This window comes from Pocillopora damicornis, chromosome 5 (assembly GCF_964200805.1).
Source record: "Pocillopora damicornis chromosome 5, jaPocDami1.2, whole genome shotgun sequence".
NCBI classification, from domain to species: Eukaryota; Metazoa; Cnidaria; class Anthozoa; order Scleractinia; family Pocilloporidae; genus Pocillopora; species Pocillopora damicornis.
The window spans coordinates 10,624,485-10,757,238 of NC_142674.1; the positions used below are offsets into that span (position 1 = coordinate 10,624,485).

At 38.1% G+C, this 132,754-nt stretch overlaps 11 protein-coding genes, 2 long non-coding RNA genes and 2 pseudogenes across 24 annotated transcripts in view; 5 read left to right on the forward strand and 10 right to left on the reverse strand.

Annotated features, from left to right (window-relative positions):
• The window catches only part of LOC149045164 (uncharacterized), a 5,501-nt gene extending 2,699 nt beyond the window's left edge, over positions 1-2,802 (forward strand). Inside the window, exon 1 of the mRNA XM_089208039.1 lies at positions 1-2,802. This exon is cut by the window's left edge and continues 2,699 nt beyond it. Within this exon, the coding sequence (XP_089064165.1) occupies positions 1-2,521 (2,521 nt within the window). The 3' untranslated portion in view covers positions 2,522-2,802.
• Positions 1-4,451, reverse strand: part of LOC149045163 (prolactin-releasing peptide receptor-like) — a 12,226-nt gene extending 7,775 nt beyond the window's left edge. Inside the window, exon 1 of one of the 2 annotated variants that reach the window (XM_089208043.1) lies at positions 4,201-4,451. The gene's annotated coding sequence lies outside the window, so the exon portion shown is untranslated. The remainder of the gene's footprint in view (positions 1-4,200) is intronic. The other variant, XM_089208045.1, reaches the window with a different exon arrangement.
• A 13,213-nt stretch (positions 4,452-17,664) lies between these two features.
• On the forward strand, positions 17,665-20,418 carry LOC149045165 (G2/M phase-specific E3 ubiquitin-protein ligase-like; annotated as a pseudogene). The gene is made up of 6 exons (XR_016187088.1): positions 17,665-17,805; positions 18,071-18,130; positions 18,929-19,314; positions 19,395-19,540; positions 19,679-19,856; positions 20,020-20,418. The product of XR_016187088.1 is annotated as a G2/M phase-specific E3 ubiquitin-protein ligase-like (transcript).
• A 100-nt stretch (positions 20,419-20,518) lies between these two features.
• LOC149045166 (uncharacterized) lies at positions 20,519-21,501 on the reverse strand (annotated as a pseudogene). The gene is made up of 2 exons (XR_016186993.1): positions 20,958-21,501; positions 20,519-20,728 (listed from the first exon to the last, which is right to left on the reverse strand). The product of XR_016186993.1 is annotated as an uncharacterized LOC149045166 (transcript).
• A 4,235-nt stretch (positions 21,502-25,736) lies between these two features.
• LOC149045167 (uncharacterized) lies at positions 25,737-27,369 on the reverse strand. The gene is made up of 2 exons (XR_016187089.1): positions 27,230-27,369; positions 25,737-26,554 (listed from the first exon to the last, which is right to left on the reverse strand). It is a non-coding gene; the product is annotated as an uncharacterized LOC149045167 (long non-coding RNA).
• A 1,117-nt stretch (positions 27,370-28,486) lies between these two features.
• Positions 28,487-45,383, forward strand: LOC113670136 (prolactin-releasing peptide receptor). Of its 5 annotated transcripts, none has more exons than XM_089208047.1 (5): positions 28,487-28,802; positions 34,728-34,865; positions 35,428-35,526; positions 41,738-41,792; positions 43,345-45,383. In XM_089208047.1, exons 4-5 carry the CDS (start codon positions 41,747-41,749, stop codon positions 44,385-44,387), a joined length of 1,089 nt encoding a protein of 362 aa, XP_089064173.1. In that variant the 5' UTR covers positions 28,487-28,802; positions 34,728-34,865; positions 35,428-35,526; positions 41,738-41,746; the 3' UTR covers positions 44,388-45,383. The 5 variants fall into 5 exon arrangements, with proteins under 5 accessions (XP_089064173.1, XP_089064175.1, XP_027042024.2 ...); XM_089208049.1 differs by having other exon boundaries at positions 28,672-28,802; positions 34,728-34,825; XM_027186223.2 differs by lacking the exon at positions 28,487-28,802 and adding an exon at positions 32,097-32,293.
• LOC113670135 (RNA-splicing ligase RtcB homolog) lies at positions 44,394-55,917 on the reverse strand. Its single transcript, XM_089208052.1, has 20 exons — positions 55,801-55,917; positions 55,073-55,151; positions 54,913-54,980; positions 53,968-54,016; positions 53,395-53,445; positions 52,881-52,975; positions 52,380-52,441; positions 51,977-52,026; positions 51,468-51,574; positions 50,231-50,335; positions 49,666-49,720; positions 49,453-49,514; positions 48,730-48,936; positions 47,969-48,064; positions 47,475-47,521; positions 47,173-47,236; positions 46,918-46,946; positions 46,718-46,808; positions 46,532-46,574; positions 44,394-45,821 (listed from the first exon to the last, which is right to left on the reverse strand). Exons 1-20 carry the CDS (start codon positions 55,900-55,902, stop codon positions 45,757-45,759), a joined length of 1,527 nt encoding a protein of 508 aa, XP_089064178.1. The 5' UTR covers positions 55,903-55,917; the 3' UTR covers positions 44,394-45,756.
• A 107-nt stretch (positions 55,918-56,024) lies between these two features.
• LOC149045168 (ATP-dependent RNA helicase DDX24-like) lies at positions 56,025-67,582 on the forward strand. The gene is made up of 16 exons (XM_089208051.1): positions 56,025-56,370; positions 58,418-58,601; positions 59,135-59,295; positions 59,960-60,208; positions 61,155-61,265; positions 61,618-61,742; positions 61,910-62,043; positions 62,309-62,430; positions 62,664-62,833; positions 63,328-63,439; positions 64,047-64,164; positions 65,283-65,379; positions 65,671-65,748; positions 66,017-66,081; positions 66,372-66,470; positions 66,898-67,582. Exons 1-16 carry the CDS (start codon positions 56,173-56,175, stop codon positions 66,978-66,980), a joined length of 2,106 nt encoding a protein of 701 aa, XP_089064177.1. The 5' UTR covers positions 56,025-56,172; the 3' UTR covers positions 66,981-67,582.
• Positions 67,583-68,523: 941 nt separating this feature from the next.
• LOC113682489 (QRFP-like peptide receptor) lies at positions 68,524-70,112 on the reverse strand. The gene is made up of 2 exons (XM_089208046.1): positions 70,085-70,112; positions 68,524-69,771 (listed from the first exon to the last, which is right to left on the reverse strand). Exons 1-2 carry the CDS (start codon positions 70,110-70,112, stop codon positions 68,654-68,656), a joined length of 1,146 nt encoding a protein of 381 aa, XP_089064172.1. The 3' UTR covers positions 68,524-68,653.
• Positions 70,113-75,728: 5,616 nt separating this feature from the next.
• On the reverse strand, positions 75,729-92,248 carry LOC113681443 (hemicentin-1-like). 4 transcript variants are annotated; one of them, XM_089208053.1, is made up of 16 exons: positions 91,387-92,248; positions 87,826-87,869; positions 87,447-87,510; positions 86,953-87,126; positions 85,540-85,791; positions 84,487-84,810; positions 83,453-83,716; positions 83,038-83,319; positions 81,546-81,794; positions 80,980-81,225; positions 79,793-80,065; positions 79,340-79,621; positions 78,586-78,867; positions 78,174-78,296; positions 77,247-77,292; positions 75,729-76,771 (listed from the first exon to the last, which is right to left on the reverse strand). In XM_089208053.1, the coding sequence occupies exons 3-15, from the start codon at positions 87,502-87,504 to the stop codon at positions 77,255-77,257; spliced, it is 2,847 nt and encodes a 948-aa protein (XP_089064179.1). In that variant the 5' UTR covers positions 87,505-87,510; positions 87,826-87,869; positions 91,387-92,248; the 3' UTR covers positions 75,729-76,771; positions 77,247-77,254. The 4 variants fall into 4 exon arrangements, 3 of the variants coding, with proteins under 3 accessions (XP_089064179.1, XP_089064180.1, XP_089064181.1); XR_016187090.1 differs by having other exon boundaries at positions 77,247-78,296; XM_089208055.1 differs by lacking the exons at positions 75,729-76,771; positions 77,247-77,292; positions 78,174-78,296 and adding an exon at positions 79,063-79,181 and having other exon boundaries at positions 78,730-78,867; positions 91,387-92,246.
• Positions 92,249-96,946: 4,698 nt separating this feature from the next.
• LOC149045169 (uncharacterized) lies at positions 96,947-98,268 on the reverse strand. The gene is made up of 2 exons (XR_016187091.1): positions 97,948-98,268; positions 96,947-97,314 (listed from the first exon to the last, which is right to left on the reverse strand). It is a non-coding gene; the product is annotated as an uncharacterized LOC149045169 (long non-coding RNA).
• An 11,801-nt stretch (positions 98,269-110,069) lies between these two features.
• On the forward strand, positions 110,070-111,462 carry LOC149045170 (ATP-dependent RNA helicase DDX24-like). Of its 2 annotated transcripts, XM_089208059.1 has the most exons (4): positions 110,070-110,243; positions 110,538-110,615; positions 110,909-110,973; positions 111,286-111,462. In XM_089208059.1, exons 1-4 carry the CDS (start codon positions 110,185-110,187, stop codon positions 111,393-111,395), a joined length of 312 nt encoding a protein of 103 aa, XP_089064185.1. In that variant the 5' UTR covers positions 110,070-110,184; the 3' UTR covers positions 111,396-111,462. The 2 variants fall into 2 exon arrangements, with proteins under 2 accessions (XP_089064185.1, XP_089064183.1); XM_089208057.1 differs by having other exon boundaries at positions 110,117-110,243; positions 110,538-110,973.
• A 1,952-nt stretch (positions 111,463-113,414) lies between these two features.
• LOC149045171 (tachykinin-like peptides receptor 99D) lies at positions 113,415-114,713 on the reverse strand. Its single transcript, XM_089208056.1, has one exon. It carries the CDS (start codon positions 114,585-114,587, stop codon positions 113,523-113,525), a length of 1,065 nt encoding a protein of 354 aa, XP_089064182.1. The 5' UTR covers positions 114,588-114,713; the 3' UTR covers positions 113,415-113,522.
• A 6,147-nt stretch (positions 114,714-120,860) lies between these two features.
• On the reverse strand, positions 120,861-124,232 carry LOC149045172 (uncharacterized). Its single transcript, XM_089206661.1, has 2 exons — positions 123,927-124,232; positions 120,861-123,773 (listed from the first exon to the last, which is right to left on the reverse strand). The coding sequence occupies exon 2, from the start codon at positions 123,734-123,736 to the stop codon at positions 121,298-121,300; it is 2,439 nt and encodes an 812-aa protein (XP_089062787.1). The 5' UTR covers positions 123,737-123,773; positions 123,927-124,232; the 3' UTR covers positions 120,861-121,297.
• Positions 124,233-126,804: 2,572 nt separating this feature from the next.
• Positions 126,805-127,378, reverse strand: LOC149045173 (uncharacterized). Its single transcript, XM_089205854.1, has one exon. It carries the CDS (start codon positions 127,376-127,378, stop codon positions 126,950-126,952), a length of 429 nt encoding a protein of 142 aa, XP_089061980.1. The 3' UTR covers positions 126,805-126,949.
• Between the last annotated feature and the right edge of the window lie 5,376 nt (positions 127,379-132,754).

Below are 132,754 nucleotides of genomic sequence, written 5' to 3' on the forward strand. Positions count from 1 at the left end.
ACTTCAAGATGGAGCCGTGGCCAAGATCGCCGATGATTTATACTGCGGGGGCAACACCCCTCAAGAGTTACTCCACAACTGGAAGAGGGTCCTGCAAGCTCTTCACAAATGCAACCTGCGTTTGTCCGCCCACAAGACCATAATCAACCCCAAGTCAACCACTATCCTTGGTTGGATTTGGTCTGCCGGTACCCTGTCTGCCAGTGCCCACCGCCTCAACACCCTCGCCACGTACCCTGTGCCAAACACCGTTGGTCGTTTGAGATCGTTCATTGGTGCGTACAAAGTCCTGTCTCGTGTTATCCCACGGTGCTCTAGTTATCTAACCCCGCTGGATGCCGTCACGGCTGGACGTACTTCACAAGAATCCATCACCTGGTCTGACAGTCTCAGGGCTGCATTCCATAACGCTCAGAAGGCCCTATCCTCAGCCCTCTCTATCACCTTACCTAGACCTGAGGACCAACTATGGGTCGTCACCGATGGCGCAGTCAAGGACCCAGGAATAGGCGCCACCCTCTATGTGACGCGCAACAACAAGCTACACATCGCCGGTTTTTTCAGCGCTAAGCTGCGGGGCACTCAGACAACGTGGCTTCCATGCGAAGTAGAAGCCCTCTCCATCGCTGCGGCTACAAAGCACTTCAGTCCATACCTCATCCAGTCATCCAATAAAGCCTGTATCCTAACGGACAGTAAGCCATGCGTCCAGGCTTATGAGAAGCTATGCCGCGGCGAGTTCTCCGCAAGTCCTCGCGTATCTACTTTCCTGTCAGTTGTCAGCCGCTACCAGGCCTCAGTGCGACACGTCTCCGGCGCCTCTATCCTCCAGTCAGACTTCGCGAGTCGAAATGCTGCCCCTTGTGAGAATGAAACCTGTCAGATTTGCCTGTTTATCGCCTCAACCAGAGATTCTGTTGTCCGAGCCGCGACTGTCCAGGACATCCTCCAAGGCAATGCCCGCCTCCCTTTCACCAGCCGTCCGGCCTGGTTGGCCATACAGTCTGAATGCCCAGACCTACGCCGCACGCACGCACACCTTGTCCAAGGCACAAGGCCTTCCAAGAAGCTCACAAACATCAAGGACGTCAAACGCTATTTGCAGGTCGCCTCAATCGCAAGTGATGGCCTACTCGTCGTCCAACGTCATGATCCCTTGTCACCGACCAGAGAGTGTATTATTGTCCCTCGCCAGGCCTTGGATGGCCTCTTGACAGCCCTTCACATTCAGCTCAGCCACCCTTCTTGTCACCAGTTAAAAATGGTTGCCAAGCGTTATCTGTTTGCCCTCGACCTGGACAAGGCAGTCTCCCGTGTTTCCGATGGATGCCACTCCTGTGCAGCAATTCAGAGATCACCAACAGCACGAACTGACCAGTCCACTTCGCCTCCACCTGAAACTATTGGGCAGTCCTTTGCGGCAGATGTCATAAAACGTTCTCGCCAACTTATCTTTGTACTCCGTGAAACAGTGACCTCTTACACGTCCAGTCTCTTTCTTGAGAACGAACGCCACCAAACTTTGCGTGATGCCATTATAAAGCTTTGCGTGGAAATGCGCCCCATGGACGGTCCACCTGCTGTGATCCGCACCGACCCTGCTCCCGGATTCAAGGCCCTTGTCAATGATTCACTCTTACAGAAACACAGAATCACAATTGAGCTTGGCCATGCCAAAAATCCCAACAAGAACCCCGTTGCAGAGAGAGCAGTCCAAGAATTGGAGAATGAGCTGTTACGTCAGGAGCCTCTCGGTAGTTCTGTCTCTCCCCTCACCCTTGCCGTAGCCACTTCAGCCTTAAACTCACGTATCCGTTCAAGAGGGCTTTCCTCTCGAGAAATGTGGACCCAGCGGGATCAGTTCTCAAACAAACAGTTACCCCTCGCAGATGACCACATAATTTCCCTCCAGCATGAGCAGCGTCTCTCCAACCATCCCCTCAGTGAACGTTCCAAAGCTCCTGGTCAGTCAAGGCGTCCTACCCCCCTGATCGATATTGGTGATCTTGTGTACCTTCATTCTGACCTCAACAAGTCTCGTGCTCGTGACCGCTATCTCGTTGTAGCCATTGATCCTCCATTCTGCAACATCAAAAAGTTCATTGGATCCCAGTTGCGAAGTTCATCGTACCATGTCAAGCTATCTGAGTGCTTCAAGGTCCCATCTGACTTGGGTGATCCCTTCCGTGCCTCTCCGACCCTACGCAAACACTACTCTGATTCTGACGACGAAGATGGTCCTACTACAACGACTCACCCTCCCCCCTCTTTGCCTGCCATCCCTGAGGCCATCGCAGCTTCCACACACCCACCAGTTGTCAACCCTCAGTCTTACAGTCCAGCCCCTGCCTCTCCCGTTGACCATACCATGGATGATTTCGCTATACAGTCGCCCTGCCCTGATCCTTCCCCAGTGGAGTATGCAGCCACCTCAGCGATGCCTTCTCCGCCTGCCCTACGGAGATCATCGCGCACCCGCCGTCCTCCTTCTCGTTTTGCAGATTATGACACTGAACGTTGAACACCGATCTTTAATCTCTGAACTTTGACTCGCCCGCGCGTGTCAATTTGTTAGTTAGTCTTAAGTGTATGTTAAATTGTTTTTAGTTCTTGTTTCTCCTTAAAAAAAAAAAAAACAAACAAAAAAAAAAAAGAAAGAAGTCACGCCAGTACCGGTCAGCGGTATCTGGGTTGAGCATGCGCTTTTGACTGTTTTTCTCCTCGTCGCGTCGGCCATATATATTGTTTGTTACTCGTTCGGAGTCAGGTTTCCCTGTTGCGATTAAAGCCTTTCACTATCTGGACGTGCCTTGGTTCATTGTGTTAACTCTCCTACTGGCGGTAAGTGAAATAGGTCGGAAAGGAAGCGAGCGTGAGTGGGTAAATTGCAAGTTGTACGTATCGAAGAAAGTGTGGCAGATAAGTGACAGCAAATTTCCGAGTCTTATTAATTTATGAAGGCATCACATATTCTTGTTCCTAAAAGTATTTCAAGAACTTTTGGATACGGCCACAAGAATGAGCAAAGGATGATGAAATAAAATAAATTAGCCAATGAGCTTTAAATGTTCCTATGGCTCCCGTTTCTTATTAGATCGTAAACAATCGAAGCGATGCATAGTTTGAGAATTTTGACAAGCCTCGAGTTTTTCTTTAAAATTTCCGGGGTGCCCTTCATACAATGGGTTGTAAACGGTATAGAATGATTAAATTTACGTCATCAAGGTTAAAATCGATTGAAAGAACTCAAGTAATTACAATCCTGAAGATTTTTCTAATTTTCATCTTGTATTGCTCCGAAAGCTCCCTAAAACAGTAAACAATGAACATCCAAAACGGCCGTTTGGAATCGATTTTAATTTAAAAATGCGAATTAAAGTTAATCAGCCCCAACGAAAATAAACAAAAAAACCAACAAAATAAGAAACAAATAAATAAGTAAAAGTAGTAAATGGTCTTATAATGAATGTTTCAACTCAACTTGCTCTTCTAGTGTACGAATTGAAACATTACTGCCGATCATAGGAATGACGTCAACAATCTCAAAAACCACATTCAGGTGGTTCATTGAGATCCTTTCAACCAAGTTATGGTGGGCGTTAAGGTAATAGTTTCCATAATAGCTGTTGTTTTCTTTAGTAAAAGGCTTTTTAAAAAAAAAAAGAGAGAGAGAGAGAGAGAGAGAGAGAAAAAGACAAAAGAAAAGAAAAGAAAAGAAAAACTTATACAGAGTAACAAGAATGACTATGTGACACGCTAGTTTAAAGCTAACGTGACACATGCTGAACACAAAGGGGAAAACCAAATATATTACGACTCCAGGTTGCATCGAACTCTTATGATTGACAGCAGGACAAATCCCAATGTTATCATCCATAATTTGATCGAGCACAAGATATCAATTCATAATGGCCTCTTAGAATCGGATGAACACTATATACTTTTGAACTGTTCATCCGCATTGGGTCTTAAATCGAAGACAAGTCTGTTTAAAAACAAGAACTGAAATTATAAGTTCGAATCGCAGTTTAAACCGCACCCATCCAGGGATAAAGATGTTTATTAATCTAGGTTCTCTTTGTGTGTGGCGCATAATTTGGCTCTAAAACATTAAGTCTGTTTTCATATCTAACCAGTTCATCGCTGCATGACTTAAAAAAGGGGGAAAAAAACAGCTTTGGCCATTGAAACTCAACTCACCTAAAAATTCCGAAGATAAACTCGCCCTGCCACCGAAACTTAAAGAGACCAACGAATAACCTCGTGGAATGACTGCTGTCCTCAGAATCTATAAATTTTTCTTGTCCTAATGTGTGTGGTAGTGTCTCCGTAAATAAAGAATAAGCTTATTTAAACGATTTCAGAGACGGAAGCTTTTAAAAGGAGTTCTACGCCGGATTAGCGACCCAACGATTAATGGTCTAAAAGTGATGGCTGATTCATATATGAAATGGAAAATAAAATTTGATATATTTACATCAGTCTTATTGAGTAAATAAAAGTAATAACTAAAAAATGCTAATTTTGATTTTTTTTCAATTCATCATACTGGATGCTGCAAGCGTATTAACAAGCTCACAACCATATACACTGAAAGGAATCATGCCCTAAAGTTTCTTCTTTCACCCCATACGCAAGTGATTCTCTGGAGTTAAAGATAAACATTTGTAGGTTGTTTGCTTATGACCTGTTTTCTGAAACTGAATCCTTAATTCGCACGCTGCTATCTTAAAAAATGACGTTGAAATTTTATTTTTTCATGGAAATTATAATGTGTATTATGATCGGTCAACCAGCTAAAAAAGTTGTCAAGGGCATTTTTCATTTTGTATTTACTTTTTTTTATTATTTTACCACATTCTGTACCGTGTATTTTGACGGATGGTCGCGGGAAAATTCATCAAGTCAATTCTCTGTCAATTTTTCGAAAAAAAAAAAGAAGATATTTAGCCGTTTGCAAATATTACAACCCCCCAGAAAGACAGCCTGTTTCCCGTATTTACTACTTCGACCGCAAAATACCACCTGGTGACTTCGCCATGACGAAATTAAACCCGAACTTAAATATTAATGATCCAAATTCCCAAGTCCCTGTTCCAGCTTCCTAGTGTATAGACCCCATATCACCAGGATCTCCGCATCTTTTGGCATGAGCTTATCAATAACATCTATAATTACACCATTTCCACCTCGCTTGAGTTGCCTCAGTGGCTATGCAAATAAGTATAAATTTCAGTTCGCAAGTCCGTCACGATAGGTCTTAGACGACGGATATAAACCGCTAAAGGAAACAATGAAAAACGCATCTTTCGATAAGTAGAAGCTTAAAAACTATACGCCTAAGAAATATAATCCCATGACGTGACATTTCCTATGGATCGCAATATTCATAAAACAACACCGTAACGGTTTTCCTTTATTCGACAATTACGCAGTTGAAATATCTCACTGAGTAAAAGTGAAACTTAAGCAAATGAATATAAAGTTCGACTATTCGCAAGCAAAGCAAAATGTAGAATTTTTAAACGATTCGTTCGACTGCCTGCATTGATAAGCTGTCTTACAATAAAATAAAGCTAAGCTGCACAATAGCCTGCCACTCATTTACATGTCATTGAATAAGAAAAACCTATATTGTGTTATGCCTCGATCTTCAAAGCCTCATGACACATGTAAATGAGGTGGACCAAAGTGGCAGGGTATTCTACAGTTGCTCCAAAATTAAACAGCTGTTCTAGTTCAATTTACACTCTGGTCACGGTGCGTTTTATCTTCGACAATTTGCCGCCATAGTTCTTAATTTAACAAACGTTAACATGGAAATTATGTAAAATATTCTCCATTCAAACCCGAAGTTCTTATCACTTTTATTTTTGTACTTGTCGTTGAATTTTTTTGGTGTCAGTGGGAGTGGGTAGAGGGGATGACTAATGATGTTGATGACTAAACTAAGATTGAAGCATCTATCTTATCTCAGACAGACCAAAATGTTTAAAAATTACGCATACGCGCTAATCCAATTTAACGTACAGCGGCAGAAGAAGAAACACCCCCCTCCCTTCCAAGATCTTCACACCAGCATAAACATATTTTTAGAAGTTGGCGGAGGCGTCAAAACTTATACGTTGAATCGTGCATAAATTTTAACTAATGGTTCAAAGCTGCGGGTACTGTAATTTATAAAGAAGGCCGTAACCAAGTAAGAAAACAGACCATTGACAATATTTTTGATGGACCCTGGGGATTTGAACATCTGGGACTGAAATTCTCGGGCGCAGGTAAAAGATTACCAATGTTGATGTGAAAAATAAAATAACCAGAGGAAGATCCAAATTAACAAGGATCACCAAAAAAAGCAACAACAACAAAACAAAGCAATAACAAAAACAGACCACCGAAGAGATATAAGGCGGCGCCTCCTATGAAAAGAGGTCATCATCTGGTCAAATTCGAAAGCGTCTCAGTAAACCGCGGCACCTCCGGTACCTGCGGACCTCAGAACTTGTTGACCCCACACTTTTTTTAAAAGGTAAATATATCAATAAAATTTTAGAAAAACCTTAACACTGTTAAAAATTTCGTTTTCGGGTATAAAGAAGGTTATGTTAATTGAGAAATATGTCTGTTTTTTTTTTGTCCATGGCCTCTCACTAGAATAGACTTTAATTGAGGCAACATTCACCGAATACATTCAAGGGTAGGTAATGTCCTAAGAAACATTCAGCGGTCACTTGTTACACCGAATGTAACTAGTTTGAATCATAACTTGAAAGCTCTTACGGTTTGAGTACCGCAATATCTGTAGAGTGCCTCAACTCCAAGGGTCTCGGCAAATCTTTAGGCTGGAACTCGCGACCTTTAATTCCATTTGATTTTACATGACCTTCGAATGAGGAACAGAGCGTAAGTTAACAATTTCGATGTTATATGGGCTTCTAGAACGAATTTACAGCATTTTTTTCCAGTGGGTTCGTTAGTTTGGCGTTACTCGTAGACGTACCTTGGAAAGGATTATTTAGAGGGCAGAGCAGATGAACTAAAACCGAGCAAAAATAGCCCTAAATCAGCCTAAAAATTCACACTATGCAAATGACCCACCATTTATGTATCTTTCGGGGACAACTGAGTGAGGACGTGTTGATTTTGACTAGGAAAAAAAATTTTATCGAAGTTTGGAAAAAGTAACGAAGCGAAAACTGACGTCTGTCGATTCTTTAAATAAAGTTAGACGGTGAGTTCACCCACACCGCAATGGCGAAAATTTGTATGAACATAAGGAACTCTCAAAGAGGCGATATCAAATGTATGTTTAGTAATGTCAAGCGATTCCAAAAATTTATTTGGTTTTTTTTTAGTCGACAAATTCTCCGAGCTTGTGCATTCTATAACATCGCTCGGTTTTCGACAACTTAGAAATTCTACATTTCTGATCACACTGCCCGGCCGGACTCCGTCTCAAGTGGACTAAATGCCCGGCAGTTAGAAATATTTACCAAAATGCCATTGAAAGTGTCCTTCAAACTTCCCAAGAGTATCAGATGTTTGTTTAGAAATGTAAAGCGATTCCAAAAATTAATTTGCTTTTTTAGTGGATACATTATCCGAGCTTGTGCATAATGCAATATCGCTTGGTTGTCGACACTGAAATTCTATGCTTCTGATCAGACTGCCGGGCACGGTCTCTCAAATGGACTAAGTGCCCGGCAGTCAGAAATTTTCGCGCAATTTCCGCCGAAAGGTTCTTTCAACATATTTAAGATAATCAAATGTTTGTTAAGAAATGTCAAACGATTACAAACATTTATTTGGTTTTTTAGTCGACAAATTCTCTGAGCTTGTGCATACTATAATATTGCTCGCTTGTCTGTCTGCTACGCTCCTAATAAGACTGCCGGGCACGGTCTCAAATGGAGTAAATGCCCGGCAGTCATAAATTTTCATCAAAATGCCACTGAAAGGTTCTTCAAACTTCCCAAGAGTGTCAGGTGTTTGATTAGAAATGTCAAGCAATGTTAACATTGCGTTGGTTTTTCAGTGATCAAGCTTAAACCGCATGAACCTGCTATAAAGCTTGGGAGGTCAGGCTGGTTTCGTAGAATATGTTGTCTTCGTGACAACTGTGGCGTGACAGCAAGGGTCAGTCACCTCAAATAAACCTGTTAATAATACAGTATTCGATGTTTGTTTAGGTTTCCCAAGTGATTTTAAAATTATTTGGTGGACAATTTTTCCAGCTGAGCGAATCACAAAATCGCTCGATTTGTCGACTCTTGAACAGAGTGCCGGGCACGATCGCAAATAGACTAAATACCCGGAATCGCTTGACATTTCCTAACAAACATCTGATAATACGAAGAAGTTTTGGTGGAAGTTGCGTGAAAATGTTTGACTGCCGGGCATTTAGTCTATTGGAGACCGTGCCCGGCTGCCAGGCATTTAGTCACAGGGTAATTATTTTAGTAAAAACGCAAACGGTTGATAACTCTACCATCTAAATTTTATTTGGTTTGACAACCACAGGAAGACTAGAGCAACTTCACTTCCAAAAAACTATGTACACTCTATCTTGAGTAGCCGAAATAAGGGCTGAGATTGTATGGGCTAGCGACGAAAGAATGGCTGCCAAGATCGAACTGAACAAAGCTGTTTTTTTTTTTCTTTAGGTGTGCCGTCGAATTTTCTCGCATGCTTGCAAAAAAATTTAGGCAAAAATCCAGCTCTTCAGTTGTCATTTCTTTAATGGGTAATCTGAATTTGTTACCACTAGGACTGTAGGCGTTGCCTCTTGTTGACAAATTTAATTAATGACAAGAATCGTGATTGACATTAATTCCATAGATTGATTTAAAGCCGTTAGATTATGATGTTTTAAGTCAGTTTTTCACCGGAATCGAAGTGAGAAAGAAGTTATTTTGTTATCAATTTTTCTGTTTCTAAATCCGCTTACCTGGAGAATCTGCTAACCAGTAAAGTGAGACTGTTGTAACGACCCGCCACAGAAGTAAGTTTACACTGAAGGTTTTTTAATTTAGTCAGTTTTCGCTTCGTTACTTTTTCCAAACTTCGATAAAAATTTTTTTTTTAGCTTTAGACTTGATTTGCGTTTGTTCTGAGTGCGAATTATAAATGTGTTTCTTTTAAATCGAATAATTATTAAAGCTTGTCTTGATATTATTGGTCATTTGTATGGGCGGCCGTCACCACCAAATCGCCCCATGTAAGGAAATCCAGATTCCGGAATCAAGGAAATTTTTGCTCGTGGAATCCGGAATACTAAACTTTGGAATCCAGAATCCAGCTTTTGGAATCCAGGATTCTGCTAAAAAGGGAATCCAGAATCCATTTGCTGAAAATCCATTTCAAATCGTATTAGCGGCTTTCACCCGCATCCATGAAACCACTGTAGAGTGCAGTTCACTCACGTGGTCAATCGGTGCTCAAATTTAGAAAGTGTTTATATAACAAAAGGGTTCAAATCCCACAGGATATGCTCGGAACATCATCAATATGGCCGCTATTTGATTGCTTTGGAATATTAACTTACTGGTTATCATAACAACAATTGGAAAGTGACCTTGTAAAAGATACGCTTTAGTTTTGCTTGTAATCGAGGAATTTGTAAATTTCTGTGAAAATAATCTAACTGTTGACAACTTGGATGCTTTGCTTTTGCCTGCTTTCCCTGCCGGTTTTTTAAGAAAATTGAGCGTCAGGTATCGACTTTAATACTTAATACTAAATACTCTTTTCATTTTCGACTCTTTCGAACTTTCTGACACTTCCAATTCGCGATTGACCAAAATCAAAAATAAATATTCATTTTCCATAAATCATAATGAGAGAATCAAAAAGTAATATTTTCCTGATGGCCGTGGAAGCATAGTTGTAATTAGAAGCCAGACGAAAGCCAGGAACTGTCAAAACTGCACCAGTCACTCAAAGCACGTGGAGGGACACAAGCCGCACTGCGATAATTGTTCCAGCGAGAAGATTGTCTGCAATTTATGTTTCACGATCTTATTGGGCAGAGAAGATGAGGGCATAAAGAAATGCGTTTCACTGAAAGCGCTTCGAATTTTAGACCGCATGGATGTCGAGACAGCACTGGAGATCTACCGAAAAGGGGTCAAGAATTCCATTCCAGACGAGAAAGTGAGCACTACATTAGTGCCCGAACTAGAATCCAAGCGCTGGAAGAAGAATGGGCTATCTCTTTTAAGCTACCCGGTAGGATTGACATTCTCCCCAAAACACAACAGGCAGACGAAAGAGTTGACTGGCACACTTCCATATGCCCTCAGCATGCGTCCCTCTATCATCACAGCCTCATCGGAAGACTGCCACGACGTAACAACAGCCTTCCAAACAGAGGATGTTAATGTCGTACTACAGGGTAGAACTGTGCGGGTGCAAACTGTTTACCACATAGGAAGTCGTTGCTGTGAGACATAACCGCAGAAGAGAGATTTCGCCATTCTGGCTGGCTATTCTCTTAAAAGACGTTCAATTAGAAGTAGATGGAGGCAATTTTTTACGAAAGAAGGTGCAATTTCAGTGGCTAACCTTTTAAAAAAAAAGGAAATTTAGAAAAGAGAATGTTATTCTTCAAACATTACCGTGTAAATGAGGATCTTTCGCGATTTTTCAAAAGTTTAAGTATAGCTGAATTGGTGCGCAATCTCGTCGAACATCATCGCCAATTACATTTGGGAAAACAAGCTTTTCTGTCCGTGATTTACTCGGGGTGTTATTAAAATTATATTCCGGTTTAAATTTTTGCCTCAATACATGGTTTATAAAGTAATTTGAGATGATAGGGAAATATTTTCGAGCTTTTTTCTTAGCAGTTCTAAGTCAGTTTTATATTTAAAAAATTGGCCAATTTTTAGTCCAACTGTTATTTACAAGTTAAAAATGCTAAGCAATGATTTGAACTATATTAGTTCTTTGTTACTGTTAAATCACTTGAAGAACCTCGAGGAACCTGTATGAAAGAAATGCAGCCTCGCTTCTTCAGAGTTGCTGAAAAGATGTGGAATGAATGGACATTGGATTTAAAAGACGGACAGTCTCAACAGGTATTCCTACAACAAAAATTTATCCCTTAATTTGCTATTATACATTTGTCATAAATATCAAATGTTGTTGAGGAAATATGAATAGACAAACATGCATTCACAAACATGTCCTTCAATAGCGAAATCCGCCATCGAAGTCATTCCTAGAAAACGAAATGCGAAAATTAGGGGCAAACCAGAAACTAAAATCTAGAGTCTTTTGTGTTTTGGAATCCGGAATCTGCAGCGGTAGAATCTGGAATCCAGCATCTGGAATCCGGAATCCACAGCGTGGAATCCAGAATCTAATACTGTCCTGGATTACCTTACATGAGGCGAACCAAAAATACAAGGATGTCAAAAAGATCAGCAAATACACAGCTGGTCTAAGGATCGGCTGCAGGACAGCAAAGCTAATAAAGAAATGGTATGGCCAAATTATAGACGGTTTAGTTTTCCTTCATGAAACAGAACACCCTACACATGAATAGTTTAGCCAAATGATAAACGGTCTAGTAGCCCGTGTTGAGTTGGAACATGAAATTGTGAAAAGGACTAGCTCAATTGCGAATAGCCTAGCACTCATTTGCAATACAATACACAAACGGTGTAGCGTTACGTCAAATGGCTCAGGGTAATGTCGAGTGGCACAGCGTAGGTACAAACGGTGTAGCGTTGCGTGAAATGGCCCAGCGTAATGTCGAATGGTACAGCGTACATACAAGCAGTGTAGCGTTGCGTGAAATGGCTCGGCGTAATGCCGATTGGTACAGCGTACACACAAATGGTGTAGCGTTGCGTGAAACGGCATAGCGTAATGTAGAATGGTACAGCTTACACACGAATAGTGTAGCATTACGAATAGCTTTGCTGAACATCAGACGTTCTAACTGAACATTAAATTGCTTAGCATTACAAGAAATATTTCGATGGTGTGGCAAATTGTCGAGCTTGCTTGTGGCGTGACGTGAATGCTATCTCGCCGAAACCACCAAAAATACAAACCGCAAATGGTTCAGCGATCTGCTGGGGGGCATGACGTCATCGAATGTGAAGACTGGCGCGAAACCATTACATAGTGTAGTCGCTGTGTGGAAGAGTCTTCACTTCGCCTTGCCGTAAAGCAGAGCCAATTTGGTAAGTTTCTCCTCTTTTTTTCCCTGCCGATATTGCATTTATTCGTTGTCTTTCGTGATAGCGTTAATTAAAATAGCAACGAGACTGGATTCTACCACGGTTTACCGGCCTCCCGGTTTACCACAGTTTGCACGTGTTGGTGAGCCTAAATGTTTATAGTATTAAGCAGTGAATCCTTGCAAACTACATATCAGAAGAAAGCTTAATAACTTCAGATTACGATAAAAACATAATTTGAGCGACTTTCTTTCACGGAAGTGTCAAGAGCCGGTAAGGCGTTAAACGACCGAAGGTTCTTCTACTGAATTCATCGGGTATCAGATGCTGGATCATGAGCAAAATGGCTGCACAGTCTCATTCTCGAGGCATCAATCAACAAAAGTGTGTCAGGCTTTTTCGTTATTCCGATTAGTTGTGTCCATATCGGCATCCTTAGTTGGAGTAGCTAAAAATATGCGAGTCGTATTGCGTAAATGGACGCCACGGGACAAATTTTTCAAATATCAAAATTTCCCGACACAGCTTCGTTTGTCATCATTCCTAGGATGTTTTGGCGACATTTGACGAAAATCGGTCAAATCTATATACCCTATAAATTCGCTCAAAGTAGCGGTATTCCTCCTAAAGTCAAATGCCAGATTTTAGCTTATAAAGGTTTGCAAACAACTCGTGCCTCGCCAGAAGATTATCTGGCCCCAGGAAACCGCAAACCAATAGGACAACGGGACCTCCTGGCGTCAATGACTATGGATTAAGATTTCCCGATAAAAGTAACCCATTGCAGACTTTTTTTTTTCGTTTTTTATCTCGATTGCTCAGTGGAGCGTTGAGGAGGACAACACAATGATAAGCAAAGTGGTCAAAGGCAAAGGAAAAACCCGCTGCAAAAATTTAAAAAACTGCAAAGCTGAGGAGCAAGACAAATAATCAACATACAGCTTTCAAAATTACGATTCGAGGCGATTTTTAATGTTTTTGTATCAAGACTAGTACTTGTATATAGAAAAGGAAACTTCGCTTTAAACATTATGTATGGTAAATTTTGGTTAGATGGCGACCTCTTTGTTCGAAATCTGGGCGCCAGCGTGAAGCTCCGTTAGTACTAATCGTTTTCACAAAAGAATTGTGTTCTTTACTTGACAGAGTGCTACCCTTTCTTTTCTTTGGGCCTGCCTTTTTTTCCTTTTTTTCTCCCAAGGACTTTCTTCCGCTGTTGATTTTTTCCATGCGCAAAGATTTTTCCATAAACAAAGAGCTTCCACGTGTGAATTTTGTAAAGTATGCGATGTAAACAAAATATGGAAATAACATGAAGATCGAGCCTCAACATGAGCGGTTGCCGCGAAAATTCCCCCAGGGAACTCACCCAGGTCTCAGATAATGACACCTTCCTGATTTAATAACTTTTATTTGAAAATACGTTTTTCTAAATAACTGTGCTTTTAAAGATATCAGATATTTTTTCCATGGAAACATTTGATTGAATGTTTGAATTCAGTTTTGTCAAATGAAATAAAAATCGATTTTTTAGGTCTCTAAAGGTAGGAAGTAACCTTAAACTCACGATTCACAGCAAATTAAACATTCATTTGTCGTTTCACGGATAATAATTTTACAAAATCACGCTTCACGACCACTTTGAAAATCACGATTCACGACAAAAAAGTTAGCAGTTTCATATTTCACGGGGAGAACAGGGGCCGATCACGAGTCACGAAAATGCCCTTTACCGCATTCACAAAACCATTTGAAATGCACATTCTTAAAACGATTGAAAAAGCGAGTAAGAGCTTGAATTGTAAAAGACACAAAGTTTGCGGTAGCTTACGGGAGCAGCTTGCTACCAGTTGATAGGATTGTTTACTTACGGTGTAACCTAAAAGTTTTATCCGCGTAAGGTTTTAAAAAGCATTTAAGCTAGTGTTTGATGACGAAATTAGTGGTTAAGTATAAATTTTCGCTGAGGAGAGTGCCCGGAGGAGGGGTTACTCCTTTATATGGCGTATACAGGGAAGTGCCATTGGACAGGGTATTGTTTTCTGGCCTCTCTGTCTTGAACAGGATCTGAACTCGTCCGGGTATGAATAGGTCAGGGTTTGAAACCCTTCGTTGCACCCCTATACCCCTCCCCCTGAACACTTGTCTACATGGCTGTGTCCGACACCACTGCATCAATAGGCTATCGGCCAAGACCCCTAAAAATTGTGTTCATTTCAGCCCATCCCTTAGTGGAACGTTTAGCTAAGTTCTAAAATTAAGCTTGAATATTTGAGACAAATTTTGCCGATTTACCTTATTTAAAATTATCTCGAATTTCAGAACAATTCGAACGTTAACACCACTGTCGCCGAGTTGCTACAACGAGCAGCCCAGAAGATAAGCGATGGGAATACACACAGTACACCATCGACGAACATCCCAGTGGCGGGCCCATCTAGCTCAGTGGTCGACGAGCACCGCAGGTTGTTCAATTGACAACTGGTAATTTATGGTTTCTTGTTTCTCCTATCAGAGGTTCAGTGCGCTGCAATGCGCTACATCCACGCTTCTACAACACTCACTAACACTCTGTACCACACTTGAGCATACGTGTAGCTTCGAGAGGGTCGTGCGGCAAGCGATGTACGCCAGTAAAAATGTCTGCACGGACGACATCTCTGGGGTTGAGTTGTTATGCTTTTTAGACCGTAGACCTTATTTACATCATTTTAAACAAAAATGAAAACTTGTACCATACAGGTAACTCTGTTTGGCATGCTTGAACATTAAATAAATCTTAAAGGCTTTCGAGTTTTCTCGTTCTCAGAGGAACCGTCCTGTCTGGCTTATCAATCAATTTTCCAACGCTATTGCGTGTTTTTCTTTTTCTACACCCGTATGCAAAAGTGTCCTTTGCCCGTTAGCGGAGCGACTTTTCTCTTTCATTTGCAGAAGCTTTACCCACGCCGATGCATTTCATTTTCACTTGATAGTATGTATTCCGTACGATCAACTTCTCATAAAATTCAGAAATGTACTTTGCTTTTTTCGAGTCCTGCAAGGAAGGCATTAACAGAGGCATTTTCTCTAATAATTTTTTTGCCACTTACAGAGGGTCCACCCTTACGCGAGCAGGCGGCAGAACCGCGTAAGCAGTTCCTCCCAGAGAGCCCAGAGAGTCCCAGAAAATAGAGGTAACTGATGATTACACATTTTCTTCTACATACGGAGGCCCTTTTGCAAGACCTGGATAGTTTGCAATTGACCCAATACCGAAAGAGATGTGTTGGCCACGGTTTGGAAAGATAAATTGAATCTCTCGTAAATTTCCACCAACGAGGCCAAGAAATGTCTTGCGATTTATCACTTAGCTCTCTCAAAATAAGTAGTAAATATAAGCACGGATGCGTTTCTCAAAACCCGGAAGACATATCGGTTCCGAGAGCGATTATTTTAATCCATTTTCTTTCAAGTGGCGCTGTAGATTTTAGTCCCGTACAAACAAGCCCATCTTCTAAATCAAGTAAGTATGATACTTTTAAGCTTTCATAAACACCAAAAATTGACTACATGAGAAAAGAAATAGCTTTACGTAACTAGTAAGTTATCTGGACTTCTGGAACACTGGTCCCATGGCCTACATGCCAGGTATTCTGAGCTTGTTAACTTGAACTTTCCTTTCAGCCGGAAAAAGAACAAAGCAACAGCATCCTATGTTTAACATTTTGAGGAGGTTTTAAAAAGTCTTGAAGAAGTATTGATAAATGTTCCCCACCCCTTTTTGTCATTTAGTGGGACTGACTTTGTGCATTCGATTGTTCACAGTATTTGTTTTCATCTCCAAGTTATCGGAATATCAACTTCCTCACGAGCTAATTCACGTAAACATTCACATCTTTCTACGGCGGCTGTAGTTTCATAGGTTAATTGGAGTACTGTTGAGAGAAAATAATGCATTTTTCATTCGGTGCACACTTGACTGTCACTAGTCCTTCCACTAAGTGTAACCACAAACATTACAAATATCTTTAAAATCATACATAAGTTAATTTGCATGCAGTATTGACCTTCTCTCAGTAGGAAAAATGACTGCTCAACTCCATTAGGATGACTTTTTTGATCTGTTATAGTATGAAAACAGGACATTAATTGAAAGCAATGTTTACAACTTAATGCAATTACAACTTATTAAAACAACACTACAATTTTTAACAGAAAAAACCATTACCAGAACTTTTTTTTGCCTCGCTGGGCGTGACAAGCTCACCCATCGCCAGAAATCAAGGACATTTCGAGCCCGCTAACAATTATCAGCGGTATATCGTATTACACTCCGGAACAATAGAATATCAAAAGAATTCAATATGGCGGCGATCACGGCTCGATCTGCAAAGAAGCGTGTTCTGTACCATGACTTATACAATTTGAGCACCGCAGATCTTCTATTTGATGAAAAGAAAAGAAAAGAAGACCTGCAAATAAATCTTTGGGATTTTTCGAGGCAGAGCGATGACATGATGTCAGAATTTTGATTTGCTTTAATTAAATTTTCGCGCCAAGACTACTGAATTTGCATTCAACGCCTGGCATATTTTTATTCCGAAAAGGACCTGAGGACTAATTTACTTCCCTGCAAGAATATAAACAATTATGGCCGACGATTTGAAGATCAGCGTTGCTCGTGCTTAACTATTTCAGTCATAGTTTTAAACGTGGCGTCTCGTCACTTAACATGGAAAATATGGGATATTTTGGCGCGTTGGGAAGTTTTTTTGATGGGAGGAAATGGCAATTTTACAGGATATTTGGACGCTTCGAACTCTGTAGCAGTCAATTCGATCGAGAGCAGTTGGCTTTATTGATGCTTTTTCCTGTAATAGGTAAGTGTTTGGGATGGAGAACGACGGATTTTGAAGAACTGTATGGCGACCTAGGTCAATGAACAATGACAAAAGAACTGGCTCGGGAAGTAAGTGGTTTTTATTTATCGAGTCCCTGTGAGGTTTGATGAATAGCAGAATCAGTACTAAATATGTCTATCCCACTGCGCGGGATGCGAGCCCATATGGAAACGTGTCGGGTTTGTGTTTTGCTGGTGACGTTTTTGCGACTATTTCTGGGTAAAATATTGAGCCTTCTGCGAATACTTAATTTTTTCCTTTGGCATAATTTGTTTGTAGGGTGAAACAAGGCCTGCAGAAACATCCGACGATGATCTGCCGCTAGCATTTGGAGAGAGGAGGTAAGTAGAAGTGGTCACCCCACTCGCATGGTGGTTATCGTTTCCACGCTTTTAGAAAGTACTAAAAGTTGTTTTCGGTATTTCACGTAGTTAGAAATTCCTTTTGTACGCACTGTTAGCTTTAATTACTTTTAAGATATCAGTGACTTTATACTTTATATTAATATCATATATGGGGCATTAACATGGGGCATTGTGCTAAGGCTGAAGGTGGTCTTTTTACACCAGTATAATCAATATTTCAGAGAGGAAGAACGAGTTAACCCCAGCAGAACTGCCAGATCAGCCTCCTGGTGGCACTGAGCAGAATTCACTGGAACTGCCAGAACAGCCTCCTCTTGGTACTGAACAGGCTTCAATAAGTCTTGGCGAAACAGCTGCCAATAAAGAGTGAGTTTCTTAGCCATGTTAAAATAACCCGTGGAGGTTGATTATTTAGGAGGCGCTGAAGAGTTTCTCAAGTGCGTCAAAGGGAATTAAACGCCAATCCTGTATCGTTTTCTATGGACTAACCGTGTGTACATCCATTATACGCTGCTGCTGCCGTCATAGTACACTAATTTACAGTTGATTGTAACATCATGAACATTGCATGAAAACTTCTACCATCCCGCTAAAAGCCCCCTCAAATAGTTGTTCCTTGCTATCTGCCTAGGGAACCTGTCCCGTACGAGGAGCATATGAGAAATGCATCAGAGGAAACATTAAAAGCTATGTAAGTACAAATTGATAGAGTTATGCTTGGTACATTCTGCTTGATTGTCTTTTCCGTACCCTACAGTGTAGTTGGTGTTAGTGTGTACGAACGTTTGCTGTGATATCGTTTTAAGGGAAGGAACGTGGAAATTAGGCGTCCGTCCAATGATATAATGTGCTAAGCACAACCTTTTATGTGCAGAGATCCGTTCGTTGATTTTACTACTTTGACTTTGGCACTCAACTATTCATTGCGTTCGACGAAGGAAGAACGCTTCCTAATCTTCTGGGTTCCCTGTTATCGCGTAGGTTCCCTGTTATCGCGTAGGTTCCCTGTTATCGCGTAGGTTCCCTGTTATCGCGTAGGTTCCCTGTGCACGCAAGCGAAAGCTGACCCGTGTTTTTTCGTTCCATGGTTCACCTTTTCGGCGCCATTTTGAATGACGTCACAATTTCGTTGCGCTTCGCTGTTTGTCGGACGTGTTGGAAGGTTCAAGCTTTATTTCATTCACTATGTTCTGCTCTTGTTAATAATATAACTTACAATAACTTTATCAGCGACCTAAAATAGGGTGTCTGCTTCAACAAAAATAAACCATGCCTTCTCAATGCAAAACTTCAGAAATTACTATTCTAACCTACCAATACTCGAACGCACTTTTTTAATCTATGATTACTACTAGTGTAAGAAGCTAAATACAATCGGGCCGACTGCTCGTTAGTTGACCGGTTTAACGCATGTGTCACCGCATACTTTTGGGAATTATTCAAATTTCACGGGCGTTACGCCTCTTTGATCATTTCAAATTTATTTCAGGGCTACTCGTGACGAGCCTGTTACAGTCTTAGGGGAATTCAGGCGAAGGTTACAGCGAGGGCGAATGCTTGACCTTCAAAGCGACTCTGAACTGTGTGAGGGAAAGACCACGCAGATATTTGTCTCTCGTTACCGCCTCTTCGATGATGCAATGGAAAAGATATTGAGGGATGATCCGCCAGCGATTGATTTCAGTGTACCTTTAGAGGTGATCTTCACCGGCGAGGGCTCTCAAGATTATGGCGGTCCAAGGCGGGAATTTTTGGACATGGTGATGCGCGAAATACGTGACAAGCTCTTCAAGGAAGAAGGAGAAGGCTACGTTATTTTTGAGAAAAAAGAAGCATTGGACAGGAAACAGTATTATGGAGCTGGCCTCTTTTTTGGTAAATATGCAAAGCCTACTTAGACACCTACGTCGTTTTCACTTGAGCACGCAAGAATTTAAATTTACCTTTTTTACCAGGTTTCAGTTTGTTGCAAGGTGGTCCTTTGCTTACTTTCCTTGCTGAAGACCAGCTTGAGCGAATCTTCACAAAAGATGATTTGACTAATCTGGGGGAAGCGGAAACCCAATTTCGTGTAGGACTCGAGATATTCAGACTCGTTTAGGTAAGCTTTCACAGTGACCGGTTGTAACTGACGGTCTTCACCCTTTACTTAGGCAAGAAAACCAAATTGAATTATGACTACAGTCTCTAACAATTTTACATAGATTCCATGAATCTTGCTTTTCTATTAATCTGTTAGCTCCTTCATGGGAAACCGAGTCTTTCATTCCTCTTCAGAAAGACAGCAGTGCTGCCTATGACGTACCCCAAACTGGTAAAACTGCTGGACCCTATTTTTTCCGACGAAGCGACTAATCGAAGACAGCGGGAAGAACAAACATACAGACTCTACCTGAATTACTTGAAAGAGGTGAAAGGTAACTGTCGTTTCTTTTGTCTGGTCTAAGAAACATCATCGCTAGCTAGACAAATGTAACTTTGCTTTATGCCAATCGAAATTTCCACAGAGCGCGTAAAAAAAGAATTGGGATTTAGAGCTTTATGAGTGCACTGCTAATTTTTGTGTTTTTCTCTTTTTAGCTGGAAGAAGGTTAGATGGCAATATATCTCTCCATAGTATTTTAAAGTTCGTCACTGGATGCGAGAACGAGCCTGTTCTGGGTTTCCAAATGAAGCCCACTATTTGTTTTGATACGAACATGCCATCTTGCCTTCCTATGGGCAACGCTTGTATTAGCAGGCTGACTTTGCCGATAGGTGAGAATGTATCAATGACCAAGGAAGAAGTGTTCTCTTTCTTTGACTACGCATTCGCAAATGATTACTTTGGCCGTCTCCAATTGAAACTACTGATTTCTGATTGACTCTCTTTGACAAGGTGTTTTTTTTAATTATAAGTTGAATTTAGTTTACAGCAGCACTGTAGAGGCGAAAATTCTGAAATGGGCCTGAGATGAACGAAATGAAAATACATTGAAACAAGCAAAGTTTGTGTGTTAATGATGCCAAATACTCATCCAACTTAATACAAAAGAAAAGCGTGGGACGTTTTTTGCGCGATTTTTAAAGCCGTTACGTTTTAACTTACTATACTGTTTAAAAGTCCCAATTGATACATGTCCCATGGATCTTCGCCTTGGACTTCTGACATGCTTGCCTCAAAAATTGTAAACGAATCAGCATCTAACGGACACCGTGTTGGGGGGACAACAACCTCATTCTGTAGTGCATCATCTGTGCTGTCATGAAAGTAAGCCGTAGGATCCACACTGTATCCCTCCAAGTCCCTCTGAAATATAGTTGAAAGGAGATTTAAATACCGCAAAACACTGGTTATGACTGCCTTAAATTAACTTTGCAAACAAGGAATCTTGGCATCGTATCGATCGTCATCTGTATTTAAATTGAAGGGGTGGTTAATTAAAACTCAATATTTAGTGCAGGCCACTTGAGATTGTTCACCAGTGTGACTTTAATGCTTGGGGAACTGTGTCTATCATATGCATTATTGCGTTTACCTGAATAAGGCTTTGAAAGTATTCTGATGCCACAATACCACTTTCTTCCGCAATTTCTTGCATCCCTAGTATGAACAGTTGTAAAGGACTTTTGTTTCCTGCAGTACGTATTTTGCGATTATTCCAGGATAGCACAAATTTTGAAAGGGCCTCGTTGATTACTGGGAGATAAGTGAAGTGAAGGCAAATTAGATGCCCTTCGTTGTCCGGATAGAGCTGACCGCATGCTTCGAGAGAAAGGAAAAGGTCGTAAAATGAGGACAGGACTAACTTGTACACATCACGCCAGAGTCTTTCTATACGCGAGTTGTGCTCACTTCGTCCGGTGATGTAACTCCCTCTTCTGGGCCCTCTCGCTATATGGCTCAACATGTGCCACGTCTCTGTTTTCAACTCCCATGTCGCCCCTGACTCGTGATGGCAATCCCCATTCAGACACCGCACCCTCAAAGAAACGCAAGACTGTGTCAGACGTGTTATTCGTATCGCACCTAAGGTAAACGACGGAGCGACTGTAACCGTCAATACAGCCGTGAACCACGAATCACCATCTAAGAAGAGAAGGAATAGAGTGGCAAACCGAAAGTATATGTTAATAGCTTGTGAAGGGTGGAGGGGGGGAGGTTGCTCCTAAAACAAATGGTGTAAAGTTATTGAGATCTAAATTATAGCAACAAATATGTCATCAAAATAGTGAGATAGGTGACAGGTATCAGTTTGTGATTCCCGTCCATATGCCAGAGGGCTAGTGGGGAAAGTACGTTATACACGTGTCTACGGATGGCATTCATAGACCTTAGCCTCCTACCAATGTGATCGACTCTCTTTATGGCACTCCTTAGTCTCCACCTCTGCACACGTGCACCTTGGGAAACAAGGTAACCCTCGATTGTTTTGCAACCCGTCAACAAAAATAAGAGTTTTAATTTCAAGCACCCTGTGACACAGTAGTGAAGCCAATGCCACTTGTCGGTGCTTTCTTGAATTCTCTGTTTAAAGGATACAAAGTGTGTTTCTGATATGCAAAATTTTGTGTAAACACTGCGGCGGGGCTTAAAAGCTCTTGCCTGTAAGTTGATTACGTTTAATGGAAGTTTTCTTTGCTTACCCTAAAGGCAAGAAGAGAAACGTCACAAGTCACGCAACTCTAGTCAATGTATCTAGTTTGTACCGAACTCAGTCTGTAGCAATAATAATAATAATAATAATAATCGCAAAAATTAATATTTGAGGTAAAGAATGTAAAAATAAATAAAAATATAAATAAATACGTCTACTGAAACAAACGACGAAACAGCCAGGTGTCCTGTCAATTTTCTGAATTATGCAATAGTTTTTATACAGCAAGTTGCGACCGTAACAGATCGAACGGTAAAACTCGACCTAGATTTGAACAATTACGTACAACTACGTGCATTACGGTGTCCGCACTAGCCTTCCTTAATACGTGATGACTACTGAATGGGAAAGAGCACAGGGAAGATAGGTATGTATGCGCGCTAAACCAACTCAGTAAAAAATATTACTGTGGCAAACACTATTTTTAGAACGCGAAAAAAAACCTTTAACTGTTTCCGATCCAGACATGTAATTTACCTTTGATCGACAAAATAAAAATAGATCTTACTTTTACTATCACTGCACTCAGGAAAAATTAATAAACAAAGCAATATAATGTATACTTCTTTAAAATAATAAATATAAACAGTCTTCTCCTAGCTTACTCTTATCGTCCGGCACACCAATTAAAGCATTCCGAATATCACTTTGATTGAAAAATGTCAAAACAGATCAAGGATATCAGTTTTCGTACCATGGCGTCCAGGGCACACACAAAATTAAACTTCTCATGTACTCCTTCAGTGTTCAAAGAGCCGTTGAAGTTGAACTCTCGTTGAAAAGTAAGCGTGAGTCAGAGAAAGAAAAGAGAGCTCGACAATCGACATTTAATGCACGTCATAACACTACTTAATACTATACACATATTCAGGCCCACCAACACGACGCTTTCATGAACGACAACGAATAAATACAATATCGGCGGGGGAAAAAGAGGAGAGACTTACCGAATTGGCTCTGCTTTACGGCAAAGCTAAGTGAAGACTATTCAATACAGCGACTACGCCATGTGATGGTTTCGCGGCAGTCTTCACATTCATTTATGATATGGAAAAATATGGGGGCTAGTGGTATTTTAAATTCCTGATCCAAATTTATGATGATTTATGTTTCTTCGCAGGAGAGTCAAACAAGACTCTACAGCAAGCCTGTTTTGTTTTGCTGTATTCCATAACGATAGTCGTCGCTCTGAGTGGAAGTATCCTCCTGATATTTATCGTCAAGTGGAAACCAGAAACAAGGTCCCTCACTGGGGTATTGTTCGTCAACATGGCCTTTGCAGATATTTTAGTGACCTTAATTGTGATGCCCGATTCCATGTCATATGTCTTCACAGAGGGAAAATGGATTTCTGGAGACGTAGGCCTTGTCACATGTGCTGGTGTGAGGTACCTTAACTTCATCACACTGGCGGCGTCAATCGCTAGTCTATTGTTGATGTCAGTGGGTCGTTACTTAGGAGCTACTTTCCCTCTCGACCGTTTCCCAAATTTTCGCCGAGGGAAAATCCAGTCTGTGAGAATTTGGTTTAGTGCAACGATCACTTCGATCCCCGTCGCTCTAACATGGATAAATTTTAAGTATTTTCCAAACGACACATATTACGTTTGCGCGCCCATATTTCAGGCACCCGGCAAAGAATACAAGAGGATCCTTTTTACATTACTTGTTCCTTCTTATGTACATGATTCCACTGCTTGTGATATCCACGCTATATACCTGGTTTGTCTTCGGCTGCGCCGCAGAGGTATTCCAGGACTCGTTACTCTAAAAACAAAACACCGAAACGAGGTAACCAAACGAAAGGTCGTACGCATGCTTGTAATAATCACCGCTGTATTTGCCATCTGTTGGCTTCCATCACAAGTCTATATTGTCCGTATGGCATACTTGGATCATTTCCTGATGTTCATAATGCTCAACTTCCATATTATGTGCAGTATTTGTCTAATTGGTTGGGACATGCTAACAGTGCCACAACAGTGCCATAAATCCATGGTTGTGCCTGACCTTAAGCGAAACATTGCGCAAAGACTTTTGTGAGGTTGTGAAGAGAGATAGACATTCAAATTCTCGTTACTTTAGATTTACAAGATATTAGACGTCAACCAAACATGTTAAAGGCACTAATGTGTACAATGACGTACTACTGCAAGATGTGCGCATGGATCGCAAGGAAATAAATTGTGTACTCAATGAGAAAAAAAACAGATTTGCAGTGAGACAAACGTCTGAAAAAAGGTCAACACCACGGTGTACACTATTGTGTTGCGGATGCACACGAAATGTTGTTAAGAAGCGTAAGCGTCGCTTAAGGTGATAGCTGTGGTGTTAACCATATATTTTAAAAGATAACATCGATACATCGTAGCAAAAGAGTTCCGTTTTTTGAACCAAAAATGTTCGTATAGTCTAACATGACTGGACAAAACTGGAGCGAGAAAACTAGTCATTGTATTTGCTGTAAGCAAATACAATGACTAGTAATACTACATCACAAATCATTGTATTTGCTTACAGCAGCAGAGTAAACCCATGGGTAAATAGTAGACGGTGAATTAACCAACCAGGGGGCATGCTTTACATTGGTTCTGTTGTAAAAGGTCATCTTTTATCGACACTTCGTTGCTTTTCTATTTTAATTTATAAAAGCTAAACTGAATTAGATTATACTGGTCATCTTCTACTTGCTCGGGACCACCCACCCTGTTTTGAATTGAATGTAGTCCTAAGATAGGAGATTGAACAAGAAGCATACCTAATCTTCTTCGTTCTCTTCTTGGGATGTCTTTAAGTAGAAAGATAAGCAACGAGTAAAAGGGATTCAAAATCTTGTATTTTTGAAGTCCTGGCAAAACATTCTCGTTGCTCAGTTTTATCAAGGTCTTTAGAGATGATGCGCTGGAACTGAACAACGAGAGGAGGAAAACTTACTTTAAGTCGCATAATTCTATCCAGCATTGCTCTCAGAGGAACATGATGCGGAGTAGCAGATGTTTTTTTTTTTAGTGCAAAAAGGTATGTTTAATTTGCATATCGCCATGTGTTCTGTTGTTCGTTTTTACCTCAACCAACTCAGACTTGAATTGAACAGTTTTCAAGTCCTATTATAGTGCTAAATTTTACTTATCCATCCTTGATTTATCATTTATAATTTTGTGTCCTTTTTTTCTTTTTCGTAAGACTTCTATGTCAATGCAAGACTTTCTGTTCATCAATTTTTGGCTTACTGAGGCTGACGTGAACAAAATGTGCGAAAGCAGTTTGATTTTTGATATTGACGTAGGAAAATAATAAATCATCTTAATGAGGAAAAAGGGTAAATAAAAACGCTTTCCAAGTTACTTAAGTAAACAATTTGTCTATGTTACAGCTGAGAACAAAATAGTTTGACTGAGACTGAAAATTTTCAAACTGAAAAGGAAACTGGTTCTTGATGACCAATTTTCAAAATTAAAACTGATTCTGTTTAAGGAAAGATCAATCTGCCATTTGCCTTGCGTTGATTTTTGGTGAGTAGTAAGGGTTTAGAGAGAGTCGATCTTAAAAACGACTTTCATACTAGCTAAAAATGACCGAATTTTGTATACTTTCTAGACTCTTCTTGGTGCAAAAGAATAGTTCCTCTACCTCGTAGGTGTCCTTTATTTTAAGTGCAAATTGTAGATACATCTTTAATCTTCAATCGCGCGTTGATTTAAAAGCTAGCACTTGTAAAACTCAGAAAGTGAGTTTTATGAAGCCTAGTAGGCCAATTTTGGCTTCTCTTATTTAGGTTTCTATAAAAAAGAGCGAAGTTAAGTTCAAATTTGCCTCTTTATCGGTTATGAATAATAAATGTGTCCACGCACTCTGCCCGATGAAACATAGACAAAAAGTACAAGTCTTGGCAGTTTTTGGGGTTACCGTTGTGTGTTTTTTTCTTTCTTTCCTATTTATTCCTTGAGCAATCGCAATCTCTTTGATAAAATTATTCCTTCTTACAAAGAATTGTAAACAGAGGCTCTCAGGATTATTTAGATATTCCGGTGCTAGCCAATGTCATGTATTCCTCCTCTCTCCCTCCAGTCCTCTCACACTACCTTAACTACCCTTGTTCATGTTACACCAGTCAAATAATATGATCACGCATTGTTGTCTTTAAAATCCAAGGATCTGCTGTTAGTCTCCCTTCTTGCTTCCAAACATTTCGTTACAAAAAGTCAGAATTCGGTTTTTCTTCAAGAGAGCACCCTCTTGGTGATAAATATCCATCCTCTCCAATACTCAGTCGATAATATATCAATATTAGGAAGAAGAAGAAGAAAAGAGTAAGGAAATCAGGTTAAAAAAAGAAAAAAAGCAAAAACATATTCTGACAGTATCACATGCCGAATATTTCATAGCCACTGTGAAGGTAAACACTTGAAGGTATGTTCTATATCTAGCGAGCAGAACTGACCTCGAGCTAGACTGTCATCTTTCCAGAAGGTAATTATCTGCAACATCAAAGGTCAAGCTGAGACACACGTTAAGTGCAGAAGAAAACAGCCGAAGAGAAAAGAATAGAAAAAACTGAAATTCTAAATGCCAATACATACAAACATAGAAGGCAGTACTAAGGTGATTCGGCAGATTAACTCAATCGTAAAAATGAAGGATAAGTGTATCGAAAAAAAAATCTAAACAAGTACGATGTAGTTTACTAAGACTCTAATTTCTAGGAGAAATTTCCTGTTACTACTTTTACATAGAGGCTTATAATTAACAAGATTATTCAATAATTCTTAAGAAAGATTTCCCTCTAAAGAGTGATAATTACATTTTAGTGAAATATTGAAAGGAGCGTCCAGTCTGCCTTTCAGTGTCGTGACATTATTTTTGAGAAGCGGTATTTTCTGCATATTCGTTGATGCTAGTATAGTTAGCTCAAAAGAAGATTATTTTTCAACTTTTTAAGCCGAAGACAGCCCTAAAATTTGCATTGAAACTGCAAGGAATGCCAATTTTTCAGATTATTATAGGCAGATAGTAAGGATAATCAGAATTCCTCACAAAGCTGTCTCGGTAATGATACATTTTGGTTGATTCTGTGAATTGAAAAGGCAAATTCGTCATGTTATTGTAGTTTTATAGTGATCGTTTGAAGATATCCTGACCAATAGGGAACTCACCATTTTTGTGGCAGCAATGGCTTGCCATCATTCACGGGCATCGGGGAATCTATACAAAAGAGAAGAAAATACCCAACAAGTAAGAAATTATCTAGCCACGAGAACAATTAAGATGTTTTCCAACTTTTAAATTGTTTTATTCCGTTTTTATGGCTTGGGTGAAATATGAGGCGGTAACAAAATGGATGAAATACAAGGTGATATGATAGAGGGCCCGTTGTGAATTCAGCTAAATTTCAATTTCTAGAAAAACCAGAGACGGATACTAGCTTCAGATGTTTGCTTTTTTTCATTTGGCTGAAACAATTCACCAAACCGTTGGGCCAATCCAGTCCTATACAACTCTAAAAACTCCTTTTTAAAAGAGAAGTGCTCTGAAAATTTACAAAGAATCCATCCAATTGATCGCCTCTTTAGATGACGTCGTTATAATTCTGTTTCTGCGATGGATATGATGAAGTTTGAAACAGGATATCAATGTCCACGCTTTATAAGAGCCCATGATCTCTTGAACTGCTTTTTAAGTGTTTGTTTCTTGATAGAAGTCTTAAAGATAAAAGTCGGTTCCATCGCCGGTGTATTAAATGCAAGATGTTAACTCAACAGTAGAATAAAAAACTGGTTTCAACGGTTCTCCGTTGATATTAGTAATGACTTACCCTATGCCATAACTACTTATGGTAATGAGTTATGACAAAGAAAGAGATCCTGACATCCAATTCCGCTGAAAGAAAGTGAATAAACCTGATGAACATGTTGATTAATCAACGCTGGGAGGATATGACGGAAGGGGATGCAGGTGTCAGTTGCACTGCCTAAACTTCTCTGAGGGCGTGGGTCCATATATCCAGGGGATATTCCGCTTATTTTACTCGACGGTATGTAGGAGGGTATTCAATTAACACTTAACACATAGGAAAATGGCTATGCCTCTATACTATCTTTTTCCCATGCAAGCACGTATTTATGGACCGGAATAAATAAGTCTAACCTGTACATTTCGCTCCCACGGGTGGCTATTGTCAGAGAGATGACTTGAAAATCCGGGTAGATGTCATAATTAAATTCAAGATCAATCAAGCAAAATATATAGTCACTTTCTCTTTTATCTTTAAAAGAGTATATTTTGATGACATTAGCTTTAAAATGGCATAGAACAGTGACCAACTATTGCTTTAGTTTCTAGAGGGGCAATAAATCCTGACTTAAATGGATCCAGTCAAATCTTACCTACTTGATAATAGCTGCAGTAATTTTTGGGAGATAATTTTTCGACAGCCAGGCGAGAACTTTCTCTAGACCTGATCCTTCGTTCCCTCAGGGTCACTGTCATTGTTATTTTTGTTTTCTCTTTTTTTGATTTAAGATTTTAATTGTGATTCAGTCTCTTTTACTCTTGACTTTCACCAAAGGACACTCTTTGGCGATAATTTTCATCCACGTATTCTTAGCTAATGTTCACGTGATGCACCTGTGCTTCGTACCCATGATAAATTGGTTGCAAGTTAATTATGCCGTTGCTATTTTGATAATACAAAGCCGAACTTCATTCTGGATGGAGCTCCCTGCTAAAGTAAGTATGAATACTGACTTAACACTTATCCTGTTTTAAGTGGAATTTTGAACGAAATTCGGAGATTGAAAAAGAACCATACATTATCCAATTCGTCCTCTTTTCGGGATGTCTAAGCGGGTGGAAAGATGTAAAACAAAGAACGAACGGAAGTGATATAAATTTCAATGTGTTTTTGGTAAATAGCCTTTGCAAGCAATCAAGGAAAAAGCGGGCTTAAGCCAAAAAAAAAAAAAGCTGCTAAGTTCAGTAAAGGTGAAAGTGATGCGCTGGACAATAAGAAGTTTTACCAAACTTCCTATCTTTGGTCACGTACAGGATTTCTATTTGGTTTTGCTCGCGGGGGAACACACGATATTAAGCAGCAGATGTTTTTGAGTGTAAAAAGCATTGTTTAATGTACTGATCGCCGTGTGTGTTCACTTTTTCGTCGCCACCTCAATTAGCTCTGACTTGAATTAAACTGATGCCAGATCTTATTACGCTGCAAAAGTTTTAATATCCATTTTCTATTTATTATTTGTACTTTTTTGCCCCTTCGTTAGATTTCGGTAAGATTTCAATGCCAGTATGGGGTTTTCCTTTCATTGATTAATGGCTTTCTGAGGCTGACGTCTTCCAAATGTTTGAAAGCAGTTTAATTTTGATATTGGCGCAGGAAAATAATGAATCAACTTAATGAGGAAAAAGATAACGTTTGGATTTCCCTGTGAAAATCAGGTAATGAAAACGCTTTCCAAGTCACTTAAGTGAACAATGAATGAAACGAGGGACTGAGTGAGAAAACTGTAAAGAAAAGACACAAATCTTGGCAGTTTTCTTTTGCCTTTAATCTAAACAAAAGGCGTAGCCTATCGGAAAATAGGAAATTTTGTAGGTCAAGTAGACTGAGCGTCATATTCTGTATGCGATCTTTAAGGTTTTTTTTTTACCGTGAATCATTGCTTTCAAAATTTAATTTTTCTCTGCTACGAGACTAATTATGTGAGGGATGGTGAATTCAATCACTACTGGGAAGACTTGGTAAATAAGCGGACATTTTAGATTGAAAGTCATTGACAGGTCTTCATTTTATTAGTTTGCTTCATGTTCGCGATTAGTTTCAATCAAAGTCTATGAAATTGCCTGGTAACGGTGAACTATGTTTATCTCGGTTTATTTTATAATAATTGTTTTCAAAAGTCACTTACCACAACCGAAAACAGTTCTTCCGAGGAGTATATCCTCAGTTGGACAATAGATTGCACGATTAAATTGCTTAATTTCCATTTCTCAACTTTGTTATTTCTGTTGAATTTTGGTACGTGTCTTCACAAATACACCAAATACTTTTTCAAGCGTTAAATGCGGTGAGTCAAAATAGCATCTTGGCTTCAAAAAACATCAAAATAACAGTCACCTTTCAGCTTACAATGAGAATAATGTGTTGGACGAAGCCTTAATTAGTTGAGGAACGTTTTGTAAAGACTTCATATATCTCACCATTAACCTCACCTCACCAAGATCCCTCTTGGGTTAGCAGATGGTACTTTGTGTAACAGTGAATTTCATGAACGTTGTGTTTGTTCAGTTGTTTGTAACCGAACGGGTCTTCGGCATTGGTTACCTCCGTATTGTCGAGTATTTGTGATATATACATATATATTTTTTTTATTCATATTACGTTTTCTTCACGGAAGTTTTCTTTCAATATTCTCGATTTAAATTGAAACCGAGAGGCGCAAAGGAAATTTGTCTCAAACATTCACCTAAGTAATAAAAAAACAAAACAAAAAAAAAAGTAAAACAAAGACAAAAAACGGAAAAGAAAATGTGCGTTTCCATTTTCCAACTTCTACGTAAGTAAACTGAAATTAGCTAAAAAGTCATAACCTTTATTTGTAAGTTATATTAGTATGGTAATACATGCGTTTCAAATGAATTTTTGACTAATTTTTGACATACTGCTTGTCAAGATTTTCACTTAGGCAAAATCGGTGATTCAAATGAATTTTATTTATTCACGTTATTGACAGGTTACAATACTTTTTGAAAAAGGATATACATTTATAACAAAAAAGTGTATGAGGTTGTAAAGCCTTGTGCATCTTTTTTAATACAAGTGTATCCTACTTAGTTATTTGTTTAAGATTTTAAGCATTTTATAATTTTTTAACCTATACATACTTGAAGAAGGCCGCAGGCTGTAACGCGGACCTTTTTGTTTTTTGTTTTTTGTTTTTTTTTATTTAAAAAGGTGTTGACAGAATTGTATGGACAAATAAGAAGCACAATAGCTGGCGTCAAAATTTTCAAACTTTTGTTTTACCATCACATAGTAAAATATAAAATGTACGTGCATCGTCCATAATCTTGTATATATACATATAACATTTAGACTGCAAAGTTTTTGAAAATGGAAGTTTATAAATTCCCGGTATAAATTTTTATTTAGGGTTGTTTGACTTCCCTCGCACAAGAAGTATGACATCACGAAAGCTGTGAATCGGTTTATTGCTTTATATTTTAAAACAATAAAACTCCATCTACGAGATTTAGAGCTATCAAAATCTCAAACAAACAAAAAAAAGGACAGCCTATAAAAATTTTCTTATTTTCAGCCAGACTCACGAAAGATGGAACAGGAAGAAAAGAAAAATAGCTAGCGATTGCAGAAAATTAAAAAAAAACTCTACTTATTTAAAGATACTATTATTCTTTTTCCATTCTGTCACTCCTCGGCCCAAAATGCTTTTTTATCATGTTTTTAACTTGTTTATCATTATCATTATTTACGTCCATTTTCTAGACCTTTATGGACCTTTGGAGTCCTGTTATCGTCGTTGGTTATTTAATCTAAGAAAAATCTCTACATAAAGGTGGTCTAGACATTGTTTTTGACTACTAAAGAATTTACAAGTGAGCATGTGTTAATTTACGCCAAACAGCAGGTAGTAAAAGTGAAATTTCTTGCGTTCGGAAACTCAGGTTCAAACGATGAAAAAAATACAAAAAAAGATCTATATTGCTCAAGGTCAGGGTTAAGATTTTCCAATTGTTTTTCTTTTACAATATCATTAAAAAAAATTGGAAGAAAGATGGGCGTAAAATCAAACTACATTTTTCTTGTATGTCCTTGACGTAATATGCTCTACTTCAATCCAAAACTCCATTAGTTAAATAAAGATTGAAAAAAAAAGAAAGAAAAAAATTACTTTTTAGGTTTAAAGCATTTAGCCACAATATAATGGCGACAGTTTGACGGTCATGAAATCATTTTAATGCAGATGTCATGAATTCATTACAACAGTGGTTGAAGCTTGATTAAACTTTAAACGAGTAGTCGCGCAAGATATTGAAATAACTTGATGTCGGTATCGATCATAATCTGACTTCAACATTGCCTTTATAAATGAGAGCGGTCGCTAAAACGGGAACACAAAATTGCTAACTACGTTTAGGTTCAGGCGTGAGATGAGTTCGGCATTATAAGGAGTAGCACGCCAGAATTGGTGGGTAACATTTTTTCCGGTTAGAAATTTCTGTCATGACAAGGAGTCAATGCAGAACATATGTTAACTCAATCGAACATGCAAAGTTATTGGATTCCTGTTCATTTCTCACCAAAGAAATATTTACATTGTTTTTTTTTTTCTAGCCTCTATATTTGGGCTTATATGAAAAGCTGGTTTATCAAATACCACCGACGTGTTTGTCAGTTGAAATGATCTTTGGAACAGCTCTTGACATAGGAGAGAAATTATTTTAACATGAAATAGGCTTAGTACGTGTATTTTAACTGCAGCTTTCCTCGCGATCGCTGAGCTACTAAGTAGAACTTGTTGGCTACATATGTTTATATAGTGCATATATCTCCATTTGCACAATCAATATTTACTCCCTGTTACAACCTCGAATGAAATATATCTTCATTACGGTCCCACAACAACCCTTTACATGAAGGGGAAAATGACAAGAAAATAATAAAGGAAATATTTTGCTCTTATTAAGACACACACTCAAAGTCAGGTTAGAAGTATTTTTCAGAGACTTCATTTGACACGTTTACGGCCCGCGTTTTATTAAGTAGTATCTCCTTCTTTCGCCGACAAGTTGGCATCAGCGGTGATCAGGCTTTGTCAGTGAGTTTTGTATCTGAGTAAAATATGCATAATTTGACTTGTTGGATGAATAAGACATTGGATGAATTACTGAAGTCATAGACTAATATTTCTACACATTAGGGGTCAGACAGTATGTCGTCTTCTTTTATCAGTAAAAAATCAATTAGTTCCAACTTTAAAAGAGACTTAAAGAACTTACAGTCATGAACAGTCAATTTGTTCACAGGAGCCGGCTTATTCAAAACACGTATAGGTTAATCAGTATGTGTCAAGTAACATGACGATTATTATGTGCTAACATTTGATTTTTTCCTTATTTTTGCCCTTCGTGAGATAAATTAAACGCCCACAGAACTAAAAGGTCGACATAGTTTTTCCTCGGGAAAGTCTGAGAAGATCCAAACGTATTATGATTCTGATCGTTTTTTGAACAAATGGCCCAAGTCGGGTAACTTTGAAAGGTTGTAAAGCGAATCATAAGCTTTCAACGGCCGTCCCTCATAGCATGGGAAACCTAAAAAAAAAAATTACTCACTGATGGTAGTAAAATACAAAATAGTAAAAAACCAGTAGGAACAAAACATGGTAAAAAATGAGGACAACTGAAAGCACTGAAAAAAACCAAAACAAAAAATTTAGGCAACATTCAAGATGTGAGATCCGTGAATCCACACCTTTATGCAAATGTCTCTTGCCTGTTTTCAGTGTTCATGAATATTTCATTTTCAATTTGTTTGATAGAAATGAGGGATTATTTTGACTAAAAGTGGATGCTTTACTCTGAGTTACTGCAAGGTTTCATTTTGGTTTGATGATAATGGCCAAACAGTCGATTGTTTTGACTAACGATTGATAACTATCGGAGTTAACAGTCACAACTGCGTAAAGACTGTTCTCTCTACCCATATGATATTTCTTTTTATAACCTGTTTTAAACACGTCTGATCCTGTTCCCCTACTGCTATCATGCGGCATTTATAAGAACATGTATTCTTATCGAAAACAAAATATGAGGTTTTCATAAATTTTCCAATGGTTTTATCCCAAAACAGGCTTCAGTAGCCCATAGCTTGATTAAGAGATGAAAACCCATAGTCCTACTTTGCTACGCTAAATTTTCCCTTAATCTGAATGTGCTTTTGAAATACCCCCGGCTTGGTGAGTCACGTGCAAAATGCATTATTTGAGTTGAATTTCAAATCAGTTTTACCAGCTCTTGGAATGCGGCGCAATGGATTTGAAAACAAAACTAAGCGTAGCTAGTCGTCACATTTGCTGTATAACTGATGGTACTTCAGTAATTGATTGTAGAGGCTTCATTTAGGCCTGAAAATGGTGCAAAAATGCTTCATGTGTCGGTCTCAAAGGGTGGAAATTGTCATAACATTTTCCCTCGATATTTTAGAGAGCAAAAATAACATCTACTGAGATGACATTTCCACATTCAATAATGAAGTCAGTCTCAAAAACACTTTGCCTAAATATAAAACTTCAATGCTGCCTTGTTCGTGCACCTAGTCACCTTCACTGTAGTTGCATTCTTAAACGTTGGTGATTTTGATGAATGCCACACAGTCCATGCAGCTTTTCTTACATATCAGATCTAAGAGACTCCTTGAGTCACACAAGGCGTCGTTGTTTTTCTTTATAATGGTCCGTCTCGAATGATCCTGCGTTAATTTGGATCTTTCTGATGTTATTTTCTTGTTCACTTTAAGCAGCCTTTCATTAGTACTGTAAATCTAAGGCTTCCAATTTATCACCGTCTATCCAGAGGTTAAACCAACTCAGTGTTTGTTTTCTTATTTGTTTGTCTTTGCAGTATGATGTATGAATCACAGCACCTGTAGTCTTTGCCAAACGTCATGAATTCTTACATAATTCTGTGCATAACTCGTGATATTACGACAAAATGAAAAGGTAGAGTGATTCGCCTGGTTTCTTCCATTGACAGGAACAGGTATGTGCCACTGTCGAAGGTATGGATGGTTTTTAACCATCTTGGTCTGTCTTAGATAAGGTCTAAAAACCCACGATGGTATATCCTCTCGGTTATGCACTCGACTGGTTGTCGTGTCCCACGTTTCAGTAAACGATCGCGCGCAGGTTAAGATATGATATTTCTCATTAAATTGTGAGCAGTTGTTAATCATACTACCACCAAACTACATCGTTTAATTATGTCAATGAGAGAAAAGGCCTTCATTGATTCCTCTTTAAAAGCTTTTTACTAGCAAATAGAATGTTTATTGTTTAGTTTTACGGCGCGCATCCTTGTAGATAATCAACATATTGGGAAAAATTTATCGGAGTAGATTCGTGAATCGACAATTTCTCTATTTGACAAGTCTTTAGTATTTCGTTTGCTTTGGAACATTAAAAACAAGAGCTTGTCGTATTTTACTGTTGTAGAACAGTTGTCAAAGAACTTGATCGTGTAAATATGTCGTTTTTTCTACGAGCTGTCATCATTTATTTACACTAAAATAGAAAAATTAAATTTTCTTCTAATTCTTTTGCAGTCAAATTTCCGAAGTGTCCCTCAGCACAAACTTATAGGAAAATGGCTCATCTACGATTTATTTAAGAGTGCACCAAAGAGCTGAAAGCAATTAGATAAGGTAAGAAGGAGATATAAAACAAAGGTGACAAAAACAATGTTTTTTTTTTGTTTTTTTTTTTTTTAGTTTTCACACCCTTAGAATTAAAATTTGAATATTAGCTGGTGGCAGAGGGAAAAAAAAAAGGAAATAAAAAAAAGAAAAAAAAACGTCGAGCTGATGATTTTGGAAATGGCTTTAATTTTCGTGATGAACTTTCTGACATTTTTCCATTTTTATCGCATTATTAAAGGTTTTAATCTCTTGGTTAACGTTAGAATTTCCTGAAGTATCAAATGAGTTTATTATTAAAAGTTATTAAAAGAGAGGTTCGCTTTTTTATCATTTGATTTTAAAATACTTTTTATCCTCCTTTAAATTCTAAATGAGAAAATATCAGTTGCTGTTGAAGATTTACGTGTCAATGTGATAACTGACCCTACATGTAATTAAGTCCCAGGTGCAAAAATATTTGGCCTTAAATGCGATAAACTGAAATAACATCACGTGACAAGTGAAAACTTTGACCAATGGGGTTGACTGTTAGCCGTAGAGCAGACAGGAAGTTTAGCTGTTGGGCGTAAACATTGACAAATTTGAACCATTAGTCGCAGAAAATGTTACTTGTATTTTTTTTTTCTTTTTTTAATCTTCATGTATCATTTTGGGTTAACCGTTAACACCCTCACCCCATTAAGACGTTCTTTGGATGGCTGTAGTCGGAAAAATCATTACGCTGCAACATACCCATTAATTGAAAGTGCAGATTTTTTTCTTTAATTGTAAAATTCTCAGTTTTCTAATCTACATGTGTCTTCGTTGATTCCATGTCTCTCCGTTGGAATTTGTTTTTCCTTTTTCATTTTTAATTATTTCGGAGAAAATATACTTAATCTTATTAAAAAATTTTTAAAAACTTTCATTTTCCATTTCGAGTCGAAAAATTTAGCGCAATGGTACACAGTGGCATGCTTTGGCTCTTCAAACGAAGATAATTGTAGGAGACGTAAAAGCGAAAGGTTCATCAGCCTGCAGTGCACGCGTAATTTTGGCGAGCGAGTGCTCAGTGTTTACTAAGCGAAATTATGACCATCATCTTTGATTTTTATGGAAGCGATAGGCTGAGGAGGGAACGAAATTGGCACTAAGGGGGTGAGTGACACCCCACCCTATCCCCCACCGTCAACTCTGACTCCAAATCAAACATGGCCGGTTGAGCTTCTAAACGTTATCTCGCCTTAATAAGACACCTGCACTACAGACTAAGGGTTCATTGACCCATGAACTTATTATCAGAGTTAGTTAACGTCAAGTTTCAATTAGTCTCGTGATTTATATCCTCCATTAGTCACGTCGGTGTTATCATCCGCTGATCACGTATGTGACATTGGGTCTATTCAACGACGTTACAGATTTCGTGAAAGATTACGTGCTTCATGTCGTTACTAGTGTGAAAGTTTAAAACGCAGTTTTGGTGTACGTAATTACGTCATGAAAGAGGGAGGTCGCAGTTATTGAGCCGGGGGTCTCTCCTGAAAATTAGTGCAAACATATAAATGAATGTTTATTCAGCCTAAATGCACACCGTTTCCAAGTTCCTCCCATGTGGCGGCTAAGTCCACAAACCTTAAGTAAAGCTTCTTCGACTTCTGCACAGTTTCTTTTCTACATGTAATCTAAATGACGTTTTTCGGCTTTGAGCCATATACTTACAGCATCCAAAATGCCAAGATGACCCTCCAGGTAGGCCCCTAATTCTTCCAAAAGATCAGCTACGTGGCCATCATTGAATGTAAGTTAAAATGAAATTTTGTAAGCCTTAACACTGAAATAGCTCGAAAAGTTACAACAAAAATACCGTTCTACTGAATCACTGCAATGAGGCTTTCTTACCTATCGCAATTGCTCTTGATCTGACATTTTCCTAAATTGAAGAGTCTAGCGCGCGTACGTTCTTTGAAGACGCAAATGGTTTGAACTCGAGGTGTGAACTACGAGATCTGGACACGACTTCATTTACTTATTCATTCGATGGTGAATTTGCAAATGGCCGCGGCCTAGTACGTTTCCGTGAATAACTTGGGTAGAGCAAGTGGGAAAGTTAAGACCTTTTCCAAGAGTCTGAGACAGGGATTTCGAAAGCTGTTGAACTGGTGAAAGGTTCAAACTTTGAGAAAGGTCCTTCTATTATTCAACACTTATGCAAGCAAAGAATTTTGATATTTTTTCGCAAAAAGTACCGGATTAACTAATTCAAACTGGGAGAAACTTGACTGAGTTGATCGGTTTGTGTGGGAGGCTCTTCTATTCAACACTTATGCCGGTAAAAAAAATGTTTATATTTATGGGCTAAAAATACTGGCTGAAGTTATTCTTTACTGGGAGAAACACTTACATGTTGGTCATGACTTCAAACACATGTGGTGGCTTCTTAAGGAGCCGTTTTGTTTTAGCTCCGAAAAGAGCTGTTTTTTTATTGAGTACTTCGATTTTTCTTCAATTACTTTCTGTTGGGGCTACTTCTGATCCTGCAAAATAAAATAATGAAATTCAGTCGGGCCAACAAATTAAAAGTATCATAGTTCTCAATATGTACAATTATTGCACAGAATTATTTTTTAATGCTGTGCAATGCTTTGAAATGTCCTGTAAGATATTTATAGCCTTCATCCGTCTTCGTGATTGTTGATGTATGTGGCTATGCTACCTTGGTCATCCTCCAACTTTTTAATGTATGATCTTTTGTTTCGGTGCAGGTTGCATACTCTTGCAAAAACTTTCTATTTTCTTTCTCCATGACCTGTACTGTGTGCTTGGAGTTCCTGCCACCCTTTTGTGTACCACGATGAAACCCGTGACTACCCATTGTTTTTTTTTTGTTTTTTTTTTTCGACGGGCTGGCAATTTACTTTAAAAATACAGCCACATTTTTCAAGAAACTGGGGTACATGGTACACAAGAGCTACAAAAAATAATAAAAGAATGATAATGATTATCATTATTCTTAAAGTTATTAATATCATTGTAATCCAGTTTTTTAAGATTGGTTTACAAGATTATTGACCTACCATGTATGTAGGGAGTTATGTCCTCGTCATCGCCCATTTTCGTGCCCTCTCTTGAAATTACTGAGGAGGTAGATATTGTCCCTCTCGTATTTGCGCCTCTAGAGCTGAAAATAGCTCAGAAAAACCCTGGAATTGAAAGTAACCTTTTCAGTTTTTTCTACTCTTCTTTAGTTACAAAATGATATTTTCACTTTTAGCAAATTAGAAGTATACTATCTGTTCAAAACCTATTTTTGCACATTGTAAGATATCAAAAACTACAATACCTTCCACAGCTTTTTCACATCTTGTAGGTGGCCATCCCCTGATTTTGGAAGCCATCAAAGATTGCCTTCAGCTCCAAATTTTCCAGTATGTTGTGCAGATCTTTACCTAAGCCAAATTTTCCATAATGTTGTGCAGATCTTTACCTAAGCCAAATTTTCCATTATGTTGTGCAGATCTTTACCTAAGCCAATTTTCCATTATGTTGTGCAGATCTTTACCTAAGCCAATTTTCCATCATGTTGTGCAGATCTTTACCTGAGCCAAATTTTCCAGTATGTTGTGCAGATCTTTACCTAAGCCAAATTTTCCATTATGTTGTGTAGATCTTTACCTAAGCCAAATTTTCCATTATGTTGTGTAGATCTTTACCTAAGCCAAATTTTCCATTATGTTGTGCAGATCTTTACCTAAGCCAAATTTTCCAGTATGTTGTGCAGATCTTTACCTAAGCCAAAATTTAAAATGCACATTAGATTCATATTTGCTCCTGCAACTTCTAGTTGCTTGCAAGCAAATCTGATTCTCTGAGGAATCTGCAGTCAAAGAGAAAGTTTCAGCATTGTATAAATGGGTATTAATTAGATGTCGGTTTGTGTAAACACAAAAAAATTGTGGAAGGAGATTATTCAGTTTTTCTTGCTTACGAAGCGCGAAATTTAAATATACTCGGATTGAACAGTCGAGTCGAACAGGAGAAATTGACGAGCGTGTGCGACTATTTCCACTTGCCATTGTTTTTTTTAACTCCTTTCGTTGAATTGAAACACGGAAAGAGAATGATACCCGTAAAACTACATGAATTAACGAAGCGCGAGGCTTATTACCAGGTTTAAATCACACGCTAGAGGAAGGAGAATATGAACCTTTTTGTGCACATCAGGGACAAAATCTTATTAACGCAGTGCGAAATTTAAATACACGCACATTAAACAATTGAGCAAATGACGATAGTCTTCTGCATGATTCAACGGCGTGGTGGGTTTCTGACGTTAATACCAGGTTACACATGCTCTCATTACCTTTGCATCGCAGAGTGAGTCTCTAATTGAATATATCTTTCGTCAGTTTTAAGCAATATAAAGGAAAAAACGGTGACATCTCTTTACTTCAGATACGAAACCTACAGTCGCCCCACCATCCACCCCACCGTGACTATTTGCATCCTAAAAAATCTACCAGAATCACCCCCACGGGGAGGATTTGTCTTATCATCAATTTTGCCGATGGTTTAAATCTGCCGCTAGTATAATAATCGGAAATTTTGAAAAATCCCGCGTGTATTTTAAAGCTGTTTCCGCCAATGTTCCAAAGTAGCCACACACGGTCATTGTTAATCGTTAAACAAAGCCTGCTTAACTTTAAGCTGATCCGCTTTTCTTGATACGCATCACTTACCGGTTGATATTTCAGTGATACTATAAGGATAAATTCTCTTTTGGTCACTCATGGGAGTTAAGCATTGTAGATTACGATTCTCTAAATTGTTAAAACCAATCAAGCTTCTAAAGGTATGTGGTGATATAAAGCGGGCAGACCTATGAGCTAAATTGTCATCTTTCCAGAAGGTAATTATTTGCATCATCAAAAGTCGAGCTGAAACGTGCGTTAAACACTGAAGAACTAATAACGGTAAGAGCTGAATAAAGGCTGATATTCTAATCGTCAATGGCACCAACTTAAGGCAATACTTCAGTGCTCCAGCAGATTAAATTGTAAAAATGAAGGATAAATTTGTCGAACAAACGCCTAAAGAAGTGCAATGTCGTTTACCGGGACTCCAAGTCTTCGCAGAAATTTCCTGTGACTATATTTACCAAAAGGCTGTTGATATACAAGACTATTCAGGAATACTTCAGAAAAATTCCCCACCTCATGAGAGATAATTACATTTTGACAAATTACCTTTCATCGAAATGGGATAGAGCGTCAAGTTGTCTCTCAGTCTCTTCATATTCATGCAATATCCTTTCTGAGAAGCATTATTTTCTGTAAATTGGTTGATGTCATTGAAGGCATTCGAAAGATCAATTTCCAACCATTTAAGCCGAATAAAGCCTTCAAAATAGGACTGAAATTACAAGGAACGTTAATTCCACAGATTGTCTTGCAAATAAAAGGATAATTCGAATTAATAGCAACAAAGGGAACAGCTACAGGAAATATAACTTTATTTACGTGTGCATGAAATATATAATGCACGGAATGATGGAAATTTGTTTGGAAAAACACTCGCGGGCAATGAAATAAAGTTTAATTAACTGACGAGTTGTTACGTTCAACAGAGAATATTTTATGAAATCTTTGTTTCGGGTTAATACGTACGGATACTACTGGGTTACGTACACAAGATACTGGAAGACTTGAGAAAAAAAATAATCAAGTTGTGTGGTTGCCTTTTCAAAAAGAGTTGCTAGAATGGGGTCGCACATATTTGTGATTTTAGGGGTAAGAAAATTCCGGTAAGAACAACATGTAGGGATTTCAAGATTTAAAAATTTGCGTTTAAAGAGTTGCTACGTACCGTGTTACCAAGTGACTAAGATGAGGGTTGTACTTGGCCTCCAAATAGGCTATTATGGAATAGGGGCTCTGAGAGGCCGGCGGTACAAACCCTAAAAAATTGACTAATTTCCCCCTTTGAGTGCTTATTTCGCTTGCTCTGACTTCAAATCCAAATTAATTAATGGCACACCTAAATTTTTTGTAGCCATTCGATACTTTAGGGAAAAGTATGTTCTGAAAATCAGAGTCCATATGGCTCATCAAGGAGGTCACTTCTACCGACTAAATTCGAGGCCGTTTTTAAGGTATGCTGCAATAATAGCATAGCATAAATCCTCCCTTCCTGTCGGTCAAAATCTGTTGACCTTTATGTTTGTTTTGGTCTTCTTCATCAGGCGCCGAGTATGAACGCCTCTTCAACTTCCGTGAATTCATCAATGTCTGCAAACGGTAAGAGACAAAGCACAGGTCCAACTCAAACACCTGCCCTTTAGTTTTTCAATTAAAAGGAGGGCGTCTCCCGCCTTCAAGCCAGTCTTGCCATTTCAAACCCTGAAATCCGTGTAGTTTCACGTCAAAGCTCGCAGCCTAAGGATTGGCCTAATTAGAGTGTGTGTTACTGACACCAGTGGGTTCAACACTCAGTTGTGAAGAGGGTTGGTTCTGAAAAAATGGATCATTTGGGTTGTTTGCAGTCATAGGACGTTATTAGAGACATTTAGCACCAGGGTTTTCGCATTAACGGTAAACCTGAAATGGAACTTTCAAGTTAGGCGTTTGGTGTTTGACGTTTATGGCTCCTACCGCTTTAGCTACACCTCTCCAACCTCAAGCAAATTTACGTAGATAACAAGTGAATTATGAGAACTTCCAGAAAATGGCGGCTGCTGCAAGGTTAGTTTTTCTAAGCTGATGCGTTTTCAGGATTTTTTGGAGTTCTCAAACGATCATTTATCTGCAAAAAAGAAATACATTTTTTATTTTCCATTGCTAAGGTATGATTTTGAGGACATCCTTACTGTAGCTCTGGCCTTTGACATAAGTTCTTCAGATGATTTGTGCGATGAAGTATTCTATCCATCTTTTCTCGACATCCTCTCCCTTTGACTTCTACTTGTTTATCATCAGTAGAAAAAGCTTTGCTGAGTATTTTAGCTACTTCGTCCCACTCTTGGGGCTTTTCAGGGAAATACTTCGCCACCTCCTATGCAAGGGCTAGCTCGTGCTTCATTTCTGACTATTGGAATAGAGCCACGATACCCTGGAATTATAACATTTTAAGCTTTCTCAGATACCATCTACTGCTGCTTGAATGATAAACCTTAAAGGTGAGAAAACCCTATGAGTTATGAGTTCACAGAAGGCCACTAGCAACCGAAAACTTCGAAAAAAACATGAAATTGAAGAGGCCGCCAAATTGAATTTCCAGACAACAGCAGTGTTTGATTTTCAAATGGCAACAAGAAGTCCTATTTTCACTCATTCGCTATAAGATATATCGAAACTTGTTCTAAAAAGACTGGCTTACAAAACTTTCTGATTTGTACGTGGCATAAAAACAAATTCAGGATAAAAAACGTTCAGGTAAATCACTTACGTAAAAACCTACCTCTTGGCGTTGAGAACTCCGAACGTGACCACAGGGCTTGATCACGTGACCTCCACCGCCGTTTGCCGTTCGAGGTTTCCGCTGAAAACCCTGGTGCTAAATGTCACTATTGACACAGGATGTCTTGCGCGAACAGCCTACGCCTTGCCTCAAACGTTGCTGAAAGTGGTTGAGTTCTTGTCGCAAGGGGCCGAGAGTATGCTTTGTGTTTTTGTTTTGTTTTGGCCAAATCCATTCAGTCTGCACTTCACATTCAAACGCCTAGGTTCGCAAGCAGCCAAGATCAAGCTGTCAAGTTCAGCATAACACACTTGATTCCCCCAGTGTCTTTCTCAACTATCCATTTGTTTTGTGTGTCCATGACGTCCTAACGCTGATTTTATCGTGTTTTAGCTTCCACAGTGCAGGCTCCATTCTCGTACCCATCAAGTATTAAACTCACCTTCGCCATCTTATACACTGCAATCATTTCAGTGGCCTTGGTTGGAAACATTTTGGTGATCTATATACTATACAAGAGGCCAGAAACCAGAAGATTAACAAGCTTCATGTACGTCAACCTCGCTGTGGCCGACCTGCTCGTAACAGTTGTTGTCATGCCTCAGTCGATGGAACTAATCATTTTGGACAATCTGTGGATCGATGGAACATTTGGTGAATTCTTTGCCAAGCTCATCATGTTTGTTTTTTACGTGGCGGTCACAGCGTCCGTCTTCTCTCTAACAGCCGTGGCTTTTGACTTCTTCTTCGGGATTGTCTTTCCCATGCAAAAGTTCCCTCGCTTTAGGAACAAAAAGATCTTGGTTCCCACAATTTGGATCATCTCAATGTGTCTAATGGCCCCATGGCTGGTCATAATCAAAGTTAAGAACTCCAGGATAGAATTTAAGTTTAGTCAGTTTGGCGAGACTCAAGCGGCCTTAAGAGGTGTGTTCCTTTACCTCGTAGTCACCATCTACTTACTGCCTGTAGTTACCATTTGTGTCCTCTATGGGTATGTTTGTTACACGCTACAGAAGCATAAACTACCGGGAGTTGAAATTAAAAATCGCGCAAGAAATCGCACCAACGCTACCAAGCGCAAGGCGATAAACATGTCAATCGCTGTCGTTGTTGCTTTTGCTCTTTGCTGGCTCCCAGCGCACGCGCATCATATTATTTTGGCCATAGACTTCAAACTGAGTCTATCCCTGCCATATTATTTCATGCTGTTATGCTATTGGCTTGGACATGCAAACAGCGTTGTCAACCCCTGGCTCCTGATATACTTTAGGAAGAAATTTAGAGCCGAGTTTCGGAGAATGATATCTTACCCATTAATGAGAATCTCATTCTTGAGTAAAACAAATGGGAGCGTAGGGAGTGAGGCCAAACAGCCAATACTGGATCGAACTGTCCAGTCTACTGTTGTATACCAGTTTACAAGTGCTGTGTAGAGATAATTTTGCAGTAAACAGTATTCATTCTAGTCATTGCATAAACACAGTTAAAAGGAATCTTAACTTATTATTTTGTTTAGCATCATTTATCACAATGGCTTTTACCATGATTGTTGTCATTATACCTATGATAACGTACTTTAAGACATCCGTCAGCTAGAAACCAAACCAAACCACGAACCTGTAGCACTGAAGGATTATTGTTGTAACTATTACCATTACTTATTATTGCAGCATTGAGATTTTAATTTTTTTCATCATCATTATCCTTACTAACATTATGATTTATTTATTTCAAAAGATGTGTTTTGCTAAAAATTCCAAATGCAACAAAGTAGTTCCTTTTTTTTAGGCAGCTTTTGGAGAACGAAATCTGAAAAATACCACTCCCTTCTGAGTCCACGTCCTTCCAAGTATCAACAATTGTATATAATGTTCTTACTACAGCTTACGTCCATGAAATAATACACGAACAAAATGACCACTAGTAGCATTGCGATAGTAGTGTTCACCAGTACAATTGTACAAAGACTGTCGAGCAAAAAGCGTAAGAAGAAAAAGCGTAGCAGGAAAGGTCGTTGTTCAAAATCTATCACCAAATTTGTTCCGTGAATTTGTTTAGATACAAGGAGAAAAAGATCGACAAAAAGTGACAACATTATGGTACCTTCCAAACCAATTTCAAAAACTAGAATACGAGAGACAAACAAGTTGCAGATATTAAAAACCTTCAAGTTCGTTTCAGATTATAGAAATAGTGCAAGTTACGGATGCAATTCCCGAAAGAAAAAAAGGTTTCTTTCCAATACATTTTCAGTAACTAGAGTAAGAACAACTAAATCTAAATTGATCTCATTCTGCCATGTCTCCAAACTAATCGTATATGACCTTACCAATTTAATAACACTTGTTGTGGTTGCTTTCACCAAATATAATAATTCGTGTACTCTTTCCTGGTTGAATAAGATTAATAAATAAGGAAACCCAACGAGGAAATAGCAGCCATTTATTTTCGTTCAGTTTCTGTTTCGCTTGAGTCATGTTGCTTTTGCCTTAAACCATCGCTTTCTTGAAAATCCTCACAATTTAAAAGCTGAAGAGAGGGTAAAAGTTCCCTTGATTGGCTGCAAGTCACCAAGCGCTGTCTACCACTCTTTCTCCGGGAGGCGTTATGTGACAACCAAAATCAAGGATATGGAAGAGTAATAACTGTCTTGGATAAGTTCTCGCCACGCAACGTTACGTACCGCTTATCCCATGGGAGAAATATGGAAAGATAGGAAGCATAGCACAGAAACGCCAGTAATGTTGGGGTACTCTTTCATGTCCTTATCGAGACGAATGGGATTTACTCGCTTGTTTTCGGTTATCCTTTGATAACAGCGATTGGTCTCAGTTTAATGGCCTTCTGACTAATTCCCGCATCATGGCCTAAATTAGGGTATAAAGATAAAACATCGCCAAAAAAAAAAAAGTAACCAAACAATCAGACAAACAAAAACTACAAAACAAAAACAAAAACGATACAAAATTAACAAAAAGTTAATTAAAAGACGAATTTAAAAAGTGCTGTTGTGATGAAACACGCATCTTTTCAAGCTTAGTATATTGACAGAGATGGGTGTTTACACAATCCTGATGTCAACCTGGATCGAGTAAACGACATCATCAGTTTCGTGATCAGAATATTTCGTGATTTTTCCCAAATTTAACTTTCTCCGGAACTAATGCAAACATTTCACAGGGGAATTCTCTATTATGCTTCTCAAGTTCAAAGAGGTGAAAACTTGATCACGGAGGCACTTCAGTGTTTGATGTTGAAGATAGGTGAACTGATTGCAGAGAGGAAAAACGTGATTTGCTTTGAGGGAAAAAGAAACTGACTCTAACGACTCTTAGTTATCTCAGCCAGATAGGACACCTTGAAAGCAGAAGAATGAGTTCGTGTCTAAGGTAGGGACTCCTGCATCGTCAATGAGCTGTCGTCTTTAGGTTAGAATCTAATTGTCTCGGAACTTCTTGGAGTTAAAATGTATCTTGAGGGATTGTTTTCTTTTTAAACCGTTGACACCACAACACAATTCTGCAACAGTGGCTCAAAAAGCAAGTAACATCGAACAACAAGAGACACTTATACTTACAAGTGTTAACGACATCAGTGACGTTTTTATAAGACTGAGGAGCCTGTTAAAAAGGTGAACAAAAATGCACGCAATTAACGCACATTTTCTTTTTTTAAGATTTCAACAGCTTTTGATGCAGTGCCATGGAAGCTACAGCATGAAAATGAATTTTAAAAAAAAGGCGGCCATTTACTGATTCGTTACCTCTTCCATAACCAGTTTTGGGGAAGCCACTCTTATTGAGATTCCTTTGGATTTAAGACTATCAAGAACTTCTTGATAGTCAATATTTCGGCTGAAAGAGAATGGAAAGGACAAGTAAAACTGCATGAATGGAACTATGTTTATGACTAGGTCAAGTTGGACCAGCTGATGACTTTATTCTTAGTACTACTAACACACACCGTGACTTTGATCTTGATAATGCTCTTCCCTAAAGAAAAATGGATAGATAGATAATATATATAAATATACATTTCAAAACACTTTCTGGGAAAATGGGAAAGAAAAAATCATAACAAACAAACATATTTGTCTACACGTTTCAAACCTTATCCAACCCAAGGTTTGAAACCAGGAAATGCTGTGGTCATTTTGCATTTTTTTGTCATCATGCTTTCAAATCAAGAAAAAATATTGCATATAATATATGAACTTACCGCTCCGTGACACGTGGTACCAAACGTCTGGTTCATTCCCTTTTCCGTTCCTGTCAAAACGTAACTGAAAACGAAACAAAACATGGAACAATTTGGGTCTCCATGTCTGCCCAGGATAACCAATAGTTTCGTCCCTCGTGAAAAAGTGTTTTTCATAAGGCTATATGTATAGGGATCGAAAACACCAACAATAATACCAAACGCCTACAGTAATAACAATACCTTTGAACGTTACTTCCCCGAGAATACTTTTTAACTTACCTATACCTACACTACCTACCTACACCTACACTTTACCTTACCTACACGTGCCCATGGTTCCTCCAATCAGTACAGGTTGACCAGTCAACTGATAAAATAATGGACAAGACGATGAGTACATGTAACTCAGCAAGAGCAAAGAAAATTTTCATTGATTTGAGTCGTGAAACAAACCGCTGCCTGTTGAGGCGCTTGCGCACTTGAGCCAAGGAAGAAGCGAATAAATGAAGCCGAAGACAAAGAAGGTAAAAGTAAAACAAGAAAGGTGCTTGCCCTCAAAAGGAAGTATGGTGCTCTGCGGGTTCCAATCATCGAGCGATTGAAGGGAAACGGAGGGAAGGGAGAATGAACGTGACGAAGAATGCGATTAAAACTGGGAAAGAAATAGTCCAACACGAAAAGTGTTGGACCAGTAAAATAACCTTGGAGCGAACGACTGTAAGCACTCAAACAACGATTTCTAACTTTAAAAAGTAAAATAAAATAAACCTTAAACCTTGCGATCGAAAGGAGTAGTAAACAGTGAATAGCCGACCTGATAATCCACTGGGATAAGCGGATGATGAGGAGGAAATGCACGGGTTGATCCTTTCCTGTGTACTAAGAGAGTCTTCTGTACACCGTCCAATATCTAATCTACTAGCTAAGGTAAGTAATTAAGTAATTTCAAAAGTTAAAATAATTGTGTGTGTGTATATATATATATATATATATATTTATAGGGAGTCTGCAAGTCGATTTTCGCGTGGAACAGTGCTCAATACGTTGAAGCAGAGCGGAATAAATATTTTAAGAGGAAAAAAGGACACAACTACATTTTCCCGACAAGCCTGTTTCGTGGATCGCTTCACTCTTAACCCCTGAAGAGTGAAGCGATCCACGAAACAGGCTTGTCGGGAAAATGTAGTTGCGTCCTTTTTTCCTCTTAAAATAAATATAAATATATATACATATATATATAACTAACTGCAGACAGTACTGTTTCGGCCTTCTGGGCCTCATCAGTGCAGTGCTGATGCTAGAATGGAGTTAAGGCTATATAGCCACCCCAAGTGATCTCACACATGTGGTATCATCTAAGCTATGCCAGAGTGCTCAAACTAGAAAAGCTAGTGAGCATGCATAATGCTAGCAGCAATGACTCATCCTAGTAGAGTGCTCAATTTGGACATGAAAGCAAAGCTTTGTATGCCAAAGAGCTATATCTAACTATATATATATATATATATATATATATATATATATATATATAATCCAAAGAACTGAAGATATTGTTGTAATAACAATAAAGAATACATGTTCCTCGATCTTTGCAATGTTGTGTGACACGTCATAGATCACTTGCATGTCTAAGTCGTCCGGGGTACTCTCGAAAATTTTTCCGAAAGCTTGTCTTGTCAAAAATGTCATCGTTGAACGGTTCACCCAAGCGTAATTCGCTGCTGCAGCCATGCCTTTGAGGTAATCTTGACCTTCTTGTGAGTTAACTCTGGCACAAGCAAGCTGTAAAGGAACCAATCATATGGTTGTCAACACTTAAAACGCACTATTTCTCCACGTGCCTTTACAGGGCCGTTCGTTCAGCTGACCATTGATCGCAATGTGAAAATCGACTCAACAGATACCAATAACGGAAAAAAGAGAAAAAGTCAATTTATATTACACCTATCACGGCGAAACTTCCCCAAAACCATCCCACTATAATTGCACTGGGAGCAATTGCTCTGGGAGCAATTGCTCATGTAATGACGTATAGAGATATCATTTCTGTAGATGTGGTAAATTAATCAAGGCTCGTTATCCCTACTCTACTAAATTAGATGCCTGGATAAAAATACTTGTTGGAGAAACTGCAAACAAAGCTTAAGGGAAATTCTACTTTAGCAAGTTTCATTTAAGAGATGTCATTACAAGTTTCTTTGTCAATGTAGACGGCCATGACAAGTGCAATTGTCGTGGAATACTTGACAAAATACAAACTTAATGCACAGACTTAAATGCACTACACTGTTAGCAAACCTGTCTGTCGTTGACTTCAATCTTGTCCCTTTTCATGGCTTTCTCCATTTCTACCAGTGCATCTGTAAAACGAAGAAATCAAGAATGCATGACTCGGGTGACAGCGATCACCTGGAAAATAATCAAGTCTTGCCTTCTGTGGAGACATAAGTTAAGTCGATAATACATTCATTTATCTATCGTAAAGAGAGGAACGGTATATAAACCATTTACCAGTGGCCACTTGATGTCCAAGTCCTCTACTGCCACTGTGGATCATCACACAAACCTTTTAAACATAAATTATATAATTATTGACAAGATCATTAGCAACCAAACTAACCCTAAACTAAAGAGTTCTAAGTGAGACCCAGTTGAAGCTGTTCGAGTTGGTAGTCGTGGTAGTTGGTAACTAAACGAGTAACAATTGATAAACACAAGAACTGAGAGATAATTATTATGAGGTTTGAAATGTAACGAGAGAGACTAAGAAAAGATCTTTCCTACAAGCTCGAGAGAAATATCAAGCAGCTTTCCTAAAAGATCTTCAATTGCTCACATGCCTCACTCCTTGCAAGTCAGAGATCCCATGAGTGACCAAGACTTAATTTCTACTTACAATATCAATACAATATCAACCAGAAAAGAATAAAGAAAAATATCAATTTGCGGATAATAAGTTGATCCAATACATAATTCCCTGAACTAACATCATAACAATTGTATGGTTGACAGTATGGAGAATTACAAATTTGATCTGGGAGTTAAAGGGTTAAGACGTAAGTGCCCTTTTTTCTACCTGTCCAAGATGATCAACTCCCATCTTCTTTGCAGCATAATTGTCGTAAATTTCATCCACAACCTGGATTTCCGCATAGTGATTCCCCGCTCCAAGAGTGCCAAGCTAATCAGTGGAGAAGATAAGCCATAACAGTTATCCTTCGTCAGCTTTAGGGTTTCTAATGCTGACAAAGGGTTAACGTTCGAAACGTCAGCTTTAGCAACTCTTAACGGTGGCTAATTTACACATCAATTCAGTTCATAAATCATCTTATCCTGCTATACCCCCTAACGATACAGCACCGCAAATTTCCTAAAAACTTACCATTTTACTTAACCGTTAAGTAAAAGCCTACTTAGAGCTTGAAGTAATCTGTACGTTTGAGAACAATTTTGGTCGAAAGGCGAAAGTGATCTGTACAGTCATAGATGGAAACTCGTGCCACTTTCTCGCAAGATCAGACCAGGGCGTGGAATTGCGCCTAATACAGGCGCCAATGCGACTAAATTTTTCACTTTGGCGACCAAATCCTGAAAGTTAGTCGTCAAATTGGCGACTAGAACGTTTCATCATAACCTGAACAGTGAATTAAAAAGATTTGCAAAGATAAATCCGCGGCAAACTTCCTCGTTAAGTTTGTTTCCAAAACGTAGCACATGCATCTCGATCGATAACTAGACGCCATCTTGGATTTAGATGAGCCTGAGCGTTGTATATCATCCATCCTAATGTCCACTTTGTAGCCCGTTAAAGATCTTTTCCCTAACTTAATTTTGGAGAGTCTATCTAGAACGCTGACAGCGTAAAGAAAGATTTTGTTTGTCTTTGAAAATGGCGACCAACTTTTTTTGAATTGGCTACCACTTTGAAGAATTTAGGAGCCAAGTGGCTATCAGAAAAAAAAAGTTAAATTCACGCCCTGCAGACGCAACTTATTCTAAAATCAGTCGCGACACGGTACTATATGTAGCCTCCCTCCCTCCCTTCCCCTCCCTAGCTCTGTAGAGTTTGCTCAATTTCGTAATGAGATCCCACTGGTTCCTTGCCATATTTGACTTTGTTCTACTTGCTCGTTGTAATAGCGTTCCCTTTGATTACAGAGGACTTTCGATAAAAGAGCGCCTTCACAACAGGCTGCAAAGAATCAGTCATCAATTGCGCTACCCTCGTCGCGCAGTCAACGCTCGTATCAAACGCTCCTGCTTATTTTATTCAGTAAGAGCTACAAATGAAACTTTTGTACTTCTGTATTTACCTGCGGTAAGCCTCGTTTCTTTGCTCTATCACTAACTTTTCCAGGGTCAGCCTGCAGCATTCGTCCGTACTCTTCACAATGCTCCTTATCCTCAGCCCAAGCATAACCTGTAATGAGAAAACAAAATTACATATAACTAAGAAGCCTTCAGATGAACACCAGTGACACCTTAAATATGACCGTCACGATTTTCAACTTCCAATTTTGTTCACCTTAATACCAGGTAACGTAATTTTAAATTCTTTTAAAATACTTCTTTGAGATGGCACATGTATAATGTATATCTAAATTTCCCAGTGACCCTTTCTCTGTTGTCCACTTCTCACTTGCCTCTTTCCGATAAAAACTACCCATTAAGCACCCTTATTTGGAATTTCCTAACTTACCATCACCCAAATCAACTCGAAAATGAATTAAAAACATCCTCACACCTTCTATTAACTGCATGGCTTTCATAAGACACCCCCTTAAAAATACAACCTAAAAGAAAATTTAGGAAAATGGTCAACCTTCTCTTAAGGACCAATCCATCCCCATTGAGAGAGCTTCCTCGAGATTTCTGTTTGAGAAAATGATAAGAAATATTAAAATGACTACAGAAAAAAAGTAATGGACTCAATACAGTGTTAACATTTTAACTCCCAGGAGTGAACAAGACAATTTCTCCTTACAATCTCAATTTACTATCAAGCAGACAAGTAATAAGGATAAAGAAAAATATCAAGTTGGGAATCGCTGGTATCAGTTGATTCAATATCAAATTCTCCAAACTATCATCATAGGGATAGTATGACAGAAAGTAAGGAAAATTACCAATGAAATCTTGAGAGTGAAAGGGTTAAGCTTGTAACTGAAGTCAGAATAAACAGCTTTGACTGACAAGTTGTACAAGAGATGAAAAACTCAGCTTACTTTGCACCCATGGGAATAACACCTTTAGAGCCAACACCAACAGGAATATGATCAAAAAGTGACTGAAATGAGAAGAAAAAAAAAAAGAATCAAATATTATGGAAATTAGGAAATGTTAGCATAACTGACAAGAAACATGAAAACAAACAAACAAACAAACAACAAACAAAAAACCAAAACAAACTAAAACAAAAATTAAAACAGTTCTCTTAAATGTTTTGCTGGTTTGCAAATGTTTCAGATAACTGAAGTCCTCTGTGCTTAGTACGTGAAAGATACACTGTGTAAGTACATGTACATGTAGAAATGCACCCAGCCTGAGGCAAGCTAAAGCAGGCAAAATTATGGCAGGTGAGTGCTCAGTATCCTCTAGGTGAAAATTATATCTTAGATACTTGTGGCAGAGGAGGAGTGGGGAGAGAAAGACATTTGTACCAAGGGGGTAAATGACAGTCAAAAGGAAGAAGAGGAAATTTAACCACGATGTACTTTACCCTGTACCTGTGCTAATTGTTCTTTAACAGGTTTGACATCCTTCTCATCAAGGTTTGTCCTCAGTAATCGCACTCCACAGTTGATATCAAAACCAACACCACCTAATACAGATGATCTTTTGTATGAATACTTCTCATGATTATAAACAATAAGAACTTCTTTAAAATCAGATTTAGATGGGAGACTTCTTTTAAAGTAATCATACAACGAAAAAATACATTTCAAGGATAACAAGTTGTCAAAAACTTTGTGATCAGTGCCACAAAGATTGTGAACAATTTTTAAATAATATGCATATAATATGGCCAATTGAAAGCCATGCAAAGAAATGGCTTGTGTGTGTCATCAACATCTTGCATGACAAGTAAATATAAAATGACCAATTCAGAACAAACTCAAAGAATAGCATAAGGTATTTCACTGCTACTTTGGTCTTGCTACACTAGCTTGTAATTTTGATCAATCATTAATAAATCTGTTCATCAATTCATTTATGAAGTAGACTTTTTTTTAACTTTACCAGGAGAAACAACTGCTTCCGGAAGAGACATGTCAAAGGCTGCCATATTCCCTACAAAAAGAGAAAAAAAAGAAATAAAAGAAATAGAGTCCTGCTCAAAGGTGAGTTTCCAAATTACTTCTTTTGCGAGAGACAAGCACCTCTTCACTTTTGGCATCTTGTCTCATTAGAGTCACATATTAAATGCTATGACTTAGAATTCTGTTAATAATAGGAAAAATTACTCCATCTCAAGGAATTATAATTATAATTTTTAAATCAATTTTTAGCTACTTTGTCAGAGAACTGCAAAATCTCTTCCAATCAAGGGTAATTACAGCAAATAAGAACAAAGATGAGACAATGAACTATGAACATGCAACCAACTTTAAGAATGAGAGAGCAAGAATGACTTAATTTTGATTGCTTTCAGTATTTCCTCTGAATGGTTGAAGCATACTGTTACTTTTCTAGAACAACCACTGAGCAATTAGCCTATATTAAAAAATAAAATCCAATTTAAACCTGAGTTTTATTTTACAATCAATTGGACATTACATTTTATTTATTACAGATGTGTGAGTTGTAACTTACCAATAGCAAACCCATAGCCAGAATGAACATCTGGTAGTCCAACTGATCTCTGAGGGCCAAGTAAAAAATATGAGTAAACATTTCAGAATAGAAACGGAGATACATAGCCTTTTTTTATTACTGTTGTTTGGTGGTATTGCTTTGGCATGTTGTCAAAATTACAGATTTTTCCATTAAAAAAAAAAAGATGATAAAAAAAGCTCTGCCTGGGGGTATATTATCATTCATATAGTCCTATTGACGAGATGACAAGTTCTTTCAGAGATGACAAATCCATCGAAAGATGAATGATATTGTTTCTGAAAGTAATTTTTTCAGGACTTCTTTCGCCTGGAAAAAATATGTGCATTTTCCCTGAGAAGGATATTAGGATACTGGTATTCGACTCATACAATTTCAGAATTTTCTAAAAGTATTGAGAAGGAAATAAAATTTTACCACAGAGAAAGTTCAACAAACCAAAGTTCTGAAATAATGGGATAACTGGATGTGACTGGATAACTGGATGCTCTATTTGGCACCACTTTAAGTGAAATCTTTGTGTAAAAATACTATGGAAACACAAACTGTATAACAAGAAACTCTTCTGTCATCTCCACTTTATACTTTCTCTGCTTCCCAAGAGTACAGGGTCAGTTTGTTAAAAGTTGAGTTTAGACAACTAACAGTCAGTGTGAAATCTGATTTCATATCTGAAAGCTTTCAAATAAAATTCAGTATGTACAATTCTTTTAGTCTGCAATTTGATGATTGGATGCTCTAAAGAAATTATAGCAAATTATTCTAAAAAGGCTTTTAAACAAAGGATTGAACACACCCTGATTAAAATTAATTTTAACTCTGGGTTAGCACTTATCATCCTTCCAACCACTGGGCCCAGGGTTGAACAAGTTTCAATTACACTAAGTTATAATTTCAACAAGAAAAAGTTATGATCATTCTTACACCAACAATTCCAGGTAAAGCTGCAACATTTGCAATCTGCTTTACACCAGGAAGGAAACCACCAATACCTGGAGAGCAATTTAATTTAACTGTATAAAAGGAATAAGACAAATGCAGCAAATACAACAGTATTATATTCCAAATGTTCAGAGTACTGTACCTTGAGTTCCAGCCCAGTTCTCCAGCTCATCAAACATTAGCTTTTCCAGCAACTCATTTATATAGAAGATACCTTCAACCTTTAAAGAAAAAGAAAAAGAAAAGAATAGTGTGAACTTCGGAGTCGAATAGCTGCAATGCACAGCTCAAGTCTTGTATCTGAAAGAGTGTGTAAAAATTTGTCCATGGTACTAATTGACTAGAACATTCTTGCAACAATTTACAGAAAAACGCCACAGTCTGCAACTTGGGGAAATGGAGATGGATAATGGATACAATTTGGTCAACCCTGTATTAAGTCGTCACCCACGGGAATAAGGCGTCCAATACAGCGCGAGTGCTTAAATACAGTGCCACCTAAGATAGGTTTGACTGCAGTTCGTGAATTGACTGATTGAAACAAAAAAAAAAAAAGAGGAAACAGTCCTGACATAAGAGACGTGGAGGGGGGCAGGGGCAAGGATTTGATCATAACGTGGGCTGAAAAGGTGTGTAAGGGGGGGGGGGGGTTAACAAAATCTAGTTGAACCAATTTTCGTCGTGACAAAACCTATTTCAAAGAAGGAAATTACTTTGACGGATATGGCAGGTGTAAGGGGATTTATTTTAGATGAACATGGCCTAATATGAACATTCTCACGTATTACATCGTAGGACGTGTATTTTGATGCGCACGCTACTCAGCTGGAGTTGGGCCTCCGATCCGATGTTTGGCTCGCGTCCACTTACCTTCATGTTTGGAACAAAGCCTTTCTTAATAAGGAACGAGTTTTTGTTCAAGCGCTCAATGAAAGAGCACTCCTCTTTGAATGTGCGGTGTTCTTTCGCCATGTTAGTCCTTTCATTCACGTTTCACAACGGTTTCAGCTGATTCAGCGAAGAGAGAAAAGATCTGCCATGGTAAATCAGCGCATGACTCCTATCTGAATCACGCGCAGTACAATTTCATATCCAGTCTTTCTCTGGCAAGTAATCTAAAATGGCGGACGACGTGAGAGTGTTTTTATTAACTCTCTAGGGATAAACCAGAACTGTTGCTGTTATTCAAAAGAGCGTTTACATTCAGTTTCTCAGTTAAAGCTCTTTGCTCATTGCTCCATAATGACAGAGAAGAATTCGAAAGGGAAGAAGCGGAAATGGGAACCAGTAGTATTGGACGATCCTTCGTTCTTTGCGGGCGAAATGGATGGATTTGTGTCCCTTGAAGTCATGGAAGATTATGATCTAGAAGAACTAGCAGGAATTGGTACAAGTGGACCAGCTCGGAAGAAGAAAATAAAAGAACGGTCGCTGCAGAAGGTGAATTGCTTAAAGTGCTTTAAAACCTACCGCGTTGTCAAATTCAGAAAATAAGATTCAAGCACGTGGTGAATTACCTTGTAATTGACTTAAGTTTGAGTATGTACATGTAACTGAGAAATTGGAAAAAATATATTCGTATGTCAATTTTTTTGTTTATTTATTTTTTTATCATTACTCACCTTTAATTATTAAATGTAATAAATGGGAGAATTTCCAGCAAATTTTATGGATGAAGTCTACTGTGCATCATCCAATCTTATAAAATACATGTATGTCATAAATGCATGTTTGTGCAGTCTATACTGACACAAAATTGAGGGTTGCCATTACATTCAAATTGGGTTGAATCATTTATGTATCAACCTACCAGAAGTTATATTAAAGTTAACATGGCCACCAGGTGGACAATCAGACATGGTTTGATACTACCCTGGTTTAAAGATTTATTGAATGTAACCAAAGAAGTTAAAATTCATAGACCCAATGTTTTGACACTCCTGTCTTAATGCCTTCATCAGGGGTGATCCAAATGCTGCAACAAGAGGTCCTTTTATACCATCACTAATTAGCTGCTTTTTTTTGTGATGAGGTGTAAATAGGCATCAGGTCGTAAACCTACCCACACAGAGAAATAATTTGCTTTCGATTCTCACCACCCTATTTGCCATAAAAAGTCTGTAGCCAAAACTTTACTCAGGAGGGCTGACTGTTTACCATCTTCACTCAATTCGAAGGCTGAGGAGAGGAAACATATTTCAAATGTCCAAAAGGCAAATGGCCATACAAAGACATTTCTCCATAACTACCAAAAACCAGTTACAACTAGTAGCACGCCTGATGAAAGGGAACCGGTGATTGGTTTTGCAGTTATTCCTGACATTCAGGGTGTTATGGAACCCATTAAGAAAATTTTGAATAGCCACAACATTAAAGTTGCTCAAAAGTTTTCTTAGACTTTGGGGCATATTTTTGCCAAACCTAAGGATCCTGTCACAAAAGAACAACAAACTGATGCCATTTATTCTATTCCTTGCAATGACTGTGACACAGCTTGGTACACGTTTGAAAGAACATCAAAAAGCAGCTTTCTTTTGCAAAAAAGAAAATTCAGCTTTATTGGAGCACACATGCCTAACTAACCATACAACTGGGGGGATAATTCTAAAATTATCACTGCTAATCGGCATTACCACCAGCGCCTTTGTTTGGAAGCCTGGCATATTAACTCCACCTGCGCTCCTTTAATGATGATGGCGGCTTACTTCCTGACACCTATTTACACCTTGTCAGAAAAAAAGGTAGCTAATTAGGGATGGTATAACAGGACCTTTTGTTGCAGTGTTTAGATCACCCCTGATGAAGGCACTAGATAGGAGTGTCAAAATGTTGGGTCTATGAATTGTAACTTCTGCAGTTACATTCATTAAATCTTTAAACCAGAGTCACATCAAACCATGTCCCACCAGAAGTTAATTGGCAGTTAAGTCATCTTGTGATACTGAAAATCTGAATGAACCATCCCATGGCTATGTAAGGTGGAAATGTCCTATTAAAAGTCAAATTTCATGACACTTAATAAATAATCCTCAACCTGTTCCAAGGCAAGGTTGAAAATGTTGTTCAATCAACTCAATTCAACTCAAATGGAATTACTTGACTCCTGGGTTAGATTGGGTGTGTTTGATATCAGAAACAAAACAAACTAAAGATAACTGCTAGTTGTACCTTAAATGAAAAAAAACAAACAAACGAACAAAAAGAAACAACAGCAACAACAACAGTAATACTCTCCACAAGAACTACATGAAAATACATCAAGTCATCAGAATCATTTTGAGAGCAATTTGTCCTTAATTTTTCAAAGACAGCAGACTGCACTGGCCCAAGGGATCATTCATTTTTTCAGTCTTTACACATACATGTAAAATTATTTGTATTTAAGGATACAGGCTTTTTTTTGGTTTTCTCTAAAATTTTGGCTCACAGAAAAAAAAATATATACAAAAAAGCTACACAGTATTCTCCTTTGATTTTATATCTTCAGGATAATCAGGAACAAACAGATACCACACCACTCACACAACTTGAAAAAAGCACAAAGAATGACCAACAGACAAAGGGAAAAAAGAAGAGGAAAAAGAAAAACAAGGCCCAAAGTAAAGCCCAGTCAGAAGAGCAAAACAGAGTAGAAATGGTCACTGACAATAAACTGGAGGAAGATCCTCCAGGTAAGAATTACTTTCTGGAATTATGGATGGGAAATGCACCAAACAAAGTACAATTTTTTACTCCTATGATTGCACATGAAATGTTCAATAAACAAGAGAATCAGGCACATTTTGTGTAGATAATGTTGTGTTGGCAAAGATATAATTTTCTATAAATTATGTAATTTTACCAATAAGTTGGTTATTATTATGATTGTTATTATTTATTAATAAAGTATTCATTGATTTAGATTATGTAACCTTCATTGACATATTTCATATTCAGCCAGGTACAAATAACTCATTGCATATATTGTGGTTCAATTTTATCCTTGGTTCAAATTTTAATTTCCTTTGTTTCAAACTCATTACCATACATTGCAATACCCAAAAAAAAAAAATAAAATAAAATAAAATTTGAGCCAAGGATAAAATTGAACCACAACACATACAACTGTAATAATATGATATTTCCTACCAACACTACAGTATGAGGTTGAGATGCAGTCATTTTTTATAGCTAAATTGTTCATTTTGAATGAAATAAACTGTAGAGTCCATGGCAGATGTGAGTGCTTGGGAAGTCCTTGGTGTTCCCAAAGAAGTTCAGAGAGGACTCAGTGAACAAAGTTTTATTACACCAACCCCTATACAGACTCTCTCCCTTCCACCTGCAATATTCCACCACAGGGACATCATTGGTGCAGCAGAAACAGTGAGTTGAATCAGAGCAGTTGGATTGGTGGAAGTCTCTTTTACTATATCCATTGTTTGTTTACTTGGTTCCACAACTTTTTTAAATAATTATTTTTATTTTTTTTTGAGAGGGAGAGAGAGAGCGGAAAAAATCCTTTTTCAACATGTACATGTATTTACTATGATGTACACCTTGCTCATTTACGTGTAAGAAGACTTTCCCACACATTATAGCAAACAGTTTCTGTTACTTTAGAGCTGGTCTTTGACCTGAATTAATGTCTAAGTACTAAGAGAGTGTTGAATAATTACAAATATGACTTTTGTTAAAGCACTCTTGAGGAGGGCCGTTGAGCTGAAAGTATGTGTATGGTGTACCTCTTGAAAGAACTCAGACTGACAGACTGACAGAATGAAAGTTAAATTTTAATCTCTTAAGAAATAAATTGATAGTTCTTCCCTCCTCTATAGTTGGTTGGCAGAATATTCTTTATGCAAAAATGTGCATTACAATAACATTGCTGTAAGTTTCTTAGTTCTCATATCATATGTTGGATAATGCTCTGAAATTGTCTGTTGAAGTTATGATAAAATCACTTGAGAGAAGTTTTGATTTCACAAATGGCTGGTTTTTAAGGAGGATGTTATTTAAGTGTATTAATTTTAAAATATGTATTTACCAGGGTTCAGGTAAAACTCTAGCCTTTGGGATTCCAATTCTCACCCACATCCTTGGCCAGAAGACCAGTCAAGAAGCAGGAGAAACTACAGAAAATGCTACCAAAAATAATGCTACAGAAGCCACAGAAACTGGTAATGGAACATCCAAGCTCAAGAAACCACTCCTGGCATTGATAATGACACCAACCAGAGAATTGGCTATACAAATAAAAAATCATCTCAAACAGGCTGCAAAACATACATCTTTAGAGGTAAACTTTATGTACTTAAATTGACAATTTGGAAGTTACCTCCACAGTTAGATTCTGTTTTCCATTGTTAGAAACTCAATTATCACTTTATTTTTATTGGCATAAGTCAATTTTGTCTCGATAGCCTTTATTTAATACTATTTTTTTCAGTAGAGCAGAAGGCAAACCTATCTCTTGTTTGGAAAGTGTTTTTTACATTCTCTTTTGGAAACATCAATTTGTAGCCTCAATAAGCTAAAGCAACTTAAATTGACAATTAGTCAGCGCTGACATAAACATAAACTGTACAGGGCGTGTAGTTTTTTTTTCCTGGTGGCCACTTGGCTCTTAAATTTTTCAAAGTGGTAGCCAGTTCGAAAAAAGTTGGTCGCCATTTTTAAAGACAAACAAAACCTATTTTTCTCCGCTGTAAGCGTTCTAGATAGACCCTCCAAAATTATGTTAGGAAAAAGATATTTTACGTGCCACAAAGTGGACACTGGGATGGATGATATACAACGTTCAAGCTCACCTGTTTTGGAAACAAACTTAACGAGGAAGTTTGCTGCGGATTTATCTTTACAAATCTTTTTAACTCATTCGCCAATTTGGCGACTAATTTTCAGGATTCGGTTACCAAAGAGAAAAATTTAATCGTATTGGCGCCTGTATTAGGCGCAATTTCACGCCTTGCTGTATTGTTTTGTGGTATCATATTCTGGGCTGAAATATTTATGTTTTCTTCGCCCCTTCATCAGCAAAGTGTATAAAAACCCTTTTGTTCAGAGAATTACAATCCTACCCCTTATGATGTACCATTTACCCCCTCCCCTCCCCTCCCCTCCCTTGCCACCCCTTCTAGTCCTGTTTCAACGTGTATCTTTTATCAGAGAAATACCCAGCAAGCAAAGTCCCTCAAAATTATTTGAATCAATAAACAATTGAAACTGAAATTTATTTTTCCAAGATTGTTGCTGTGGTTGGAGGAATGGCACCTCAAAAACAACAGAGACTTTTAAACAAGTGTCCTGAGATAATAGTAGCCACCCCGGGAAGACTGTGGGATTTGATTTCCGATGTAAGTACCTCATGTATCATAAGTTGTACTGATTCACTTTCTTTTAGAGCTCTGAAACAGTCGACACACACTTGTACATGTAGGTATGTTTCTCTTGAGATCGGTTGATCTGTGTAGTTTTCAGCATAAAGTTGGATTTCCAATGTCGCGTAAGTTTTTCCGTTCGTAAAACGCCGTAAAAATAATAAGCACAGCTGTAAGCATTTTCCACTGCTATGTAAACATTATTACCTGGCGTGTTTTTCTTTCTTTCTTTTTTTTTTCAATAACCAACAGTCAAATTGGAGTGTATTTTTATCTTTATATCAAATGGATGATTCTAGAGATATCTGCTCGCGGCATTTAATTTCAGGGGGAAGAGCATGTCTGCCGTTTGGAGCACTTGAGATATCTTGTAATTGACGAGGCAGACAGAATGGTGGAGCAAGGCCACTTTCAAGAATTGTCTTCAATATTGGAGCTCGTTCATAGAAAGAGGTACATACCACATCTACATTTATATTAGCAATGGACTTCAATTTCCATTGAAACTTTAATTTTTTCAGACTTCTCTTTCTGAAATGGTTTTGTTGACAGTCAACCTGTAAGCTGAGGTAAATGACTCTCTTTTATAAAATTTTAACTTTAGTGTTTCTTTTTCGCAGTGATAATGATGAAGATGAAGGAACTGCAAAGCGAAGACATCTACAGAAGTTTATTTTCTCTGCAACTTTAACTCTTCCAAAGTCTTTTAAGAGGAAAGGAAAAGAAAAGAAGATCACAAGTGAAGAAGGCTTAGGTAAATCACGGCATATTTGACTCAGAGTAATAGAAGTTAGAGATAGTATCAACGTATTTATCAGCTATTACTGAAGGAATGAAATGATTTAAATTATCCATCATTTAAAACCCAAAAATTTGCGGCTTTATCAAGTGTGTCAAAGTTTTTATTGTGTTTTTTTTGCTTTTGTCTTTGTTATCTAACATCATAGTTAAACATGATTAAGTTGATCGGCTTGTGTTCTTCCGTCAACAGCAATACTCTTTGCATTTTACATTTTTAGTGTCGCTGATGGACAAAGTTGGGCTGCAGAAGAACAGTTGTAAAATTATCGATGTCACTAACAAGAGAGGAACCGTAGAAACCCTGACGGAAGCAAAGATCTCATGTGCAATTGAAGAGAAGGTTTGTAATAGTTGAGCTGACAAGGAAGCGAAACACTTCAAGATCCAGGATACACTTTTTATTACTTTTTATTATTGTTTTGAGCCAAATGCATCTACATGTACACCGCACTGTCTAGGAACATGATCCACGGAGCCACAGAGGTGTACCAAGTGAAATCGAAGGAGAACTACGAAACATACAGTTGTTGTAAAAATCACCTCATTAAGATTTATTTTGAATTTTCTTTCTAGGACCTATATCTCTACTATTTCCTTTCCCGGTACCCAGGCCGTACTTTGGTTTTCTCCAACACCGTGGACTGTGTGAGGAGACTGGGCTCTTTGTTTAGGCTACTGGACTTTGACCCGTGGGTTCTTCACGCCAGCATGCAACAAAGGCAAAGATTAAAGAATTTAGACAGGTCGGGTGAAAACTGATTGAAATGGAAAATACAAAAAACAATGAAACAAACAAAAAGAAGAATAAAAACCAAGAACAAAAAAAAACCACGAAACAAAGGGAAAAAAAAACAGCAAAACAGATCAAAGCAACAATTAGGAACCTAATTTTGTAGATAATGTGCTTTTTCCTGTTGCGTCTTTCACGTTCTTTATTCTGCAACTTGCTTTGCGCAAAACACGAGGCGACACGCGTGTTATGTGGCCTTGGATCAGAATCATCATGATCTTATTACTATTTTTTTTTCATCAAAACAGTGAGTTTAGTTTACGACCTGACTGACCTATTAAACCAATCCTGATTGACAATGGAATTTCCTTTATATATAGACTATAACTGGATCGCCTTGACTGATTAAAACCCGCCCCTCTCCCCCCTCAGAGAATATTTAAAGCTGGATAGGACTTATTTTACACCAGCATGAAATTTTGGCTGATTTTTTTTCTTGCCTGTTAGATTTAAGCAAAGTGCGAGTGGCTTACTTCTGGCTACAGATGTTGCCGCGAGAGGTTTGGACATACCAGCTGTTGAGCATGTAATTCACTATCAAGTCCCGAAGGACCCTGATGTAAGTACGTGTAAGTATGTGTGTACGGTTGGTTAGCTTGTGCAGTTGGTTAGCCTGTGCGGCAGGCGGGAACGGGAGCGATTGCTTTTTGGCGGCAGTGCTTTCATTCTCTGCGAAACTCTACCTTGACAAAAGGCTTTGGGAGGCACGCTGCTTCAACCGACCATGCGTTGACCAAGGTGTGGGCTACAAGTCTCAACTGTAAGAGAAGCTCAACCAGAATGTGGATGGCAAAGTTCGAACGCAGTTGACGTCCGAATTCTTTTTCTAAATTTATGTTATTGTATCTCTTTACTTCTTTTTAAAACTTCATTTTCTAAATCTTTGTTTTGTTTCCGATTTGTGTATATGTGTGAGGTTCACCTACCGAAACCAAAACAATTCATTTCAGTTAATGATTTTTGATTTAGAAAAAAAATTGACTCTGTTCTCCAAATGCAATTTATATGGAAGGATCAGTTTGTTATCGTTTATCGTCCTCAGTTGTATCTCGTTTAACAATGAACTGTTGTGTAATGATGTAACCACAATGTAACTATATAAACTTTAGCGCAACCACCTCATGTGATCCTCCGTTCCTAAATTCTTTCTCTGTGTTCGTTAACAGCTTTACATTCACCGCAGTGGACGGACAGCTAGAGCAAGCAGGGAAGGTCTGAGTGTCGTTCTTGTTGGCCCAGAAGAAATGGGATCACACAAGAAAATTATGAAGGCACTTAATGGAGGTGATGTGTCTTTATTATTTCCAACGTATCTCTTTAACAGTTAAACTCTAAAAGTTTATTTGGAAATCTCTCTCAGTTTAAGGTGCCATTCGTCTAAATTTCCTTTTTAGTTAGATAAATCTTTACGCCTCAACATTAGTATGCATATTTTCCATGCATACTGTTCTTTATATATTTCTTAAGGTGTTGACATGGAGATTTCGTGTAACAATCAAGAGGTTCTTTAGTTGGTGATCATGTCCCCTATTCTCGTGGCTTTAAAGAGAACCTGCAGTTTTAAAACAAATACTGGTAAAAAGGCTCTAAATGTATCAGCTCAAGATATCTGGTCCTTAAAACCATACCTGTAACCTTGTTAATTTTATTTTCCGCTTTCAAAACTGGCCTTCACGGCAAGTTCGAACTACCCGTGTTCGCCATCTTGTTAGGTACGCAAGGCATTTTGGGTTGATGACGTGTAATGGTTACTCCGTTCATTTGTACTTGGGTTATCCTACCTAATGCGTGTAAGGATAGCTTTGTTAACAGGAGAATGATTGGATACCCATTTGATAACAAGGTTAGAGGTTAAGTACCCAATATCTTGTATTTGATACATTTATAACCTTTTTAAAAATATTTACTTGGGGGTGACAGTCGTTAGGAGAAGTTGGAGGCTGGTCACTCTTATGGATCACATGGTTAAGAAAATTTGTCATGGCACGAAGATGATACCCCTCTAGATGATAAATATTTCTTTTAGCCGCAACCAATATTTTAGGAAGAAAAGAAACATCGTAATCGTCTTTAGGAGTTTACTGAGCCCGACTACAATTTAACCCTTTACACCCTTAAAAATCAGTTTGCATTTTCTCCACACCATTTTCCATGAATTTTCTATGGAACTAACAAAGAGAATTTGTTTAACAATCAAGAGTTTCTTTTGGTGGTCGTTCCCTGTATTCTCGTGACCTTTATGTTTGATTCAGGAGTGATGCTGTCAGAAGAAACTAGATGCCAGTCATTAATAGGCGTTTAAGGGTTAACTTACAGTCTCTCGTGTCATTCGTTTGTTTCTTTCATTTTTTTGTTCATATTTGTTTTCTTGATTTTATTCTTTTTAAAATTTTGTGTTGCAGGAAACGAGCTAGACTCCTTTCCAGTTGATGTGTCTTTTATGTCCTCCATTAGGAAAAGAATTTCTCTCGCCAAGCAAATTGACAAAGAAGAACACAAGTAGGTGAAGATGAAAAAAAAAAAAAGAAAGAAAGGAAAAGAGAAATATGGCAATTATCTTTTGGTTAGCTCTTCGTTTTTTGTTTTGTTTGTTTGTCTTTTCGCGTAAGAAAAAGGCCCAAATTGATAATCGAGCTCGACAGCTCAGCATTTTTCGCACAAAGAATTGTTCACGCAGTTACGGATGTTCTCTCCTTCATTCTCAATTCCTTCCAACCCTCCCCCCCCTCCCCTCCCTTTCTCTTTGTCTAAACTCCCCCTTTAATGAAAGCCATCGAACCATATTCACAGATTTAGGCGCAAAAAGTCAAGTAATGACTGGATACTTGCCTCTGCCAAAGCTATGGACATTGAAGTTGACGAAGATTTGTATCTTTTTCGATGAGATGATTCATTCATTTACATGCACATTCTCGATCATTACGCTCCTGTGTGCTATCACGTGGTCAGGGACTAACTAGACTAGTAGCTTCAACATCAGTCTTAGGTGGTTTGGGCTTGAACGCATTTATTGTCAGAAACATTTCAACGGAACGGGCGGAACTGGTGTTCTGGAACTTTACTGCCTTGAAGGTTTGATGTCACATTTTGTAAACTGTCCTGTTCAGTTTATTTTCCTTAAAAGAGTTTTTTACAGACTGGAAGATCTCGGAGATCAGGGAGAAAAGAAAGAGCGACAAGTTAAGCTGAAGCAATTGAAAGGTAATCAACCTTTAGTTAAGGCAGACAATGGTTGTACTGACAGTCCCACCAAAAATAATGGATCTTGCAGGCTAATATCTCAGTGCAATCAAAATGGGTTACATTTGGCTTGTAGTAGTAGGGTGGGGTGTGGATTATTGTTCCCATGGTTCTTACGTTTGAGTTCTATGTGAAAGGGAAGTATGTAAAGGTAGGTGTGGGTTAGCGTTAGCTTAGGTTGAGTCAAGTGCTCCTTTCATTCATTGGTAAAACTTTTATACAATCTATATCTGTGCCGTTTTATTTTACAGCGGAACTTACTGGTTTGCTGAAGACACCTCTGATTCCTGCTGGTTTTAGTGGAAAGTACCCGACTAAAACTGGATCCCTTATAATGCCAGGGATCAAAGGTATTAAGTGAATAGAGAAACAAGAGTATTTTGAGGGACAAAATGATGTGTTGCTAAACACATCGTTTTGTGATCTTTAGTGAAGAGTATTGTTAATGATTTAAGAGACTTAGTGTCAACTGGGCAACCTTAGAAAGAAAAAAATAAGAAAAATAGCGGAGGAATTTAAATGAAGTCAAAATTACCTCAAGGGGACAAAAGTTTTTCACTAGTGAAATAGAAGAAAAGTTTTTAGGCTAGGCACCTTTTTTTCTTCTTTCCTTTTCTTTTCCTTTATGTTACTGTTTTGTTTGTTTGTTAGTTTGTCTTTTATCTTCTCTCGTCCTGCTGCCATCCGCTGGTTTTCTTGTCCTTTAAGTAAATGCTTTTTTCTTTTCCTCGTTATGTGCCAACTGTCTAAATGTTCGTTTTATTTTGGTATACACAGCCGAAACGAATTTGGAAGATAATGAAAAAGTGGCTGTTGAAGATGTAAGAAGAAAGAAAAGAAACAAGAAAAGCAAAACGTAACTTGCATTCTTCAAACGAGGTCGACAACTGATCGTGAAAGAAGAAGGGAGATTAAAAAACACGAAATGGAGAAAGATTCTTACTTGTAACAACTGGACTGGAAGAGAAAGAGTTCATTTGAGCAAGGTTGACTAGTCAGTGGTAGAATAAACTAAAATTTCGTCTTAAAGTCTTTGACCCCGATGCTATATGGATGCAATGTAACTTGAAGCAATGGCGTTCATACATCTTCGGGACACCACCCTTCAGACTCGCGGTATAATACGACTGGACAAAGCAACTAGTCACAGTCTGACAACACATGTCCACTTTGCGCATTTTCTTGATTTGTGATTTGAATTGATTTACAGATGTTTTGTTCTTTACTCAGTGGCCCGAATTTAAAAGTTAGGATTGTTTCAGTCACATATTGCCGTTGGTCATATGAAGATTTCAAGAATGGGTCGGAAAGGAACTGATAATGCTGTTTTAAAGGGAAATTATTTTTCACATGCTTGACAAATGTTGTCCGCAAACCTTTCGCTAGTTCATATATATAAAAAATTTTAAAAAAATATGTAGATGTGTAGTAAGAAGGAGATTCAGTAAAAGCCGGTCTACCGCCGTTTGTTGAGCAGGGTCTCGTGTTTAGGTTTCATCTTACGCCTTTTCTGGCACATTTGCTCATTACATCATCGGCAGCTACTTAAATGTACTGAGACCCCAGAATGTGAGAGAAATCGTTGGAAGGCTGTGCTAAGATTTTAATATTAAGAGGGCTAAACTACACGTAGGTGTGCATGACGTTACTTGAGGAGACGTGAAGAATAACCCTTTTCCAATAAATAAGTCATTTGCTGAGAATTCACTCTAAGACTCGTTCACACTAAACTTCCCTTGAATATTTGCCGTTTAGTTTATGCGTGAATGTTGTTTTGGTATCAATGCTATGAGAATATGTGTGAAATTGGGTGAAATTGGCGATTTGACGTGAGTACGCGCAGGGCTTAGTCGTATGTGAAATCTGATGACCCGATTCTACCTTGTCTCTCTCGGTCCTGATGACCGATCAACATCCCAAACTGTAAGCCATGACTGGTGTGGTTAGGTGGCTTCATTTGTGATCTTAATTCCATTAGGACAAACTAATCCACATAGCACCAGTTTTAACATATGGCTCGGTCTACACTGTACGCTTTTATGAGCCGTGATGCTGTGCTGCATTGCCTTCCTTCCTTACGAGCTATTTCATTTCGAACGCAGTTTGCATTGTCACGGTAAAGTGAATCTTTTTGTGTTGTTTTTTTTTTTTTGTTTTGTTTCTTTTGAAGGCTCTACTTCCTCCACTCTGTCGAGTGCGGGCCAGATCTCAATTCCCAGACAGATGCCGGGTATCGCTAAGGTTTTTTATGACATGATTGACAAACGGCATCCGAAATGAAAAGAAAAGTGCGAAAATGAGAGGCAACTAGATCTCTACACAATTCTTCATTTTAACACTTGCACATCAAGGCGGTAAAAATCTACATTTTCTATGATAATGATTATATTTTATATTATTATATGTATTACACCATTATGCGAGCCAAATGCAGCATGGAGACAAAACAGGTTAAGTCAACCCTTAATTTAGTGGATCACGTTCTGCAGAGTCGTAATCCATCGAGCTGAATTCAATTACTTTGGCCTGCTGGTCACTGGACTTGTAATGAGCTTGCAAATGTTACAACTTGAATATAATAAAACCTATGAAGAGTTAACAATAATCCCCACACAGAACTTTCAAACTGGTAATGTTCTCTTACTTGGACAATCGGGTCTCTGATAGGCAGTCTAGTTACACTTCTTACGCTCTCATTATTCTTGCTGGCAAATGAGATTCTCGATAATGGATAAGTTATCATTCTCTTAAATGCGGCACGGAATTTCTTCTTAAGGTATATCAGGAGCCACGGGTTAACAATGCTGTTTGCATGTCCACACCAATAGCATAACAGCATAAAATAATATGGCAGCGATTTCCGCACACTGAAGTCAATGGCCAAAATCATATGATACGCATGCGCTGGAAGCCAGCAAAGTGCAAAGGCAACAACGACAGCGATCGACATATGAATAACTTGACGCTTGGTAGCATGGGCCCGAGTTCTTGCGTGATTGTTGATGGCAATGCCCAGCAGTTTGTGCTTGTGCAGTGTGTGACAGACGTGTACATAGAGAATGCACATGGTAACTAGGGGCAACAAGTAGATGGTGACTACGATGTAAAGAAAGATACCTCTCGAAGCTTCTTGAGTCTCGCCAAACTGAGTAAACTTAAATTCTATCCTGGAGTTCTTAACTTTGATTGTAATCAACCATGGAGTCATCAGACACATTGAAGTGATCCAAATTGTGGGAACCAAGATCTTTTTGTTCCTAAATCGAGGGAACTTTTGCATGGGAAGGTCAATCCCGAAGAAGAAATCAAAAGCCACGGCTGTTAAAGAGAAGACGGACGCTGTGACCGCCACGAAGAAAACAAACATGATGAGCTTGGCAAGTAATTCACCAAATGTTCCATCGATCCACAGATTGTCCAAAATGATTAGTTCCATCGACTGAGGCATGACAACAGCTGTTACGAGTAGGTCGGCCACAGCGAGGTTGACGTACATGAAGCTTGCTAATCTTCTTGTTTCTGGCCTCTTGTACAGAATATAGATCACCAAAATGTTTCCAACTAAGGCCATTGAAATGATTGCAGTGTATAAGATGGCGAAGGTGAGTTTAATTCTTAATGGATACGAGAATGGAGGCTGCGCCGTGGAGCCTGAAAGAGAATGAAGTGCCATGGTTAAAGCAAAAATAGAGGAAATAGGTCTGCAACGCGCGCGTACACCGAAAGGCGACATAGATAGTGACAGTATGCAATAATAATTATCGGAAAACATCCATTAAACCCAGGCTTTCTCCATCATTGAAGAGTGCATCACTTCTGTCATAAGGGGATATGCACTTAATTGATGGAAAATGTCAAAGCTGTTTGTGCTTTGTGTTTTCACAAGAATTGCAGCAGCAACAATGGTAGCGTCAGCTATTTTTAGGACACTTCCAGGCGCCATTTGTGAAGGTGGCTTTCCTACCGTTATCAGCCTGCGAGGACGTCAACATTTTTGGATCTGTAGCTTCCTAGTCTCTATTGTTTGAAGAAGTCAGCATAAAATATCTGAATACTTGGTTGACGGGATAACCTCAGCTCTAAAAAAGCTGAGTCTTTATTTCACGCAACGTTGTTCTTTGAATATTGGGTCTGCCAGGAAAAAAGTGAATTTCAGGTTATCATTGTCAAAATTACAAAAAATCTAGATGTGTAGCACAAAACGGCGCAGTTCAGCCAGCTTGCTTAACAGCCTCTTTCATTTTCCTTTTTTTTTTGTTGTTTGTTTTTGTCTTGTTTTGTTTTTGTTTTTTACTAAAAAATTGATGTTCGATAAAACCTACAAAAAGATTGGCGTAGCTGGGTCCCATTTTAGTATTCATGGCCACGCCATTAGTTTGTTTGTAGTAGCTACCACCAAATGAAAAGCAATTGAGTGTGAGTACTAGTTCGGCCAGACGGAGTAGTGTTTCAGAACTAGGTTTCTTAACGGTGCGTTTATCGAAAAAATGTTTGAGGGCCCGGAGACCTTCGTCATTGGGAATGACAGTGTAAAGAGATGTTATATCCATGGTGAAAATAAGTTTGTTTTGGTCGAGGAAACTAAAGTCACGAAAAATTTCAAGTGCGTGTTGGCTATCCTTAATGTAAGATGGTAAAGTTTTGACGATAGGTGCCATAACTTTGTCTAAATAGCTGGAAATAAGTTCAGTGGGACAACTGCAGGCAGAGACGATGGGTCGACCTGGGTTGTTAGGTTTGTGGATTTTAGGTAAAAAGTAAATACACGAAGTTCTAGGAGTGGTAATGAGGACCCAGCTACGCCAGTCTTTTTGTAGGTTTTATCGAACATCAATTTTTTAGCCAATACCACGGCCCAAAACCTGAACTCTACGGCCGCTACATTGACGATTGCATCGGCGCTACCTCCTCTACCAAAGAGGAGCTCACTCAATTTATAACCGCCGTCAATTCCTTTCATCCGGCTCTTAAATATACCTGGCAAATTTCCGACACTTCTTTGGCTTTTCTAGACATCAAAATTTCAATTGAAGGCAACGGCTTATGTACTAGTGTTTACTACAAACCTACAGATTCACATAGTTACTTGTTGTATTCATCCTCACATCCATCACACGTCAAGAACTCCATACCTTTTTCACAATTTCTCAGACTTCGTCGTTTATGTAGTGACGACTCTGATTTTTCCGAAAAATCAGAAGCAATGTGCCAGTTTTTCGATAAACGTGGCTATCCTGTTTCTGTCGTTCAAGCGGGCCACCACCGTGCCCAACAAATCGATCGACAGGCAGCACTACAAACGGCCGAGAAGGAGAACACTGAACGCATTCCATTTACTCTTACATTTCACCCTCACAACCACGCAGTTAAATCTATCATTCTTAAAAATTTTAAATTACTCCAAAACGATTCAGAGACTGGAAATATCTTTTCGCAACCCCCACTTATTTCATTCAAACGTGACAAAAACATAGGCAACTTTTTAGTCAGGAGTTCATTTCAAACCAATGACCAATCTGGAACTTTTAAATGCGCTCGCTCACGATGCAAAACTTGTCCTTTCATTCATAACGTAGAGAAAATATCGGGACCCAAAAGATCCATTAAGATCATTGATCACTTTACGTGTGCCTCCGCCAATATTATTTACTGCATAACTTGCACTTATTGCAATAAGTTATACATCGGCGAAACAGGAAGACGACTGGGTGACCGATTCCGAGAACACCTTCGCGATGTGGAAAGAAATGACAAGGACGCATCCAAACCAGTCGCTAGACACTTTAATCTTCCTTATCATTCTAAACAGCATATGGCAGTTTGCGGCTTTTCCTTACATCTAGGCAGTTCGGATAGCCGTAAAACACTAGAACAAAAATTTATATTCCAAATTGGCACCCTTAATCCCCACGGAATCAACGAGCGCTTTTCATTCAACTAATTTATTCCTGTTTTCTCGTCACCATATTCCCACCAATGGCGTAGCTCCACTTTCTACATATAAATCCACACACAACCCACAATTCCTCTAATCGCTCTGACGAAGGGCTAACACTCGAAACGTCAGCTTTTTTACCCTTTACGGTGGCTAATTTACGTTTTCAACTCAGTTGTTAACACTAAATTACCTGCTAAAATTGTGTCAATCGGTTATTTCGATCATGAGGGGAAAAATCTGAGATTCGAGCTCAGTTAAAGAAATGAAAATAGAAAATAAAAACTTAGCTAAGAAACCTTACTCCTAGGAAAGGTATTTGCCACCCAAATTATCGAATGATGGAAGCGCAAATTTTGTGTCAACCTTTTTTTCGTCATCTAAGCTATTTTGAAAGATGGTTTCGGCGGATTTATCGCATAACGAGAGAAAAAGATGATGAAAATCACCTGGGCAATAAAAATAATTAAAAAATAATCAAATTGACAAATAAAACACAATGCTTTAGCTTCCCTTGTGCTATTGAAAACCCAGTTTGACGTGGTGAAATTCGTTCCTTAAAAGAGAAAACTAAGATTTGTAACTGCTTCCGTTGAAGCTAGGTGTTATCGCTTCCGAGAAAAGCTGCGAAATATTTTCTGGTTAGGTTGACGATCCATGATTAGTTCTTTTTAGACAGAAAATTACAGTTAGCGTTTCAGTTCAAGATAAGACCCCGCGTGATCAAGATCGTTTTTGAATAGAAGACAAGTTAGACTGTAATCCTCGATAAAGTAATCAAGACCCGCGAACGTTGGTAAGCAATAACTTGTTTTGTGATTATGTTATCTAGCTCGTAGTCGTTACTCAAAGCGAAATTTATCGCTCGTTTTTACTTTTCTTTTGGTTCCTTTAACTGCCACGTGCTGGTTTCCAAAATCGAAATTATTCTTAAGCTATGATCACAATACTTAGGTGATTTCTTTACGTAATAATTTCAGTTGACCGCTTCGATATAATAACGCCCCAAGGAATAGGAAAAGGAATAAAGAAAGAAAAGATCCTATTTGGTTTGGTGTTTATCGCATGCGCGTGTATCAACCCGGGAATCGAGTTTGCAACTCTAGCTTGAAAAGAAACATTTACAAGATTGACTAAAGAAAAAATGGGAAAGTGGTTTTCCACCTTCAAAGATATATTGATTCAATTATAATCCCGTAGATGCAAGAGTTCGCATTCCACGTTTACATCTCGTCCCTTTGGCTGCTAACATGGCTAAAGCATGATAACTTAATTACAACGACGTTTGCCCGTAGAGGGCTTCAAATAACAGAAAGAATCTCAAAAAGACGCCGTGTATTTCCAGTCAGAGGACAATCATGAAAGAATAATAGCCAAAAGAGGAAAAGTTTTAAGAAATTACGGGTTCAAACACGAGTTGAAAATGACTTTTCTTTTTAATTTTTACGCGAAACAGAGGAGGTTGAAACGTTAAGGAAAAGATGGTGGGGCAAGCAGTCATACCTGGCAACTTCAAGAGAAGATATAAGCAAAGCCCATACGATTCTGGCGTCTTGATTTACTAACTCATTGTTATCAGGTGTACAGTCTCCAATCGACTGCTGATGTCTAAACTCGAAGTAGTTAAAATTATCACTCACGCTCAAAAGAGTATAATTTCAATTGATGCCGACATCGTGTTAAACGATAAAAATAGAACTATATTTAATCTGAAATACTGCAAGGGTTTCCATATATGGGTGTTAGGAAAAAGAATGGAAATATTATATTACTTTAAGCCATTCGATACAAAAATTATAATAAGACGGGTTGATTATTTCTTATTCCTTTTGGCGATCTCATCTAAGTACAATTTCTTTCACCTTTTTTCTTATTGCGGTTGTGAATTTGGTACGGAAACGGCTGCTCCGTTTCTACGGTGATTAGATCTTGTTGTACTATTTTGTGATAAGCTATGTTTTTAATTATGTCAATTTTCTAGTTGTAAATCTCTCTGGTAAAAGTTAACCTCGCACAGGAATTCCTGGAAACTCCTGCTTCTTATACTATTGATTACTTTCAGACTGGTTTTTTTTTCTTTAAGTCAAATTCACGATTCCAGAATATTTCTCAAATTTTAAGTTAACACCTTCAACACCTCTTTTTAAAAAAGGTGATTCTGATTGTAAATAGCTTATGCTTTTTCATCTCCGCACTGAATTTGTAATTATATAACTTATGCGAATAGCACGTAGTTTTCTTAGGGGCGGTACCTTGGGTACGCCCCTTCTTCTCCAAATTTTCTGTTTACTCTGTTGTTATATAACAATCCTCTAAGGCTATTTTCTCGTAAACTATCTTTTCAAGCGTAATTTCAATTCTGCCAATAGGTTAATTATAATTTTTATATTATCAATCTTGCCTTCGTTCTGGCCGGTCTTAACCCTAATATTAAGAAATTTAAGGTAGAAGATCATTTTTTGATTGCGTAAACAATTTGAAGGTGCATACTTAGTATGCAGGAACTTTCGTAAGTACTCTAACGTGATTCACTGGTTGAAACGGAGCGATCGCGATGTAAGAAGTGTTATCTTTGGTGTCACCTTTATAAGGTGATGCACAGCATCTTTCAATCAGAGAATATAGCCAAGTAGAACAGTGTGGACTTATGTCGAAAGAAATAAGTTGAACTGTGGTGAATAAGATCAATACTGGGCTGGTTCCCGAGAGTAAGAATTGTACTAAGAGTTCAACCAGTAATAAAGGAAATTCAACTGGGTGTTAGAGAGTAATTCTTCTAACAATCGTGCACTGTCTCTGAAGAAGAAAAGATTCTCTATCTTCGAAAATTTGCTCAAAACAGTCAGGAACAACAACGAAGGTCCTCAGCTGCTTAAAGATACCGCTGACTAGTATGCGTTTTATCGCAAGTTGTGAGAACGTCGTCCCCAGGTTCCAGACCTCGCCAATTCTTCCCTTTCCTCCCCCCCCCCTCCCCCCTCCCCGCCCCGGACTGTTCTCTTAATCCCCTTGAAAAAACTCTTCTACAGCCAGCGCTGAAGAGTTTTATTACAGTTTTTATCATAATGAGGGGCTAGAAAATAAACTAACGAGAACTCCCCTTTTAGGCTTGGATAAATCTATATATTAGAAATAATAAAAAAGTTGCGATTGTCTTTAGCCGGCATAGTATTATATCAGAGGTAAGATAAATCGGGGAGAAAGCTGCCATGGTCAGTCAACCTGGATTGAAACACTTCAGCAATACAGTGGATCAGAACATTGATAACAGAGGCATTTACAACTTATCCTTCTGTAACATCTTAAAATTATCGAATCAGTTAAAAAATATTGTTGTTTCCTCGAGCGCCGGTGTATTTTATAATTGCGAAACATCGAAAAATCCTAACTGACTCCTTTGTTATCATGATGACAAACTCGAAGGTTCCCCTAGACAAACACGCAGTTCTAAACAGACCGATAAAGCATGCGTCAAAGACGCGACCAGCTATAGCTTCGTCCGTAAGTGTGAAAAGTTGAGAATGTGGATAACTCATTTAGTGATATACATGAAGATGCTATTTCATAGATGCGGCCATCGCTTAAGTCTGAGGACGTCATCCAAAAGCTTAATGAGGATACAGAATGGTTTCAATCTCAACTGACTTGTTAATCAATAAATAGCCATAAGATAAGCCTCTAATCATTTTATTGCAGATATTAAGTAGAGTGTTTTATATTATGTTAAATACAACTTGTTGTGTTTAGATAGTGTACAAAATTAAACGCTCATACGTGCTCTCATTTCGTCCGGTTTTTAAACAAGCATTCCATTTACCATGGTAAAATTGTTTCCATCTACCACAGTATGAACCCTTTACATGGCGTTTTATTTTTCTCATACGAATCGAAAACACTAAAGAAAATTATTAATTTGAATTAACTCACACTCTATTAAGACGGTTCTCTCCGTTTATGACAAAAGCATTTAATACTAGCAGCAAAACGGTAAATGTCAATAACAATGCTCTCGCTTGTTTTCAAATAAAGGTAACTTGAAAGTTAAACAAATCATTAGAAATGATGAAATATGTAATTTAAAGAAGATACTTCGTCGAGGGATAAGTGCTAGTTAATACCTCACGACTAATTCATTACCAAACTATAAAATTTTTTACCAAATTTCATATCTCCATTAGGAGATCTCTTACCAGGTCTGCTATAGACAAATTTACTAAATGGTTTTACAACACAACAATGAAAAGCTCGCCAAGTACAGCTATCGACATAAACGAGCCGTTTTTCAAGTTAGTTGTTTTTTGTTTCTTTCTTTCTTTCTCTTCTGATTTAATCGATGACGGAAGTTTAATTCATATCTATTCAAATTTCCTTATTGTGAAACCGATTAAATTATTTATTACTGGCATCCTTTAAGAATTTATTAATTGTTTTTTGTGCTTTTATTATTATTATTTTGTGAATCAAGGACAAAGCTTTCACATATTCTTCTAATATTAATATTGGAAAATTTAACTAACACAAACCTAGACTTAGTTTAGCACCGAGAAGTGACGATTATGTACCCTAACGACGGTCACTGGCCCATTTTCCCAATCTCTTAGCTGGGGCCTTCTCTGCAGCTTCCTCACTTGGTCCTGCATCTTCATTTCCCAGATCTTCAACCCTGGAGTATTTTGCCTTGTCATAAGCGCCCATGTCAAGAAGTTCCAAATATGTCTTAAAAGAAAGTAACAAATGGGGTTACACTTTAGCCGCAGAGCGTAAAAACACTGTAAAGTTAAGCTGAAAAGTGCGATCACTTCCCCAGCGTACTGAGAATCTCTGTGTTTTAAAATCGCGGGTATAATTTTGCGAGTTTCTTATTTCCTCTCGGAAAATAGAGGAGTTGCAAGTAGGTGGATAGAACTGAGCCGTCTTATGCCCTGGGGACGATCACAACCGACGTAAATATCAGAAGGAGCCAACAAGTTGAATTACTCGTAAATGGCCTTGCGGGCTGGAAAATGTCTCTTGCCAGAAGTATGAATGGTCTCAGTTGAAGCTTTCATAGACTGAATGGAAATAAAACCAATGCTAGGAAATATTGCTTCCAATATATGGGGACAAGGTAAGAAGTTTGAAAAGTTATAACTGAAATGCATGAAATATTGGGAAGTTGTCATTTCTAGAAACAAACCTCCAACTCATCTACCTGTGCATTCAATGGCTCCATCTGAATTGCCTGCTCTTGGTCAGGACTAAATATTGGAAATTAACATTGCATACTTTCAGGTTCAAAACAAAGAAAAGTGATAAAAAGAAAAGAGAAATAATCTCTCTTGCCGATAGTGAGAAAACAATATTGTTACTAAACCAAGACCTTAAATTATTACAAAATATATCAGTAATTATTGTTATTTAAGTACACTTTGTCAATCGGATGAAGGTCAACAATAGCCCCGTGGTTTGTTAAAATCAATAAAGAAACAGTTGGTTTTAAAATCAGAAAAATTTTACGTGGATTCCAAGTTTTACTTCAAAGTACTAAATCCATTGATTAATCTAACCGAAAATAGATGGAAGGTACTTAAGAGATAAAAAAATTAAACAAAGGAATTAATGAAGCCGACTCTATCAGCACTAGAGGAATGTTAATAATGCATCATAAACACGGTAAAAGTAAAGTCACTGCGATATGATTTTTGTTATCGTCATCATGCAATGGGGAATTTTTTCGATGAATAGAAGGTAAAATAGTTGACTTACAGAGCCATAGCTGCAATTCCAAATAATGAATTAAAGGAGATAGAGAAGGTAAAACTGTGCATTAATTTATTAAATCGAATATTCCAATAAAATTTCTGTGAAGTGGCAGAATATTTTGAATTTGCACAAATTAGGAGTGACGCGATATTTTCTGAATTTAAAATTATTATCAATACATATACAGATGTGAAAAAACTCTACATTAGCATTTTTTGGCCGCACGCGAGTAATTCTTATAAAAATATCTCTACTCTTAGACTCGTAGCTCAGTGTTCCCCATGCCCTTCAGTAAACATGTTTAATAGGTTTAAACATTTCCTTCTATTACTTTCAGACAAAGAAATCTGAAATAACACAGAAAAATGGACGTCACCTGTCCTTCGACGCTTCCAGAAATGCCAGGCAATTAGCGAAATGGCAATCGCTGCCGCCACTGATCCACCAATGTAATACCACAAAGTGTTGAAACTTTGCATAGCTTGTGGCACTTGCTTCGCTAATTGTGTGAGATAGATAAATGACCATTAGACAAATCTCGACGGTAGTAAAAGTACTAATAAAATTCAAGTTATTTGGAAAAGCTTTGGAATAGCTTAGCACAGTATTTAACTCGTGATTGACACCTGATCTTTGAAACGAAATACCTGAAGTTTAGAAAGCAATGCAAGGTAATTTCATGTAAATGGTCAGGTGACCCATATTTGTTTCGTCTTTAACTGACAAACAGCTTTAATCTATTTGGAAATATATTTTTTAATCAGTAAAGTTGTATAACACCAACTTACCTTTGACGTTTATTTTTTCAAAGGAACGGGAGACAAAATCGAGCTTGTTACGTGCCTCACAAGAATAGACACCACTGTCCTCCTTCACAACTTCAGTTATAGTAAGTTCACTCATCTTTTTATCGAGTCTTGTATTAATCTGTGCTCTTTCTGGTGGTGAGTCTCCATCTTTTTTCCAAGTTACATTTATTGTTTCTTCGTTGACGTTGCAGGACAATGTGAGGTTGTCTCCTACTGTGAGTGCTCGATACTGATTTGAAACAACTTGAGCAGAGGCTTTTCCTACGTTAAGAAAAAGGCAATTGATTAAAATCCTGCTCCACATTTGTCACCCTCACCGTCAGCAGCAGTTCAGTGTCAGCGTCACGTAATTGGCATCGCCATGGTTATCGTCGGCGTCATCAACACGGTCAGCGTCAGCGTCATCATAATCGTCATCGTCATCGTCATCGTTATCGTCATTATCATTAAACTTACCCTAAATACGCAGTGTTACAGAGGAACTAGTTTTATTTGCTTTCTTTTCCATTGTCGTTTGGAATAGCTTTGCCCATTATTTAACTCGTGATTGACACCTGCTCTTTGAAACGAAATACCTGAAGTTCATAAAGTGATACAAGGTAATTTCATGTAAATAGGTCAGGTGACCTATGTTTGTTTCATCTTTAACAGATAAACAGTTTCAATCTATTTGGAAATATATTTTTTAGTCAGTATAGTATTTTTTTAAGACACAACGGTAACGCCAACTTACCTTTGACATCTATTGTTACAGATGACCTGGCAACAAAACCGAGCTTGTTACGTGCCTCACAATTATACACACCACTGTCCGCCTTCCTAACTTCAGTTATAGTAAGTTCACTAATTTTTTCATCGAATCGTGTATCAATCTTTGCTCTTTCGGGTGGTGGGTCTTTATCTTTTCTCCAAGTTACAGTTGTTGTTTCTTCGTTGACGATGCAGGTCAATTTGAGGGAGCTTGTTACTGTGAGTGGTGGATACCAACCTGGAACAACTTGAGCAGAGCTTTTTCCTACGTTAAGAAAAAGGAAATTGATTAAAATGCTGGTCCACATTTGTCACCCTCACCGTCAGCAGCAGTTCAGTGTCAGCGTCATGTCATCGTCATCGCCATGGTTATCGTCGGCGTCATCGTCACGGTCAGTGTCTTCATCATCGTTATTGTCATTATCATCAAACTTACCGTAAACACGTAGTGTTGCAAAGGAAATACTGGTATTTGCTTTATTTTTCGCTTTACACTTGTAAGTCCCTTCCATCCCTTTTGTGACGATTGAAAATTCCAGGAATGATTCTCCTTCGTGATTGAATTGATTGATACCAGATGGCAGGTCAACATTATTAAAAACCCAGACTAATGTTGGTGTTGGCACACCTGAGGCTCGGCAACTGAAGTTCACAGAGTTTCCCTCGGTAACAGACTGGTTTATTGGAGGCTCTATAATCTGGGGAGATACTTCAATTTAAAAAAAAATCCAAAGTTAGCAAGGTTCGCGTAGTCCAGTTTAGCCCCATTTATCCAATCTTTGATAAAACGAGGAAACAACAACAGCGACAAAATATCAAAACAAAAAACGCAATGTTCAAGCCTATTTTTGACCAAGGTCAATTTTTTTCAAAGGTTTTCTTCGCGTTCAGCATAAAAAGATATTGTTTGCCCTTAAGTTGTCCCAGTTGTCCCAATAACATTCATCCTTTTCTTGTTGGTTGTCGAGTGTGATGTTAAAAACACATATGTTCAACGACTATCAGTTTCCTTTTTTTAGCAGTTTATATTGAATTCGAAAAGTTATTAGGCGATGATGATCAAAACAATGTAAAACATTTGCATTCTTAAATCAAAAAAAGGAAAGGAAATGTGTCATTTGACGTTTCCAAATTGCGTGTTTTAATATGAGTTCACGGATAAAAATGTTAGAGTGGACAACAGGATTTGCAATTCCTTAATAGCGGGAGGTGTTTTTAGTTATTTCTTTGGTCACGGATTTAGCTTCATTAACAATCTGGGTGTGTGTAAGTCAGAATCAACTGTACGTGATCAGGTACCCTTTTCTAAAGAAAAAGAGTACTAATGTTGGTAATTTGAAACAAGTTATAAGAATGTTCCTTTAAAATCTCCTTCCAACCTCAATCCTTAATATTTAGGTAATGATACATTCAAAGCCAAGTTGATGAACTATCTTTAACACTAATGAAAATGTATCATAAGATCATGACTTCTTAGTTCCTTGGTCGTCGACATTCTTAGAGGAAAAGGATGAAAAGAGAAAGAAAAAAATAGGTCTATTTAAATTTGGCTTAAGCTCAAAAACAAACGCTTTGTTAAGTTACAAGTTTGATAAATGACATAAACTACAATATAGAGTTTACCTGTGACATCGATCCAGAAGGAAGAGTTTGCTTTTCCATAATCATTTTTAGCTGTACATTCATAATAGCCTTTATCTTTAAACGTCGCTCGTCTAATAACTAAGGTGTTGGTTTTATTAAGTAGCACTCCATCCTTGGTCCAGTTGACATATACTTGTGGATCACCTTTCAAATAACACTCTTTTGTAAATGTGGAGTTAAATGCAATGGTGAGATTTCTAAGCTCATCAGTAACACGGGGTGGAACTGCAAAGTAAGCATATAAATACAAATTACAAAATTAGAAGCCACCCAACGGGCCCCCCCTCCCCCCACCCGCAAAAAGAAAAAAAATTAAACAAATTAATAAATAACAATTTAAAAAAGAAAACGATGAACAATTTTTTGATCATATCAAACAAATGCTTTTAAAAACCATGTTAGTCAGGCTAAATTACTAGCTTAGGCATGAAACCATCATATTTTTAGAGCAGGAACAAAAGAACAAGTGTAAAGATTTTCCAGTTCTTCGCAATAAATATCTAATCAAGTTGTGTGAAGAATTACTGTACACTTGACGTACACACCCTTTACAGAAATGTCAATGTCTTTGGTGGAAAAGCCTGCTGCATTCTCTGCCTTACAAGTGTACTGCCCTTCGTCCTCCTTTGTTATCTCAGAAAAGAAGAGAGACAAACTCTGTCCTTGAAATGTATTATTCTTGAACCAGGTGATCTGAGGTTCAGGCCGACCCTCCACAACTTTACAAGTCAAGTTCACACTGTTTCCTTCTATGATGAGATTGCTTGCTCCAGAAATATCCACTTTTGGTCGAACTAAGAGGTAAATAAATAACATGTCCTTGGAAAATCGGAGGTATTCCAATATCATTTACACTGAACACGTTAAACGCCGTAACTAAATAAACATTTGAAAATGACACTAGCGCTTGATATGAAATATAATCATCTGTCAGGTCTATATACTCCTATTATCTCGGACCAGTTTACGAAAGACAGAGGGCGCAGCTATTATTGCTAATCCCCACATAGAGAGTTATAGGAGCAATCGATAACCTTATCATCCTACAATCTTGGTTCGCGAAAACGCTGATAGCTTGCCACAGCATTTAAAGAACCGAAAGCATTCCATTCACTTCACTGATGTTACAAATAGTAACAACACACTCGCCATCCATAGCACTGCATCTTTAAAACAAGAGCCCGTGGTTCACAAGATTCCCAGTGAGTAAGGCAAAGTTTACATCAGCGGAACAGGCAGACCTATGCAAGTAATGGTTAAACGAATAATATGGCAGATCGAGAAACGACATGCTAAGACAAAGGCCTCTGCAGTTTCAGACACCTGGAAACCACTTGCGCTGGACTGAAGTAGAGTATATTGATTGTGATCCTATTATTAGACACGCAGGGTAAAAGAGGCCATCCACGTAAGACTTCGCATGTTACAACATAAATTGGACATTGGGGTAGACATCCCAGAAACATGGATGCGGACCACAAGAAACACAACATAATAACTTTGCGACAGTGGACTCCGAAAGAACATTTGGTCAAAGTGTGCCAACCGAGGCCGGTGTGGGATTCTAGCCAATCACTGTCGAACAGAGTGTTTCATAAAGTCATGCATATCTACCGACCTTATTGTACGAAAACACGATATGCAGTCAAAAAGTCGCCATCCACATCCAAAGTAACTTAATGGCGAGACAAATGATTATACTGTATTCAGAAAGTGAATTCGTCACTATGACCAACCGAAGTCGTTTTTAAGCACATTACCAGTTTGAAAAGAAACTATAACCTTCATCAAAGGGCGCTTACTTTGAGTTATGACGAGGAGACTATATTGTTGATAAATAACTTAAGTATAATTTCTTTTAACATGACACCCTACCTTCAAACAACTGTAATCAACAAACACATTCACGATAAAATGTCGCCTCACATGGCTGCGGATATGAACAGCAAAAAGGTTTTGAAACTGAGTAAATTAAATGCATTACATTTGAAGAACTGACTTTATGACTTTCTATATATTATCTCATTGGTCACTCACTTATAACTGACACTAGTATGTTTTTATCTTTGCTTGTGACCCTCTGTGGTCCTTTTGTTTGTTTCATGGTACAGGTGAATGTTCCATTGTCTTCAGGCTTTACAAAACCAATACGCAGGCTGCCGTTGGATACTTGAGTGAATCGTTTCGGGTCTAAAGACTTTCCTCCTTTCTTACTCCAAGAAATCTGTGGACTTGGTGCTCCATCAGCACTACAGCTTATAACGCCAGACGTGTATGCAATAAAGGTTTGTTGGCCCAACGTCTTCTCAGTAAATCTTGCTGTTGAAAGGAGTAACGAAAAGCACTAATACAATAGCTACACTTTTAAAAGGTCAGAAGTGTACTTGTCTTACATGACATTGTCCTGCATGTTAAGCCTATTTCTACAAGATAAAAATATGTGTTTTCATACCATTAATGTAGACAATGTAATATTGAACATATTCCAATCTCTGGCATTCATATATTCCTCCATCAGACAGCTGCACATCATCAATGAACAGATCACCATTGTCTTCAGCCCTGATCCTTTCAGAAGTAGAGTTTGTTATTTCAAGCTTTCCCCCATTGATGACCCATCTAGCATAATTGGTTTTATTGTGTATAGAGCAGTGAAGCTTTTCTTTGCTACCAATATCAAAATAGAGTTCATCTCTTTCCAACACTTTCTTGTTTTCTGCAAAAAAGTGGTTCAGTTTAGATGTTGTCAAACTAAGTCAAATCTGTTTTAATCAACACCACAAGAAGAGAGAAAAATTAAATATATTTACCTGTACTAAAGCTTACATTGAGAATTTTTTAACTTTGTTACATTACTTTAAACAAAGTCACGTTAGCCATTATCAGAGTAATGTAACCTTTGAACAGAATAATATTGCATCCAAAAAAAGGTATGAAACCCATTAAAAAAATAGGTAACCCTCAACTGAAGTCAGGTGATCTTACGAGCAGTCATATTACCTTCATGAGAGTCATGTACACCCTAGCTAACGTCATTTCACTTCAAGATCAAGCTGAATCAAAAGTAGGTAAGTTCCTTAAAAAACTGTGATGCTGCGTCGATAGAGGAGTATAACACCCGCCATGACGAAGGGCCTACGCTCGAAATTCAAATTTGAAACTCTTTACGGGGACAAATTTATATTATCAACTCGCTTGATAAAATCAAAATCATCTATGTCATTTTAAGCCGACTCATGTTACCCTTAACCAAATCATGTCATCCCCAGACGAGGTCATGTCGCTATCTTAGGCGTAAATTCTGCGAACAGATATTGGCTTGTCCACGAGTCATAGGTTAGCAAAATGTCTTTAGAAATGGTCTTCTGGTCATCCGTGTATCTCAATTTACTCTGATTTCCCTTTACTTTAGAGGGTCAATGGGAGGAAGAAAGACAACCACGAAAACCAGAATCACTAATCAGACCTAAAAATTTAGTTGCTTACTTGGTTGACACAACACGTGAGAACCCTTGTCATTCGATTGACATTGAGATGGAATATTTAACTTTCCATCAATGCGATCACATGATGCAAGTTCTGACTCCTCTCCGGTGCAAGAGACATCGGACATTGCATAAGGTATTCCCTCATCCCCTACGTCTGACCCAATGAATTCCGCCAAAGCCTCTTCAAAGCCAAGTTGACGACAAATAACTTTAGCATCATTAAAATCCCATTCATTCTTGCATATCTTCGCCCATTTTCCCTTGTAAAATACTTCCACTCTTCCTCCATACTCCACATTTGCGCCATTCAAGCGAACAGGAACTTATGAAATTACAAAAAGTTCAATCCATTAAGATGGAAAATACTAATTGTCAAGAATCAAGAATCACGAAATGATAAATAGTTCATGCTAGTGTGGCAAAGTGTTTTGTCTTCAGTGAAATTCTGGATGCAAATTACTCAGTACTCGTACGTTGGATGTATCGTTCGTTGTCGTATGTGGTTTACACGTGCTTCAAATTGTAAAACCAGATAGTCTTTTTTTTAATTTTGGCAGATTCAAGACGTGTTTTCTTGGCCTTTAAAACGTTTACTTTCGGAGAACACAATAGGGTGATTTAGATTCATTTTTTTAAAGCAATTCCTATAGAATAATCAAGAAAAAGGCGTGAAGTTTAGTATAAGTGGAGTGAGAAATTGTGAAATTTCCTAGTTGCACGAAAGAGAGAGAAAAAAAGGAAACTAGAGGGATGAGATGGTTTTAAGGAAACTTACTGAAGGTTTTGGAGCTCGAGTTTGTGAAACCCAAATGCATGACTGCGCAGCTAGCTTCTTATTTCGGCCGTGATTCAACTATAATCTTGTTAGGGTGTAAACAGTAGAAAACAACTAAATTATTGGCGTTAGATACCTTTTGAGAACCTAAAAGATACCCGACGACGAACAGTCATTGATCTCGGGAAAGTTTTAATCTCCGGAGTGTGAGTAAATCTATCAAGTTACCATCTTTGGGGGTCATGTGGATATTAAATGAGTGCAATTTATTATTACCTTTACAAATTTGTTGTTTTTTTCCCAAGTTGCTTTGACATGTGGTCGGAATGGAACAATTGTAGTGGGTGGACATCTTTGAAGCATTGCCACGTTCTGCGAACCATGTATAGTAGCCCATGGCCATGCAGGTTTGGATTTCATCTGCGTCATCCCATTGACTGGTACAAAGCTTTTGCCAGCTGCTGTTTGAGAATATCTCCATCGTACCGACAGATGGGTTCTTCTCCGTTTCAAAACGCAAGGGAAATTCTTCAAAATATTCAACAACGACAAAAAAAGGATTGATAACTAAGGATAAAAATAAACAACGTGGACTACTTTAGCTTAGGTAAATTCTTGTGTTGATGATGTCTCCATATAATTACTTAGTAACAGTAGTCCTTGCATTGTTGAAAAGTTTCTTTTCAGTTTATGGTGGAAGAATTTCCTGCTAAGCTAACATGATTTTCTTTCCTCGTAGTTATGAACACTACTGAACTAGTAGTGGAAATAAAGCCTGAAAAAATTAAGGCCCGTACGGGATTTGAACCCATGACCTCTGCGATACCAGTGCAGCGGTCTACCAACTGAGCTAACAAGCCAACGAGGAGCTGGCCCTTATGTTGGATCAAAATAAACCTTCGAAGTGGTGAATAATGGCTGTAAACAAATGAAAATCATATGAGTGCACCGCGGTTGAAGAAACGAACAGAGAATCAATCCTTGCAGTTCTGAAAACTACTGAACTAGTAGTTAAAATAAGGCCTGAAAAAAGTCAGGTCCGTACGGGATTTGAACCCACGATCTCCTACAGGCCTGAACTTTCTCAGGCCTTATCTCAATTACTAGTTCAGTAGTTTTCAGAACTGCGAAGATTGATTCTTTATTTGTTTTTTCAACCGCAGTGCACGCATATGATTTTCATATGTTTACAGCCATAATTTTCTTTGCCAGCAGGTCAATTAGTAACTGAGGTTCTTGCATTGTTAAGAATGTTTCTTGTCAGTAGATGATAGTTAACATCACCGGCTTTGCTAACAAAGTATTGCTTATGGGCAGTTCAACGACATTCGTAATTGCCATTGCGCAGGTGATTCAAACTTCTTATTGAGCGGCCACGAAAACTTGTGCTAAAAATTTAGTACCTATTGTAGTACTAATTTTAGTAAATATTTGTTTTGTTTCTTCCAAGAAAAGCATGGTGAATTCCATACATGTACAGAGTTCGTGCATTCATTAAGGATTTCTGACTTAAAATGAAATCCTTACTTTTAATAACTTGTGCATTTCACATATTTTACCTGGATGATTATGTGATTAAAATTCAAATTCAGCAGTTCCGTTCATTTGTTGTTGCTCTTATTTTTATTCCTTTGTTTGTTCATTTTTGTTTCAACTACGAAATCAGAAAAGCTGCAGTTTGTATGTTACCTTCATGGCAACTGGACATGTTACTACACTCTCTCAGCAGTGCTCTGATCCCATCGCAGTGTTTCCCACCATATGCTGGTTCTGGATTGATACATTCTCTCTTTCTTGTTTGTATACCACCAAATGGCTTAGAACAGATGCTCCAGGAGTTCCACTTACTCCAGCCACCATCCACTAACAATGTTGTCAACAAAAACAGTTGAGAAACAAACACAGACGACATGTTTGAATCATTTAACAAAATACAGTTTGTAAGACAGTGGCGCAGTCTGTATTTCTACCTTCCTCTATAATTACTTGAATGCTCAAGTTAACATTTAGTTGCAGCAAGCTCATTAATTTGGTATTTGGCGATTCTGTAGGGTTGGCATTGAACTAAGAAATGATGCCTTAGCCAAGCAGAATATCACCGTTAGACTGTGTTTTCTTGAAAAACTTATTTCCTTGGAAATGATTAAAATAGTAATTTACATACAAACAACGGGGTAACATACTCGCAGATGTGCATGGAACGGCTACCAGTGTGAGCAATAGAACAGCCTGAGGATTCATGACAATCTTCATGGAAAAATCAAAGTAAAAGAATAAAAACATTAACGACGAAGAAATCGGAGCGTTTTTCAAACGGAACTGGAACACTTAATAATAGAAATTTAATTAGTCACGCTTCGATTAGCTGTGTCACTTGTTCGTCAAAACATTCCTAAAGCCATATGTAGTAAATTCTAATTAGACAAGTTCAACTGGAATTTTATAACCAATTTGTTCGGTATAAAAATAAAAATCACATCGAAAATAACAGAGAAATTTCATAACGAAACTTGTTAAAGCACATCAGTGTAAAAGTTCGACGCGTTTCAAATGAGCATTTACCTCTGGCGCTACATACTTCTTAAAATAAATCCTCCGTTACTCTTCTGTTGAGATAGAAAAGGCAATAGGGCTCATGAGAATTTATATAATTATAATGATGATGATATTGGTAATAATGAAAAAAATATCATTTATGAAGATGATATAAATAACAATGATATATAGACATATAATAATCATGTAGCTTTAATTTTTTCCTAGCTCGACGAGCAATCTTCAAATTAGCATATTATTCTTTCTGTTCATCACAATTTAAACTTATGACATCATTATTATTTAAAAAAAAGCCAATCAAGTAATACATCTTTAGTGCGTACAACCATCTGGTAACAAATACCATGATTAGCTTACTGACGTCACTGGACTGTTTTTTTTCAGCAGTTATCAGCGACCAACAACATATAAAATTAAAAAGCCTTCCCAAACAAAGTGGAGATTCGCCAGATATAAAACCTCGTTCTGTGATGACACAAACAATAAAAAGGATGAAGATGACGAATATTTTGCATAAGAATGTATTTCAGAGCCATTAACTATATTCTTTGAATGTTTATGACTTCACTTCGAAGCGAGCCAATAAGAGGACAGCAAAATCGTCCCATGGCAACCATCTGGTGTAGAATTTAGTGTTAACTAAAAGTAGTTTATTTAAACAGTTTTTCCTTCTAAACAGTTTTAAACTAATTGTAAATAAATTTCAGTTCACTGCCAAAGCTATTTCTTAGAATGAAAAGTAATTTATTTAAACTATTTTTTCCCTTCTGTACGGTTTTGAGTTAATTGTAAACTAATTCCAGCTCACTGCCAAAGCTGATGGAAAACTCATTTTTGTTTTAATCATTACCTTTCATTGACACCGCTCTACCCTAAGATCTCCTCTATTTTTAATGCGCAAAATAAAACTACCGTTGAATTTATTTGCCGTAATCGTGCCAAACATTTCTATAGGCATTATCTTCGTTTAAAATACGCCAATCAAGTAAGAGATTGTTAACGCTTGCAACCATCTGGTGACGAGTAGCATAATAATTTTACTGGCGTCATTAGACTGTTGAAAAAAAGTTGTCAAAATTGGATTCTGGAGATTCTAGTATCACGACCAGTTTACCATTTCGTTTATCTTTTTTCTGTCAAGTTTTGCTACTTGCAGAAGAAAACAAATCATATGGTAATAATAACTTTTTCAACTTTTCCTTCTGATGAAAAATTGATCATTTCGAAACGAAGTGGTTCTTTGCTAGATATAAAACCTCGTTACGTGGTAACACAAACAATAAAAAGGAAGAGGACATGGATTTTGCATAGGAATGCATTTTAGAATACAATAACTATTTTTTTAAATTTTTACGACTTCACTTTGAAGCGAGCCAATAAGAGGACAGAAAAACTATCCCATTGCAACCATCTGGTGTAGAATTAAGTACGTCTTAACTAAAAATAGTTTATTTAAACAGTTTTTCCCTTCTAAACAGTTCTGAGTTTATTGTAAATTAATTTCAACTAACTGCCAAAGCTAATGGAAAACTTATTTTTGCTTTTATTTGCCACATTCGTACCAAAAAAAGCATGTCTTTGGGCATCATCATTATTTCAAATGAGCCAATCAAGTAAGAGATCGTTAACGCTTGCAACCATCCAGTCACAAATGACATAATTGTTTTACTAGCGTCACTGGACTGTTGTAACCAATAGCTGTCAAAACTGGTGCTTTAAAAACTCAGGAGATTTAGCAAATTTACGAACGATTCATATTTAGTTTATCTTTTGTCTGTCAAGTTTTGCTTCTCGCATTTTTTTTGTTTGTTTTTTTTTTTTTTTGCGTAACCGTTTTCATTTCGTGTTTTGTTTTGTTTTTTTTTTTGCAGTTATTAGCAATTGAGAAGCGTTTAGCTATTTTCAACGACCAACAACGGATAAAATTAAAAACCCTACGATGCAATTGACCCAAGTCCATCATGGTAAATTCAATCGGCAGAATAAAAAAAAAATGGGTGAAGATCGTCAACGAAAATTGATTACACAGCGCATCACCAACAATTTGACAATTGAATTAAACAACTAAGCCTAGAATGAAACATGTTTTAGTGATCCGAACGATACCAGAAGGAAACAAGTGATATCATAATAATACCTCTCTCAACTTTTTCCTTCTGTTAAAAAATTGGTCTTTCCCAAAAAGTGGAGAGGTGCTAAATATAAAACCTCGTTACGTGATAACACAAAAAATGAAAAGGAAGAGGATGACATGGATTTTGCATAAGAATGCATTTCAGAATCCAATTACTATATTCTTTAAATATTTATGACTTCACTTTGAAGAGAGCCAATAGGAGGACATCAAAATTGTTCCATTGCAACCATCTGGTGTAGAATTAATTGTATGTTAACTAAAAATAGTTTATTTAAACAGTTTTTCCCTTCTAAACAGTTCTGAGTTTATTGTAAATTAATTTCAACTCACTGTCAAAGCTGATGGAAAACTCAATGTTTTGGTTTAATCATTATGTTTTAGTAACACCGCTGAATCTTAAGATCTCCTTTGTTTTTAATGCACAAATTAAAACTACTGTTGAACAAATTTGCCATAATCGTGCCGAAAAAAAAAAATGTCTTTGGGCATCATCATTATTTCAAATGAGCCAATCAAGTAAGAGATCGTTACCGCTTGTAACCATAGGGTAACGAATAACGTAAATATTTTATTAGCGTCACTGGACTGTTGTAAACGAGACGTATCGAAATTGGTGCTTTTACTAACTTCGGAGATTTAGCATTACGAACATTTCAATATTTAGTTTATCTTTTTTCTGCCGAGTTTTCCCTCTCGCTCTATTTTTTCGTACTTGTTTTCAATTCGTGTTTTGTTTTGATTCGTTTTAGTTTTTTTTTCAACAGTGACGAATGACATGACTAGCGTCATCAGACTGTATAACCGTTTGCTGTCAAAATTGGTCCTTTTAAAAACTCTGGAGATTTGAATATTACGAAGCGTTTAAAATTTGGTTTTTCTCTGTTCTGTCGACTTCTGCTTCCCGCCTGTTTTTCTTTTGGTACCTGTTTTTATTTCGTGCTTATTTCGTGGTGACGAATGACATAACTATTTTACCGGCGTCATCGGTCTGTATAACCGAGCGGTGTCAAAAATTGGTCCTTTTAGAACCTCTGGAGAATTTAGTATTACGAACAGTTTAAAATTTGGTTTTTCTCTGTTCTGTCGAGTTTTGCTTCTCGCTTTTTATTTCGTACCTGTTTTGATTTCGTGTTCTTTTGTTTTGTTTCGTTCTTTCAAACAGTTATTTACAATTGAGAAGCGTTGAGCTATTTTCAGCGACCGACAAAAAAAATAATTTAAAAAGCCTATATGCAACTGAATAAAATGCATCATGGTAAATGCCATCGGCAGAATCGAAATAAAATGGGTGAAGATCGTCAATGAAAATTGACGGCGAATCATCAACAATTTAACGATTGAATTAAACAACTAATAGGCCTAGAAACTCATTTTAGTGATCCGAACAATATCAGAAGAAAACTGACTAATCATGATAATGTCTTTCTCACCTTTTTCCTTCTGTTGAAATTTTGATTATTTCCAAAGTAAATGGAGAGTCGCTAGATAGAAAAAAAACAAGGTTAAAAACTCTGGAGATTTGAATATTACCAAGAGTTTAAAATTTGGTTTTTCTCAGTTCTGTCGACTTCTGCTTCTCGCCTTTTTTTTTCTTTTTTTTTTTTTCGTACCTGTTTTTATTTCGTGTTTATTTCATGGTGACGAATGACATAACTATTTTACCAGCGTCATCGGTTTGTATAACCGATTGCTGTCCAAAAACTGGTCTTTTTAGAACCTCTGGAGAATTTAGTATCACGAACAGTTTAAAATTTGGTTTTTCTCTGTCCTATAGAGTTTTGCTTTTCGTTCTTTTTTTTTGTGCCTGTTTTTATTTCATGTTCTTTTGATTTGGTTTGTTTTTTTGCAGTTATTGGCAATTGAGAAGCGTTTGGCTATTTTCAGCGACCGACAGTAAATATCATTAAAATCCGGCCTACAATGCGATTGACTAAAGTGTATCATGGTAAACTCAATCGGCAAAATCGAAATAAAATGGGTGAAGATCGTCAACGAAAATTGACAGCGAATCATCAACATTTTAACAATTGAATCAAACAACTAATAGGCCTAGAGTGAAACTCGTTTTAGTGATCCGAACAAGACCAGAAGAAAACAAATAATAGGCTTTCTCACTTCTCGCTTTTTTATTTTGGGCCTGTTTTTATTTCGTGTTCTTTTGTTTTGTTTCGTTTTTAGCAGTTACTGACAATTAAGAAGCGTTTAGCCGATTTCAGCGACCGGTAGCAAATATTATTAAAAACGCCTACAATGCAACTGAATAAAGTGCATCATGGTAAACACAATCGGCAGAATCGAAATAAAATGGGTGAAGATCGTCAGCGAAAATTGACAGCGAATCATCAGCAATTTAACAATTGAATCAAACAACTAATAGGCCTAGAATGAAACTCGTTTTAGTGATCCGAACAAGACCAGAAGAAAACAACTAATGATGAAAATGTCTTCCTCACATTTTTCCTTCTGTTGAAAAATTGATGATTTCCAAAGTAAATGGAGAGTTGCTAGATATAAAACCACGTTAAAAACTCTGGAGGTTTGAATATTACCAAGAGTTTAAAATTTGGCTTTCCTCTGTTCTGTCGAGTTCTGCTTCTCGCCTTTTTTTTTCCGTACCTGTTTTATTTTGTGTTTATTTCGTGGTGACGAATGACATAACTATTTTACCAGCATCATCGATCTGTATAACCGATTTTTGTCAAAAATTGGTCCTTTTAGAACCTCTGGAGAATTTTGTGTTACGAACAGTTTAAAATTTGGTTTTTCTGTTCTGTTGAGTTTTGCTTCTCGCTTTTTTTTCGTACCTGTTTTTATTTCGTGTTCTTTTGGTTTGTTTCGTTTTTTTTAACAGTTATTTACAATTGAGAAGCGTTGAGCTATTTTCAGCGACCGACAGCAAATATCATTAAAGAAGCCTATAATGCAACTGAATAAAGTGCATTGGCAGAATTGAAATAAAATGAGTGAAGATCGTCAACGAAAATTGAAAGCGAATCATCAACATTTTAACAACTGAATTAAACACTTAGTAGGCCTAGAGTGAAAAGAAGTTTATTTAAATAGTTTTTCCCTTCTGAATAGTTTTGAGTTCATTGTAAACTAATTTCAACTCACTGCCAAAGCTCATGGTAAACTTATCTTTTGTTTTAATCATTACCTTTTAGTGACACCGTTGAATCCTAAGATCTTCTTTCTTTTTAACGCGAAAATTTAAAACTGCCTTTGAATTTATTTGCCATAATCTCTTTGGGCATTATTATTATTTCAAATGAGTCAGTCAAGTAAGAGATCGTTAACGCTTGCCACCATCTGGTGACGAATAACATAACTCCATTACCGATTGCTGTCAAAATTGGTCCTTTTAAAAACTCCGGCGATTTAAAAATTTAAAATTTGGTTTTTCTCTGTTCTGTCGAGTTTTGCTTCTCGCTTTTTTTTTTCGTACCTGTTTTTATTTCGTGTTCTTTTAATTTGGTTTGTTTTTTGGAGTTATTGGCAATTGAGGAGCGTTTAGCCGATTTCAGCGACAGGCTGCAAATATTATTAAAAACGCCTACAATGCAACTGAATAAAGTGTATCATGGTAAACTCAGTCGGCAGAATCGAAATAAAAATGGGTAAAGATCGTCAACGAAAATTGACAGCGTATCAGCAACGATTTAACAATTGAATCAAACAACTAAGAGGCCTAGAATAAAATTTTTTTTAGTGATCCGAACACTAACAGAAGAAAACAACTTATTATGATAATGTCTTTCTCACCTTTTTCCTCCTGTTGAAAATTTGATTATTTCCAAAGTAAATGGAGGGTCGCTAGATATAACACCACGATCCGTGAAGACACAAACAATACAAAGGAAGAAAATGACGAGTATTTTGCAGAAGGATGTATTTCAGAATCCAATAACTATTATCTTTATATGTTTATGACCTCACTTCGAAGGGAGCCAATAATAGGACATCAAAATTGTCCCATTGCAACCATCTGGTGTGGAATTAAGTGTTAACTAAAAATAGTTTATTTTAATGGTTTTTCCCTTCTAAAGAGTTCTGAGTTGATTTAAAATTTTTTTTTAATTTCAATTCACTGCCAAAGCTTATCAAAAAATGAATGTTTTTGTTTCAATCACTATGTTCTAGTGACACCGCTGAATCCTAAGATCTCCATATTGTTTTTTTTATGCACAAATTAAAACTATTAGTAACTGAGAAGTGTTTAGCTATTTTCAGCGACCAACAGCAAATATAATTAATCAAAGGGCTCTTGGAGCCAGCTCATTCATGTTATGGCTTAAGTTTGTATTGATATCTTGGACTGTTTGAATAAGGTACAGTTGAATTCAGTTTATGTGAAAGTTCAAGACTTTTGGGCAGTTGTGTGATAAGAAAACTTGTTCATTTGTCGTGATGGGAATTGGAAATAAGGTTATGTGGGCTGGAGGTGGGATGGGCTGGGAGGGGTAGCATGCGAGACTACTTCCGTTCACGGTCTACAATGCAACTTCCGTCCATGGAATACAACTTCCGTCCACGGTCGACAACTTCCGTCAACATCACCAAGATACCTCAATCATTGCTTTCAGCATGAATGAGCTAAAAAACTTACAATGTAATTAATCAAAGTGCATCATGGTAAATTCAATCGGCTGAATTGAAATAAGATGGATGATGATCCTCAACGAAAATTTATTATACACAGCTTTTATCAACAATTCAACAACTGAGTTAAACAACTAATAGGCCTCGAATGAAACGTTTTAATGATCTAAAGGATACCGGAAGAAAACAAATAATATGATAATAATACCTTTCTCAACGTTTTCCTTCGGTTGAAAAAATTATTCCCAAACAAAGTGGAGAGTCGCCAGATATAAACCTCGTTCTGTGATGACACAAATAATAAAAAAGTAAATAAATAACAAAAAGGAAGAAGACGACGAGTATTTTGCACAAGGATGAATTTCAGAATCCAATAACTACTTTCTTTGAATGTTTACGACTTCAATTTGAAGCGAGTCAATAAGAGGACAGCAAAATTCATTTTGTAACGTAGGAAGGTCAGACTCTAAGTCCCTCTTTCTTCAGAGAGAGAGATGAAAACAAAGAGTGATGAAACCGAATAAAATTTGAATCAGTGTGAATGGTCACGAATGAAGCTTGTTTGATTTAAATTGACAGGTAGCCCGGTTCCAGATCTCACAACGTTAAGCCGCGGCTGCACGAGCGATTATTTACTTGCAATGGTGATGCGATTTTCTCTAAATTTGTCGCGTCGCCAGCGCGCGGTGCAAACTACCCGTGTAGCCACCCTCGTGCAAGTGCTGGGATGGCGACAGCTATTATATCGCTGAAAAAAATCGCGAGAAATTCGATGAGTTGAACTTTTCGTGACAAAATCACAAACTTTTTCACCCGTTTAGCCGCCACCGCGCGCCGGCGACGTGACAATGTTAAGAAAAAATCGCATCACCATTGCAGGCAAAAAATCGCTCGTGTAGCCGCGGCTTTAGAACAGGGTCTTGGTTTGCGTTTGTTGCGACGAAGTTTTTCATCCTCTGGAAAAAAAGTACAAAGAACAAAAATCGAGATGAATTTGAATTCTTTGAGAGATGAATAACTGAACGCCTCTGAAGGTTTTATGTACCGTGAACAGAGCATCTGATTTTCCAGACGGCAAGATTTGCGAGACAAGATAAGAAGTCTATCGTCTATGAATAAAGGGGTAAGTTTCTAAAAAAACTGTGGTGCTGTGTCGGTGGGAGAGTATAGCAGGTAATTTAGTGTTAACAACTGGGTTGATAACGTAAATTAGCCACCGTAAAGGGTGAAAAAGCTAACGTTTCGAGCGTTAGCCCTTCGGCTCGAAACGTCAGCTTTTTCAACCTTTACGGTGGCTAATTTACGTTTTCAACCCAGTTGTCAACACTAAATATCAAACGACACTTTCCACCGACGATCTTTATTACGTTACGGCTTATCCTCGAATGCATGTCGGAACATATTACTGGGATGCACGTTACTCGCATTTATTTTCATCGATGTCGACACATTGGTTTCGACAATAAATAATTTTGAAAGGAAACCCAAAAAGTAACCATCTAATGACAACGCAAATGCTTACAAAGTATTTAAACCGCGAGTGAGTTAGTTTTACAACATAGGGCGCGTGCTTGCCCTATACAAGTCCTGTTGAGCCGCCATGAATAAATCTTTATTTACGCACAGTGGATGGGTTTTTGTTTCTTTTTTTTTGTTTCATTTGATGAAGATCACAAAAAAGTGATCGGCATTCTATTAAAAGCAATGGCTTTGCTTAAGTTATCCATGAATGAAAACAAGACACAAAATGATGCTAAGTAGAAAAACGTCCGGGTGTAATGAGGACTGATACTCGCTAAGTAATGTTGTCGAAATTTAAGGTTAAGTCCGTCAGCGGTGGGAGTTTTCTAACTCATTTTCAACACAATCGAGCACAAAGTTGCACACTAGCACAGACACAGCCATCCCTTACAGAGGTTTATGAGGCCGAAATAAGGTGTCTTCGGGAAGAGAACCACAATTTGAGAATTTAGCGCAACTCCATTGCAACTCGGCTGAATGAAGTCGTAGAAAGTAATTTAGTGTTAACAACTGGGTTGAAAACGTAAATTAGCCACCGTAAAGAGTAAAAGCTTTTTTACTCTTTACGGTGGCTAATTTACGTTTTCAACCCAGTTGTTAACACTAAATTACCTTCTATACTCTCCCACCGACGCAGCACCACAGTTTCTTTAGAAACTTACCCCTTCGTGAATGAAGTCGTAGCTCAGCTTCAACTAGCAAATGCTGAAGGAATGCTGCTAAAGCAGAGAATTGCAGAGACTGAAAATGTTTTCTACAACACCGAAAAGGACTTCTGGCAATTATCACCGGCTGCCAGAAATAATAAGAAAAGACGAGTCAGGCAACTAGTGGCTCAATCGGTGGAAGGACTGGAGGAGTTTGAGCCCATCAAGGTAAGTAACAATTTTACTTCTTCGTGAAAAATAGAACTGAGACATTGACCAACAGCAAAGTTGCGAAAAAAAATCATACATCTATGTGGCGATCAATCTATCTATCTAGCTATGTTCATATGAAAACAAATTTTAAAGGGAAACCCCTGTCTTCTTCTTCAGATTAAGTTCACTGTACAAGGACGTGAAGTTGTAATTCCACTTGGACACGATGCTGGTGACGAGAGAGAAAACTCCAATTGTCGGACGACGCAGCATGTACTTGTTGCGAAAGATGAAGGCTTGATTTCAGACGAGGCATACCATGAGTTGAGGATGGCCTTACCAGACGAGGAAAGAGAGATTCTTCCGCCAATCAGTGTTCTGAAACAGGAGAGGAACAGGCAAAATGTGATCAATGCCTTGCATTCAATACCAGAGGTCAGTGAAAACAAATGTAACTTATTTTAACTACATGTACCTAACTACCAAAGCCAGGCATGACTATAGTGAATAAAATCTGACCATGTAGAAATCACAAAGATTCAATTAAAAATAAAAAATCATAGTTGTAATCTCAGACTTAAAGTTAGGTGTATATCACAAGAATGGAAAAAAAGCAAAACAAACAAAGACCTCTATGGCTATTCTAAAAAAAATTAATACTTCATTCTAATTTACCACAGGCTAAAAAAGGCTTTATTTTGCATTAATTTACATATCACAGTGCAATGGCAAGCAATAACTAATACTGATAACAACGAACATAATAATAATAATAACAACAATGTATTACCTCAGGAAAAGACCTCCGAGCAATCCTACACAAACTGGATCATAAACCAATCTTTGAGGGGACAAGTCATCAAAGAAGGACATACAGAGAAGTGAAGAAATTATGGAAGGTAAACATTTTCTTGTGTTAATTTGGTCACTCGGATCATAGAGTTATTTTTAAGTCAATATCTAAGGGCCATGACTACAATAAATTATATTAAAATATACTCATCTACATACTTGCTCTCTTTGTTGATAAAATAGGGTTTCAGTGATCTGGTGGAAGCAGTGGACCCAGAACCAGGCCAAGAAAGCTACAAAACACCAAACAGTTCAAGGACCATACAAAAAAATGGGCAAGATTCTTTTGAGAGGTACACCATGATGAGGTAACTGTGTTCTTTGCAAGTATTGCTTTTATTGAGATAAAATAAAAACGTAGAGTTGAAATTCTTGGCAATATAATTAAACATTGATCTTTTCCTGGCATAGACAATTAAACAAAACCCAGCCAAAAATCAATCGAACTCAGTGGAATCCAATTGTTAGATTGCTGTTCAATCAAACATAATTGAACTGGAAATTTTCAGTGAGTTCAATAATTTTATTATTGAACTCAATCACGCCAATCAAACTAAATCAATGTGATTAATCCAGGTCTTTTCCTTGGCCATGCTTTGAAAAAGTGAAGTCCTTAAATTAATCTGTGATATAATAACACTGAAACCACTAAATTGAAAACAAGGTACTTACCATATATTTTTCTCCAAATTATTCTTTTTAGGATGTGACTCCATACATACATGGTAAGATCCATTTCTCTGTTGTGGTGATAATTTCAATGATTTCCAATCCTAACAGTAATTATAAAAGAACTTATTAAACCCTGACGAAAAATCTATTTTGTTTTGCTCCAGCTCTAGTCTATCTTGTCCCTCAGTTCCTTGAAAAATCAACAAAATCAAAACAAAAAACGCGATTTTCAAGTCTATTTTTCACCAAAGTCAATTTTTCCAGAGGTTTTTCAGTTCAGCATAAAAAGATATTGTTTGGCTGTTAGTTCCAATAACGTTTTTTCGGTTGTTGAGCGTAATGTTAGAAACATAAATGTTCAATTACTATCAGTTTAATTTTTTAAACAGTATGTATTGAATTCAAAAAGTTATTAAGCAATGATGATCAAACAATATAAAACATTTGCATTCTGTAATGAAAAAAAAAAAAAAAAAAAAAAAAAAAAGGAAATCTGTCATTTGACATATCCAAATTGTGCGTTTTAACATAAGTTCACAGAGAAAAATGTTAGAGTGGACCACAGGATTTGCAATTTCTTAACAGCAGGAGGTGTTTTTAATTATTTTTTTGGTCACGGATTTATTTTCATTTACAATCTGGTTGTCTGTGAGTCAGAATCAACTGTACGCGACCAGGAACCCTTTTCTAGAAAAAAGAGTACTAATGTTGGTAATTTGAAACAAGTTATATGAATGTCCCTTTGTAATCTCTTTCCAACTTCAATCATTAATATTTAGGTAATGATACACTCATATCCAAGTTGATGAACTACCTTTAACACTTATGAAAATGAATCATAAGATCATGACTCCTTAGTTCCTTGGTCATTGATATTTTTAAATGATGTGGATGAAAAGAGAGAAAAAAATAGGTCTCTTTAAATTTGGCTTAAACTTCAAAACAAATGCTTGGTTAAGTTACAAGTTTGATGACTGACATAAACTACAAGATAGAGTTTACCTCTGACATCCATCGGGAAGGAAGAGTTTGCTTTGCCATAATCATATTTAGCAGTACATTCATAATTGCCCTTATCTTTAAATGTCACTTGTCTAATAACCAGGCTGTTGTTTTCACTAAGTAGCACTCCATCCTTGGTCCAGCTGACTGATACTTGTGGATCACCTCTCAAATAACACTTTCGTAAATGTGGAGTTAAATTGTGTGTTCCTTTGGGAGGATATGGATTAGGATTTGTGGTCCAAGATCACACAGATCACAGTGCATCAAAGGAATGGAGCTTTAGGGTGCAATGGTGAGATTTCTAAACTCATTACTAAAACGGGGTGGAACTGCAAAGTAAGCATATAAACTCAAATTACAAAATTAGAAAAACCACCCGGCCAAACCCCCCTCCTCTCCACTGCGAAAAGTAAAAATAAATAAATAAAAATAATTAATAACAATATTTATAGTTAAGTTATAGGAGCAATCGATAACCTAATCATCCTTCCAGTGAAGGATCTGGGAATGCTCTGTAAATAACACATTCACAATCTTGCTTGCTACAGCATTTGAAGAACCGAAAGCATTCCATTCACTTCACTAATGTTACAAATACTAACAGGACACTCCCCATCCATGGCACAGCATCTTTAAAACAAGAGCCCCTGGTTGAAAAGATTCCCTGAGAGTAAGGCAAAGTTTACATCAGCGGAACAGGAAAACCTATGCAAGTAAGGTTAAACGAGTTATATAGCATATAGAGAAATGACATGCTAAGACAAAGGCCTCTGCAGTTTCAGAAGACACCTGGAAACCACCTGCTCTGGACTGAAGTAGAGTACATTGATTGAGATCCTATTATTATACATGCAGGGTATAAGAGGCCATCCACACAAGACTTTGCCTGTTACAACATAAATTGGACATTGAGGTAGACATCCCAGAAACATGGATGCTGACCACAAGAAACACAAAAACATAATAACTCTGCGACAGTGTACTCCAAAGGAACATTTGGTCAGTGTGCCAATCAAAGCCTGTGTGGGATTCCAGCCAATCACAGCCAAACAGAGAGTTTCATAAGGTCAAGCATATCTACTGACCTTATAATGCAAAGAAGACACAATATGCAGTCAAAAAGTCATGATCCACATCCAAAGTAAATTAATGGTGAGACAAATGATTATACTGCATTCAGAAAGTGAATTCATCACCATGACCAACCAAAGTCATTTTAAGCACATTACCAGTTTGAAAAGAAACTATAAGCTTCATCAAAGGGCACTTACTTTGAGTTATGACAAGGAAACTACATTGTTGACAAATAACTTATTGAGAAAAATTTTTTTCACACGACACCCCACTTCACACAACTACAATCCACAAACATATTCAGAATAAAATGTTGCCTTATTTATCACAAATGTGTGAATTGTAACTTACCAATAGCAATAGCAAATCCACAGCCAGAATGAACATCTGGTAGTCCAATTGATCTCTGAGGTCCAAGCAAAAAAATACGAATCAACATTTCAAGAATAGAAATGGAGATACATAGCCTTCTTTGTTATTGTTATTTCAACAAAAGGGAAGTGATCAAGAATTTCTCTGGCTGGGGGTTTATTATTATTCATAAAGTCTGATTGATGAGATGACAAATTCATCTAGAGATGGATGATATTGTCTCTGAAAGTACTTTTTTCAAGACTTCATTAGCCTGGAAAAAATATGTGCATTTTCCCTGAGAAGGATATTAGGATATTAGTATTCTATGAATACTATTTCAGAATTTCCTACATTTATTAAGTAGGAAATAAAACTTTTACCACAGAGAAAGTTCAATACACCCACATTCTAAAATAATGGGATACTTGGATCTAACTGGATAACTGGATGCTCTATTTGGCACCACTTTAAGTGAAATCTTTGTGTAAAAATACTCTGGAAACTCAAATTGTATAACAAGAAACTCTTTTGTCATCTCCACTTTATACTTTCTCTGCTTCCCAAGAGTACAGGGTCAGTTTGTTAAAAGCTGAGTTTAGATAACTAATGGTCAGTGTGAAATCTGATTTCATATCTGAAAGCTTTCAAATGAACTTCAGTATACATGTACAATTCCTTTAGTCTGCAATTTGATGATTGGATGCCCTAAAAAAATTATAGTGAATTATTCTAAAAAGGCTTTTAAGCCATGGATTAAACACACCCTGATTAAAATTTAACCCTGGGTTAGCACTTATCAGCCTTTGAACAACTGGGCCCGGGATTAAACAAGTTTGAGTTAAACTGAGTTGTAATTTCAACAAGAAAAAGTTATGATCATTTTTACACCAACAATTCCAGGCAAAGCTGCAACATTTGCAATCTGCTTTACACCAGTAAGGAAACCACCAATACCTGGAGAGCAATTTAATTTAACTGTATCAAAGGAATAAGAAAGATGCAGCAAATACAACAGTATTATATTTCAAATGTTTAGAGTACTGTACCTTGAGTTCCAGCCCAGTGCTTCAGCTCATCAAACATTTGCTTTTCAAGCAACTCATTTATATATCTAAGATACCTTCAATTTTTAAAGAAAAAAAGAGAAAAAAATAGTTTGAAATTCAGAGTTGAATAGCTGTAATGTACACCTCAAGTCTTGTATCTGAAACAGAATGTAAAAATTTGTCCATGGTACTTATTATTGAGAACATCCTAATCCAGTACTAACTAGGACATTCTTGCATCAACAATTTCCAGCAAAACACCACAGTCTGCAACTAGGGGAAAAGGAGGGAAATTAGGGGGGATGGGGACAATAATGGATATAATCTGGGTTTGATGGAGGAAATGAGGACAAAATTTATTTGTTCAGTTCAGTCAACCCTGTATTAAGCAGTCATCCTCAGGAATATGGCGTCTAATACAGTGCAAGTGCTTAATACGGCGTCACCTAAGACAGGTTTGACTGTAGTTCGTGAATTGACTGATTGAAACAAAAAAAAAAGAAAACAGTTCTGACATGAGAGACGTGGAGGGAGGACGGGGGGGAAGGGGGAGGGGATTTGATCATAACGTGGGCAGAAAAGGTGGGGAAGAGGGGGAGAACAAAATCTAGTTGTCCCAGAAACAATTTTCCTTGTGACAAAACTTATTTCAAAGAAGGAAATTACTTTGACGGAAATGACAGGTGTAAGGGGATTTATTTCGATGACCATAGCTTATTATCAACATTCTCAAGTATGACATCGTTAGACGTGTATTTTGACGCGCACGCTACTCAGCTGGAGTTGAGCTTCCGATCTGATGTTTGGCGCGCGTTCACTTACCTTCATGTTTGGGACAAAGCCTTTCTTGATAAGAAACGAGTTTCCTTTTAAGCGCTCAATATAAATGCACTCCCCTTTGAATGTACGGTGTTCTTTCGCCATGTCAGTCTTTTCATTCGCGCTTTACAAAGGTTTCAGCTAACTCGGCGAAGGGAGAAAAGCCATATAGTAATAAAGCAGCGGATGACTCCCGTTTGAATATGCGCGCACTACAATTTCTTATCCAGTCCTTCTCTGGCGGGTAATCCATAATGGCGGACGACGTGAGATTGTTTTTATTAATTCTCTAAGGATAAACCAAAACGGTTGTTTGTTATTTAAAAGAGCGTTTACATTCAGTTTCTCAACTAAAGCTCTTTGATTATTGCTCCATAATGGTAGAGAAGAATTCGAAAGGGAAGAAGCGAAATTGGGAACCAGTAGAATTGGACGATCCTTCGTTCTTTGCGGGCGAAATGGATGGATTTGTGTCCCTTGAAGTCATAGAAGATTATCATCCAGAAGAGCTAGCAGGAATTAGTGCAGGTGGACCAGCTCAAAAGAAGAAAATAAAAGAACGGCCGCTGCAGGAGGTGAATTGCTTAAAGTGCTTCAAAACATACCGCATGGTTAAATTTAGAAGATACAAATGTAAGATTCACTTCAAGCACGTGGTGAAATTACCCTTGTATTTTACGAGAAATTGGGAAAAATTATCTTTTTAAATTTTTTTTGTTTATTTATTTTTTGTTATAACTCATCTTTAATTATAAATGTTGAGGGTTGTCCAATACATCCAAATTGGGTTGAGTTGTTTACAAATCAACCCACCAGAAGTTAATAAGTGGTTAAGTCATCTTGTGATACTGGAAATCTGAATAAACCGTGCCTCTTAAGGTGGAAATGTCTTACCACTAGTCGATTTTCAAGACGCTTAATAATAATCCTCAACCTGACCCAAATGGAATGACTTGTCTCCTGAGTCAGATTGGGTGTATATATTGGACGTGAGAATCAAAACTAAGATAACTGCCAGTCATACCTTAAATGAGAAAAGAAACAAACAAACAACAAAAACAACACTCACCACAAGAACTACATGGAAATACGGGAATTGATTGAAATCATTTTGAGAGCAGTTTGTCCTAATTTTTTTGAAGACAGCAGACTGCATTGTCCCAAGGGCTCATGCATTTTTTCAGTCTTTACCCATACATGCACAATTATGTATATCTAAGAATAGAAGCTTCTTTTTGGTTTTCTCTAGAAGTTTGGCTCACGGGAAAAAAAAAAAAAAAAAAAAAAGCTACATAGTATTGTCTTTTGATTTAAATCTTCAGGATTATCTGGAACAAATAGTTACCACACCATCCACACAACTTGAAAAAAGCACAAAGAATGACCAACAGACAAAGGGAAAAAAGAAGAGGAAAAAGAGAAACGAGGCCCAAAGTAAAGCCCAGTCAGAAGAGCAAAACAGAGTAGAAATGGTCACTGACAATAGACTGGTGGAAGATCCTCCAGGTAAGATTTAATTTTAGGAATTATGGATGGGAAATGCACAAAACAAAGTACAATTTTACTCCAATGATTGTCCTTGGATTTTGTTATTAAGAAGAGAATCAAACACATTTTGTGTAGATAATGTTATCTTGGAAAAGATATGATTTTCTATGGATAATGGTAATTGAACTAAGTGGAGTGCAATTTCTGCTGAAATCATATGCATGATTTCAAACTCAAACGAGTGCACAGCGTGAGTTCGATTTGAAATCACAAGTATGATTTCAGACCAAAATTGCATGACATGAGGTTCAATTACCACTTTATTACATCCATTTTGAAATCACAGGACTTGGTAAGTTCAAATATTTTATTGATGCAGTACTGAGCTGGTCTGAAATGAAATTCATCCATTTTTTGGGGGGGAAAAAGTAAGAGTTTTGGAAACAAAAGTTACAAAATTTGCCAAGTGATACTCTTTGTCTTTCATTTCCCTGCAATTTGACTGGTTACTTTAAACAAGCCTTGAAATCTGATTGGTTGTTTTGTCTTTAGTGTAGCCTCCTCATTAACTGGAAAGAAGATGCAATTTAAGGCAAAAAATGGTGCACTTTGTGAGTAAATCGCATCAACTAGAGCCAATCTCATTACAGGGACCACCAGTGATTTCAAAATGGGTGTAATAATAATGTAATTTTACTGGTAAGTTTTTTTATTACTGTATTGTTATTTATCAATAAAGTGTTTATTAATTTAGATTATAAAACCTTTACTAACATATTTCATATCTATACAGGTAAAAATTACCCATTTGGTTCAACTGTAATAAAATGATATTTCTCACTAACACTATGAGTTTAAGATGCAATCATATTTTATAGCTAAATCATTTATTTTGATTGAACTAAACTTTAGAGCCCATGGTAGATATGAGTGCTTGGGAAGTCCTTGGTGTTCCCAAAGAAATTCAGAGAGAACTCAGTAAACAAAGTTTTACTACACCAACCCCTATACAGACTTTCTCCCTTCCACCTGCAATATTCTAACGCAGGGACATCATTGGTGCAGTATCAACGTATTTTATCAGCTATTACTAAGGAATGAAATGTTTTAAATAATCCATCATTTAAAACCCGAAAATTTGCTGCTTTATGAAGTGTGTCGAAGCTTGTATTGTGTTGTTTTGCTTTTGTCTTTGTTATCTAACATCCTAGTTAAACACGATTAAGTTGATCGGCTTGTGTTCTTCCGTTAACAGGAATACTCTTTGTATTTTACGTTTTTAATGTCACCGATGGACAAAGTTGGGCAGCTGAAGAACAGTTGAGCCAATTATCGATGTCACCAACAAGAGAGGAACCGTAGACAGAAGCAAAGATCTCATGTGTAATTGAAGAGAAGGTTTGTAATAGTTGAGCTGACAAGGAAGAGAAACACTTCAAGATCCAGGATACAATTTTTATTACTTTTTATTGTTGGTTTGAGCCAAATGCATCGACACGTACACCGCACTGTCTGGGAACATGATCCATGGAGGTGTACCAAGTGAAATCGAAGGAGAACTACAAAACATACAGAGAGTATAGTTTACGAACTAACCGACCAATGGAATTTACTTTATTTATAGACTATAACTGGGTCGCCTTGACTGATTAAAACCCGCCCCTCTCCTCCCTCGGAGAATATTTAAAGCTAGATAGGAAGTACACCAGCAAATGAAATTTTTTCTGATTTTTTTCTTGCCTGTTAGATTTCAGCAAAGTGCGAGTGGCTTACTTCTGGCTACAGATGTGGCCGCGAGAGGTTTGGACATACCAGCTGTTGAGCATGTAATTCACTATCAAGTTCCGTAGGACCTTGATGTAAGTACGTGTAAGTATTGTGTACGGTTGGTTAGCTTGTGCAGTTGGTTAGCCTGTGCGGCAGGCGGGAACGGGAGCGATTGCTTTTTGGCGGCAGTGCTTTAATTCTCCGCAAAACTCTACCCTGACAAAAGGCTTCGGAAGTCACGCTGCTTCAACCAACCATGCGCGTTGACCAAGGTGTGGGCTACAAGTCTCAACTGTAAGAGAAGCTCAGCCAGAAACCTCTAAATTTATTTTATTGCATTTATTTACTTATAACTAAATCTTTATTTAGGAAAAAATTGACTCTGTTCTCCAAATGCAGTTTATATGTGAGGAGCAGTTTGCTATTGTTCATCGTCCTCAGATGTATCTCATTTAATAATGAACTACTGTGTAATGATGTAACCACAATGATGAGTAGCACAGTCACGCCGCCATTTTGCACTCAAGTGCCTTTGCTAACGAATATCTTCGGGAAGGTTTAACCTCTAAATCTCACACTTTCCACAATATAAGCTTAGTTATCCTACTTCATTTTGGTGTAAAGAAAACAAGGTTTGCGACAAAGTGAAAATTGTAAAAAATAAATATTTCCTGAAAATGCGTGAATTTCTGGGTGTAACGCGTAACATGAAATGTATCAGACGGAAGAAAAAAAATGGAATATCTCAATATAGAACGCACATGGGGCCACTATTTTTTGGCCGTTAGTAGTTTATGACAAAAGCAACAGGCAGTATGATTTGCAACAGGAATGGTTTATTCTAACGCAAGTTATAAACGTCTGTTTTTATCACTGAACAATGTAACGCTCGCAACTATTAAAACAACCATAGTGTGCAAAACTAGCAATAATGATAATTTCGACCGTGTAAGCAACAAACTAATAACAAAAATGTAATGGGCATACATCATAATATTTACAAACCAACGCTGAAGTTGAATCGTCAAGTAGAATGTTTTCCAGATCAAAATAAAACGCGCAGAAACACATTTCGTAACGGCCATATTGAGCTTAATTCCATCACATATCCACCAGTAGATCCGTTGTCAGACGCGATTCTTGTTAAGTTGAATAAACAAGCTCACCTCTCCTGGAATGGGCTTGTATTAAGCTAAATTTACAGAACGTTTCAACCCATTTCGTTAGATCTAACGCTAGAAATTTACGTTTGGTCGACGCAGAAACAATTTCCGCCATTGTTTCCGTGTTCATGAACCGTAACGAAGGAAAGTGACGAAGGAATATGGCGAAAAACACCACCAAAACTTTCACGAAATCCGCTCCTTCGCAGCTTCTCTTTGAAAGCACATGGTTTGTTTACACAAACAATAACATGGGAGTCCATACAGAGTTTGCAGGGGCAGATTATTGCATAACAGTGAAATGTTTTACGCGATTTTCAACACTGAGGGAATTCAACCGCAGCAGATGGAAACAAAAGAGTCCAATCTAAATTCAGGTATTTCGCGAAAGAAGGCGGCGCAAGAAAGAAAAGCAGCGGCAAAAAGAGAAAGGGACAAGGCCTATTATCAACAAAACAAGGCAAAAAAGATTGCTCAAGTTAAAGAACGGCGAAAGAAATTGCAAGCCGAGAAATCAATTCGGCCGCACACACGAAGCATTGCTGAAAAAAACAAACGCCAACAAAAAGCAACGGAGCACAGAAAAGCTTCCCGTATCGTAGCACAAGAAAAAAGAGAAAAGACAAGGCAGCAAACAAGAGAAAGAGTTAGAAAATACCGTGAAAAGAAGCGAACAGAAGCACAAGAATTTAATAACAGCGTGGATTCTCCAGGTTTCGCAAACCGGACGTCGAAAAAACGTGCTATAGATAAAGTCAAGAAGACACTCCCTTCCACGCCCCGAAAGAAGGCGGAAATTGTCCAAAGCATTGTCAAAAGCCGTTAGTAGTTTATGACAAAAGCAACAGGCAGTATGATTTGCTCATGTTACTGCATCAGTTGCATTGTGAATGATGAGGAGAATTGCACTAACAAGGCATGGCTTGATGAATGGAAGCTGGTGGAGCTAACCAGAGAGGGTGATGTAGCAACCACTCGACAGGCAACTGAAGCACCAATTTTAGACCATGATACTGCTTCCTACATAGCTGACCTGGCCAGCAAGGGAAGTACAGTTGCGATAGCCGCTGAAGATGATCCTGTCTACGACTTCTATCTCCTTCAGGTCACTTCTGATGGAGTTGAAGAACTTGACAGTAATGTCACAGATGACTATCAGTGTCATTATTACAGAGGAGACAGAGTTCTTAAGGGGCACTTTTACATAAGGGAGAACATTCATGACATGACCTTCACAATTGACGAAAAACGGAAAGCGTTTGTACATGCTGCTACTGTCCGTCACATTTGCGGTGACCTACCAGTCAGAAAGAGAGGACGAAAGTCTATTTACAAACTCCCTTTAAAAGAAAATGAGGAAATCATTGCTTCAATGTGAACTAATGATTACAAAACCTCTTTTTTTCCATTTTTACATTGATTTTCTTAAGATTTTATAAAAAACCAAAAATGTGCCACGCCCACAAGGGATTGTGGGTAATACCAAAATTAGTGTTATTAATGCAAAATAATAAAAATATTTACAGATATTGATTACAATGTACATTTTGATCAAAATTAAAGTCAAAAAGTGATAAAAAGTGAAAAAATAAAAAAATAGTTAGTTTTGAACTGTGTTACAGCAAATGGCTATGTGAGTGTGCTACTCATCAATGTAAGCATGAACTTTAGCGCAATCATCTCATGTGATCCTGCGTTCCTAAATTCTTTCTCTGTGTTCGTTAACAGCTTTACATTCACCGCAATGGACGGACAGCTAGAGTAAGCAGGGAAGGTCTGAGTGTCGTTCTTGTTGGCCCAGAAGAAATGGGATCATACAAGAAAATTATGAAGACGCTTAATGGAGGTGATGTGTCTTTATTATCTCCAGCGTATCTCTTTAACAGTCAAACTCTAAAAGGTTATTTGGAAATCCCCCTCAGTTTGAGGTGCCATTCGTCTAAATTTCCTTTTTAGTTAAATAAATCTTTACGCCTTAACGTTAGTATGCATATTCTCCATGCATACTGTTCTCTATATATTTCTTAAGGTGTTAACATGGAGATTTCGTCTCACAATCAAGAGCTTCTTTAGTTGGTGATCATTTCCCCTATTCTCGTGACTTTAAAGAGAACCTGCAGTTTTAAAACAAATACTGCTAAAAAGGCTCTAAATGTATCAACTCAAGATATCTAGTCCTTAAAACCATACCTGTAACCTTGTTAATTTTATTTTCGGCTTTCAAAACTGGCCTTCACGGCAAGTTCGAACTACCCGCGTTCGCCATCTTGTTAGGTACGCAAGGCATTTTGGGTTGATGACGTGTAATGGTTGCTCCGTTCATTCGTAGTTGGGTTATCCTACCTAATGCGTGTACGGATAGCTTTGTTAACAGGAGAATGATTGGATACCCATTTGATAACAAGGTTAGAGGTTAATTTTAAGTACCCAATATCTTGTGTTTGATACATTTATAACCTTTTTAAAAATATTTACTTGGGGGTGACAGTCGTTAGGAGAAGTTGGAGGCTGGTCACTCTTATGGATCACATGGTTAAGAAAATTTGTCATGGCACGAAGATGATACCCCTCTAGATGATAAATATTTCTTTTAGCTGCAACCAATATTTTAGGAGGAAAAGGTACATCGTAATCGACTCTAGGAGTTTACTGAGCCCGACTACAATTTCACCCTTTACACCCTTAAAAATCAGTTTGCATTTTCTCCACACCATTTTCCATGAATTTTCTATGGAACTAACAAGGAGAATTTGTTTAACAATCAAGAGTTTCTTTAGGTGGTCGTTCCCTGTATTCTCGTGACCTTTATGTTTGATTCAGGAGTGATGCTGTCAGAAGGAACTAGATGCCAGTCATGAATAGGCGTTTAAGGGTTAACTTATAGTCTCTCGTGTCATTCGTTTGTTTCTTTCATTTTTTTGTTCATATTTGTTTTCTTGATTTTATTCTTTTTAAAATTTTGTGTTGCAGGAAACGAGCTAGACTCCTTTCCAGTTGATGTGTCTTTTATGTCCTCCATTAGGAAAAGAATTTCTCTCGCCAAGCAAATTGACAAAGAAGAACACAAGTAGGTGAAGATGAAAAAAAAAAAAAAGAAAGAAAGGAAAAGAGAAATATGGCAATTATCTTTTGGTTAGCCCTTCGTTTTTTGTTTTGTTTGTTTGTCTTTTCGCGTAAGAAAAAGGCCCAAATTGATAATCGAGCTTGACAGCGCAGCATTTTTCGTACAAAGAATTGTTCACGCAGTTACGGATGTTCTCTCCTTCATTCTCAATTCCTTCCAACCCTCCCCCCCCCCTCCCCTCCCTTTCTCTTTGTCTAAACTCCCCCTTTAATGAAAGCCATCGAACCATATTCACAGATTTAGGCGCAAAAAGTCAAGTAATGACTGGATACTTGCCTCTGCCAAAGCCATGGACATTGAAGTTGACGAAGATTTGTATCTTTTTCGATGAGATAATTCATACATTTGTATCTTTTTCGATGAGATAATTCATACATTTACATGCACATTCTTAGCTCCTGTGTGCTATCACATGGTCTGGGACTAACTAGACTACCAGCCTCAACATCAGTCTTAGGTGGTTTGGGCTTGAATGCATTTATTGTCAGAAAACATTTCAACGGAACGGACGGAACTGGTGTTCTGGAACTTTACTGTCTTGAAGGTTTGATGTCACATTTTATAAACTGCCCTGTTCATTTTATTTTCCTTAAAAGAGTTTTTTACAGACTGGAAGATCTCGGAGATCAGGGAGAAAGGAAAGAGCGACAAGTAAAGCTGAAGCAATTGAAAGGTAATCAACCTTTAATTAAGGCAGACAATGGTTGTACTGACAGTCCCACCAAAAATAATGGATCTTGCAGGCTGATAATATCTTAGTGAAATCAAAATGGGTTACATTTAGCTTGTAGTAGTCGGGTGGGGTGAGGATTATTGTTCCCATGGTTCTTACGTTTGAGTTCTATGTGAAAGTATGAAAAGGTAGTAAACAGTCTTGATTTCCAGCCTTGTGTGGGTCAGCGTTAGCTTAGGCTGTGTCAAGTGCTCCTTTCATTTATTGGTGAAATTTTTATACAAACTATATCAGCGCCGTTTTATTTTACAGCGGAACTTACTGGTTTGCTGAAGACACCTCTGATTCCTGCTGGTTTTAGTGGAAAGTACCCGACTAAAACTGGATCCCTTATAATGCCAGGGATCAAAGGTATTAAGTGAATAGAGAAACAAGAGTATTTTGAGGGAGAAAATGATGTGTTGCTAAACACATCGTTTTGTGATCTTTAGTGAGAGTATTATTAGTGATTTAACAGAGCTATTGTCAACTGAGGCTCCTTTTGCTTTGTTTTGTTTGTTTGTTTGTTTGTTTGTTTGTTTGTCTTTTATATTCTCTTTTCCTGCTGCCATCCGCTGGTTTTCTGGTCCGTATGTTTTTTTTTTTTAATGTGATAACTGCTTTTTTCCTTTCCTAGTCATGTGCCAATTGTTTAAATGTTCGTTTTATTTCGGTATTCACAGCCGACACGAATTTGGAAGATAATAAAAAAGTGGCTGTTGAAGATGTAAGAAGAAAGAAAAGAAACAAGAAAAGCAAAACGTAACTTGCATTCTTCAAACGAGGTCGACAACTGATCGTGAAAGAAGAAGGGAGATTAAAAACACGAAATGGAGAAAGATTCTTACTTGTAACAACTGGACTGGAAGAGAAAGAGTTGATTTGAGCAAGGTTGACTAGTCAGTGGTAGAATAAACTAAAATCTCGTCTTAAAGTCTTTGACCCCGATGCTATATGGATACAATGTAACTTGAAGCAATGGCGTTCATACATCTTCGGGACACCACCCTTCAGACTCGCGGTATAATACGACTGGACAAAGCAACTTGTCACAGTCTGACAACACATGTCCACTTTGCGCATTTTCTTGATTTGTGATTTGAATTGATTTACAGATGTTTTGTTCTTAACTCAGTGGCCCGAATTTAAAAGTTAGGATTGTTTCAGTCACATATTGCCGTTGGTCATATGAAGGTTTCAAGAATGGGTCGGAAAGGAACTGAAAACTCTGTTTTAAAGGGAAATTATTTTTCACATGCTTGACAAATGTTGTCCACAAACCTTTCGCTAGTTCATATATATAAAAAAATTTAAAAAAAATATGTAGATGTGTAGTAAGAAGGAGATTCAGTAAAAGCCGGTCTACCGCCGTTTGTTGAGCAGGGTCTCGTGTTTAGGTTTCACCTTACGCCTTTTCTGGCACATTCGCTTATTACATCAGCGGCAGCTACTTAAATGTATTGAGACCCCAGAATGTGAGAGAAATCGTTGGAAGGCTGTACGAAGATTTTAATATTAAGAGGGCCAAACTACACGTAGGTGTGCATGGCGTTACTTGAGGAGACGTGAAGAATAACCCTTTTCCAATAAATAAGTCATTTGCTGAGAAATCACAAAGACTCGTTCACACTAAACTTCCCTTGAATCTTTGCCGTTTAGTTTATGCGTGAATGTTGTTTTGGTATCAATGCTATGAGAATATGTTACTATGTAAGTGTACCACTCCATACCTGGGTGAAATTGGCGATTTGACGTGAATACGCGCAGGGCTTAGTCGTATGTGAAATCTGATAACCCTATTCTACCTTGTCTATCTCGGTCGTGATGACCGATCAACATCCCAAACTGTAACCCAAGACTGGTGTGGTTAGGTGGCTTGATTTGTGATCTTAATTCTATTAGGACAAACTAATCCACAAAGCACCAGTTTTAACTTATGGCTCGGTCTACACTGTACGCTTTTATGAGCTGTGACGCTGTGCAGCATTGCCTTCCTTCTTTACGAGCTATTTCATTTCGAACGCAATTTGCATTGTTATGGTAAAGTGAATCTTTTTGTTTTGTTTTGTTTTGTTTCTTTTGGAGGCTCTACTTCCTCCATTCTGTCGAGTGCGGGCCAGGTCTCATTTCCCAAACAGATGCCGGGTATCGCTAAGGTTTTTTATGACATGTTTGACAAACGGCATCCGAAATGAAAAGAAAAGTGCGAAAATGAGAGGCAACTAGACCTCTTCACAATTCTTCATTTTAACACTTGCACATCAAGCTGGTAAAAATCTACATTTTCTATGATAATGATTATATTTTATATTATTATATGTATTACACCATTATGCGAGCCAAATGCTGCATGGAGACAAAACCCTTGATTTAGTGGATCACGTTCTGCAGAGTCGTAATCCATCGATCTGAATTCAATTAAATTGGCCTGCTGGTCACTGGACTTGTAATGAGCTTGCAAATGTTACAACTTGAATATAATAAAACCGATGAATAGTTAACAATAATCCTCACACAGAACTTTCAAACTGGTAATGTTCTCTTACTTGGTCAATCGGGTCTCTGATAGGCAGTCTAGTTACACTTCTTACGCTCTCATTATTCTTGCTAGCAAATGAGATTCTCGATAATGGATAAGTTATCATTCTCTTAAATGCGGCGCGGAATTTCTTCTTAAGGTATATCAGGAGCCACGGGTTAACAACGCTGTTTGCATGTCCACACCAATAGCATAACAGCATAAAATAATATGGCAGCGATTCCCGCACACTGAAGTCAATGGCCAAAATCATATGATACGCATGCGCTGGAAGCCAGCAAAGTGCAAAGGCAACAACGACAGCGATCGACATATGAATCACTTGACGCTTGGTAGCATGGGCCCGAGTTCTTGCGTGATTGTTGATGGCAATGCCTGGTAGTTTGTGTTTGTGCAGTGTGTGACAGACGTGTCCATAGAGAATGCACATGGTAACTAAGGGCAACAAGTAGATGGTGACTACGATGTAAAGAAAGATACCTCTCAAAGCTGCTTGAGTCTCGCCAAACTGAGTAAACTTAAATTCTATCCTGGAGTTCTTAACTTTGATTGTGATCAGCCATGGAGTCATCAGACACATTGAGGTGATCCAAATTGTGGGAACCAAGATCTTTTTGTTCCTAAAGCGAGGGAACTTTTGCATGGGAAGGACAATCCCGAAGAAGAAGTCAAAAGCCACGGCTGTTAGAGAGAAGACAGACGCTGTGACCGCCACGAAGAAAACAAACATGATGAGCTTGGCAAGTAATTCACCAAATGTTCCATCGATCCACAGATTATCCAAAATGATTAGTTCCATCGACTGAGGCATAACAACACCTGTTACGAGTAGGTCGGCCACAGCGAGGTTGACGTACATGAAGCTTGTTAATCTTCTTGTTTCTGGCCTCTTGTACAGAATATAGATCACCAAAATGTTTCCAACTGAGGCCATTGAAATGATTGCAGCGTATAAGATGGCGAAGGTGAGTTTAATACTTGATGGATACGAGAATGGAGGCTGCGCCGTGGAGCCTGAAAGAGAATGAAGTACCATGGTTAAAGCAAAAACAAAGGAAATAGGTCTGCAACGCGCGCGTACACCGAAAGGCAACACAGATAGTGACAATATGCCGTAATAATTATTGGAAAAACATCCATTAAACCCAAGCTTTCTCCATCATTGAAGAGTGCATCAATCATGTCATAAGGGGATATACAATTGATAAAAGGAAAATATCAAAGCTTTTGGTGCTTTGCGTTTTTCACAAGTATTGCAGCAACAACAATGGTAGCGTTAGCTATTTTTAAAACACTTTCAGTCGCTATTTGTGCGAAGGTGGTTTTCCTACCGTTATCAGCCTGCGAGGACGTCAACATTTTTGGATCTGCAGCTTCCTAGTCTCTACAGTCAGCATAATATATCTGAATACTTGGTTGACGGGATAAGCTCAGCTCTAAAAAAGCTGAGTCTTTATTTCACTCAACGCTGCGCTCTTTGAATATTGGGTCTGCCAGGAAAAAAAGTGAATATCAGGTTATTATTGTCAAAATTACAAAAATCTAGATGCTTACCACAAAACGGCGCAGTTCAGCTAGCCTGCTTAACAGCCTCTTTCAGTTAATTTTTGTTTGTTTTTTGTATTTGTTTTTGTCTTGTTTTGTTTTTGTTGTTTTTTATTCGTCGAAAATGTGCTGCACATCTTTTCAGAACTAAAAATTGTGTCAATCAGTTATTTCGACAATGAGGGAAAAACCTGAGATCCGAGATAAACATACCAGCAATCGTGTGATACTGAAAGAAAAGTGGGTAAGTTTCGATTTCAACACGTCAAGTCGAGGAATTTTTTGCTCGTCATTTGCAGTACGTGTCAAACTTCGTCTTTTTTAATCATCGTAAACCACTTTTTGGATATTCTTATCATATTTTAAAGATATTATCTCTCCCTAAAAATAAATGATAAAGAAAACAATCAAAAAAGTAAGAAAACTGCTTTTTTAAAAAGACAAACCCACCCCCAGGAGAGCTTTCCATCTTTGTTTACAATTTTTAGCATAATAGAAAAGAATCGACACATAGCGTTATGCTCTGGTAAGGATAAATAATGAGGCATGTTTTGCTTGAAGTTACCATGAATTGGCTAAGGCCAACTAAATAAAAATTCCAGGTTCTTGTGTTTTTTTTTGTCAAGAAACAACGCTTTGCGTGAAAGATTGCAAGATGCACCTGTACATTGTCCGTCAAGTTTCTTTTCTTGTTTGTTTAACCTTGATCCTGACAACTCGTTACACCTCGTTTCCCTTTCAAAAAGGTCTCGAATCAATATTACTGAGTGATGAATAACAGTCTTCGAAAGCGTTTGCAAGACGTTTATACTCGCCTTTTCCCCACGAACACGGGGGTTTTCATCTTTCAAATATATGTGCTGAAAATCTTGAAGTAATTTCCTTACTTCCTAGGCTCGTAGTCTTTTCGCATCGAGATTTATTCCTCACATGGAAATGAAGGATATAAAGTTTGGCTTTCTGTGCATCAACTGTTTATAATTGGCCGTTTATCCTTAGTTCTTTGCTGGAATTATCCGGTCATAAACCCATTGACGACGACAGCTTAGTTAAAGAGATGAAAATGGAAAATAAAAACTTAGCTAAGAAACTTTACTCTTGGGGAAGCCATTTGCCACCCAAATTATCGAATGATCGAAGCGCCAATGTTATGTCAACCCTTTTTTTTCGTCATCTAAGTTATTTTAGAGACGATTTCAGCGGATTTATCGCATAACGATAGAAAAAGATGATGAAAAACACATAGACAGTAAAAGTCATAAAAGTAAATCAAATTATCAAATAAAACAAAAGTGCTTTATCTTTCCTTGTACTATTGAGAACCCGGTTTGACGTTGTGATATTTGTTCCTACAAGGGAGAACTAAGATTGACTAAAGAAAAAATTGGGAAAGTGGTTTTCTTCCTTCAAAGATATCTTGATTCAATTATAATCCCGTAGATGCAAGAGTTCGCATTCCAAGTTTACATCTCGAGGGTCCTTTCGGCTGCTAACATGGCCTAAGCATGATCACTTAATTACAACGACGTTTGCCCGTAAGGGCTTTATTTTAGCCGTGTAGAGCAAAGTGCCCATCGAGGCAAATCATGGCTCATTCTGTCGTATCTTTGTTGAGTATTTGTTTTTCATCTCATTAGGAGGCCAATTTCCTTTTATTTCTTTTACTTTTATTCCTCATGAAGCGTGTTAACAAACTCGAGGCAGTTAATATTCAAAGTTAGAGCAAAATACGATTTTTAGGAGAAGAGAAAGTTGATGTACCGCAATGTACACTGGGATTCAGAAAAGAGCGAGACCATGTCCTTTGTTGCTGTTATGCAAAAATAGGGACCTGGTTGGGAGTGTGTAACACATACTTAGTGCTCTTTCACTTGAGTTTTGAGCCCTGGTCACGTCAAATTTTGTTGTTGTTACTGTTTTTTTTTCCTTTTATCGTTTTTTCCCATTCAATTTACATTCTTCTTCAAAGGATATTTTAGATGTGCTCCAAGTAAAACGGATACGTAGCGACGTAGCTCTTACATTCAAATCGATAGCAGGTCGAAATACAGAGATGATACCCAGAACAAACAGTCTGCCATTTTGAAAACCGTGGGGGGCTTGGGGAAAGGTTTATAGACTTACCGACACCACAATGTGATGAGTACAACCTTGCTGGAAGGAATGCACAATAGGCACAAAAACGCAAGTGAAGCAAATAATTTTCATGAAAGTTACACGCTTGGAAATTTTGACCTCAAATTGGGCCAAACTCTTTCGGCCGCGCAGGGTCTGGGCCCATGTACACAAACAAATCAAAATGGCGTCCCAAAGTGAGCCTGACCAAGAAGAACTTTTTAATGGGATCAAAGGAGCATTAAAGCGGCAGAAATCGAAATTCGAACGCCAGATTTCAAATGTTCACAAGTTGAAAGATCTAGATGAGACATTTAACGCACTAGAGAAACTGGCCGAAGCTGTTGTGAAAGGAAAATATGGTCCCCTTCGCTATCGACACGAGCATGAAATCAGTCATGTATATCCAATGTTGGAACGAACAATGATAAGAGCTAAGAATGGAATTAATACACGCCTTACTCCACGGATGAGTAAAATCCATCCTTGGGTGATCTGTTTCGATGTTCCGATGCCGCAGGAAGTGTTCAGTCTATTAAACAAAGGGATCGTAAATCGCACAAGTTATGGTGTAGATGTTTCGGAGAAACCCGGTTCAGTGACAATAACATTCACAAATATGAGAAGACTGTGTGCTTTGTTCAATAAATTTGAGGACTGCGAAGCATTTACAAAGGAGCTAGGAGCTGGAAAAGGGGTGGTAAAACTTATTGTTGACGACAGGAAGAATGGAATTATGAGATACAAGTTTAAAGAGGAAATTTTACAATTTAATTTCCATTACGGGTACTGGAATGCATTTGGCATCATTCAGCATTGAAACAGGAGCAGTTTGTTTTTCCAGTATTGATTGGATGCAGTGGTACATTCTTAAATTGTAATCGAGTCGAGACAACAACATATATGTAATAGATGTTATATTTATGATTTTATACACTTCTAACACAATTGTGGGTACATTAATTGTCTTATATGTTATTGTTGCAATGCCCTCAGTGGAATTAAAATATAGAAAAGGGGAACAGTCTCTGGCAGACCCCTAACAATAAAAATTATTCTCTTAAGGAAACTATTAAGCAGATTTACTAACAACACTGTACATTTAGAATATTCGTTACATTTAGAATATTTTTGACATTTATTATAGTTATAATTACATTTATATTCTTAATTAATTTAAATTTAAATCTGTATTTGTAATTGTATTGTGTTTAGCTGAAAAACCCTTTCTAGGGAGCATCAATAAAAGTATGTATGTATGTATGTATGTATGTATGTGTGTGTGTGTGTGTCTGTCTGTCTGTCTGTCTGTCTGTCTGTCTGTCTGTCTGTAGGTAGGTAGGTAGGTAGGTAGGTAGGTAGGTAGGTAGGTAGGTAGGTAGGTAGGTAGGTAGGTAGGTAGGTAGGTAGGTAGGTAGGTAGGTAGGTAGGTAGGTAGGTAGGTAGGTAGGTAGGTAGGTAGGTAGGTAGGTAGGTAGGTAGGTAGGTAGGTAGGTAGGTAGGTAGGTAGGTAGGTAGGTAGGTAGGTAGGTAGGTAGGTAGGTAGGTAGGTAGGTAGGTAGGTAGGTAGGTAGGTAGGTAGGTAGGTAGGTAGGTAGGTAGGTAGGTAGGTAGGTAGGTAGGTAGGTAGGTAGGTAGGTAGGTAGGTAGGTAGGTAGGTAGGTAGGTAGGTAGGTAGGTAGGTAGGTAGGTAGGTAGGTAGGTAGGTAGGTAGGTAGGTAGGTAGGTAGGTAGGTAGGTAGGTAGGTAGGTAGGTAGGTAGGTAGGTAGGTAGGTAGGTAGGTAGGTAGGTAGGTAGGTAGGTAGGTAGGTAGGTAGGTAGGTAGGTAGGTAGGTAGGTAGGTAGGTAGGTAGGTAGGTAGGTAGGTAGGTAGGTAGGTAGGTAGGTAGGTAGGTAGGTAGGTAGGTAGGTAGGTAGGTAGGTAGGTAGGTAGGTAGGTAGGTAGGTAGGTAGGTAGGTAGGTAGGTAGGTAGGTAGGTAGGTAGGTAGGTAGGTAGGTAGGTAGGTAGGTAGGTAGGTAGGTAGGTAGGTAGGTAGGTAGGTAGGTAGGTAGGTAGGTAGGTAGGTAGGTAGGTAGGTAGGTAGGTAGGTAGGTAGGTAGGTAGGTAGGTAGGTAGGTAGGTAGGTAGGTAGGTAGGTAGGTAGGTAGGTAGGTAGGTAGGTAGGTAGGTAGGTAGGTAGGTAGGTAGGTAGGTAGGTAGGTAGGTAGGTAGGTAGGTAGGTAGGTAGGTAGGTAGGTAGGTAGGTAGGTAGGTAGGTAGGTAGGTAGGTAGGTAGGTAGGTAGGTAGGTAGGTAGGTAGGTAGGTAGGTAGGTAGGTAGGTAGGTAGGTAGGTAGGTAGGTAGGTAGGTAGGTAGGTAGGTAGGTAGGTAGGTAGGTAGGTAGGTAGGTAGGTAGGTAGGTAGGTAGGTAGGTAGGTAGGTAGGTAGGTAGGTAGGTAGGTAGGTAGGTAGGTAGGTAGGTAGGTAGGTAGGTAGGTAGGTAGGTAGGTAGGTAGGTAGGTAGGTAGGTAGGTAGGTAGGTAGGTAGGTAGGTAGGTAGGTAGGTAGGTAGGTAGGTAGGTAGGTAGGTAGGTAGGTAGGTAGGTAGGTAGGTAGGTAGGTAGGTAGGTAGGTAGGTAGGTAGGTAGGTAGGTAGGTAGGTAGGTAGGTAGGTAGGTAGGTAGGTAGGTAGGTAGGTAGGTAGGTAGGTAGGTAGGTAGGTAGGTAGGTAGGTAGGTAGGTAGGTAGGTAGGTAGGTAGGTAGGTAGGTAGGTAGGTAGGTAGGTAGGTAGGTAGGTAGGTAGGTAGGTAGGTAGGTAGGTAGGTAGGTAGGTAGGTAGGTAGGTAGGTAGGTAGGTAGGTAGGTAGGTAGGTAGGTAGGTAGGTAGGTAGGTAGGTAGGTAGGTAGGTAGGTAGGTAGGTAGGTAGGTAGGTAGGTAGGTAGGTAGGTAGGTAGGTAGGTAGGTAGGTAGGTAGGTAGGTAGGTAGGTAGGTAGGTAGGTAGGTAGGTAGGTAGGTAGGTAGGTAGGTAGGTAGGTAGGTAGGTAGGTAGGTAGGTAGGTAGGTAGGTAGGTAGGTAGGTAGGTAGGTAGGTAGGTAGGTAGGTAGGTAGGTAGGTAGGTAGGTAGGTAGGTAGGTAGGTAGGTAGGTAGGTAGGTAGGTAGGTAGGTAGGTAGGTAGGTAGGTAGGTAGGTAGGTAGGTAGGTAGGTAGGTAGGTAGGTAGGTAGGTAGGTAGGTAGGTAGGTAGGTAGGTAGGTAGGTAGGTAGGTAGGTAGGTAGGTAGGTAGGTAGGTAGGTAGGTAGGTAGGTAGGTAGGTAGGTAGGTAGGTAGGTAGGTAGGTAGGTAGGTAGGTAGGTAGGTAGGTAGGTAGGTAGGTAGGTAGGTAGGTAGGTAGGTAGGTAGGTAGGTAGGTAGGTAGGTAGGTAGGTAGGTAGGTAGGTAGGTAGGTAGGTAGGTAGGTAGGTAGGTAGGTAGGTAGGTAGGTAGGTAGGTAGGTAGGTAGGTAGGTAGGTAGGTAGGTAGGTAGGTAGGTAGGTAGGTAGGTAGGTAGGTAGGTAGGTAGGTAGGTAGGTAGGTAGGTAGGTAGGTAGGTAGGTAGGTAGGTAGGTAGGTAGGTAGGTAGGTAGGTAGGTAGGTAGGTAGGTAGGTAGGTAGGTAGGTATGTATGTATGTATGTATGTATGTATGTATTAAAATAAAATTTCTTTCCCGGTTATTAAAATAGGTTCACGCTCTCAGAATTTGTTATTATTATGAAAATAATTGAGGTAGCCGGAGAGTGTCTGACACATGATCCCAATTCTGTTATTTCTTTGGTACAATGTTTTGACTCCGATTTATAGTTAGTCGGAGACACGGTGGCCTAGTGGTTAGCGCGCTGGACTCCGGATCCAGAGGTCCGGGTTCGAGCCCTGGCCAGGTCATTGTGTTGTGTTCTTGGGCAAGACACTTTACTCCATAGTGCTTCTCTCCACCCAGGAGTATAAATGGGTACCAGCAAACTGTCAGGGAAACCTGACAATAGTTGCTTCATGCTACGGAAACTGGGATAAGCTCTGGCAGTCATGGGCCACTAGGCTTGTAAGACTAAGCCACGACCAAGTTAAGACAAGTACTTCAAACACTCTCTAGTAGGCTTTCCCTCCGCAACAGACTTCTTGATCTCATCCATGAATTTATGACCACAAAAGAAACATTTGTCGTCGTGTTCACCTTTGGAAAACCCACAGGAGCAAAAGTGTTGTGCATCTGTGGTAATGCGATTGGGGATGAGGCTGTCTCTTGATTGATGATATGTCAAGAGAGATGGCTGGCGGAGAGGGAGCCAAAGTTTACTGATGTAATCATGCCTGAATACCTGATTCCAGCGGTCTTTATAAAGGCTGTTTCTTGCATAGCTGGCAATTTGAACATGCTTGGCTTCCCTCCCTTGCATGGTGTTCACTCCTAATCCAGTTTCATATTTCTCAAATACCCACTGGGTGTGAACTGGGACCAAATGTCCAATGCTCCAAACTGTCCCTGATACAGTGCCTGTGAAGAGTGTGACTGCTGTGAAGTAATCCCGAGCTAAGACCTTGAGTTCATCAATGGCTGGCTGAGTAATGTGGTACATTGAAAAAATGGAGGCACAATCTCTGAGCTTCATTGCAATGAAAACAATGAACAAAAGTTTCATAAGCAATTTGGGATCATCTGAATCCCCCCTGATGGCATTCACAAGGTACATAAACCCATGCAAAATAAGTCTTGAGTCCTTTCCAGTCAGTCTGTAAGAAAAGTCTTTGTCCTTAGACCTATCTTCCAGCATCCACTTTCCTAGCTGCTTTTTCAAACGTCCAGCTTTTACATCACACTCTAGTGCCTTCATGTACCTTGACATTGCACATGCTGGGGATAGGTCTGATAGGCTGGAGATCTTCTGTGGGAGGTTACTTGAAGAAATTGCTAGGTTTAATAGCATTGTGTGTAAATGCTGTACCCCATTGTTTTTAAGGTGAAGGGGCTCTACAACCTCTTTATCACACAACTTTCCAATCAGTGGCTGAAATTCCTGCCTTGATTTATTACTGGCAATAAATTTGGTGATTTTTGTTCTTTTTGTTGAGGCTGCAAGGCTGGAGGGAAGCTTTGCCTTAAAACTTTCTACCTGTTTGGCAATGTTTAATCTATCTTTGTATGGCCATGGTTTCCACTTGCAATCATTCATTAGCCCAAATTTTCCATTCAGTGTAACACAGTCCTCTTTTGATACATTTGCAAAGCTGGAAAAATAAGTGGCAGCATTGTTAAGTTCCCCATTAAGGAAAGCCAGAAATTTCATGTCTGAGGGAACCAGTTCAAAAGTGAAGGTTACTTGCTTCTCTGACACTGTATATGTTTTCTTCTCAATTGCTTCAATCTTGGAGGTTAATTGCAGAGTAAATTGCTCTACACATGGGTGGTCTTCTTTGCAGTTGGCACCAAATAAAAGAAAATTGTCATTTGGGCTAGCCACTCTTGGCCCAACATTTAAGAAACTCACCAACCAGGACATTGACTCATCCCACTTCCCAAAGGGTGCTCCATCCCCCCCAATTGCCACTTTAAAGGATCCTTCTTTGTGACCAAACCAATTAAGTTTGTCATTGTCCTTTCTAAATTCATTTGTTTCAAAGTAAAATTGACTAAGCATAATTAGCATTGTCTCTAAGTCTCTGTAGACCCCATCAACTCGTTGATCCCTGGGTAAGGTAGTGCACAGTGTTTCTCTCACTGACAAGGTCTCTCCAACATTGATTTCTTCAATTTTGTGCATGAGAGCACTGTAAGCAAGTGGCCTTGGAATGGGAACTCCAAAGCCAAATTTGATTCTCTCCCTTGAAAGATAACTTTTCATGGTTCTTTTCCCAGTATGTCTCATAACCATTGCTGATCTCCCCTGCTGGTATTTTACTTTTCCAATGATCCCCCCTGCATACAGTAGAGATAAGGAACGGATGAAATTTTCATTGCTTTCCTCGTACTCCTTCGCTTGAGCATTTATTTTCATCGCAGCTGCCCTTTTAAGCTTTTTAGAAGAATCGAAATATTTAGAAATATCAGCCATTTTGCCATATTTGAGAACAGTGGAAAACATTCCATCAAGAGCAGGAGTTCTATCTTCCACGGAACCTCCGTTCACCTCTGAAGCAGCAATCAGGGTCTCTAATTGCCTTCTGTGGGCACTTCGTCTCGGTAAATTTAATTTACCCTCTCCAGTGAGTTCAGTTGGGCTTTTTTTCCTACTTGTAGAAGTGTTTTGCAAGATTTCAAATGCTGTCGCACGGCTTTGAGTTGGCGGGGTCACCTCAAGCTCAAGCTGATCCACACATTCTCGTATTTTCTCGCCATTTTTTTGTAGGCGCTCTAACTTTTTTCTCAGAGCAGAGAGCTCTTTACTCTTTGACAGATACTCTTTTCGAAGGGTAGCCCTTTCTCTAGCTAGTTCAGCTACAGGGAATCGTTTCTTCTGCGAAAATGCAAGCGATCTCCGAGGGGTTCTTCTCTTCTTACTTCCCATTGCCCGATCGCCACGGTCATGGGCCACAGGCTATTTCCTTTCAATTAAAATTGAGTATTTTTGTTACAAATTTTTACACATATAAAAGCAAAATTATGACCGCTCAACTCGAAATTATAAACGATCAATATCTCTTCTGTGGTTCTACCGTTTCCTTTTTGAGCAAAACGAGTGCTTTAACATTATTTACCTCCGTTTTTGAAGTCGACTGAAGACTTATATTTGTAACTGCGATCGTTCTTTGGAGCCCTGTGTTCACTACGAATGCAAAAATCAAGAAATATGGACAAAGTCGATGAATCAGATATCAAACTAAAGCTTGAAAGGAATAGATTTTATTTTTTAGCGCCAAACGTTTGTTTTCATTACAAGTCTCCCGCAAACAGGCAAAATAGATGACTCCCCGGGTCCCTCTGAGTCGCCATGAAAATGGCCGAGCGAAATTTGGCCTTAAAAGGACTGGAATCTAGTGGACATTTCCTTGGCCCAATTTGAGGTCAAAATTTCCAAGCGTGTTATGTATATTTTATGTACACTAGGTATATGTTTGAGTTTCATACTGGTAAGTTCCACAGCGCATTTTGGGATTCGACCGAGTAAAATTTCAGAAAATTTCTAGACTGGGTTTGCTTCTATAAATATTAAAACGAATTTCCTTTTCTATTTTTCCCCTTTTTTCAGCTTTGTGCCTGTCCACCCCCCTCCCCTGTCCACCCTCCTCCCCCTCCTCTCCTCCTCAGGTGATTACATTAGTCTCAACCTGTGATAACAGCTGATTTGCATTTGCATGTTGGTTTCATCTACCCATTAAAATAAACATTTTGCTTCTCCTTTTCTCTCATTTCCTCACCACGTTACTTAACTATTAGAGGATATTGTTAGCTTACGTACGGAAACGTGGCATGTTAAGACTAAAAAAAAAGTTCACGGGCACTCGTGCTTGCAGGTCACTGATAGCAGAGTTTACACGGAAGAAAAATTATTTCAGGAATTAAACCACTGTATTACAAAAATTGTGAAGAATGGCCGATTACAAGAATCGATCGAGTGACGATAATATCACTGTTATCCCTGACAAAAGACTGCTGCGCCTCTAGGAATTTTAAGTGATGACGCTAAAAGTATGACTCTGTCACAGAATGAGTTCCCATAGTTGATGCGAAAACGTTTCGGCGCATTTAGCTCACTAAGCGCCGCAACGGCGATGTCTGTCCGTTTTGGAGGAAACTGCAAATCCGATCAGGTGAAGGGTGTAAACACTCCTGAGCACTTCAACACAGGTGTCAAATAATATCTAATTGAATTGAAGACGTTTTTCCTAACCTGTTGTTGGTTATATCCTCTCGAGTGTTTGATGTTTTCAAGAGTTGATCACACCCTTTGTGGATTGACCGAGGGTAGTTATGGCTGTAAAAGAAGAAAGCAGTTCTTGTGTGACATGAGATAAAAATTAAAAGTACCCTAAAGCACTCGCAGCTGTTCCCATTGCCTTCGTTGGCAAATGAAAATCAGTTGTCAAATAACATCTGGAACGACAGAAAAAAAAGATAAAAAAAATAATCTCCAAAGAGGAAATCCTGTAACGACTTACGGGATCAGGGCATTAAGATGGAGTACTATGACATTGCGCTCTGCATCACAGCAAGTAAATTTCAACAAAACATGAGATCTGATTGGTTGAACTAAAATTAAAATTGACTATCGCGCCCCAGGATCTCTGGAAAACTGAACACAATGGGTGACGAACTACTTTATAAACAATCATTGTCGTGAGACAGAATGTCGATCCTCGATGGTTCATCAGATCAGTGAGGCTTTAAATACTTGAACTCCGGGTGGTATGGGTAGGCGGCCATCACCGCTAAAAATATAGGCATAATAAATGGTTTGTAATAAACAGAAATGGTCTAATTGTCTTTTGGAGAACTGTTTATCTTATCTTAAGAGATTTATTTAAAATACAAATAGACAAGTCGCCTTGGGTGAAATGAAATATTTAAACAAAAAATGTTTTACACAATTCAGAAACTGTGTAGCCACCCTTGTTGAAATGATTCAATAAAAACACGAGTGGCCCAGTGTTAAATGAAATGGTTTATGACAAACGATTCAGCTAGTTGTACTTTGGTTAAGTGACTTGACACAAACGGTTCAGAGTAGTGTGAAATGGCTGAAGCTATCGGCAAATGGTTTATCGAAGCCGCAATGGTTTAGTTCGCATCAATCTAGTCACCGTAAAGTGAAACAGGTTAGCGTAACGACAAATGGTCTAGTATAAACCGAAATGGTGTAGTGTTACAGCAGTTGGTTTACGCTGTCACCGCCAAGAATACAAAAGTGAAATGGACGAGTCAAGCTTGAAATGTAACAGTCTATGTGGGGTCTTACGTCACAACCCTACAATTTTTACACTTTTTAGGCGCCCTTTAGTTGTAGTTTCGTCGTCTTAAAACAATGAATCGCTCTATCACGTTTCCTAGCTATGGTTCTGACTGTCTAGGCTGTAAATGTGCTGTCGCGTAATATGATGCATTTAAAGTGTATTTTTGTCATTCCTTTTGTTTCAGATTCTTATTTTATCTTGAGGTAGTAAAATGGAGAATTCTTACCGTGGTCACGCGTAACCATGGTAAGAATCCTCCATTTAAAGTACAGCAGTTTTCACTACAAACTATATAAAACTATATAGTTTTTAACGATATAGTAAAATATATTATTGTGAAATATGAGCTTAAGCTTTCTTTCATTTTCAGTAACTGATTATTAAGCTACTGAATGTTCAGCAGCTCGATAAAAACGGTTTCATCCGAAATATCATTTACTTACTGATATTGCGGCAAGATGACGAAGGTTTAAATTTATTTGCTAACAAACTAAAATAGGCAAACATAAAAAGTGATTGTTACCGGAATAAGGCTCGCTAAGTCTTGTAGACGAGGCGACAGAAAGAATTTCTTCCTTTGTTGAACGTCGAGTGGACGAGATCACTGTCGAATAGGTTAACAACCGTCATGACTCCTCTAATAAATTCATTTTCGATTTGTTAAAGAAAATTTGATCGGCAGGGATTTGCTAAAGCAAAGGCATAGAAAAAACCAGGAAAGATTTATTACTCGACGTTTCGGGGTCATCGTGACTCCATTATCAAGAGACTAGTTTAAAAACATGCAAATAAGGAAAGGTACAAGAATAGCATAAATTAGAATGAACGGCTTAAACAAACACCTTGGCGCGGATGGAATCCGTTTGCACGTTCAGTGTTGGCTTACGCATGCGAATATACAACATTTCATTAACAAGGCAATCAAATTTGCCGTTACATTTCGCGATGACGTTGAATTGCTCGATCAAGCGTTCAGGCATTTCACTATTGTGCTGGAGGTGGTAGTGTTTGTAGATAGAAGATGATTTCCTTGTGTGCCCTTCTACGCGATCGTGTAAGTGACCACGAGTATAGCCCACATACCCTGCATCACACAGGTTACATTTAAATTCATAAACGATACATTGTTGGTTAACAATAGGGGGCTTAATTTCGTGTTGCTTAAGCTGTTGATCGAGCTTAGGGCTAACGAACACTGGTTGGACAGTCACGCTTAACTTCGAGCTTAGACTGTTAAAGAAAATATCCGGATTATACATAGGGAACGTCTCTGTCGCCACAGAATGCACTCATCAGTTCACTACCCGCGTGATAGTTGGGTAACAAATGTAAAACATCAAAAAAAGTTAAGAGGCGTTCTCTCATTCGAAATTTCTAGTTAAGTTGGGCAGGTAGACAAGGCCCTTTCCGTTGCTTGCATGTGAAACCTGATCGTAAAGTGACCTGTCAATAAATATAGAATAAAACTCCTATATTTTGCACTAAGAACCCTCTTTCAAATTAATTCTTGAAAAGAGTTATTGAAAATCGCAAAAAGCGTAAGAATATGTCAATTATGGGGCCAAGACTTTGTTAATTTTGCGTTAAATCCCGACAACGACGGCGTTATTATTGAGAAGCTGAGACGGAGGTCACTGCTCGCTGATACTCGCACTCTGTCATAACAGATCTCTTTAGACCATAAAGCCTGTCCGCATGTCAACGACAGCTGTAAGGTCATCTGTCTTACAATCGTTTTCAAGCGCTTCAAGCGCTTAATACCTCTTAGCGGAGATTCTTCTATTCATGAAATATTGCAAAATATTAGTTATAATCTTATTTAAGCAAATGAAGATCATCGCAGTATATACTCAACTTAAGCAGTTGAGAAATAAGGCCTGAAAAAAATTCAGGCCTGAACGGGAATCGAACCCATGACCTCTGCGATACCGGTTGCTTAAAATGTATTTTCCGCAGTACAAATATATGACTTTCATGTATTCTTATCACATTAGTTATAATCAAGAGAAATCAAGTGTATACAACCAAATAAAGAAAAAGAGAATGGCGATGATAAAAAATATACAGATTCAAAGCGTATGGATAATTGCAAAGTCATTAAGTTATTTTTAGCTGCGTTATGATATAGAAAATTAGCCCACGGAATGATCAAAGAACGGAGCTAGTATTAGTCTAATTAGATAATGCTGTCTTTGCTTTCATTAAAACATATGTTATAATAATTACGGCCATCACTTTTACGCAAAATAACGCCGACTCCAAATAAGAAATATAATGAATGATAGCCGCTAAATTGACTCGCATCGCCTTCTGTTAGAATTGGGGTTCCACTAACGTCAAGAGCATGGGGACAAAACAAACAAAGAGAGTAATAAAGAAAGAAAGAAGAGAAGAGAGGACAGAGGAAAGGAAAATAGGGAGAGCCCTGAGAGGAACGAACCTTCCGATCCCCAATTGGGTGTCCCACCAATGGCAATTAGTCGCGCCAGGGCGTTTTTGGTGATCAAAGACACCGGTTATTGTACAGTGAATGATAATAACGATGACAGTAATAATAGTAATGATTACAACAATAATAATAATAATAATAATGATAATAATAATAATAATAATAATAATAACAACCCTCTTTCAAATTCATGCCCTTCTTGAAAAATACAGATTCGCTGAATCTGATTATTCTTCTCCATGATACATGCAATTACATCCACAACCAAGTTAAGGAAACAGCGAAGCAAAGATATTATGGGGCATACCGTGGCAACTTGAAAAATGTCCTGAGGCCGGTGCAAACAAGCCAGATATCAGTATACTGGACAAGAAGAACAAAGAATGGTCTCTAGTGGAAAGTACGATATATACTCCAGGAACAATTGCTGAAAGAAACAAGTACAAACAGAACAAGTATGTGGACCTTAGATTAGGGATAAAGAACTTGTATCCAGGTTACAAAGTGAAGCTTATCACCATAGTTTTTGACTTTCTTGGTGCATACTACAAAGACCTTGATAAAGAACTGAATATGTTCAGTTTGGGCAGAAAGTAGCAAGGTTAACAATTGAACGTTCCCAGAATTGGGTTATTTCACCGAACTGTGAAATTGTAAAGAGATTTTCGTGCGTGAAACAATAGCTGACAGAACAGATTTAAGCTTTACATACTGAGACTCTTAAGTACGTGAACAATGAGAATTTTTAGTGTATTTATCTCATCAAGAGTGTATTTTTGGTTACTTTTCATTATTTTAGATTTACACAAACTTATCTAACGTGCACATGTATATATTTTATATCCTAGTCCACATTGCCTGGGCTGTGCCCGCAATATGATGTTGATATATACCTTGAGTTACTTTACCAATAAAGTTTACCATAATAATAATAATATTAAATATACTTCTTTAAACATAAAACGGTAAAAACGAACGATAGAATCGGACGTTTAGGAACAGTCGTGACTCCCTTATGAAGGTAAAATATTTATAAGATCAAGCAAATTACAGCATTTAAAGCTATTTTGGCGCGAAGGATTAACATCAAAGGGTGCGAAGATTATGAAAATACTTTCGCCCGAATGGAGTCTGATTGCACGTTGATTTTGGCTTTAAAGCTCTTATAAAAGCTTTTCTTCCACTAAACAGTCTAATCTGTTTCTGCATTTCTTGAGCACTTCGAAACGCTTAAGCAGGTCCTGGGCATCGTCCCGTGCACGTTCTTGTAATGTTTGGCGATGCCGGAGGATTGTTGTTTATCGTCTTTTACACTATTAAGTAAATGTCCGCGTGTGTAACCTACATAACACGCATCGCACAGGTCACATTGAAAACTATAGACAACACACTGCTGATTTACAATTGATGGCTTTGTTTCCTTGACATTTAGTTCTTGTTCATTTTTCGGCTCACAAACACGGGCTGGATGGTGGTGTGTACTTTTAGGTTCAGATCTTGTAGTTGTTTTCTCACAATATCTGCTGATATTTGGTCTCTTAATGGCAAAATTACTCGAACCGTGTCATCTGTCTCTTTAGATGGCGACAAAAGCTGCTGCTGGTCACAAGCCTTTGAGTCAACGAATCTTTAGATGGTACAGTTGATTAGGTGTTTAGGGAACTTCACACGTGAGAACACTGTCTTCAAACGGTCACATTCGTCGGAGAAATCTGACCAAGATGAAGATAAACGATATGCTCGATCAAGCATAGTCCTTAGTAGACCCTTTCTGTACCGATTGTCAACATGACTCCGATAGTGTAGACTAGAGATAGTGCAACTGTAGACTTGAATTAGTGGGTTTTACGTACCCATATTTGGCATTATAGTGAGCGTATCGTCTACACATCTTTGATAGAAAGAAGGGATTTTGCTCTCGCGCTCGAGGTCTTCTTCGATGTGGGATATGAACACATTGGCTAGAAAGGGACCAAGAGAGGATCGAAAGCCATACCATCCGTCTGCTCGTACAGGGCACCATTGAACATTATCATAATAATAATAATAATAATAATAACAACAACAATAATAATAGTAATAACAACAACAACAACAACAATAATAATAATAATAATAATAACAACAACAAAAATAATAATAACAACAACAATAATATGATATTAATGATAATGATAATATAATAATGACAATTATAAAAATGACAGATGAGACTAGAGACATGTTTTGGCAATGGCAGATGGAAATACAATTTTCTGAAATCTCTTGAATGATTAGAATTGGTGCCCGACTTTCCAAATGCGTTTGAGTTAAGACAGTGTATTTTGGCTGGTGATTCTTTCGTCGGCCCAGTCATCGATCTTGACAAAAAAGAAAATTATTATAATAATTTTTTGTCCTTTGAAAAACGACAGACACGTAATTAATCATATTCCAGATGATCATAATGACTTTAAAATGTGCCCTTTGAACAAAGTCATGTACGAGAACTCTAACTAAAACAGTTACTGTCTCTGAATTACTCACCGTCTGATTCCTTGCTGTCCAGCTAATTCTATAACCTTTTCAAAAGTAATAGTAGATAAAACGCTGCAAACTAATGATACGAGAAAGAACAAGAGTGTACCCCCAGAAGAAGAGAACCTGGCTGGAAGTGCAAGAGTGTATCCCCCTAGAGGGAGAGAATGAACGTCTGGCTAGAAGTGCAAGAGTATACCCCGCAGAAAATAAGAATGAAAACCTAGCTGGAAGTGCAACGGAAGTGCAAGATTGCACCCACCCGAAAGAAGAGAATGAAGGTCTAGCTGGAAGTGCAAGAGCGTAACCCCCAGAAGAAGAGAATGAAAGCCTGACTGAAAGTGCAAGAGTGTAGCTGTCAGAAGAAGAGAATGAAGACCGGGCTGGAAGTGGAAGAGTGCAGCTCCCAGGAGAAGAGAATGAAGACCTGGCTGGAGGTGCAAGAGTGTATCCCCCTCGAAGAAGGGAATGAAGGCCTGGCTAGAAGTGCAAGAGTGTGGCTCTCAGAAGAAGAGAATGAAGACGTGGCTGAAATAGCAAGAGCGTATCCCCCTAGAAGAAGAGAATTAAGGCCTAGCTCGAAGTGTAAAAGTACCACGCAGAAGAAGAAAATGAAAACCTCGCTGGAAGTGCAAGAGTGGAACCCCCCGAAAGAAGAGAATGAAGACCTAGCTGGAAGCACAAGAGTGTGCCCCCCAGAAAAAGAGAATGAAGGCCTGGCTGGAAGTGGAAGAGAGTAGCTCTCAGAAGAAGAGAATGAAGACCTGGCTGGAAGTGCAAGAGTGTGGCTTCCCTGAAGAAGAGAATGAAGGCCTGGTTGGAATTGCAAGAGCGTATCTCCCTAGAAGAAGAGAATTAGGGCCTGGCTCGAAGTATAAGAGTGTACCACGCAGAATAAGAGAATGAAAACCTCACTGGAAGCGCAAGAGTGGAACCCCCGAAAGAAGAGAATGAAGACCTAGCTAGAAGTGCAAGAGTGTGGCTCCCAGAAAAAGAGAATAAAGGCCTAGCTGGAATCACAAGAGTGTGCCCCCCAGAAGCAGAGAATGAAGGCCTGGCTGGAAGTGCAAGAGTATAGCTCCAAGAAGAAGAGAATGAAGGCCTTGCTGGAAGTGCAAGAGCGTGGCCCCCAGAAGAGAATGAAGGCCCGGCTGGAAGTGCAAGAGTGTGGCCCCCAGAAGAGAATTAAAGTCTGGCTGGAAATGTAAGAGTGTTCCCCCCTTTCACTCTATTGTTACGTTAATATCTCGCACACTTTTTGTATTCTCTTCCATTGGATTTTTTACCTTAATATTTTGCACACTTTTAGAATTCTTTTTCATTGAAATATTGCGTAAGATGATCATGCACTCTTGGGATACTCCTTTATTAGAAAGGTGCATTTGTATTTTGCGCATTTTAGGCTTGGCTTACATTCAATTATTACTTTGATATCTCGCGTACCTTTAAGATCCTCTTCCATTGGATTGTTACGTAAGTATCGCTTAAACCTTTAAGGTTTTCCTTCATTCAATTGTTACGTTGATATCTCGCGCACTTCCAGAATTCTCTTGCATTGGATTTCTATTTTAAGACCCGGCGTTTAGGATTCTTTTTCTTTGGAATTTTAAGCTAAATTCGCACGCACTTTTAGAACGACTTTTTTCAATTCAAGTCCAGATTGAAATAT

Bases quoted from the DNA above. Each gene is read 5' to 3' on its own strand.
- LOC113682489 (XM_089208046.1), bottom strand. From the start codon at position 70,112: ATGTTGACGTCCTCGCAGGCTGATAACG. The intron at 69,772-70,084 runs GTAGGAAAGCCA...ATTCTCTTTCAG, and splicing joins GTCCTCGCAGGCTGATAACG to GCTCCACGGCGCAGCCTCCA.
- LOC113670136 (XM_089208047.1), top strand. From the start codon at position 41,747: ATGAACGCCTCTTCAACTTCCGTGAATTCATCAATGTCTGCAAACG. The intron at 41,793-43,344 runs GTAAGAGACAAA...ATCGTGTTTTAG, and splicing joins TTCATCAATGTCTGCAAACG to CTTCCACAGTGCAGGCTCCA.
- LOC149045171 (XM_089208056.1), bottom strand. From the start codon at position 114,587: ATGGTACTTCATTCTCTTTCAGGCTCCACGGCGCAGCCTCCATTCTCG.
- LOC149045172 (XM_089206661.1), bottom strand. From the start codon at position 123,736: ATGGGAAGTAAGAAGAGAAGAACCCCTCGGAGATCGCTTGCATTTTCG.
- LOC149045173 (XM_089205854.1), bottom strand. From the start codon at position 127,378: ATGTATAATCCGGATATTTTCTTTAACAGTCTAAGCTCGAAGTTAAGC.
- LOC113670135 (XM_089208052.1), bottom strand. From the start codon at position 55,902: ATGGCGAAAGAACACCGCACATTCAAAGAGGAGTGCTCTTTCATTGAG. The intron at 49,515-49,665 runs GTAAATGGTTTA...TTCGTTTTACAG, and splicing joins TGGACATCAAGTGGCCACTG to ATGCACTGGTAGAAATGGAG. The intron at 46,575-46,717 runs GTAACGAATCAG...CCTTTTTAACAG, and splicing joins CAAAACTGGTTATGGAAGAG to GCTCCTCAGTCTTATAAAAA.
- LOC113681443 (XM_089208053.1), bottom strand. From the start codon at position 87,504: ATGAATCCTCAGGCTGTTCTATTGCTCACACTGGTAGCCGTTCCATGC. The intron at 81,795-83,037 runs GTGAGTGACCAA...TTTACCTCTTAG, and splicing joins CATACTAGTGTCAGTTATAA to TTCGACCAAAAGTGGATATT. The intron at 77,293-78,173 runs GTGACGTCCATT...TCCAATATTTAG, and splicing joins CTGGAAGCGTCGAAGGACAG to TCCTGACCAAGAGCAGGCAA.
- LOC149045170 (XM_089208057.1), top strand. From the start codon at position 110,682: ATGCACATTCTTAGCTCCTGTGTGCTATCACATGGTCTGGGACTAACT. The intron at 110,974-111,285 runs GTAATCAACCTT...TTTATTTTACAG, and splicing joins AAAGCTGAAGCAATTGAAAG to CGGAACTTACTGGTTTGCTG.
- LOC149045168 (XM_089208051.1), top strand. From the start codon at position 56,173: ATGACAGAGAAGAATTCGAAAGGGAAGAAGCGGAAATGGGAACCAGTA. The intron at 58,602-59,134 runs GTAAGAATTACT...AATAAACTGTAG, and splicing joins ACTGGAGGAAGATCCTCCAG to AGTCCATGGCAGATGTGAGT. The intron at 62,834-63,327 runs GTCGGGTGAAAA...CTTGCCTGTTAG, and splicing joins AGATTAAAGAATTTAGACAG to ATTTAAGCAAAGTGCGAGTG.